This window comes from Oncorhynchus keta, chromosome 14 (genome assembly GCF_023373465.1).
Source record: "Oncorhynchus keta strain PuntledgeMale-10-30-2019 chromosome 14, Oket_V2, whole genome shotgun sequence".
Lineage (NCBI taxonomy): Eukaryota > Metazoa > Chordata > Actinopteri > Salmoniformes > Salmonidae > Oncorhynchus > Oncorhynchus keta.
In genome coordinates, this window is record NC_068434.1 from 44126590 (window position 1) to 44248485 (window position 121896).

General features: G+C 43.4%; 4 protein-coding genes across 10 annotated transcripts; all 4 read right to left on the reverse strand.

Annotated features, from left to right (window-relative positions):
* Positions 1 to 59896: 59896 nt before the first annotated feature.
* Positions 59897 to 61651, reverse strand: gadd45ga (growth arrest and DNA-damage-inducible, gamma a). The gene is made up of 4 exons (XM_035786191.2): positions 61486 to 61651; positions 61265 to 61366; positions 60934 to 61144; positions 59897 to 60730 (listed from the first exon to the last, which is right to left on the reverse strand). The coding sequence occupies exons 1-4, from the start codon at positions 61542 to 61544 to the stop codon at positions 60617 to 60619; spliced, it is 486 nt and encodes a 161-aa protein (XP_035642084.1). The 5' UTR covers positions 61545 to 61651; the 3' UTR covers positions 59897 to 60616.
* A 3792-nt stretch (positions 61652 to 65443) lies between these two features.
* creb3l3l (cAMP responsive element binding protein 3-like 3 like) lies at positions 65444 to 74146 on the reverse strand. The gene is made up of 10 exons (XM_035786192.2): positions 73978 to 74146; positions 72719 to 72856; positions 71502 to 71892; positions 70482 to 70588; positions 69303 to 69395; positions 68564 to 68670; positions 68284 to 68352; positions 68072 to 68156; positions 67332 to 67425; positions 65444 to 67094 (listed from the first exon to the last, which is right to left on the reverse strand). Exons 2-10 carry the CDS (start codon positions 72854 to 72856, stop codon positions 66673 to 66675), a joined length of 1506 nt encoding a protein of 501 aa, XP_035642085.1. The 5' UTR covers positions 73978 to 74146; the 3' UTR covers positions 65444 to 66672.
* Positions 74147 to 75370: 1224 nt separating this feature from the next.
* nim1ka (NIM1 serine/threonine protein kinase a) lies at positions 75371 to 97902 on the reverse strand. Of its 2 annotated transcripts, XM_035786193.2 has the most exons (8): positions 97572 to 97902; positions 89181 to 89272; positions 86160 to 86219; positions 85709 to 85988; positions 85468 to 85580; positions 77798 to 77919; positions 77465 to 77611; positions 75371 to 77275 (listed from the first exon to the last, which is right to left on the reverse strand). In XM_035786193.2, exons 4-8 carry the CDS (start codon positions 85921 to 85923, stop codon positions 76520 to 76522), a joined length of 1353 nt encoding a protein of 450 aa, XP_035642086.1. In that variant the 5' UTR covers positions 85924 to 85988; positions 86160 to 86219; positions 89181 to 89272; positions 97572 to 97902; the 3' UTR covers positions 75371 to 76519. The 2 variants fall into 2 exon arrangements, with proteins under 2 accessions (XP_035642086.1, XP_035642087.1); XM_035786194.2 differs by lacking the exon at positions 86160 to 86219.
* Positions 97903 to 100948: 3046 nt separating this feature from the next.
* Positions 100949 to 108241, reverse strand: znf131 (zinc finger protein 131). 6 transcript variants are annotated; one of them, XM_035786197.2, is made up of 9 exons: positions 107945 to 108241; positions 106776 to 106908; positions 106476 to 106577; positions 104407 to 104551; positions 104058 to 104193; positions 103655 to 103885; positions 103103 to 103487; positions 102530 to 102660; positions 100949 to 102386 (listed from the first exon to the last, which is right to left on the reverse strand). In XM_035786197.2, exons 2-9 carry the CDS (start codon positions 106891 to 106893, stop codon positions 101901 to 101903), a joined length of 1734 nt encoding a protein of 577 aa, XP_035642090.1. In that variant the 5' UTR covers positions 106894 to 106908; positions 107945 to 108241; the 3' UTR covers positions 100949 to 101900. The 6 variants fall into 6 exon arrangements, with proteins under 6 accessions (XP_035642090.1, XP_035642089.1, XP_035642095.1 ...); XM_035786196.2 differs by having other exon boundaries at positions 106776 to 106945; XM_035786202.2 differs by having other exon boundaries at positions 103688 to 103885; positions 106776 to 106945; positions 107945 to 108240.
* Positions 108242 to 121896: the final 13655 nt, after the last annotated feature.

Consider the following 121896-nt stretch of genomic DNA (forward strand, 5'->3'; position numbering starts at 1 on the left):
TTCCTCCTTGAGTGTGCTAATGAATATAATTATGTTGTTATCAGACAGTTGGTTCTAGGAGTAATTGCATGGTCAGTCTTTAACTGAATTCTAAAGATTACCTCAAGGCATCGGCTAAACAACTAATCAGTAACAAAAATGGCGCCGGATAAGAAGGCTGACGTTTTACGTGTCCCCAACCGATTGTGCTTTTGCTCGTTTATTTGCGTTGTTTCTAACTTCTTTTTTTAACTCATTTTGTACATATGGTTGCCGCTACCCTCTCTTATGGACATCAGGACTGCGATTACTCACCACAGACTGGCAGAATCCTTTTTTTCGTTTAACGAGTCGGACGAGCCCGACACGATTCTCGGGAACAGGCCCAGATCCCCGTGATTTGCGTGTAGAGTAGGCGGAGAAAACGGGGCCAGAGGGCAGGCTGCCTTCTGAGAATTCTTAGGCAATCGAATAAACCCCCACTTCCTTCCATTCTGCTAGCAAACGTGCAATCTTTGGAGAATAACATCGATGACCTACGCGGCAGATTAAACTACCAACGGGACATTCAAAACTGTAATATCTTATGCTTCACAGAGTCATGGCTGAATGACGACTCTATCAACATACAGATGGCTGGGTATACGCTGTCCCGGCAGGATAGAACAGCGGTGTCTGGTAAGAGGTGAGGGAGCGGACTATGTATTTTTGGAAATAACAACTGGTGCACGATACCTGAGGAAGTCTCGAGCTATTGCTCGCCTGAGGTAGAGTATCTCATGATAAGCTGTAGACCACACTATGTACCTAGAGAGTTTTCATCTGTATTTTTCGTAGCTGTTTAAATACCACCACAGACTGAGGCTGGCACTAAGACAGCATTGAATGAGCTGTATTCCGACATAAGCAAACAAGAAAACGCTCACCCAGAGGCGACACTCCATGTAGCCGGGGACTTTGATGCAGGGAAACTGAAATCCGATTGACCAAATTTCTATCAGCATGTTAAATGTGCAACCAGATGGGAAAAAAACTCTGGACCACCTTTATTCCACACACATAGACGCATACAAAGCTCTCCCTCGCCCTCCATTTGGCAAATCTGACCATAATTATATACTCCTTATTCCTGCTGGAAGCACCAGTGACTAGATCAATAAAAACTGGTCAGATGAAGCAGATGCTAAGCTACAGGACTGTTTTGCTAGCACCGACTGGAATATGTTCCAGGATTCCTCTGATGGCATTGAGGAGTACACCACATCAGGCATTGGCTTCATCAATAAGTGCATTGATGACGTCATCCACACAGTGACCGTACATACATACCCCAACCAGAAGCCATGAATTTTCACTGAGCTAAAGGCTAGAGCTGCCACTTTCACAGAGCGGGACTATAACCCGGAAGCTTATAAGAAATCCAACTTTGTCCTCCGATGAACCATCAAACAGGCAAAGCATCAATACAGGACAAAGATCGAATCGTACTACACCGGCTCTGACGCTTGTCAGATGTGGCAGGGCTTGCAAACCATTGCATACTACAAAGGGAGGCACAGCCGAGAGCTGCCAAGTGACACGAGCCTACCAGACAATCGAAACTACTTTTATGCTCGCCTCAAGGCAAATAACACTGAAACATGCATGAGATCACCAGCTGTTCCGGAAGACTGTGTGATCACACTCTACCACAGCCGATGTGAGTAAGACCTTTAAACAGGTCAACATTCACAAGGCCGCAGGTCCAGACGGATTACCAGGATGTGTACTGAGAGCATGCGCTGACCAACTGGCAAGCGTCTTCACTGACATTTTCAACATCTCCCTGCCTGTAATACCAACATGTTTCAAGCAGAACACCATAGTCCCTGTGCCCAAGAACACTAAGGTAACCTGCCTAAATGACTACCGACCCGTAGCACTCACGTCTGTAGCCACAAAGTGCTCTGAAAAGCTGGTCATGGCTCACATCAACACCAGTATCCCAGAAACCCTAGACCCACTCCAATTTGCATACCGCCCCAACAGATCCACAGATGATGCAATCTTTCTTGCACCATCCTGCCCTTTCCCACCTGGACAAAAGTGAAAACACCTATGTGAGAATGCTATTCATTGACTACAGTTCAGCGTTCAACACCATAATGCCCTCAAAGCTCATAAATAAGCTACGGACCCTGGGACTAAACACATTCCTGTAACGGTTTTCGTCCTCCTCTTCTGAGGAGGGGTAGGAAGGATCGGACCAATGCGCAGCATGGTAAGTGTCCATAATATAATTTTAATGAAATATAACTGAACACAGAAAACAAAAGAATAAGAGAATAAATGGAAACCGACACAGTCCCGTATGGAGCAAACACTGACACGGAAAATAATCACCCACAACCAACTGTCACGCCTTGGTCATTGTATTTTGTGTTTTCGTTTTATATTTGGTCAGGCCAGGGTGTGACATGGGTTTATATATTGTATTTTCGTATTGGGGTTTGTAGTATTTGGGATTGCGGCTGAGTAGGGGTGTTGTATAGGCTTGGCTGCCTGAGGCGGTTCTCAATCAGAGTCAGGTGATTCTCGTTGTCTCTGATTGGGAACCGTATTTAGTTAGCCGGGGTTTTACTGTGTATTTCGTGGGTGATTGTTCCTGTCTCTGTGTAGTTTCACCAGATAGGCTGTAATTAGGTTTCACGTTCCGTTTGTTGTTTTTGTATTTGTATAGTTATTTCATGTGTCACTTTTTTCATTAAAGTCATGAGTAACCACCACGCTGCATTTCGGTCTGACTCTCTTTCTACAAACGAAGAAAGACGTTACACCAACATGGGGAAAACAGGCTACCTAAGTATGATTCTCAATCAGAGACAACGATCGACAGCTGCCTCTGATTGAGGACCATACCAGGCCAAACACAGAAATACAACATAGAAAAAAGAACATAGACTACCCACCCCAACTCATGCCCTGACCAAACTAACACAAATACATTTAAAAAAGGAACTAAGGTCAGAACGTGACACTCCCTCTGCAACTGGATCCTGGACTTCCTGACAGGCCACCCCCAGGTGGTAAGGGTAGCTAACAACACATCCGTCACGCTAACCCTCAACACAGGGGCCCCTCAGGTGTGTGTACTCAGTCCCCTCCTGTACTCCTTGTTCACGCATGATTGCACGGCCAGGCACGACTCCAACACCATCATTAAGTTTGTCAATGACACAACAGTAGCCTGATGACCGACAACGATGAGACAGCCTATAGGGAGGAGGTCAGAGACTTGGCAGGGTGGTGCCAGAATAACAACCTATCCCTCAACTTACCAAGACTAAGGAGATGATTGTGCACTACAGAAAAAGGAGGACCGGGCACACCCCCATTCTCATCGACGAGGCTGCAGTGGAGCAGGTTGAGAGCTTCAAGTGTACACATCACCAACATACTAGAATGGTCCAAACATACCAAGACAGTCGTGAAGAGGGCACAACAACGCCTATTCCCCCTCAGCAAACTAAAAGATTTGGCATGGGTCCTGAGATCCTCAAAAGGTTCTTCAGCTGCAACATCGAGAGCATCTGGTTGCATCACTGCCTGGTACGGCAATTGCTTGGCCTTTGCTCGACCGCAAAGCACTACAGAGGGTAATACGTACGGCACAGTACATCACTGGGGCTAAGCTGCCTACCATCCAGGACCTCTACACCAGGCGCTGTCAGAGGAAGGCCCTAAAAATTGTCAAAGACCCCAGCCACCCCAGTCATAGACTGATCTCTACTATCGCATGGAAAGCGGTACCAGAGTCCCAAGTCTAGGACAAAAAGGCTTCTCAACAGTTTTTACCCCTAAGCCATAAGACTCCTGAACAGTTAATCAAATGGCTACTGCTGCTACTCTCTGTTTATCATCTATTCATAGTCACTTTAACTATACATTCATGTACACCCACTCTGGCTAACCGGGCTATCTGAATTGTGTCCTGCCACCCCACCCCACACCCGCCAACCCCTCTTTTACTCTACTGCTACTCTCTGTTCATCATATATGCATAGTCACTTTAACAATATCTACATGTACATGCTTCCTCAATCAGCCCGACTAACCGGTGTCTGTATGTAGCCTCGCTACTTTTATAGCCTCGCTACTGTATATAGCCTGTCTTTTTACTGTTGTTTTATTTCTTTACTTACCTATTGTTCACCTAATACCTTTTTTGCACTATTTTGCACTATAAGCCTTTCACTGTAAGTTCTACACCTGTTGTATTCGGCGCACGTGATTTTAAACTTTGATTTTATTTTATTTTATTTACCCCCAAGCCATAAGACTCCTGAACATCTAATCAAATGGCTACCCAGGCTATTTGCTTTGCCCCCTCCCTCCTCTTTTACACCGCTGCTACTCTCTGTTGTTATCATCTATGCATAGTCACTTCAATAACTCTACCTACATTTACATATTACCTCAACTAACCAGTGCCCCAGCACATTGACTCTGTACCGGTACCCCTCTGTATATAGTCGCACTATTGTTATTTTACTGCTGCTCTTTAATTACTTGTTACTTTTATTTATTATTCCTATCTGTATTTTCTTTTTTTTAACTGCATTTTGGTTAGAGGCTCGTAAGTAAGCGTTTCACTGTAAGGTCTACCTACACCTGTTGTATTCGGCGCGTGTGACTCATACAATTTGATTTGATTGGCAGAGCCCGATGTTAGATGATGAAGTGTATTATCGTGGAAGGCGCTCTTACGCACATGGCACACACACAAACACACTGCTGTGTGCATTCAGTCATATCATGCTTAGTGCTTAATGACATGCTAAGCATACTGCAATGAGTTGTCTTGAAAACAACACATTGCTATCCATTCGGTTCATTTTCAGTACTGAGATGTCAGAAAGAGAGATTGTAAAAATGCTATAATTGTGAGTAAATCTGAAAGTACCTTTTGGCCTTACCGTCAGTAAGCTTTCACTGCTGTGACCAATAGAGAGACCAAGAGACAGATGAGACTTACTGTAAAGTCCCCCACAGCAGCGTGTTTTACTGGGGGAGATTTCCTGTTATGACAGTCAGGCCCTCCCCTGCTGCATTATTAATAACTGGATACACACACACACACACTTTTCCCTGTCCCTGTCACTGTCACTGTCACTGTCTCTGTCCCTGTCCCTGTCCCTGTCCCTGTCCCTGTCCCTGTCCCTGTCCCTGTCCCTGTCCCTGTCCCTGTCCCTGTCCCTGTCCCTGTCCCTGTCACTGTCTCTGTCCCTGTCTTTTTCACTGTCTCTGACCCATTCTCTGTCTCTGCTGCTGCCGAGGGAGGAGAGACACACTATCCAGTAGGGAGTTTATTACACAGCTGGCTCTATAGATAAATCCTGTGTAGGCTATGTGAGGGGGAGTGTGTGTGTGTGTGTGTGTGTGTGTGTGGGGTGGGGGGAGCATACTGTTTCTCAAGCAGCTCATTCCTTTTGACAATTGCAATTGTAAAAGTACTTTACAGTAAATGTTACTGTTCCTCTCCCACTCTCTAAGACCAACCCTCTCTGATTATGGAGGAGACTCTGAAAGAATGTGTATCTATCGCCTCGGATCAGACGTCAGCCCCAGAGATGAGGAGACATTCCAGGCATGCCATTCATTTTAACACACACAGACACACACACACACACACACACACACACACACACACACACACACACACACACACACACACACACACACACACACACACACACACACACACACACACACACACACCCAAAGGCCCAAAGGAGTCCCCATGGGGCCTTCTCTTCTTGGTAGAGGCTAAATGCTTACAGGAGCAGCTGCAACACAAGTGTGTGATGTTCAGAAGAACCTGCTGCCGTCAAACAACAGAACCCCCCCACCAGAGTACAGCTCCACAGATATCTTTACACTTTCTAGTCTTTCTCAAATGTGCGGTGACGAGGGTTGCACAATTACAGTAACGTTCCCCAAATTCAAAGGCTTTACTTCGTTATTCCAAACTGATTTCAGGAATCTGCCAACCAGGATGTCTGGAAAACCTTGGGATTTTATTTGATTTTTTCACCTGAATTTTTAAACCCTAGTGGTGATTTACATAATCGACTTCACCTTGGAAAGTAGATGTGAAACGTGTCCTGCCTTTCGCCGATATTGTGACATTATATTACACAAGTTGAGTTAATGCTGAATAAATCAATGGCCACAGTCACATCTCAAAGGTCGCATCTGTTTGGAGTCGGTAGGTACGGTAATGACAGACTGTAGTTAATCTAAAACACTTGTTTCTGTCTCTCAGTGCTTCAATGGAGATTACAGCCCAAACTGACAATGGCAAACTTGAGGAACTATTTAACTACAGCCTCATTTACCACCACAGTAGATCAACAAGACAAAGGAGAACAGAGAGGATAACACGAGTTAACACAAACACGAATACACACAACACAATGGTCCTCTCCAGTAATAAACAGTAGGATTCATCATTGAGATGATTTTTGCTCCCATCTGGGCAGATGTTAGGTTGTTCCAGCTAGTAGCGGACCGAGAGAGAGAAAAAAAAACGTCCGGAGATAAAGATCAATCCTATTGTTGCATCACAGCTTGTTTACTGGAGTATTAGTTGTTATTGCCGTATGTTTATTTACCATGCTCTGCACTCAGTGGTTAAGAAGGGGGATTTGTATAAGGTTCTGGGGGGTGGGTGTGTGTGTATGTGTGTATTTTGATTTTGATTAATTCCCCTTCCCCATTAGCTGCTGCGAAGGCAGAAGCTACACTTCCTGGGGTCCAAACACAATTACATACAATCAAACAATGTGTTACACAACCCAGTATGACACAATACTTCACCTTAACATATCTACAATAGAAAGTCAACAATACAGTCAAATAACAATATTAAAATAGTAAAATGGTCAAATGTATGTGTGTTTAGAGTGCTTGTGCCAGATTATAAACTTGTGCATGTGGTTTGGTATAATCCCTCTCCGTCAGATTATGAGCTTGTGTTTGATGTGTTTACCCCCTCTGCTGTGCATTACCATCTACCTGAGCGGAGAGAGGGAAAGGCGGGAAGAGAGGGGTGAGGGAGGAAGTGGGGGAAGAGAGTTAAAGAGGAAAGAATGCAGCAGGAGGGGAGGAGGAGATGGGAAAGGGGAGACGAGAAAAGTGGAGGAAAGAACTGAGGAGGGCAAATGAGGAGGTGAGGGGAGAAGGGGGAGCGCAAAGAGGGCAAGGCTCGTGGGAGGAAAGGAGTGGGGGAGAGCAGAGAAGTGAGAGAGCATTGGGAGGATGATGGGAAGTCCCCTGAATCTGGTGTTTAATTTAAAGCAGCTTGCCATAGCAGGGTTTAGGAGAGAGAGTTGATGGGCTGTCACTGGGAAAGCAATGGATTATGACAGATTCTCCTCAGCAACAGCGTGAGATGTATGGGGCATTATACAGACAGCTACACACATTATTTCAAACACACGCACACGCACGTGTACTCACACACATGCACACACTCTCTCTCTCCCTCCTTGTCACACACATGCACACACAAATCCTGGGTTGGACCAGCTAACCAGTCAGCTGTTGGTTGCAGTGGGGAATAACATCCCAGGGGGATTTAATATCAGCATCACTGATCCCTTTCTGAGTGTGTGCAATATGTAAACATGTGGATGGGGGAGCATTGCTCTGTTGTTGTTTGTGACTGTATCAAGGCAGTGGCACATGTGTTGTTCTTATAGGACATATGTAAACGGTATGTTTGTGTGTACAATGCATTTAGAACAATACTGTCAACAGACGTAATAATGTATGTCAGTGATGATTGCTTATCCTTGAACGTGAAGCGCCTAGCAGGGAGCCTAGTGGTTAGAGCGCTGAGCCATTAACCCGAAAGGTTGCTGGATCGAATCCCTGAGCTGACCATGTAAAAATCTGTCGTTCTGCCCCTGAACAAGGCACTTAACCCACTGTTCCCCAGTAGGCCGTCGTTGTAAATAACAATTTGTTCTTAACTGACTTGCCTAGTTAAATGAAGTTAAAATAAAAATCAACCCTGCCTTGTTCCCAAATGCAGAAAAACCTTTAAACCATAAAAGTGCAGGCTTTCAGTGGTGACAGTTACTTAAGGTGTCAGGGATGGGGACGCGCTGACCTCATGACTATATCTTACCTCCATGAAATAGATGTTACCACTGACCTATACTACTAATGGTGCTTGTCTGGTTTAGTGGCAATGATGCTCGACCTCTGACTTGGAGTGTTGACTACGTGGCATCCAGGGTCGGTACATGCCAGATGAACTGATTGACCCCAGGTGGCGGTATGTGTATGTCTTAATCGCCCCAGATGAAGCCGGTGATCCTAGCAGGGCTCTACATATCCCCAGGCAGTGACTCTGCAGCCAGACAGTGCAGTACAGTCAGCCCAGTGACAGCCGATCACCCACACAAAGAGCCTTGTAATGATGCAATAAAAGGCAACATAACACTGGAGCGGAGTGTGCAAGCACGCGTCTGTCCCCCAGTTGATGCTTCAGACCCCGTGTGTGTGTGTATGTGGGTTCAGTGACTGGCTTTGCTTTTGTTCATCATTACGTATGTCCCAACTCGGCTCTGGCCACAGCCTCTGTCTCTATCAGTACCACAGGGTCTCACTGTGTCCTAGGACTAATCAGATGGTAAAGACCTTGATGAGGAGAGGGAAATGAATCAACTATGCCCACTGCAGCTGGGGAGAGTTGACCTCTCTTACGTCAATGGAGGCTTGGAGGCACGGGCAGAAAGAACTGCTCTGACTCTAGGGCTGCATAAGCAGGAAGGGGGGGGCGGGGAGTTGGTAACGGTACTGTCTGTGTGTGATTTTCTTCAAATTGCTCATTGCTTTACTTGCAGTCTTGTCTGAGGACCAAAAAGACTTGCAGTGGAGATGTGTGGTGTTGTCCTGTGGATTTTAATGTGGTTCACTGTGAGGTTTACTACATGACAGTACTCTCTGTGGTAACGAAATACCCTATGCCACATATCATTCAAGCTGAGGCAGTATATAGCAGTGATGTCATTGAGGTTGAGTGTACGGAGTAGAGGCATGGTTGTCTGTTTCATGGTGTTGACAGTGGTTCAGCCATAGAGGTCCTGTGTGTCTGTTCACCTCAGTGGCTTTAGCTCTGAGGTAAGATGACAGAGCACAGTGGACAAGGGAAGTGGTCAGGGGGAGGTTAGGAAGAGGGCCATACTAGGCTTGTAGAAAGGTGAACTATAGTATATTCGTGGTGATGATGTTAAGTCTGTGGTTCCCATATATATATTTATGCTTGACCTACTGGGAACCATGAGCTTCTTTGACACACCAATTAAACAACACAAAAACAGTAATAGATTGTTGGCCATTTTGGTTGTGGATTCAATTTATCATACGTGATAGCAACCCTCTATAAATGATTCCTTTCGACAATCCCATTCACAAATGGAAACAGTAAATGAGTCTGTAAAGGCCTTAAAGGGCCAATCCACCACTTTTGAACCTCATATTCATTGTCCCCAGCACAAAACCAGTGTCTATGCATGTGAAAACAGCGCATTTCTATGATCTGTGGTTAAATATATGAGACGAAAGGTCCTAAGAAAAAATGCATCTCTGTGACATCACAGGGTAGGATTAAAAGTAAAAAAAAACAGCGATTTTCAAAACCTGCAAGTTGCTAACCAGAGGGAGGATATTTTCTTGTTCCCCCACGTCACCGCAAATCATGTTTTAACTTTTGATGATGTCATTGGGTACAACTTTTTTACTTGAAATGTTTTAATACAAAACCCTATGTGCTGTTTTCACATTTGTGGACACTGGTGTTGTGCTGGAGATAATGAAAACGGGATTGAAAAGTGGTGGAATTGCGCTTTAATGAGCGTTCAATTAGGATATAATCAGATCCTACTCCATCCTACTCCATCCTACTCCATCCTACTCCCTCAACACAGAAACATATTGTTAATTCATGATCAAAATCAAAACACCATCAAAAGCAATATATATATATATATTTTTTTTTTACTATTTACATTTCCCTAACGGAATCTTGGTGTAAAAATAGATTAGATGTATTTGGAGTACACCTACAGATGAGTCAGGGGAGTATTTCACATGTACCCGTTAGAATCTCCGTTCCATCCAGCCATAACACATAGACACTATTAACCATTCCATTCTCACAGCCTATTTCAGACCTGATAGAAAGCCGCTATTTTCAGACATAACAGATGAGCCCGAGAGGTGAGAGATATGAATAGATCGTTGATGAGTCATACTCTTTTGTGACGCGTGGAATATGTTTACGTCTGTTTTCCCTGAGTCTGTGAGAGCTAGGCTTCGGCTGACTGAGACCGAGTTACGCAGCCAGTTGGCTTGGCTCACAGGGGAGGGCAAACTGTTTGGCTTGATGGCCACATTGAGATTTCAATTTCTTTTTTACCGATTTGTTTGATAAAATCAATTTGCGGGCCAGGGCAGTTATTTGAAAATATATGTCCATTATAACGTGTACATAGTTTATATCTAGTTTAGACTTTCAAAAGTGGCCTGGAGTGTTTTTTAAAGTCCAAAGAATGAATAATCAACACTATTTTTTTTTTTTACTCAAACCTCCTGCGGGCCGGATTCGGCCCATGGGCCATCGTTTGCCCACCCCTGATGTAGAAGCACAGAGTAGTGTTATAAAAGTCATTGTCACCAGGCTGAAAGGAATGAGGGTAACACTTTACATTAAGTCGCCCCTATTACTATGTAACTACACAGTAATAACTACAGTAACCACATAGTAGTTACATAGGTGTTATTATGTAATTACATGGTAATACGTTTGTAGCACTATAAGTTGTTAGAATTGGAGCAAGGAATGTGTAATTACACATCTACTGAAGGTTATTCCACATTTGTAATTACTGATGTTATTACACTATGTAAGTAATGTTTTGCAATTAAATGAATTTAGCATGGACGAAAGCGAAGGCATTTGCCAAGAATGTTTTCATTAATCAAGAACGAAAATCGGAGGTTTACATGAATTAGCATGTTAATAAATCAAATCCAAATCTGAGCTTGTTACATGTAACGACAAGGTGAATCTACATGTGATACCAGGGTTGATAAATAGACTAGGACCAGATAACAACAATTGTAACAAGACACACCCTGCTCCTTAATTTCTATGTTATGACCTGGCTCAAAGGCTATACCAAATCAAGTGTAATGTAACCACAATGTGGTTACACAGGATATACTTGTAATGATCATGTACCTACCCAGGAGCTAGCAACTTAATGTCAAATGAAACGCAGTAGTGTATAACCTTCATAATTACAATGTAGTGACTATGTAATAACCTTTGCAGACAATAGGCTAACCAGGATAATTAAGGATACAGGAGAACGGTTTTCAGTTGAACTTTTCTTGAATGTGTTTGAGAAATAATTCATATTCAAACTATTCAAATTAAATTCAGACTCAAAGCAATAACTATTTTAGTAAGTAACACATATTAACACAGGGTGGTAAATCTAGGTAGCTAGCATTTCCCCATTATTCAGTAATGTAGCAGCTAGCTAAGCACTGGCACAATGTTAACACGTTTTCCAACACAGTCTGTAATGTCACAGAATCATCACAAAACCCATGAAACATTTAGTTAACAATGTTATTTCACTATTTTGATAGTTACATTGTACTTTTTCACATTACAAACCTTTAAAAAATACAATAAATTAAGAGAGAAATAGCATGTGGCTTCCATTTTGAATGCAGAGGAGAGTTTAAGAGGTGAGAGGTCAGTGTGACTTCCTAGTGAGCTCTAAGTTCTCCAAAATTGTAAAAAATAATAATAACAATAATAGTAATGAAACATTTAGATACTTCAGGATTTGTATCTAGTTCTCCGGAGTCAGATGAACTCCATTTTTTTGTCTCTGCATGCCGTTTGAAAGAAGTTGCAAACAAGCGTTAGCGCAATTTCTAATCAGCATTATCTAACTTGCGTTAGCATAATGACTGAAAGTCTATGGTATCTACCATTACACTAACGCTAGTTATAACATTGGTTGACAAAATGACCTCTAATTTCCTTCATATTGGATGCAGAGATGTAAAAATGATATCCATGCACATTCAAAAGAAGAAAAACAGGAAGAAAGAAAATACAGTATGACAGTTGAGTCTGACAGTCGGGTCTGACGACATCTCGCACCAAACTGAAAATTGATTTAGAGAAAATGAACAACTATGGAACATTTTTCACTTCTCTCATTGACTTCTCAAACTCCAAACTCCGGCATGGTATACTTGGTCTGTTTCGCAAGCGTTCCCCGAAGTCTAGCAATGTTGCAACTTTCAGTTTAGAAACTCTGTGACAAGAAGTCAGAAGAACGCTGGGCTGTCACCATCGAAATTTGACGTTTGGAGAAACTTCGAAATTTGACGTTTAAAGTCATGTGGATTAACGTCAGAATCTGAAGTCAAATTGGTAAAACCAGGAGATCTTGTAGTTTAAGCAGGGTTAGTTGAACCTCTGTGGGCCCCCTGGACCAGGTGTCCCTTAGCTCTGATTTGCAATGAACAGCATTCAGGGCCATACATACTCCTACAAAAGAGTAGTCTATTGTCAAAATAATACCTTTGTGTATTATTTGCACTTAGTCATACAGAACAATGATGTCATCCTTAATGAATGCTTGCTTTAGATAGACCTTTATGTGACCGATGACTTTAGTTCTGTTCTGTGATGTCAGTGTTTGATGAGAAGTCTGTGGCGGTACTCCAAATGGCACCCTATTCCATATGTAGTGCCCTACTTTGACCAGGGCCCATAGGGATGTTTGAGATGTTTTTCTACATGGCCAAAAGTATATGGATACCCCTTCAAATTACCCCTGGATACCCCTTCAAATTCGGCTATTTCAGGCACACCTGTTGCTGACAGGTGTATAAAATCGAGCACACAGCCATGAAATCTCCATAGACAAACTTGGCAGTAGAGAGGCCGTACTGAAGAGCTAAATGACTTTCAACGTGGCACAGTCATAGGATGCCACCTTTTCAACAAGTCAAATTTCTACCATGCTAGAGCTGCCCCGGTCTACTGTAAGTGCTGTTATTGTGAAGCCTAAGATCACCATGCACAACGCCAAACGTTAGTGGTGTAAAGCTTGCGGCCATTGGACTCTTGAGCAGTGGAAACGCATTCTCTGGAGTGAAGAATCACGCTTCACAATCTGGCAGTCCGACGGACGAACTTGGGTTTGGCAGATGCCAGGAGAATGCTACCTGCCCAATGCATAGTGCCAACTGTAAAATTTGGTGGAGGAGGAATTATGGTCTGGGGTTGTTTTTCATGGTTTGGGCTAGGCCCCTTAGTTCCAGTAAAGGGAAATCTTAACGTACAGCATAAAATTACATTCTAGACGATTCTATGCTTCCAACGTTTTGGCAACAGTTTGGAGAAGTCCCTTTCCTGTTTCAGCATGACAATTCCCCTGCGAACAAAGTGAAGCCCATACAGAAATGGTTTGTCAAGATCGGTGTGGAAGAACTTGACTGGCCTGTACAGAGCCCTGACCTCAACCCCATCAAACACCTTTGGGATGAATTGGAATGCCGACTGCGAGCCAAGCCTTATCGCCCAACATCAGTGCCCGACCTCAATAATGCAGTTGTGGTTGAATGGAAGCAAGTCCCTGCAGCAATGTTCCAACATCAAGTGGAAAGCCTTCCCAGAAGAGAGGAGGCTGTTATGGCAGAAAAGGGAGAACAACTCCATATTAATGCCCATGATATTGGAATGAGATGTTCGACAAGCATTTGTCCACATACTTGATTTGATATGTTTCTGATCCGCATTCTATTTCTGAACCACATTCCGAGATTCTGCTGCTCCACCCCCTGCAAATTCCATAAATATTGGTAATTTCAAAGGAGCATTAGCTATGCATGGAATTCTATTGGTAATGAACTTGACATGCTTCAAATGCATGATATACAGTATGTTGTCTGCCAAGGTGTTGAAACCTAAGATACATTGCCTTCAGAAAGTATTCATACCACTAGACATTTACATTTTAGTAATTTAGCAGACACCGTTATCAAGAGCAACTTATCTTAATAAGGTACAGTAGCTAGGTAGGACAACCACATACAGTGGGGCAAAAAAGTATTTAGTCAGCCACCAATTGTGCAAGTTCTCCCACTTAAAAAGATGAGAGAGGCCTGTAATTTTCATCTTAGGTACACTTCAACTATGACAGACAAAATGAAAAAAAAATCCAGAAAATCACATTGTATGATTTTTAATGAAATTATTTGCAAATTATGGTGGAAAATAAGTATTTGGTCAATAACAAAAGTTGATCTCAATAATTTGCTATATACCCTTTGTTGGCAATGACAGAGGTCAAACGTTTTCTGTAAGTCTTCACAAGGTTTTCACACACTGTTGCTGGTATTTTGGCCCATTCCTCCATGCAGATCTCCTCTAGAGCAGTGATGTTTTGGGGCTGTTGCTGGGCAACACAGACTTTCAACTCCCTCCAAAGATGTTCTATGGGGTTGAGATCTGGAGACTGGCTAGGCCACTCCAGGACCTTGACATGCTTCTTACGAAGCCACTCCTTCGTTGCCCGGGCGGTGTGTTTGGGATCATTGTCATGCTGAAAGACCCAGCCATGTTTCATCTTCAATGCCCTTGCTGATGGAAGGAGGTTTTCACTCAATCTCACGATACATGGCCTCATTCATTCTTTCCTTTACACAGATCGGTCGTCCTGGTCCCTTTGCAGAAAAACAGCCCCAAAGCATGATGTTTCCACCCCCATGCTTGACAGTGGGTATGGTGTTCTTTGTATGCAACTCAGCATTCTTTGTCCTCCAAACACGACGAGTTGAGTTTTTACCAAAAAGTTATATTTTGGTTTCATCTGGCACTGCAGGGACACGTCTGGCACTGCAGGATTTGAGTCCCTGGCGGCGTAGTGTGTTACTGATGGTAGGCTTTGTTACTTTGGTCCCAGCTCTCTGCAGGTCCCTGTGGTGTGGTTCTGGGATTTTTGCTCACCGTTCTTGTGATCATTTTGACCCCACGGGGTGAGATCTTCCGTGGAGCCCCAGATCGAGGGAGATTATCAGTGGTCTTGTATGTCTTCCATTTCCTATAAATTGCTCCCACAGTAGATTTCTTCAAACCAAGCTGCTTACCTATTGTAGATTCAGTCTTCCCAGCCTGGTGTAGGTCTACAATTTTGTTTCTGGTGTCCTTTGACAGCTCTTTGGTCTTGGCCATAGTGGAGTTTGGAGTGTGACTGTTTGAGGTTGTGGACAGGTGTCTTTTATACTGATAACAAGTTAAAACAGGTGCCATTAATACAGGTAACGAGTGGAGGACAGAGGAGCCTCTTAAAGAAGAAGTTACAGGTCTGTGAGAGCCACAAATCTTGCTTGTTTGTAGGTGACCAAATACTTATTTTCCACCATAATTTGCAAATAAATTTATAAAAAAATCCTACAATGTGATTTTCAGGATTTTTTTCCCTCATTTTGTCTGTTATAGTTGAAGTGTACCTATGATGAAATTACAGGCCTCTCTCATCTTTTTAAGTGGGAGAACTTGCACAATTGGTGGCTGACTAAATACTTTTCTCCCCACTGTATCACAGTCTTAGTAAGCACATTTTCCTTTCCTTTGCTATCAGCAAATTCAGAGCTAGTAAGGGGGGGTGGCAGAACGGAGGTGGCAGAACGGAGGTGGCAGAACGGAGGTGGCAGAACGGAGTGCTCGGGTTGGGGTGTAGGGTTTGAGAATATACTGAAACTAGGGAGGGGCAGGTCCTCTTGCTGCTCCATAGGCAAGTACCGTGGTACCGTGGAAATATCTAATTTGCACAAGTATTCACCCCCTGAATAAATACTTTGTAGATGCACCTTTGCCAGCGATTACAGCTGTAAGTATTTCTGGGTAAGCCTCTAAGAGCTTTCCACACCTGGATTGTGCAAAATTTGCCCATTATTCTTTTCAAATGTATTCAAGCTCTGTCAAATTGTTAGTTGATCCTTGCTAGATAACTATTCAGGTCTTGCCATTGATTTTCAAATAGATTTAAGTCAAAACTGTAACTAGGAACATTTACTGTCTTCTTGGTAAGCAACTCCAGTGTAGATTTGGCCTTGTGTTTTAGGTTGTTGTCCTGCTGAAAGGTGAGTTAATCTCCCAGTGTCTGGTGGAAAGCGGTGCTCAGTAATATGTTGTGTTGGATTTGTCCTAAACATAGCGCTTTCCATTCAAGACAAAAAGTGACTGGCTTTGCTACATATTCTGTACAGGCTTCCTTCTTTTGCCTTTTCAATTTGGTTAGCATTGTGGCGTTACTACAATGTTGTTGATCCATCCTCAGATCCATCACACCCATTAAACTCTGTAACTGTTTTAAAGTCACCATTGGTTGAGAGGTTTCCTTCCTCTCCGGCAACTCAGTTAGGAAGGTTGCCTGTATCTTTGTAGTGACTGGGTGTATTGATACACTATCCAAAGTGTAATAATAACTTCACCATGCTCAAAGGGATAATTACTGTCTGCTTTTTAATAGATTTTTTTCATCTACCAATAGGTGTCATTCTTTGCGAGGCATTGGAAACCTCCCTTGTCTTTGTGGTTGAATCTTTGTTTTAAAATCACTGCTTGACAGAGGGACTTTACAATTATCTGTATGTGTGGAGTATAGAGATGAGGTATCATTCAAAAATCAAGGTAAACCCCTATTATTACACACAGAGTCCACACAGAATCCATGCAATTTATTATGTGACACATTACTCCTGAACTTATTTAGGCTTGCCATAACAAAGGAGTTGAATACTTACTGACTCAAGACACGTCAGCTATTAATGTTTTATTCATTGCAAACCATTTTGAAAGACATAATTCCACTTTGACATTATGGGATATTGTGTGTACGCCAGTGACCAAAGAAATCAATATTTAATCAGTTTTAAATTCAGGCACAACAACACAACAAGTCAAAGGGGTGTGAATACTTTCTGAAAGTGCTGTACATCTCACATTGACTTTGAAATGATTATGTTCTATTATATCCATCAGCATCATTTTCAACAGATATCTGATTACCCAGAGTAGTTAGGGTTAAGTGCCTTGCTTAAGGGCACGTTGATAGATCCCTAGCCTACCTGCTAGGCTATCTGCCGGGGGACTTTCTTCATGTGCCACTTTATGCTTTTCCCCAACACTCCATGAAGGCAGTCATGGGTTGTAGACCCAGGTCAGTAACGGAACCATGTTTAGACAAGGCCGTATAAAACAACAATCTTTCCCTCAGCCGACAAGTGGTCATATAAATGCACCTTTCAACCCTAGCGTCTCATTCACATTTTGAGTTGCATTGTCTTTCAAGAACTAAGAACTCATTGGGGAAAAAAGCTTTCCCAAGATTAAGATCAACTGGAAGATATTGAAGTGCTGGAACACTGACTGTGTGCATAATTTAACCATGTGAATCGCCAGTTTCATGTTTTTTGACTGGTCCAACAAGCTCGCCGGACCGTGATTCTTGTCATCAACATCTCAGACCGAAAGGCAGCTTTGCAGCACATGGAGGTCAATGTCAACTGAGCAGCGTAGAACATCAAAGGTTCATTTTGAGACCTGCCGTCTTTTACAAGTCTGCACAAGAGCATGTTTGTCCGGCACAGTGAACTGTACAACAACACAATAGCTTCCAGAGCAAAGACGCTTAATGCATCAGTGCAGAAGAGAAGTCTGGGCTTCAAGCGCAATAGGCATCAGTCGTCTCTGCATATAGTAGTAAAGACAGACAAATACCAAGGAGAAAGGGAAGAAATAAATGCCTATTGGTTAGACTCTCTTTTAAACCGTTCTTCTTTAAATGCTGGAGCTTAGCATGTATTTACCTAATGTCCAGTTGGTGGAGCTTTGATGTGCTCGTGTAAAAGACCATGAGCTTGTGTTTACCTCATGTCCAGTTGGTGGAGCTTTGAGGTGCTCGTGTAAAAGACCATGAGCTTGTGTTTACCTCATGTCCAGTTGGTGGAGCTTTGAGGTGCTCGTGTAAAAGACCATGAGCTTGTGTTTACCTCATGTCCAGTTGGTGGAGCTTTGATGTGCTCGTGTAAAAGACCATGAGCTTGTGTTTACCTAATGTCCAGTTGGTGGAGCTTTGATGTGCTCGTGTAAAAGACCATGAGCTTGTGTTTACCTCATGTCCAGTTGGTGGAGCTTTGAGGTGCTCGTGTAAAAGACCATGAGCTTGTGTTTACCTCATGTCCAGTTGGTGGAGCTTTGAGGTGCTCGTGTAAAAGACCATGAGCTTGTGTTTACCTCATGTCCAGTTGGTGGAGCTTTGATGTGCTCGTGTAAAAGACCATGAGCTTGTGTTTACCTCATGTCCAGTTGGTGGAGCTTTGATGTGCTTGTGTAAAAGACCATGAGCTTGTGTTTACCTCATGTCCAGTTGATGGAGCTTTGATGTGCTCGTGTAAAAGACCATGAGGTTTTTGTTTACCTCATGTCCAGTTGGTGGAGCTTTGATGTGCTCGTGTAAAAGACCATGAGCTTGTGTTTACCTCATGTCCAGTTGGTGGAGCTTTGATGTGCTCGTGTAAAAGACCATGAGCTTGTGTTTACCTCATGTCCAGTTGGTGGAGCTTTGATGTGCTCGTGTAAAAGACCATGAGCTTGTGTTTACCTCATGTCCAGTTGGTGGAGCTTTGACCATGAGCTGTGTTTACCTCATGTCCAGTTGGTGGAGCTTTGATGTGCTCGTGTAAAAGACCATGAGCTTTGTTTACCTCATGTCCAGTTGATGGAGCTTTGATGTGCTCGTGTAAAAGACCATGAGGTTTTTGTTTACCTCATGTCCAGTTGGTGGAGCTTTGATGTGCTCGTGTAAAAGACCATGAGCTTGTGTTTACCTCATGTCCAGTTGGTGGAGCTTTGATGTGCTCGTGTAAAAGACCATGAGCTTGTGTGCTTAAACAGGTCGTTTCCAAAAAAATGTCTTTGGTGCAGTGGAGGCTGGTGGGAGGAGCTATAGGAGGACAGCCTTTTTTGTAATGGCTGGAATGGAATGGTTGTAACAGAGTAAAACATGTGGTTTCCATGTGTTGGATGTGTTTTATACCACTCCATATATTCCATTCCAGCCATTACAATGAGTACATCAAAGCTCCACCAACTGGACACTTCCTCCTTTAGCTCCTCCCACCAGCTTTGGTGATAATGGTTACCAGCACTATTGTACTCATTACTGTCCAGGTTGGATGCTGTCCAGCTTAATGTTGCCTGAGGACAGAGAGCTTGTATCTGGAAGGGATGTTTTCAACCCCCCAGTGCAGAACATGAAAAACAATAAAAACCATTGGAGGGAAATGTTTACTACCAATGTTATTCACAATTCTGCCTAAGTAAGTCCAAGGAAAGTATGGTTAAAAAACCCAAGGACTGCTTCATAGAGTGATTTCTTAAGCGTGACATGGATCAAAAAGACTGTGTGGGGACTTATTGCAATGCCTAATTTCGTTTGACAACTAGAATTCCTCATCTGTCACAACAACAAAAGAAGCAAATTCTCCCAAGGCACTTCAGATTCAACAGAACAAACACACACACAAATAGTACAAGTATCAGATCAGGCCTGAGCGAACAAAAAAGTCCCTCACAACAACAGCACACATCAAGCAGGGAGTCAGCAGCAGTGTTTTGTCCTGCTAACTTGTGTAACGTATGTTATTAATCCTGTCTACTTCGCCGGATTGTTTACGTAGAGCAGGAAGTTGACCTGTGCTGGTGCAGTGTTAAATATGAACATATTTTATCTGACACATCCCTTCACGTAAGTCATCTCAATATGAAGCTTGGACACAGTCCATACAATATTTCCAACATACAAAACACACACACACACACACACACACACACACACACACACACACACACACACGCACACGCACACGCACACACACACACACACACAGTAAAAAAGCAGTGCAGTGACCAGTCTGCTCCAGTGGCAGTAACATGTGAGAGTTCAGGTTACCCAACTACACCTGTGGAAGAGAACATGTTCAGGCACACATACACACTTACACAAGCCAGACAGTGTCGTCGTAAGCAGCTTGTATCCCCATGCTCTTATAACACCACTTACACAATACCGTATCTCACACACACAGACACACACACCAGGTAGCTGAGACCACTGGGCTTTGATGCGTGTCCTGAATGGAGGGGCCAATAAGAGTTAAACTCACAGGACGTCTGCTTTTACACTAATAACAACTACCGAATGTATATACAGTATACTTCTATAAGGGCTCATGTTGCATTAATGATAAACAGCTGAAGAACAGATGTTGTGTCAACCCTTGCATGCTAAATAGGCATTAAGGTCTCTTGGTGCAGTGTTCTGAAAGCACACACACATACACACAAACATGGGCACAAATAGACACAATACATGGAGGGTCACCATTGAGACCAGGATCTCATTTGCAAGGGAGCCCTGTGAACATGAAAATGCAATAAATACAGTATGCACTGTTGGCACTTTTAATCACAGGTCATTGACAGTAACACAGTGTCGGCTGGGTTCTGAATGTCCCTGTCTATTTCAGAATGTTCAAGATCCCACTATCAACAGTTCATATCCAGACGACATTCCAGCGTTTCTGATATGATAGGATCTCAGACAGAAAGAGCAGCAGGGAGAGGGAAGGAGGACTGCATAAACACGCACGTTGCCGTCTTTGTGTGCATTGCAATAGCAAGCAAGACCCGGTGATGTCATCGTCCACAATGTGGACGTGAACGGTGAGTTAAAGAAGAGAGAGAGGCGTGCGATTTTGATTTGATTGGATGTGAAATGGGTCATCATAAAGGTCAACCTACCGTAACACTACGAAGTCGGAGTCTCTGCCAAAACATTGACCAAGCAGTCTGTCCATGCAACCGAAACCAAGAAGCTCAATCCTATTCATCTCCTTCATTCATCACTACGTGGCTAGAGAGAACCGTCCCACCTTGCGTTTCAACCTTCCGTCATCTGAAGAAGAACCCAGATAACACAGGTGAGTGTGTAACTAACGTGTCTGTCTGTTTTACAGGTGACCTCACCTGGGGAATGTTTCCCTCCAACGGTGATATGATGTCTGTGGTGGATGTGGAGATAACGTTCCCAGCTGCTGCCGTACGTGTCTGAATGATCTGCAGTGTTGCACACGGATACGACGATTGTCGCAGAGGTGGTTTGGTGAGCTTTGCTCGCGTGATGAATCAACTTGCCGGCAGACCTGAAGATTCTTGTTAGCTCCCATCGCTGATGCCTAGCTTTGTGTTAAAAGCAATCTGGGGTCATGCAGATAACCCAAGTTGCATAACCAGTCAATCATACTAAAATATATGTAAATATATATGCAAATATATGCAGGTAAATGTAAAATAGACAGAAACCCACTGGGCACAGACGCCAATTCAATGTCTATTCCGTATTGGGTCCACGCAATTGCATTGAAATGACGTGGACAAAAACGTTGATTCAACCAGTGTGTGCCCAGTGGGAAGTAAACACGACGACAACATGTTTGGCTCAGGCTTTAATTGTTCCTGTTCGCAATAAAACCATTTAAAAAAGATCAACCCAGACAGGAGATGCAATGAGCAAATGTCACTGATAAGTCAATCCCCTTTACATAAACCAACTGTCTGTGGCGTCAGCCAGAGTCCTCCATGTCCTCATGTCAATCCTTGTCCTTATCTCCTTAGCAACAGTCTTCTCGGACAATGGTCCTATTCTCTGTGCATCTTAAAGCCTCCTTGTCAGGCAGGGCCAGACACACAAAGACACTACAGGAAGTTGCAGAGGGGAGGAGATAAGGCGGTTAGGAGGACGATATTGTTACAGACACAGACATAAACACACAAACACACACACACACAAACACACAGTGTATTGGGCCCCTATCAGATGAGGCTCAGTGGAGGGCTAGTATGCTGGGTGTGTTTGCACCACTGCCCTCCTCCACAGGGTAACGAGGGCATCCTGTCTGATGAAGCATCCTGTCTTTTCCTCTTTATCTGACGGTCCCAGGGAAAGATACGGAGATGTTTACAGGAGGTAGATGTTGTGTGAACTGAATTGAATCATGTCATTGAGCGTGATACACTACATTTTCTATTTTCAAGTTGCCGTCTATTTGTTTGAGCAGTCTTGCCTTTTTGAAAAGATTATACCCAGTGTGTTTTTCCTGCAGAAGTGGAGTGCAAGAGCTGTTTTAGTCAGAGAGGAGGCTTTTCTGTGAACGTGGTGTACTGGATTAGTCAGTGAGTGCATCGCTTGGTGTCGGTTAGATGAGTGGACTCTCCTTCTGTCTCTGACAGTCAAACTGTCCTTGACTCATAAGTCGGGTCGGGCGTAAAAGGGGGGGGGGGGGACAATTCTTTCTTTTTACTACTTGTCCATCACCAACAGTATAAAAACCACATGAAACCAAATCTTTTTCTGGGCAGCTGTCGCGTGCAGCTGGTAACCGGAGACGCAGAGCTCTGAGAGTCCCTTAATGTCCCACATGTGGCGTTACCTGTCCTGCAGGGATTGAAGGATTTCACGCAAGTGGGGCAGCTGCTGCAGCCCTTAAGGCTGAAAAGGAGAAAAGAGAGAGGGAGCGAGGGAGGGCGGGGAAAACTGTAAAAATGCCCCTCTGAGACTCATATCATGCAACATCCATCCACTGCTGGTGATTAGCACCATCCCATTGGGCAAAAACTGGTTGAATCAATGTTTCCACGTCTTTTCAACCCCAAAACGTGGAAAACTGATTGGATTTGAAAAGATCATCAACGTAAGGGAATTTTTGCATTTTCTTCACCAAACCTTGAACCTAAATCCAATGACACGTTAGTTAACAACTCAGCCAAATGTAAATCAAATGTAAATCAAAACTACATGTTGAACTGACGTCTCTGCCCAGTGGGATGTGTCTAGCCATGTCAAGGCCAGGCCAGAGGAGTAATGGGAAGCTGTCACCTCCAGAGGGTTTGTGTTTATGAAACATAACGACTCGCTACGCACTCAAGGGCTTTGGAGACAGACAACACAGGACAAAAGCCTATGGGGCAGAGGAGTGGGGTCATTTTGGAACAATTTCCTGGTGGTGAAAATGTTCCTGCAACGGCCCCTGCAAATTGATTGTGTGTAACATTGTAACACCAAATCAAATCAGATGTAATTGGTCACATACACATGGTTAGCAGATGTTATTCATGTGAATGTGGCAACGTGCTTGCGCTTCGAGTTCCGACAGTGCAGTAATATCTAACAAGTAATCTAACAATTCCCCAACAACTACCCAATACACACAAACCTAAAGGGATGGAATAAGAATATGTACATATAAATATATGGATAAGCGATGGCCAAGCGGCATAGGCAATATGCAATAGATGGTATAAGATATAGTATATACATAGGAGTTGAGTAATGTAAGATATGTAAACATTATTAAAGTGGCATTGTGTAAAGTGACTAGTGAGTCTCTACGTAGGCAGCAGTCTCTTTGAGTTAGTGATAGCTGATTAGCAGTCTGACGGCCTTGAGATAGAAGCTGTTCTTCAGTCTCTCTGTCCCAGCTTTGATGCAGCTGTACTGACCTCGCCTTCTGGATGGTAAGCAGGGTGAACAGGCAGTGGCTCGGGTGGTTGTTGTCCTTGATGATCTTTTTGGCCTTCCTGTGACATCGGGTGCCGTAGGTGTCCTGGGGGCATCCCATCAGAAAGTCCAGGACCCAATTGCACAGGGTGGGGTTGAGACACAGGGCCTCCAGCTTAATGATGAGCATGGAGGGTACTATGGTGTTGAATGCTGAGCTGTAGTCAATGAACAACATTCTTACATAGGTATTCCTCTTGTCCAGAAGGGATAGGGCAGTGTGCAGTGTGATGGCGATTGCATCGTTTGTGGACCTGTTGGGGCGGTATGCAAACTGAAGTGGGTCTGGGTTGGCAGGTAAGGTGGAGGTGATATGATCCTTGACTAGTCTCTCAAAGCACTTCATGATGACAGAAGTGAGTGCTACGGGGCGATAGTCATTTAGTTCAGTTATCTTGGGTACAGGGGACAGCAGACTGGGATAGGGAGTGATTGAATATGTCCGTAGACACACCAGCCGGCTGGTCTACGCTTGCTCTGAGGACGCGGCTAGGGATGCCGTCCGGGCCAGCAGCCTTGCGAGGGTTAACATGTTTAAATGTATTACTCACGTCGGCCACGGAGAAGGAGGGGGGGACCTGCAGTCCTGATTAGCAGGCTGTGTCGGTGGACACTATTATCCTCAAAGTGGGTAAAGAAGGTGTTTAGTTTGTCCGAAAGCAATACATCGGTGTCCGTGACGTGGTTGGTTATCTTTTTGTTATCCGTATTTGCCTTTAGTCCCTGATACATATGTCTCGTATCTGACCCGTTTAATTGCCACTCCACTTTGTCCCTATACTGACATTTAGCGTCTTTGATTGCCTTGCAGATGGAATAACTACACTGTTTATTTTCAGCCAAATTCCCGTCCTCCTTCCATTGTTAAATGTGGTGGTTCACGCTTTCAGTTTTGCGGGAATGCCGCCATCCATTCATGGTTTTTGGTTAGGGTAGGTTTTAATAGTCATAGTGGGTACAACATCTCCAGTGCACTTCCTTATAAACTCACTCACCGAGTCAGCGTATAGATCGATGTTATTCTCTGAAGCTGTCCGGAACATTTCCCAATCCGCGTGATCAAAACAATCTTGAAGCGTGATTCCGATTGGTTAGACCAGCGTTGAATGGTTCCAGTCAAGGGCACATCCTGTTTGAGTTTCTTCATGTAGGATGGTCGGAGCAAGATGGAGTCGTAGTTGGATTTGCCAAAGGGAGGGCGAGGGAGGGCCTTGTATGCATTGCGGAAGTTAGAGTAACAGTGGTCCAGTGTTTTGCCTGCGCGAGTGCTGCAATCAATATGCTGATAGAATTTAGGTAACCTTGTTCTCAAATTGGCTTTCCACAGCTACAATAAATGCAGCCTCAGGATATATGGTTTCAGTTTAATAGAGTCCAGTGAAGTTCCTTGAGGGCCGTCATGGTATCTGCTTGTGGGGATATATAAACAGCTGTGACGATAACTGACAAGAATTTGCTTGGGAGATAATATGGTCAGCATTTGATTGTAAGGAATTATAGGTCAGGTGACCAGAAGTACTTGAGTTCCTGTATGTTGTTATGGTTACCCCATTAGTTGTTAATCATGAAGCATACACCCCTGTCCTTCTTCTTCCCAGTGAGACGTTTATTTCTGTTGGCACGACGCATGAAGAAACCCGTTGGCTGTACCGACTCCAACAACATATCCCGAGAGAGCCATGTTTCTGTGAAACAGGGAATGTTACAATTCTGATGTCTCTCTGGAAGGCAACCCTTGCCCTAATTTGGTCCACCTTTTTGTATGGACATTGGCGAGTAGTATACTCGGAAGTGGTGGGCGGTGTGCACACCTGCGAAGCCTGACCAGGAGGCCACACCGTCTACCTCTTCTGCAGCGACATTGTTTTGGGTTGGCCTCTGGGATTATATCCAATGTTCTGGGTGGTGGTCCGAAGAAAGGATCCGCTTCGGGAAAGTCATATTCCTGGTCGTAATGTTTTTAAGTTGACATCGCTCTTATATCCAATAGTTCTTCCCGGGCTGAATGTAATAAGACTTAAGATTTTCTGGACTAACAATGTAAGAAATAATACATAAAAAAAACTAAATACTGCATCGTTTCCTAAGGACTCGAAGCGAGGCAACCATCTCTATCGGCGCCATCTACATCTACCGCGTATATGTAGACTACGTGTTTGTGTTTGTGTGCGTTTGACTATGTGGTTGTTGTTTGCGTGTGTACATAAGTGTATTCGTACGCGTACTTGTTCGTATGCTTGTGTCTTTGTGTGTGGGGTGCGTGTTGGCATGCATTTGTTTTACTAAATGCTTGAGTATTAGAGAGAGGGCGTGTATGTGTAACTGTGCTTGGCCTCAGTAGTGTGCAGCTGGTATAGTATGTATTCAGCTGGGCTGAGAAAGGCACTCTGCTCTCACCCACACCTCCAGTACTCTCCTCTCTTCTCTTTTTGCTTCGCTGGCTCTGGTCTTGCAGCTAGGGAGAGACCAAGTCTATCCGTTCTTCTCACAGCCCAGGAGAGAGGGGGAGAAGACATAGAGGGAGAAAGAAAGATTGAGAGAGCGAGGTTGGGAGAAAGAGAGAACAAGTGAGACAGAGAGAGAGTCACCTGTTGTGTTTGATGTGGTTATTCAACTCAGTATACAGACGGTAGTGGACCCTGTGAACCCCAGTCTATCCTGTGTCAGCAACAGGCAGGTTCCCAGGCCTTCTCCAGTCCCGGACAGCCGGATGTACATGCTCTTTCTTGAGAGAGTTGGCAAGCTGAATATAACAGGAACTGACCTAACCCTTCTCTGCTGATGCAGGCTTTACATCAAGGGTCTCTGGGTTAAACAGACACACACATTGAAATGTTCAAGTGGTTATGATATCAAAGAGTTGATTCATTGAAGTAATTAAGTGGTCTCATTTCATTTAAACCTTGTCCTTTTGATGTGTTTTAAAATGTCTCCATTCAGTGGCACAGCAGATGTAAACTGTGAAAAATCTGAATATGAAGTGTAATGAAGTGTAATGACACCGATCTAAGGCCGGTTCTGCATCCCCCCACCCCAATGGTTAAATCAAATCAAATCAAATTGTGTTAGTCACTTGCGCCGAATACAACAGTGAAATCCTTACTTATGAGCCCCTGACCAACAATGCAGTTTAAACATATATGGATAAGGATAAGAAATATAAGTAACAAGTAATTAAAGAGCAGCAGTAAAATAATAGTAGCGAGACTATATACAAGGGGGTACCAGTACAGAGCCAATGAGCGGGGGCACCGGTTAGCTGAGGTAATATGCACATGTAAGTAGAGTTATTATTAAAGTGACTATGCATGGATGAAAACAACAGAGAGTAAGCAGCGGTGTAAAAGAGGGGAGGTGGGGGGGGCAAGGCAAATAGTCTGGGTAGCCATTTTAAATGTTCAGGAGTCTTATAGCTTGGGCGTAGAAGCTGTTTAGAAGCCTTTTGGACCAAGACTCTGCTACTGCTTGCCGTGCGGTAGAGGAGAGAACTGGGGTGGCTGGAGTCTTTGACAATCTTTAGGGCCTTCCTCTGACACCGCCTGGTATAGAGGTGCTGGATGGCAGGAAGCTTGGCCCAAGTGATGTACTGGGCCGTTGGCACTACCCTCTGCAGTGCCTTGCGGTCGGAGGCCATGCAGTTGCAATACCAGGCAGTTATGTAACCAGTCAGGATGCTCTCGATGGTGCAGCTGAAGAACCTTTTGAGGTCTGAGGACCCATGTCAAATCTTTTCAATCTTCTGAGGGGGAATAGGTTTTGTTGTGCCCTCTTCACGACTGTCTTGGTGTGCTTGGACCATGTTAGTTTGTTGGTGATGTGGACACCAAGGAACTTGGTCCACTGCAGCCCCGTAGATGAGAATAGGGGCGCACTCTTCCTATCTTTCCTGTAGTCCACAATCATCTCCTTTCTCTTGATCACATTGAGGGAGGGATTGTTGTCCTCGCACCACACGGCTAGGTCTCTGACCTCCTCCCTAAAGGCTGTCTCATCGTTGTCGGTGATCAGGCCTGCCACTGTGGCATCGGCAAACTTAAGTAATGTGTTGGAGTTGTACCTGGCCGTGCAGTCATGAGTGATCAGGGAGTACAGGAGGGGACTGAGCACACACCCCTGAAGGGGCCCTGTGTTGAGGATCAGCGTGGCGGATGAGTTTGAATCATCTGTGGATCTGTTGGGGCGGTATGCAAATTAGAGTGGGTCTAGGGTTTCTGAGATAACGGTGGTAAAACATGTTGGTATTACAGACTCGAATAGAAAGAGGTTTAAATGTTAGTGAATGTTGACCTGTTTAAAGGTCTTACTCACATCAGCTGTGGAGAGTATGATCAAACAGTCTTCCGGAACAGCTGGTGCTCTCATGCATGTTTCAGTGTTATTTGCATAGAAGTAGTTTAGCTCGTCTGGTAGTCTAGTGTCACTGGGCAGCTCTTGGCTGTGCTTCCCTTTCTAGTCTGTAATGGTTTGTAGGCCCTACTCACATCCGACGAGCGTCAGAGCCGGTGTAGTATGAATCGATCTTAGTCCTGTATTGACACTCTGCCTGTTTGATGGTTTGTCGGAGGGCATAGCTGGATTTCTTATAAACTTCCGGGTTAGAGTCCCACTCCTTGAATGTGGCACCTCTAGCCTTTAGCTCAGTGAGGATGTTGCCTGTAGTCCATGGCTTCTGGTTGGGGTATGTTTGTACAGTCACTGTGGGACGACCTCATCGATACACTTATTGATGAAGCCAATAACTGATGTGGTGTACTCCTCAATTACATTGGAGGAATCCCGGAACATATTCCAGTCTGTGAAAACAAAACAGTCCTGTAGTTTAGCATCTGCTTCATCTGATCACTTTTTTATTGATCTAGTCACTGGTGCTTCCTGCTTTAATTTTTGCTTGTAGGCAGGAATTAGGAGTATATAATTATGGTCAGATTTGCCAAACGGAGGGCTCGGGAGAACTTTGTATGCGTTTCTGTGTGTGGAATAAAGGTAAAGGAATAACGTTTTTTTCCCTCTGGTTGCACATTTAACATGCTGATAGAAATGTTGTAAAACAGATTTTGGAGGAATGAGCGACTTCTGGATCCCAGCAACATTATAAACTTAGATTAGAACAGTATTCCTCTCAGCCATAACATTATCTTGAATTCTTTCTGTCAGGAAATCTGAAGTTCAAATGTGACTCACGAAAAATATCACACTAACTACTGTATGTGCAGTGTAGACTTAAATGACATCAGATCACTTAAGTGAGTCTCAATCATCTCTCCGTCTCACAAAGGGAAAGGCCCCCTGAAACAAACATGAAAGGGTCTGTTGTGGATCTTAAGATAATGTTTTCTGACTCAAAGACTCTTCAAAGACATCTACTGTGTGTCTAAAAAAAAAGACAACGACAGAGAGGTGAAAGCTTACATGAACATGACTGATAATATCTCTCTCTCTCTTCGCCGCTCTCTCTTTTTTCTTTCTTCTTTTTCTTTAACTAGGCAAGTCTTTTCAGAACAAATTCTTATTGACAGTGACGGCCTACCACGGATGACGCTGGGTCAATTGTGCGCTGCCGTATAGGACTCCCAATCACGGCCGCATGTGACACGGCCTGATACCTCTTGCAGTGCCTTAGACCACTGCACCAGACAAGGAGTCTCTCTCTGTTTCTCTCTCTCTCTGTCTCTCTCTGTTTCTCTCTCTCTGTTTCTCTCTCTATGTTTCTCTCTCTCTTTGTCTCTCTCTCTCTTTGTCTCTCTCTGTTTCTCTCTCTGTGTTTCTCTCTCTCTCTGTTTCTCTCTCTCTTTGTCTCTCTCTCTCTCTCTCTCTCTCTCTCTCTCTCTCTCTCTCTCTTTGTCTCTCTGTTTCTCTCTGTGTGTTTCTCTCTCTCTCTCTCTCTCTCTCTCTCTCTCTCTCTCTCTCTCTCTCTCTCTCTCTCTCTCTCTCTCTCTCAGATTCTGTTCAATTGATGCCTTGCTCTGCAGTTGAAACTGAGTTTAAGTATGACAGCATGGTGAGTCATCCTGGACTTTCCAGAATCTTCTCTGATCTCTCTGGAACTCACCTTCAAACAAGACCCTTTTCATCTGCTGCACACACATATACACACACACAAAGCCACACACTTCAGATCGCACCTAAGGCAGAATCACTTGGGGTAATAGAATTGAACACAGGGGTACTTAGTCTACCTCTCACGTTTGAAGCTATGTTGAAAACATGGAGCTGTGTTTTCGACGTGGTGTGAGAGTGTGCCACGGTAGAGGCAGGTTTCACACTCAATATAACATCGACCTGAGACATGGTGAGTCACTCTCAAATATGACCCCTCCTCGGTGCACTGGTGAAAGGACTGTGAAACACCTATGCCCCTTACTTTAAACCTCTCTTACCCAATTCCCTCAGGTAAGGGGAAATCTAAGCAGTTTGATGCAACTGGTATCAGGATCCAATAGGTGGATGTTTTTCTCCGTGTTGGATCCCAGAGGCGTGCCTTACCGGAGTGATGTGATAAAGCCTTAATACACATGAGTGTTTGCTCAAGACCCCGGCAGACATACACAGAGCTGACACACTCCCTCACTCCATAGACTCAGTGGTCAGATGTGGAGATATAATTCCGCCCTCTCAAAGAAAGCATATGGGCATATGGTCCTGTCATGCAACTCCCTGATATTCATTCATTATTCAAGCCATTAAAACTAATGTACATTGTGTATGAACACACACACACTGAACTGCTATGATAAGAGAAACCATTAGCTACGTAAACCTGGGCATATGGTGCTGTTTACACTGTATGAACACGCACGCACTCGCACTCACACTCGCACTCGCACACGCACACACGCGCACACACACACACACACACACACACGCACGCACACACACACACACACACTCGCGCACACAGACAGACAATCTCTCTCTCTCCTCAGCCCAATGTGTACAAGCAAAATGTGACTGTTTCAGAGAGCCACTGTTAACAATCAGTTCTTCTGTCTCCTCTCAAAGTTTTTCAGTGTTCAAAAATAAAGTAGTAGAGTGACATCCCCGCCCAGATGGTTATCTTTTTAAAGTTGTAAATACTTAACTGTTTGGTGTTTTATGGACTTTCTGACACTAAATTCCATTATGTATTCTGAACTGCAACGATTAAAGTGACTTGTTGTAGTGAACACAAATGTAGGGTCCCTTAAATTATTAACCTTAAAAGAACATGCCAGTGATTGTGTCTTAATGTTTAACATTGTTTTATGCATTTGACAGTTTGTCAATTTAACCCAACTTAGCATTCATTGTTGAGCACAGTACTCATACCTCTAGCAGTAACTGGGGGTAAAGCTGTAACCAGTCATTGTTGAGCACAGTACTCATACCTCTAGCAGTAACTGGGGTTAGAGCTGTAACCAGTCATTGTTGAGCACAGCGCTCATTCTTCTAGCAGTAATTGGAGGTAGAGCTGTAACCAGTCATTGTTGAGCACAGTACTCATTCTTCTAGCAGTAACTGGAGGTAGAGCTGTAACCAGTCATTGTTGAGCACAGTACTCATACCTCTAGCAGTAACTGGGGGTAAAGCTGTAACCAGTCATTGTTGAGCACAGTACTCATACCTCTAGCAGTAACTGGGGTTAGAGCTGTAACCAGTCATTGTTGAGCACAGCGCTCATTCTTCTAGCAGTAATTGGAGGTAGAGCTGTAACCAGTCATTGTTGAGCACAGCACTCATTCTTCTAGCAGTAACTGGAGGTAGAGCTGTAACCAGTCATTGTTGAGCACAGTACTCATACCTCTAGCAGTAACTGGGGGTAAAGCTGTAACCAGTCATTGTTCAGCACAGTACTCATACCTCTAGCAGTAACTGGGGTTAGAGCTGTAACCAGTCATTGTTGAGCACAGCGCTCATTCTTCTAGCAGTAATTGGAGGTAGAGCTGTAACCAGTCATTGTTGAGCACAGCACTCATTCTTCTAGCAGTAACTGGAGGTAGAGCTGTAACCAGTCATTGTTGAGCACAGTACTCATACCTCTAGCAGTAACTGGGGGTAAAGCTGTAACCAGTCATTGTTGAGCACAGTACTCATACCTCTAGCAGTAACTGGGGTTAGAGCTGTAACCAGTCATTGTTGAGCACAGCGCTCATTCTTCTAGCAGTAATTGGAGGTAGAGCTGTAACCAGTCATTGTTGAGCACAGTACTCATACCTCTAGCAGTAACTGGGGTTAGAGCTGTAACCAGTCATTGTTGAGCCCGGCGCTCATTCTTCTAGCAGTAATTGAAGGTAGAGCTGTAACCAGTCATTGTTGAGCACAGTACTCATACCTCTAGCAGTAACTGGGGTTAGAGCTGTAACCAGTCATTGTTGAGCACAGTACTCATTCTTCTAGCAGTAACTGGAGGTAGAGCTGTAAGCATTACAGGCAGCTGCATTAATCTCTGTCATTAAGGGTCGTGCACATTACCTTGTTGACGGTGGGAATGGCTTGTCTCATTATTGTACATCAATTTGCCCAACGGATTTGATGTTCGTTCATCATGATCAATTAGGGACAGGTCAAAATTGACTGGGTGGTCCAAAATAAAGGAAGGTTGTGAAACTTTTCTTTTTGCCTCGGGGAGGGTTGTGTTTTTTGGGGCAGAGGGGAGGGTATTGCATTTTTCCCTGGTTTACGTTTGCTCTTCTGCTCGTATTTTCCCTATAAACAATGGCTTGACTTACTTTCGACGTTACCCTGGTAAAGTTTAGAAGCGCTTGTGAAGGTTTGGTGTGGTGTGGCTATTATTAAGCTCCAGCTACTGCAGGCCTAAAATACGAAGCCAGTGCGCCCTGGAGCTTCAACGGACGCCGACAGTTGAACTTGAGGTATGGAAGAATGTTTCAGATCTACCAGTTACTCCTATCATCTAACACTATAATGCTTTTCTTTATACGAAATATTCCGATCGAAAATGAACGAATTACCCTCCTTCTGTACGTCGGTAGCCATCGGACATAAAGAAATGCATGTCTCTAGCTCCCTCTATCTCGCTGGGATTAGGCCTAAGCTTCTCTTCCTTTATATAGACTATATGTATCTATAAATTCAAATGTCAATATCATTCAGTGGACACCTAAGCCTATGGGCCTAGAGGCATGCAATGCCCTGATACATGTACTGTAGTGCTCAAATCTCTGACAGCTGAACCGTGAGGTGGACAATTATTGTTTCAGGAAAGTAGCCTGAAAAACTCAACAACAAAAAATAGGCAAATAAAATGTTTTTATGAACAAAAGAGTGAGGTCTACACTGTTAGAAAAAAAGGTGCTATCTAGAACCTAAATGGGTTCTTCGGCTGTCCCCATCAGAGAGAGAGCCCTTTGAAGAATCCCTTATTGGTTCCATGTAGAACCCTCTGTGGAAAGGGTTCTACATGGAACCCAAAATGGTTCTACCTGAAACAAAAAAAAAGGTTCAACCTGGAACCAAAAACACGTTCCCCTATGGGGACAGCCAAATAACCCTTTTTGGAAGCCTTTTTTCGAAGAGTGTAGGGAAGCTAGGAAGGGATGCTAGGATTCAGCCTCCATGTTGTGACACATTAGTAGAGGAGGGGAGATACCCCCTTAGAAAAGTGCAAAAGTGCTATAAATGTAACTCATTCAAAATAATGACTAAATCAAAACCACTTTGATCTGTTTCAGCAAAGTAAATAGTGTTTAAGCACACAACATGTGTTGAAAGCGCAAAGAGAGCGAAGAACCAACGGATGTAGCACTCCGACCTCATACTCCTACTGCCAAGATTATAAAAACATTCACAAAAATCTACAGATGTGTGAAAAGGTGCAATGAAGTTTGGCATCTCACGCTCTGGTCCAGTGCAGGAAACCACATACATTTACTGGACTGCCAGGCAGAAAAATCCAGCCACGAACACGCATACATCAGAAACACACACATGAGCACACACACTCGCCCAAGCACGCGCGCCCAAACACACACACACCTTCTACAGGGTTTTTCCAGGTGACTGAGGCCACCGCAACCCAAACCTTATTTATTTAGCTGTAATACTTTGAGATACAAGTTCGGTTATGTCCTGTTTACTTGGTCATTTCCTGCTTAATAGGCTAGTTTCTGGTTAGGTATACTGTATGGGCCAAAGGAGCAGAAGAAAGGTCCATGTCATTTTGGATGGATTAGAGTACAGAGGAAAGTTTCAGATGAGAGATTAGCAGTTAATGAAACATTGCTGAGACTAGAATACAACTGAATGAACAGTCAATCCCACTCGCATATAACAGTGTGTGCGCTTATTGTTCTGTGACATGTTAAATACCTTACATCCCACACCTTTAGGGGAAAACATGTAGAATACAGTAAGTCCTTGTAACAATCACAGCAGCGGAAGCAGTTACTGTAACTGGGCTCACATGACTCCTAAAACCATCCTGGACTAAACTTCCTTTATTTTTTCGATGCTCAGACTATCAACAATCAAGACATTTGATGTACAGTGTCAGCTGTACTTTAAGCCACCCTAATAGTAAAAATAGTTGTTAAATAGAGCCAAAACATAAATCTTAAGTTGGCTTGTCATACATGTAGGTGTCAGACAATGTGTAATTACAGTAGTTTAACCCTTCAGATCATTTAGATGTTGCCAGGCTGTTGTGTTTTATAAACAGGTAAGTGGACTGGTGCTTTCTAGAACCACACAGCCTGACCACATTAAACAGACGTATGCTTTGGAACGTAAATGTGTTCACCTCCATTTAGTATGATATGTTACATTATGCTGCAAATGCAGTAATAGTCTGGTTACTTAAGACAGAATCTAAAATAGGGAGGTTGGTCGGGGAGGATGGCTGGGCGTATACTGGGACCATCTAGCAATCCAAAGATTGTGTGTTCGAGTCACGCCTGGGACTGCTGGACCATTTTAGCTAACTCTTCCCCTAAACTAACCATTTCCTAACCTTAATCTAATTCTCCAAACCTGCTCCATAAATTCTCCTAACCTGTGTCGTTAGTTCTCCTAACTAATGTAAATTATACTAACCTTTGCTGTTAGGACGGAACAAGCAGCCTGGTCTCAGAACAAGACCTACAATACTATATGTCCTTCAAGATGTATGGTATGAAATGTATTCCAATTCGTATGATATTGTCTGACCGGGTAAGACGTATGAAACTATACAGTTGAAGTCGAATGTTTACATACACTTAGGTTGGAGTTATTAAAACTATTTTTTCAACCACCCCACAAATTTTCTGTTAACAAACTATAGTTTTGGCAAGTCAGTTAGGACATCTACTTTGTGCATGACACGAGTCATGTTTCCAACAATTGTTTACAGAGAGATTATTTCACTTATAATTCACTGTCCACACAATTCACAATTCCAGTTGGTCAGAAGTGCCTTTAAACAGCTTGGAAAATTCCAGAAAATTATGTCATGGCTTTACAAGCTTCTGATAGGCTAATTGACATCATTTGAGTCAATTGGAGGTGTACCTGTGGATGTATTTCAAGGCCTACCTTCAAACTCAGTGCCTCTTTGCTTGACATCATGGGAAAATCAAAAAGAAATCAGCCAAGACCTCAGAAAGAAAATTGTAGAACTCCACAAGTCTGATCATCCTTGGGAGCAAATTCCAAATGCCTGAAGGTACCACGTTCATCTGTACAAACAATAGTACGCAAGTATAAACACCTTGGGACCACGCAGCCATCACACTGCTCAGGAAGGAGACGCGTTCTGTCTCAGAGATCAACGTACTTTGGTGCGAAAAGTGCAAATCAATCTCAGAACATTTACATTTACATTTAAGTCATTTAGCAGACGCTCTTATCCAGAACAACAGCAAAGGACCATGTGAAGATTCTGGAGGAAACAGGTACAAAAGTATGTACATCCACAGTAAAACTAGTCCTATTTTGACATAACCTGAAAGGCTGCTCAGCAAGGACGAAGCCACTGCTCCAAAACCGCCATAAAAAAAGCCGGTCTACGGTTTGCAACTGCACATGGGGACAAAGATCGTACTTTTTGGAGAAATATCCTATGGTGTAATGAAACAAAAATAGAACTGTTTGGCGCTAATGACCATCGCTATGTTTGGAGGAAAGGGGGAGGCTTGCAAGCCGAAGAACACCACAATAACCGCGAAGCACGGGGGGCAGAATCGTGTTGTGGGGGTGCATTGCTGTAAGAGGGACTGGTGTACTTCACAAAATAGATGGCATCATGAGAGGGGAAAATTATGTGGATATATTGAAGCAACATCTCAAGACATCAGTTGGGTAGTTAAAGCTTGGCCGCAAGCATACTTGGCCACAAGCATACTTCCAAAGTTGTGGCAAAATGGCTGAACTGAAAGTGGGCAGAACTGAAAAAGTGTGTGAGATTGAGGCCTACAAACCTGACTCAGTTACACCAGCTCTGTCAGGAGGAAGGGGCCAAAATTCACCCAATTTATTGTGGGAAGCTTGTGGAAGGCTACCCGAAACATTTTCCCAAGTCAAACAATTTAAAGGCAATGCTACCAAATACTAATTGAGTGTATGTAAACTTCTCACCCACTGCAAATTTGATTAAATAAATTAAAGCTGAAATAAATCCTTCTCTCTACTATTATTCTGACATTTCACATTCTTAAAATAAAGTGGTGATCCTAACTGACCTAAAACAGGGAATTTTTACTAGGATTAAATGTCAGGAATTGTGAAAAACTGAGTTTAAATGTATTTGGCTAAGATGTATGTTAACTTCCGACTTCAACTGTAGGTCCTTTAAACTTAAAGGTCGCTCCACCATTTCCTACTTGCGAAAATTCTAATTGTTCGCCTAATTTCAGTTTGTGACTAAACCGCTGTGAAATACATTTTCCATATCCCAAAATATTTGATTTTCAGCTGTTAAATCTGGTGTAGAAAATCGAAAGTATAACGAAACTTAAGAACGGGGAGCATAGAAATAGCGCACATAGAACAGATTTACCACTTCTTAGAATTTCTTTCAATGAGAATTACATATCTATAACTCACATTTATATGTGAATTTGGTCGGGGTGCCCAAAAAGTTACATATATTAGAATATTGTGCCTTCAGACAGTATTCACAGCCCTTGGTATTTTCCAAATGTAGCTGTTTTACAGCGTGAATTTAAAATGGATTAAATGAAGATTTAAATTCTACACATTCATATAGAATGAAAAGCTTAAATGTCTTGAGTCAATGAGTATTCAACCCCTTTGTTATGACAAGCCAAATAAGTTCAGGAGTACACATTACCTTAACAAGTCACATAATATGTTCCATGGACTTACTCTGTGTGCAATAATAGTGTTTAACATGCTTTTTGAATGACTACCTCATCTCTGTACCCCAAACATACAATTATCCGTTTGGTCCTTTAGTCGAGCAGTGAATTTCAAACACAGATTCAACCACAAAGACCAGGGAGGTTTTCCAATGCCTCGCAAAGAATGGCACCTATTGGTAATATGGGTAAGAATAAAAAAGCAGACATTGAATATCTCTTTGAGCATGGCGAACATATTAATTACACTTTGGATGATATATTAATACACCCAGTCACGACAAAGATACAGGCGTCCTTCCTAACTCAGTTACCGGAGAGGAAGGAAACCGCTCAAGGATTTCACAATGAGGCCAATGGTGATTTACAGTTACAGAGTTTAATGGCTGTGATAAGAGAAAACTGAGGATGGATCAACAACATTGTAGTTACGCAACAATACTAGCCTAAATGATAGAGTGAAAAGTAGGAAGCCTGTACAGAATAAAGATATTCCAAAACATGCATCCTGTTTGCAACAAGGCACTAAAGTAATAGTTGAAAAATGTGGCAAAGACATAGTATTTTTGTCCTGAATACAAAGTGTTATGTTTGGGGCAAATCCAATACAACACATTACTGAGTATCACTCTCCATATTTTCAAGCATAGTGGTGGCTGCATCATGTTATGGGTATGCTTGTAATCATTAAGGACTGGGAGTTTTTCAGGATAAAAAAATAAATGGAATGGAGCTAAGCTCAGGCAAAATCCTAGAAGAAAACCTGGTTCAGTCTTCATTCCACCACACACTGGGAGATTGATTCACCTTTCACCAGGACAATAACCTAAAACACAATGCCATATCTACACTGGAGTTGCTTACCAGAGAATGTTCCTGAGAGGCCGACTTACAGTTTTGACTTAAATCTGCTCGAAAATCTATGGCAAGTTGTGGAAATGGTTGTCTAGCAATGATCAACAACCAATTTAACAGACCCTGAAGAATTTTGAAATTGAATAATGGGCAAATGTTGCACAATCCAGGAGTGGACAGCTCTCGGAGACTTACCCAGAAAGACTCACAGCAGTAATCACATCCAAAGGTGCTTCTACAATGTATTGACTCAGGGGTGTGAATACTTACGTAAATGAGATATTTCTGTACTTAACTTTCAATAAATTCGCAACATTTTCTAATAACATATTTTACGTTGTCATTATGGAATACTGTGTGTAGATGGGTGAGATTTATATTTGCGTCACACCCTGACCATAGTTTGCTTTGTATGTTTCTATGTTTTGTTTGGTCAGGGTGTAATTTGAGTGGGCATTCTATGTTGTGTGTCTAGTTTGTCTGTTTCTGTGTTTGGCCTGATATGGTTCTCAATCAGAGGCAGGTGTTAGTCATTGTCTCTGATTGGGAACCATATTTATGTAGCCTGTTTGGTGTTGGGTTTTGTGGGTGATTTCCTCCTGTGTCAGTGTTTGTTCCACACGGGACTGTTTCGGGTTTACACGTTTGTTGTTTTTGTAGTTTATTCATGTATAGTTTTCTTATTAAAAACAAACATGAATTTCAACCACGCTGCGTTTTGGTCCTCCTCTCCTTCCCAGGAAGAACCCCGTTACAATTAGATTTAATCCATTTTGAATTTGAGGCTGTAACACAACAAAATGTGGAATAAGTCAAGGGGTGTGAATACATTCTGAAGGCACTGTTCCATTCTAAAGGGAGACAAATATATCTCCATAATCTTACGAATTTCCCTGAGGCCATGTTGGATCACAACACTCCATCACCCTGCTGTGTGTTTTTGTATTGCTAATTTACCCATGGTTTGGAGGGCCGACCATATCTGACCATTGTTTACTCATTGTTGTTATAAATGTTGTTAAACTGCTGTTAGTGTAGGGTCAAATACTGTCATTACCCAGACAAGGTCTTGTCTCACATAGATTACATGGATAAAAAATGCTTTAAAAATGTTGACTGCATTTCAAATCAGATGCATTGTACGTGTCCCTCTCTGACTGTGCAAAAGAGAACAGTCAGTCACAGAATTAGCATCATTAAAGTGTAGGAAAGAATCATCAACAAATACTAGTTCTCATTCTACTGCATAACTCTGCTGATTCAGAGATCACGAGGGAGACAAAGAGACAGAGTTAGACAAAAAGGTCTGAAAGAATCAACCGCCATTTGAGTTATTGGAGCATCTTTTACACTAATTAGACGGTTGCTGTCACGAGAGACAATGTCAACCTCAATAGAACTGTCAGTGTGCATCAGACTTAAGCATTGCCGTGAAAACAAGGCTGGGAATAGAGAGCGGGATTTTTGGAGAAACGTTGGGAATGAGGAAAGAAGAAGAGGAGCAGGAGGGAGAGATTAGGCGGAAAAGGAAGATGAGATAAAGTGAGAGAAGGAGAACAAGTAAGAGATGGAGTTGGAGGAACATGTAGCTGAGGGCAACATGCATCCAACCACATACAACATACACAAACACTCAAGGCCAAATCAGTGACAATGGGTCTAACTTGAGAAACACACATAAATGTTTCGCATCAATCAACATTTAAGTCAGTGTGACATTTCCCAGGAAATTACAATTCCAATGACTCGATCATAGATAGATAAATTCGTCGCCAAACCCACTGGCTCCAGATCATCTATAAGTCTTTGCTAGGTAAAGCCCAGCCTTATCTCAGCTCACTGGTCACCATAGCAACACCCATCCGTAGCACGTGCTCCGGCAGGTATATTTCACTGGTCATCCCCAAAGCCAAAACCTCCTTTGGCCGCCTTTCCTTCCAGTTTCCTGCTGCCAATGACTGGTACGAATGGCAAAAATCACTGAAGCTGGAGACTTATATCTCGCTCTCTAACTTTAAGCATCAGCTGTCAGAGCAGCTTACCGATCACTGTACCTGTACACAGCCCATCTGTAAATAGCACACTCATCCCCATATTGTTATTTTTTTGTTGTTGCTCTCTTGCACCCCGATATCTCTACTTGCACATCATCATCTGCACATCTATCACTCCCGTTTTTAATTGCTAAATTGTAATTATTTCACCACTACGGCCTATTTATTGCCTTACCTCCCTACTCTTACTACATTAGCACACACTGTATATATATTTTTCTATTTTGTTATTGACTGTACGTTTGTTTATCCCATGTGTACCTCTGTGTTGTTGTTTTTGTTGCACTGCTTTGCTTTATCTTGGCCAGGTTGTAGTTGTAAATGAGAACTTGTTCTCAACTGACCTACCTGGTTAAATAAAGGTGAAATGCATTTTTTTTTAAATAGCAAATAATGTTATGGCTCTAAAGCATTTACAATTTCTCTTAGTGTTTTCCATGCTCCATTGGCATCATAAACTAGGGTTTTCAAGCATGACATAGTGCTCTTTGAGCCTTTTAACCATCATCCCTGTATCCTTTATGAGATGCGTAGGAAAGTCAAACTGATTGTGTTTGACTTTGTTTGTGTTTGGCGGACAGATTACCATACGGCCCATTACTCTGTATTGCTTGGTAAATATCAGTAGCTGTTTTAGATCTCAATGACTCCTTGATGTCAACATCGACTCTGTTCAGGCATCCTTTTTTGTTTTAGTAGATTGACATGGACAAAAACAGCAACAGTTAACCATTGTTAACCATTGTTAACCATTGTTTATTTCTCAACAAACGCAATGTGTTAAGTTTTTAAAGTTTTAGTAAATGTTCAAATGTAAAGCTGCTTTTTAAATGTTTACATGGACTGGCTCCACAACCCTTAGGTAGTCAACTACTTTACTATCTACTGTCTACTGTCTACTTTACTATCTCAAAGTCAACGGTGAAGAGGCGACTCCGGGATGCTGGCCTTCTAGGCAGAGTTGCAAAGAAAAAACCCTTTCTCAGACTGGCCAATAAAAAGAAAAGATTAAGATGGGCAAAAGAACACAGACACTAGGACAGAGGAACTCTGTCTAGAAGGCCAGCATCCCAGAGTCGCCTTTTCACTGTTGACGTTGAGACTGGTGTTTTGCGGGTACTATCTAATGAAGCTGCCAGTTGAGGTCTTGTGAGGCATCGATCTCAAACTAGACACTCAAATGTATTTGCCCTCTTGCTCAGTTGTGCACCGGGGCCTCCCACTCCTCTTTCTATTCTGGTTAGAGCCAGTTTGCACTGTTCTGTGAAGGGAGTACAGCGTTGTACAGTACAGGTCTTCTGGCCATTTTGAGCCTGCAATCGAACCCACAAATGTTGATGCTCCTGATACCCAACTAGTCTAAAGAAGTCCAGTTTTATTGCTTCTTTAATCAGGACAGTTTTCAGCTGTGCTAATATAATTTCAAAAAGGGTTTTCTAATGATCAATTAGCCTTTTAAAACTATAAACTTGGATTAGCTAACATAACGTGCCATTGGAACACAGGAGCGATGGTTTCTGATAATGGACCTCTGTACGCCTATGTAGATATTCCATTAAAAATCTACTATTCTATTTCCAGCTACAATAGTCATTTACAACATTAACAATGTCTACACTGTATTTCTGATCAATTTGATGTTATTTTAATGGACAATAACGTGCTTTTCTTTCAAAACCAAGGACATTTCTAAGTGACCCCAAACTTTTGAACGGTAGTGTATGTTTTGTTGTACATTGTCCCTTTTCGAATAAACTTAGGGATCTATTCAATCCGCATCACAGAAGTTCAGCGGGATTTAAATTTAAAGGCAATGTTAGCGGAAACTGCATTCCCGGTAAGCGCCGCATATGTCGGCTCAATCGGACATTAGCTTTACATTTCTATTGTGCAATCTGTAACGCTTCAGCAATACAGATTGAATAGAGCCCTAAATAATAATAATAACACTAATAATAATAATAGTAACTCTTCTTTAGGTGGTGAAAGTATTCCTCCCCCCTTCCCTTTCTCCATCCCTCCATCCCACCCTCATCCAGAACACTCTTTTCATTAGTAAAAGAGACATTTGGGTGAAAAGTGCCTCTCTTTATGTCTGTCCAGACCCACCCAAAAACCATTGTACCCAACCAAAACCCATTGCCTCATAACACACACACACACACATACGCACACCTCGCCCCTCTCTATCCCTCAGACCCTTGTATTTGTGAAAGGAACCGTCTCAAATATCTCTCTGCAGGAGTAACAGCTGCCACAAAGCCACCATGGCCCTCTCAGCACCCTATAGAGGCCCAACTCTCCTCTGTCTCCATCCCTCTATCCTCCAAGCCGCCTCTGTCCTGTCTATCTCCCTATCAACATCTATCTTCCTTCTATGCCTAATTCTCTTCATCTGCAAGGAGAGAGAGAGAGAGAGAGAGAGAGAGAGAGAGAGAGAGAGAGAGAGAGAGAGAGAGAGAGAGAGAGAGAGAGAGAGAGAGAGAGAGAGAGAGAGAGAGAGAGAGAGAGAGAGAGAGAGAGAGAGAGAGAGAGAGAGAGAGAGAGAGATTATGTTAATTGGGTGAATATTTTAAATCTCCAAGTAAGCTTTGGCAATATGTACATTCTTACATCACGCCAATAAAGCAAATTTAATTGAATTGAGAGGGAAAGAAAGAAAGAGTGAAAAGAGTGAAAGAGAGAAAAATAGAGAGGGATAAGGACTCCTCTTCCATTCATCCATTGTTTGTCTCCAGAACAGGCAGCACGTGCCCTCAGTCCTCTAATCTGCACTGTTCAGCCCTGAGGCCTGGGGCAGTGGCAGCTGCTATTAACACTGCCAGACACCCAGCTCTCCTTACACACAAGCAGAACCTCCTGCACACACACATACGTACACAAACACTGAATCTCATAAAGCAGACACACACCTATACACCCACTCCTCAATATCGTGCGCGCACATTCACACACACACCCCTCCACCCCCTCATCCTATTCATGAGGGACAATGGAGCCAGGACAGGGGGGGGTTGCTGTCAAAGTGTGCCGTGACCAGGGGGGGTCATTTCACAGTCAGTTAAATGGTTTTATGTTAGCTGAGTTTCAGCAACTGTTGGCAGCACGTGTCTCAATGATACGCATCCCTCTCATATTGTTTACCAAGACAGTGGTTGAAACACACAAAGAAACACAAAACACACACACACAGACATAGCCACTCGTGCATGCACACACATGCACATGCATACATAGACATTATAAAACATTTTTACACTCATGATCATTTGGAAGCTGTATTTAGGTCTTTTGCACTCAAACAATCGACTCTTAATAAGGTACACAATAACACTCAATCTTTCTCTCCTCCCTCCCTCCCTCCCTCTCTCTCTCTCTCTCTCTCTCTCTCTCTCTCTCTCTCTCTCCCTCTCTCTCTCTCTCTCTCTCTCTCTCTCTCTCTCTCTCTCTCTCTCTCTCTCTCTCTCTCTCTCTCTCTCTCTCTCTGGTCAGATACTCGTGCAGCAACTGCAAAGAAATCCTCACTGATTGGCTCTTTTCTTTGTTGGTTATTGCAGTTTGGTTCACAGAATGCTCTGCCTCAATCTCTAGCTGCCTAGGGCTGTTGCTGGCTCCGTCATTGGTTAGCTCTACCCCTCTCTTATTGGCTCAACTTCCAATAGGCTGTGTCTGTGATTGGTTATTTGATTGTGTCTCTGGTTAGTGTGTGTGTATCCTGAATGGTAGAGGAGCTGAACACTGTATACTGAACTCAACAGCAGCTATGGAGACTGGAAGAGTGGCTGATGAAAGTGTGAGTGGGTGAGCAAGCGTGTGGTTGTGTGCTGTGGGCTCGTGGGTGTGTGTGATAGAGGGTGAGGTGTGTGAGGGGGTCAGGACAAGTGGGCCATATGGCTGATGACTAAAGTACACACACACACACACACACACACACATCTTACTGCAGCTTCGCACCTGCCACGCTGTCTATGGATGACTAAGTTACAGATTAAAGCCAACAAGCCCTGAGGGATCTTGTGTGCGCGCCTGTGTTATGTGAAGTCTGTCTGCGGCCTGCGTGCCTAAACAGTGCACAGTTCATTATTGTATATTTCAATTGTCATATTAGTGCTGCATAACACAGGGTATGGCTATATATCCATGTGTCTGTGTGTTTCTGTTGGAGACTCTAGATGCTCTGAATCCCAGCCAGTTGTTGTGTGTCTATGTCTCTTTGAAGAGGGCACATGTCTGATTGAGGCCTCTTCAAGATGAGTAGCCTGTTAAGCTGAATGGAGACATTGGGGATGGCTGCCCCAAGCTGCAGACAGACTACACACACACACACACACACACACACACACACACACACACACACACACACACACACACACACACACACACACACACACACACACACACACACACACACACACACACACACACACACACACACACACACACACACACACACACACACACACACACACACACATTCCAGCCAGAGACAGAAACCCAGATTTGGCATACTTAAATAGACAGTCAGTCATGGACAGGGTGTTCAGGAGGTGTGGTACACAAGATGGAGGGAGATGGAGGGAGAGGGGTTTCATTGGGTCGGGGTGAGGGTGTTGCAGAGTGGATATGCAATGAGTGTGTCAGGGGGTTGGTGGGGATTCAAGTGTCTGTTAGAGTGAGCCATGTGGTAGGTACCCTCCATGACTGAAGGGTACAAGTTATCACCTATAGAGAGAGATGAACCTGGAGAAGAGTCCCCTAAGCAAGATGGTGCTGGGGCTGTGTTCACAAACACAAACAGACCTCCCCAGAGCCCATGGATAGCAACATAATTAGACCCAACCAAATGAGAAAACAAAAAGATAATTACTTGACATATTGGAAATAATTAACAAAAAAACAGAGCAAACTAGAATACTATTTGGCCCTAAACAGAGTGTACACAGTGGAAGAATACCTGACCACGGTGATTGACCCAAAATTAAGGAAAGCTTTGACTATGTACAGACTCAGTGAGCAATAGCCTTGCAATTGAGAGAGGCCGTCGTAGGCAGACCTGGCTCTCAAGTGAAGACAGGCTATGTGCACACTGCCTACAAAATGAGGTGAAAACTGAGCTGCACTTCCTTACCTCCTGCCAAATGTATGACTATATTAGAGACACATATTTCCCTCAGATTACGCAGACCCACAAAAGAATTGAAAACAAATCAAATGTTGATAAACTTTCATATCTATTGGGTGAAATACCACAGTGTGTAATCACAGCAGCTAGATGTGTGACCTGTTGCTACAAGAATAAATACAATCCATATTTATGTTCAATCATTTTCCATCTGGTACTTTAACTATTTGTACATCGTTACAACACAGTATATAGCCATAATATGACATTTGAAATGCCTCTATATTCCTTTGGAACTTTTGTGTAATGTTTTATATAGTGTATTTCACTTTTGTTTATTATCTATTTCATTTGCTTTGGCAATGTAAACATATGTTCCCCATGTGAATAAAGTCCATTGGAGAGAGAGAGAGAGAGAGAGAGAGAGAGAGAGAGAGAGAGAGAGAGAGAGAGAGAGAGAGAGAGAGAGAGAGAGAGAGAGAGAGAGAGAGAGAGAGAGAGAGAGAGAGAGAGAGAGAGAGAGAGAGAGAGAGAGAGAGAGAGAGAGAGAGAGAGGGTAAGATGGAGCACTGTTGCTAGGGACCCCTTGGTGTGTTAGTAGGGCAAATGAAAGAAAGATAGACAGAGAAACAGAGAGAGAGAAGGCAAGAGAGAGAAGGCAAGAGAGAGAAGGCAAGAGCGAGAAGGCGAGAGAGACCCTGGTCAATTAGGTCGCCCACTGAGGACCTTGGGGCAACAAGCAGACTCCTTGTGCTTCCCTGTTGGACCTCAATGAAAGTTGCCTTGTGCTCCGATTATCCATTCAGCTCACCCACAAGAGCGCGCACGCACACAAGAACACCCACCATATACGCTATCCCCGTATACCCACACACAACCCCCATCAAACACACATACTGCTCATCATAAACACACAAGAACACCCACCATATACGCTATCCCCGTATACCCACACACAACCCCCATCAAACACACATACTGCTCATCATAAACACACAAGAACACCCACCATATACGCTATCCCCGTATACCCACACACAACCCCCATCAAACACACATACTGCTCATCATAAACACACAAGAACACCCACCATATACGCTATCCCCGTATACCCACACACAACCCCCATCAAACACACATACTGCTCATCATAAACACACAAGAACACCCACCATATACGCTATCCCCGTATACCCACACACAACCCCCATCAAACACACATACTGCTCATCATAAACACACAAGAACATCACACCGCCCATCTATACACACACACACGCACAGACACACAGACACGCATTCACACGCACCCACACACACACACGCAGTCCTTTTCCCTGTTCCTTTGTGTTGTGCAGCAGATGGAGAGGAGTGGAGTGTGGTTGCTGGGTAGACTAAGTGGCCCAGGAGTCACTCAGCCAGTGGTTGGCTTTCACGAACTGTCAGAGGACAAAGAGCCAAGCCAGGCTGTAAACTTCGATTACTTATTCGATTACTACTGCCCTCCTTTTCCTCTCCTCCCTCTGCTGTTTGTCTCTATCTGTCAGGCACACTTTGAGTAAAAGTTTTAGGTGGATGACAAGATAGCATAGAGTGGGGCTTAGAGAGAGAACACAAACAGCACAAACAACCAGCAATTTACATTTGAAGAAACACAAAAGGCCCCATGCAGACACATACAAACACACTCTCCAACTGCATCTGCAGCTGCATCCTACATGGCTGAATGCACAGGGCTCTCTTGTCATAGACACACACAAAGGTCTTTGTACGCACATGTTTAAACCTGTTACCCCTCAAAAAGGGAAAGAAATATTTTTTTTTTGTTAAACAACCAAGACAACTGCCAAGAAGCAGCAGACACAAACCACAGACATAAAGGCATCATGATGAAAGTTATGAAACTTCATTTGATTGATAGGTAATCATGAATGAGCTCGGACGTCAAAGGAAATCTCCACACACGAAAGCCTCAGTTGTACATGATCCTTTGTCTGGCTGATCCCAAGTCTTTTTAATCTTCGTGTAATCAGAGCAGATGATAACATCCTGTTTGATTACCATGTGTCAGATTAATAATCCACTCTGCCCGTCAGGAAGTGTTGCTGCCAGTTTGAATAACAGGGTTTTACACTGCATAGTATCCTCTCATTTTATTGCAGATTAAATACGAAGGCTTTTACACGTGATAAACAGACAATATGCAGGCAGTTAGCGAGGACAGTTTGCGAGGACAGTTTAGTGAGGACGGTAAGCGAGGACAGTTAGCGAGGGCAGTTAGTGAGGACGGTTAGCGAGGACAGTTAGTGAGGACATTTTTTGAGGGAAAGGTGTACAGTTGAAGTCGGAAGTTTACATTCACTTAGGTTGGAGTCATTAAAACTCGTTTTTCAACCCCTCCACAAATTTCTTGTTAACAAACTATAGTTTTGGCAAGTCGGTTCGGACATCTACTTTGTGCATGACACAAGTCATTTTTCCAACAATTTACAGACAGATTTACAGACAGATGATTTCACTTATAATTCACTGTATCTCAATTCCAGTGGGTCAGAAGTTTCCATACACTAAGTTGACTGTGTCTTTAAACAGCTTGGAAAATTCCAGAAAATTATGTCATGGCTTTACAAGCATTTGATAGGCTAATTGACATCATTTGAGTCCATTGGAGGTGTACCTGTGGATGCATTTGAAGGCCTACCTTCAAACTCAGTGCCTCTTTGCTTGACATCATGGGAAAATCAAAAGAAATCAGCCAAGACCTCAGAAAGAAAATTGTAGAACTCCACAAGTCTGGTTCATCCTTGGGAGCAATTTCCAAATGCCTGAAGGTACCACATTCATCTATACAAACAATAGAATGCAAGTATAAACACCATGGGACCACGCAACCGTCATACCGCTCAGAAAGGAGACGCGTTCTGTCTCCTAGAGATGAACGTACTTTGGTGTGAAAAGTGCAAATCAATCCCAGAACAACAGCAAAGGACTTTGTGAAGATGCTGGAGGAAACAGGTACAAAAGTATCTATATCCACAGTAAAACGAGTCCTATATCGACATAACCTGAAAGGCCGCTCAGCAAGGAAGAAGCCACTGCTCCAAAACCACCATTAAAAGAAAACGACTACGGTTTGCAACTGCACATGGGGACAAAGATCGTACTTTTTGGAGAAATGTCCACTGGTCTGATGAAACAAAAAATAACCTGTTTAGCCATAATGACCATCGTTTGGAGGAATAAGAGGGAGGCTTGCAAGCCGAAGAACACCATCCCAACTGTGAAGCACGGGGGTGGCACCATCATGTTGTGGGGGTGTTTTTTGCTGCAGGAGGGACTGGTGAACTTCACAAAATAGATGGCATCATGAGGGAGGAAAATTATGTGTATTGAAGCAACATCTCAAGACATCAGTCATGAATTTAAAGCTCGGTCGCAAATGGGTCTTCCAAATGGACAATGACCCTAAGCATATTTCCAAAGTTGTAGCAAAATGGCATTAGGACAACAAAGTCAAGGTATTGGAGTGGCCATCACAAAGCCCTGACCTCAATCCTCATAATGTTTGGGCAGAACTGAAAAAGTGTGTGCGAACAAGGAGGCCTACAACCCTGCCTCAGTTACACCAGCCCTGTCAGGAGGAATGGGCTAAAATTCACCCAACTTATTGTGGGAAGCTTGTGGAAGGCTACCCGAAATGTTTGACCCAAGTTAAACAATTTAAAGGCAATGCTACCAAATACGAATGTGTATGTAAACTTCTGACCCACTGGGAATGGGATGAAAGAACTAAAAGCTGAAATAAATCATTCTCTCTACTATTATTCTGACGTTTCACATTCTTAAAATAAAGTGGGGATCCTAATGGACCTAAGACAGTTTTACTAGGATTAAATATCAAGAATTGTGAAATACTGAGTTTAAATGTATTTGGCTAAAGTGTATGTAAACTTCTGACTTCAACTGTAAGTAAGTAACCAGATACTGAGACGATACTAACAACAACATTGATATACTTAGCAAAAGAACTACAACTTTGTAAGGAGAGTGACAAACTTTTGTGAGACACAAACACTTTTGTGAGATACAAACACACACACAGCCACACACACACACACACACATAACCACACACACACACTTCTAGCTGACCCTTGATGCCAAGATTAAATCAGAACCAAAGACAACTGAGTTGCTACATTCTGTAACAATAACAATTGTATTAAAACACTCACTCACTACCTAACCCCTGATGTCCAGATTATGACTATGGTATTTAATTGGCTTAGCAGCGTTTGTTTATTTGATTCTCGTTCTTATTCCCCGCTGTGCATTCTTCCTTGAGTGAGCAGATTTAAAAAATCACCTTCTGTCAACATGCTGTTTGATTCACACACACTCATTATAATCCTCTCTGCCCATTGGCCGCTGTCAGAGCCCTGTCTCCAAAGCAACATCGGAATGCCGGGTGAAGCTCCGCCCCTTTGAGGAAGGAACGGTACGTAAACATGTCAACAAACAGTGCATGTGTCAATCCCAGCGTGTGTCAGCGCTGTCTTTGAGGGGTCAACAGAGTGTTGCTCACACCTGGGTTGACCTCTAGGATTGATCTACTGTAGGATCAGTGAGATTATAATGGTTTCACGCTGGACATCTCATGCTTGGAAAACAGAGCTCTCCAGAGGCTCCAATAGTCCAATAACATGTTGATCCGATATGAATCCGTCCCATCCATGCAGAACAGAGATGGGGAAATGGAGATATGAATAATAGAGTTTAGAGGGAGGCCCCATGCCACATGACCTTGTGCTGCAGAGGGACGAAAAGTACATCGTGGTCATAAGTCAGTAGTGGTATGCGGGAGATGCACACAAACACCCACACACTCTTTCCCACATGGACACTCACACACATGTGGACAAAGCTTTAGAAATCAAATTATCTTCACTTTACCGTCACATCCTCCTCTGCGAGAGATAAAAATACACAGAGAGAGAGAGAGAGAGAGAACGTGTAAGATAATAAATAATTACAAGGTTATTAAATACCAATGAACTAGGTTAACACAATCATAACAGTGCTCAAAATACCAACATGCTCTGGGAAACCTATCCAATTGTGCAAGACCAGCGTCAGCCAATCACATCTCTGTTACCAACAGCAACAATCCCTGTTTGAGCTTGTGATCTGATTGGCCACTGCCACCCCAGCCCCTAGCAGAGGGCCCCACCCCTCTCTATATTTCACTGTGCTCTTCCCTCCATCCCTACAGATTAAGATACACCACCAAAACAAAAAGAGATTATTTTTGTTTTTCATTAATGGCAGAGAGCACCCATAAACACTGGGCTTGTTTTGCTTGAACTTGCTGATATCTGAAGGCATGAGAGAGAGAGAGAGAGAGAGAGAGAGAGAGAGAGAGAGAGAGAGAGAGAGAGAGAGAGAGAGAGAGAGAGAGAGAGAGAGAGAGAGAGAGAGAGAGAGAGAGAGAGAGAGAGTAAGATGGAGCACTGTTGCTAGGGACCCTTTGGTGTGTTAGTAGGGCAAATGTGACGTGTTGCTATGGAAAAAGCCCATGTGCAACCAAGAGGGGACGATTGCATCAGTTCCTTCAAAAACCTTACTGCACCCTATGAGCAAAATGCAATTGTTATCCTCAGTTCGTCCTTTGAGTGATAATGGATGGAATTCTAAACGTTTCACATACGTCTCCATGCAGACTCAAAACACTTTGTTATTCAGTCAGGCGTGGGAGAAAATGCTAAGTTTATTGTTATTGTTGACCGCCACTGTGCACATGTTAGTGATGATAACGGTAGTGCATTGTTCTCCCTAGGGATGGAGAGTGTGCGAGTATGAACACAGCTGCTGTTTGCTTGTCCTCTCACAGTACCGCGTGTTAGTCCGCGGACTGTTCTGAAAGTTCATGGAGATAAGTAGATAAGATGACGGTGCAGGTGGCCAGTGGGACTTTACAACAGTAAGTAATGTAGACATGGTTCAGGGGGCATGGCTTCAGCGTATTCTGAAGATCATGCCCTTCTACCCGACATTCCCTAACCTACGCAACAACATGTTATGGCCCAGTATTACATCAGTCTATCTTGCATGTTTTTACATTCTCAACACACTTTCAAGGGGAAATAAGCTGTGTTTGTGTAAGGAGCCAGTGCATCATCATTCCCCTAATAACCCTGACCTTGGACACAGCGACCTGAACACAAACAAGGCCTCTCTCTTTCTCTCTCTCTCCCCCCTCTCTATCTCCTCTCTCTCTCTCTCTCTCTGTTCACTCAACGTCCTTCTGGGTTTCTCATTAACATGGTTGGAGGGGCTACTGAAGAAGAGAGAGAGAGAGTGAATGAGAGAGAGAGAGAGAGAGAGAGAGAGAGAGAGAGAGAGAGAGAGAGAGAGAGAGAGAGAGAGAGAGAGATTGAGAAAGAGAGAATACTCTAGTCATGCTGTTTACTCTTTTAAGTGTGCTGGCCATTCTGTTTTTGTGTTACTCACCAGCCAAAACAACATGCCTGCCTTGACCACCTTACCCTCACAGAACTCTCACCCCAGATCTAGCCTGGTCCCAGATATTGAGTTAGCACCAACAGATGCAGATTGAGAACCACATGGGGAATGTGGAAAACAGTGAGGCTCTTTACCGATAATAGCATTACCGGCTTCCTTTGATACTTTCAAAAGGATAATCTCATTGTATCTAAGGAGCAACTTATTACAACAGAGCTACATCTTCTGTGTGTGTGTGTGTGTGTGTGTGTGTGTGTGTGTGTGTGTGTGTGTGTGTGTGTGTGTGTGTGTGTGTGTGTGTGTGTGTGTGTGTGTGTGTGTGTGTGTGTGTGTGTGTGTGTGTGTGTGTGTGTGTGTGGAGGGGTGGGGGGGGTTATAAGAGTCCGCATTGCCTTTTCGGATAGTCTCCAAATAGATCCATTAGCCTGACGCAGCCTTTCCCATCAGATTTACACCTTCTAAACAGGCATCTCTCATTTCTCTCTCTCTCTCCTTTCCCTCGCACCTCTCTCTCCTTCTACCTATCCTTTCTTCCATCCATCCCACCAAATTGTACACCAGCCAATCTGCCTGTAAGTCTGAATACCCAGGCACCAGAGCCTGTCATCGAACGAATATGCAAATGAAGCAACAGACTGTAACTGCAGGGCAGCTGTCTCCTACAGCATGTGGATGAGCCCATTGATGGGTCAACCGTTGCAATAGCATTTTCACTTTCGTGTGTCGTACTGGCATTCAGTAGCATCCATGTATCAAATGATCATGAAGGCATAACTGCATGAAAGCATGTGTTCTTATTGTAAATCTATGTAATTCTGTGATGTACTTGTCTATTAATGTTGTCTCATGTCATGTTTTATGTTTTGTGTGGACCCCAGGAAGAGTAGCTGCTACTTTAGCAGTAGCTAATGCGGATCCTAATAAATAACTAAAAAAATATATATACTGCTCAAAGAAATAAAGGGAACACTAAAATAACACATTCTAGATCTGAATGAATGAATGAAATATTCTTATTAAATCATTTTTTCTTTACATAGTTGAATGTGCTGACAACAAAATCACACAAAAATGATCAATGGAAATCAAATTTATCAACCCATGGAGGTCTGGATTTGGAGTCACACTCAAAATTAAGGTGGAAAACCACACTACAGGCTTATCCAACTTTGATGTAATGTCCTTAAAACAAGTCAAAATTAGGCTCAGTAGTGTGTGTGGCCTCCACGTGCCTGTATGACCTCCCTACAACGCCTAGGTATGCTCCTGATGAGGTGGCGGATGGTCTCCTGAGGGATCTCCTCCCAGACCTGGACTAAAGCATCCGCCAACTCCTGGACAGTCTGTGGTGCAATGTGGCGTTGGTGGATGGAGTGAGACATGATGTCCCAGATGTGCTCAATTGGATTCAGGTCTGGGGAACGGGCGGGCCAGTCCATAGCATCAATGCCTTCCTCTTGCAGGAACTGCTGACACACTCCAGCCACATGAGGTCTAGCATTGTCTTGCATTAGGAGGAACCCAGGGCCAACTGCACCAGCATATGGTCTCACAAGGGGTCTCAGGATCTCATCTCAGTACCTAATGGCAGTCAGGCTACCTCCAAAGAAATGCCACCCCACACCATGACTGACCCACCGCCAAACCGGTCATGCTGGAGGATGTTGCAGGCAGCAGAATGTTCTCCACGGCGTCTCCAGACTCTGTCACGTCTGTCACGTGCTCAGTGTGAACCTGCTTTCATCTGTGAAGAGCACAGGGCGCCAGTGGCGAATTTGCCAATCTTGGTGTTCTCTGGCAAATGCCAAACGGGGGGCTGTAAGCACAACCCCCATCTGTGGACGTCGGGCCCTCATACCACCCTCATGGAGTCTGTTTCTGGCCATTTGAGCAGACACATGCAAATTTGTGGCCTGCTGGAGGTCATTTTGCAGGGCTCTGGCAGTGCTCCTCCTTGCACAAAGGCGGAGGTAGCGGTCCTGCTGCTGGGTTGTTGCCCTCCTACGGCCTCCTCCACGTCTCCTGATGTACTGGCCTGTCTCCTGGTAGCGCCTCCATGCTCTGGACACTATGCTGACAGACACAGCAAACCTTCTTGCCATAGCTCGCATTATTGATGTGCCATCCTGGATGAGCTGCACTACCTGAGCCACTTGTGTGGGTTGTAGACTCTGTCTCATGCTACCACTAGAGTGAAAGCACCGCCAGCATTCAAAAGTGACCAAAACATCAGCCAGGAAGCATAGGAACTGAGAAGTGGTCTGTGGTCCCCACCTGCAGAACCACTCCTTTATTGGGGGTGTCTTGCTAATTGCCTATAATTTCCACCTGTTGTCTATTCCATTTGCACAACAGCATGTGACATTTATTGTCAATCAGTGTTGCTTCCTAAGTGGACAGTTTGATTTCACAGAAGTGTGATTGACTTGGAGTTACATTGTGTTGTTTAAGTGTTCCCTTTATTCTTTTGAGCAGTGTATATACGTATATGACATCGCTCCCCAGAACCAACATCTAAAGGCTATGAGTGGCTGGGGCCTGGGGATTCCTGGCATGGCCTAGAGACTTGTTCCTGATGGGCTAGGCTGAACTATGTCAGTAATGTGTGAGGCTTCATTCTGAGTGTTGAGGCTGCACTGCACCCCATATCTGGGCAAACACTTAGCATTTCCTCGCCAGTGCAAGACTGGCATCCACGATAAACTGGCAAAAATGCATGGCATGTGGGGAGAGTTGGAGGGTGGAGGGAAAAGAAAGCACTTTCTCCTTTAAAACCAGAACTGCTCGCTCCCACTACATGTTGGCACCATCCCACTCCGTGTTCAAACATTTCACTTGTCATTCATCTCAAACTATATGCATGTCTTTGCTCAGTTTTCCCTCCCCTCTCCATACTTCCGCTGCCAAGCTGTGTGTCTATACCAGGAGGTGCAGGCCAGGCATGGCTGTGTGGCCTCCCTAGGCTATTTAAGGAGCCCTTTCTCATTTACACTGATCTCATGTCGGCTTACGTAAGGGGACAGGCCTGAACCCTCAGCCTAATTTGATCAACAGGAGGGGAATGTGTTTGGCTTGACAGCGTCTTACTGTATGTACTAAGACCCTGCAATAAACTAGATTGGGTTCAGTTAATGAAATGTCACTCTTCAACGTTTCACATTTTATTGTGTTTCGAGCCATTCTGTTTTGTGCTTTTATGTGCTTAGGATTTTTTACAATTGCGTGAGTAAAATGCACTAACCTGAAATGTGATACGCCTGGTCTTAGTAGTTGCCTGCGAGGTTGTTTGATGTCGTTATGCCGTGTGCCTGTCCCACATCAGCCTGTTTGATATTTTCCTCATTTGCATTTTGATACCCCACAAACGTTATTGTTTGACGTACACTTTGGTTGGTGTTCTTAAAGGAAGGGGTGTACAACGACAACACATACAGTATGTCTACAAAACAGTGTACTTTCACGGAAATAGGGACGAGGCGTTTATTCACCAGAAATATCACACGTTTCACCCATTCCAAAACGTGATTACCATATGAAGAAGCCCCTGATGCAATGACTATGCAATGTTAAATAAATCCCCGTTGATGATTTTCATCAAGTTGAGAATGAACATCAGTTCTTGCATGATTAAACAAAGCCAAATGTGGGATTTTGCATTTAAACCAAATTAGCATGACAATAGGCCGACAGTCTCATGTGGATTTTCAGGTTTTGCTTAGCAAATCGGGTACGTTATTGCAGGGCTGGGAGACAATACTGCAGAACCGCCGTTTTGGGACCACTAATGAACGCTAGACCAAAAGACCTAGAGTATGTGTCCTCCTACCCAGGGGCCACAGTGAGGTTGTTAACTAATGGTCAAGTGAATGAGTGACTGTTGATCTTGGTCATCCTCCCTTCGGGTCAGAGACAGCTGTCTTACTGTGGCTGATCACAGGGCACTGAGCTAGCTACAGTCAGTCACTCTACAAAAGAGTTTCAGTGGAGGTGAACTCATCGCTGCCTGTTACTAACCTCCCCCAACCCAGATGTGCTGGGTCCATCCACCTCTACCTCTACTTATCCCCAGAGCCAGAGAGTGACACTGAAGAAAACTCTCCACCATGTTACCAGTGACACCAGGAAATCATTATTCCTTATCCAAAACAAGGAGCAGTGTGGCAGGCCAGAGCCCATATAAGTGATCTGTCAGTAAGCAGAAGCACCAGAGTAAAGCAGCTTCAGTCCAGTTTGAGACACATGCTTAGATTAGCAGCACATAACCAGCCCCAGCCAGCATGGAGCATGAGCTCATGGCATTAAACTAGGGGACAGGGGACAGTTGGAGGCACGTTGGCTGGCTTGGTGTCATCTGTCTGTTTGTGGTTAGTGTCAGGAAGGAGGAGCAGGGAGTGGGAAACTCTCTGTTCCTCTAGCCTGCCTGTCTGTCTGCCTGCCTGCCTGCCTGCTCCCAGATCTCTGTGTACTTTAGCCTAACTGATCTCACATGAATAGCATGACAACAGCAGTCAGTGAAGTTGGCTGAAGCACACATGGGAAAAACTGGTGCTGATCCTCTACCTTAACCAGGCATACATATCGGTATTACAGTTGGCCCATGTTGTGTGCAATGGTTTGGGATTGTTCTGAATACTAAACTGGAGCCTGTTATATGTCCAAAGCATGCAGAATGAACTTTTTTGAATTGGGACCGGTGAAATTAAGGATAAGCTTCCACACGGGGAGGGAGAACAGTGTCTGGGCTAGCCGTCTAACTGATAAACTCTCCATCTCCGGTTTACTCTCTCTCTCTCTCTCTCTCTCTCTGGATCACACTTTCATTTTCCCTCTTTGTCTATCTGAGCACAGATCTCAGCATAGACAGTCAGTATGTCTCTCTTAAGCCTTGTTTATACCTGTTGCTAACATGTGTCCTTTATCTTGATCTTATCCACATTCTAATCGTGCCCACATTGTAGCCATTGCATTTACACATGGTAGTAAAATGTGTCTCTTATCCGTACACTGTGTCCACATTGTCACCAGATATCCTGGTCCCTCCCTGCAAATGATTTAACAGATATTCTTTCAAAATAATATTGATTTATTTTAAGACATGTTGATGCCCCACGTCAATGGCGTCTCCTGTCAATGACTTTAGACCTTTAGATAATGATGATTTAAATGGTTTCACTGTCCAGATCTGTCTACACAAGATATCCAGACACGATGCGTTTCTGACTACCTCCAGAGGTGGTCAGGAAGATCTGATCACAATCAGATCACAATGTGTCTTTTAATCATCTACACACGCCTAGAAATGTGGGCTCAGTCAGAATGTGGACAAGATCAGGACAAAGGACTTTAGTAGCAGGTATAAACAGGCTTCTGACAAGGTCTGTTGCTGCAGGGAGCTTCGAGTGGAAGAGAACATCAGGCAACACGAGGAGGTGAACCTGTTCGTAAAACCACGAACACAGCATGTCTTTCTGTTTTCCAGCTGGAGCTCTATATTCAAACCAGAATAACCTTCTTCCCTCTCCACACTGGCCCCATGGTGCACCTGTAAAGAGACACGTTGTTTTTGTTCTGGGTACAAAGTTAAACTGGGTCGACTCGTGTAGAGAGACTCCATGCAGTTTCTCCACACAACCAGTAGCAGTGATCCTTTGTCTTCATTTCACATTGGTTTAGGTCAGTCTTGTTGAGATACAATCTCATTTCCGAGGAAGGTAGCTTATTGACCTATTGACCTAGGATCTGACATTTCATATTCTTTAGAGTCTATAAAGTTAGGGGAGGGGGGGGGGCATAGGCAAACATGGAATTGTTTTAAGATGGTCATGCTATGGATTGTTTAGCTATTTGATTTAGAATTTTAGGAATCCCAAAAATATATTTTAAAAATGATTTGATAGAATATTGATTTTGGCCATTACTACTAAAGCTCAAATAAATGTGTCCCGTGACACTTGTGGGAGCATAATAGAGCAAAATGGAGAACACCATGGTGTTTGTGAGAATATCCCCTTTCCACAGTGGGGTCCCATTAGTTTGTAGCCAAGTTGATTCGGATGCTCCAAACAGAAGTTGGCACATCGATGGTACCGACTTCAGACAAGTCTCCTTTGTGGGGGTCGTAGAGCAAAACAGGACTCTCCCCTTTCCATAGAGGAGTCATTAATAGCTTGCAAGCCAAACCGTTCGGACGCTACAGACGTTTACGTGAGAAGACCGATTTTCGGGATGTCTTACGGTCTGACAAACACCGCTCTAGCTCTGCCACCTTTCACCTCAGATGTAGAAGTGCGACACTGGCAGACGTGATGGATTGAGATGCAGCTGATATCTCTGGCTGACAGATTTTGATAGGTGTTGTTGTTGTTGTTGTTGTTGTTATGGTGCGTCACCGGCGCGTCAATCGACTCTACGGGGGTTAAAGTCAATTGTATATGGCCCCATGTAAACTAAGGCAAGGAGCTATCCAACAATTACCAATTGAATGCTACTGACCGAGGCAATGTTTAACTAACATACATTCAACATTTATATTTCTCCAAGATATGAGATTTATTTTATTTGGGGCATGACTGAAATAGTGCTTTTCATTTTTTTTTTTAAAGAAATATGTCAAGTGTGAGCAGTCAAGGAGCTGCTATTTCTGCGTATTTCTATATGGTGATAAAAGTTCAGACAAGTTGACTAAAGTCAAGGACTGGTGTGCTAGACTTTTGGCTTTAGTAATTATTGGCTTCAGGGCAAGGTGCAAAAGAAAGAAGGAAAAACCCCACATTCACTGGAAATAGTCTTGATAGAACACATTTTGGGGAGCAATTTGTTGCCAAGACTATTTCAAGGGAGAGTGTTTTTTTAATCAGACAGGGACCTGCACAGCAAGACACAACCAGCATCAGCAATATAGTCCGATTCTGCTTACATGAACACATTAAGACACTTCTTTGTTTTATGGACTCACTGGGTTATTTTGGGGGAGAATGTCTTTCAGTCATTGGTTTACACAGCATGATTATTTAGATTAACATACATCATTTTTGACTGCAAAACATATTGTCTTTTCAGTCTAGCAAAGAAATGTCGTGCTATAGTTGTTTCACTCCCCTTTAACTGAATGCACTTTCTGTAAATTGCTCGAGCCAATGCAGTGCAAATGTACAAGTACTACTCCTACACATTGGAGGGATTGCAGTGGCTGCCCAGTGCCTTCTAGTCCGGTGACTAATGGACAGGGGGAATTCCTATTGACTAGACTTCTATTCATCTCAACTCAGTTTAGCGGTCTTCTTCTCATAGAATAGCATGATGAGTGTTTACAGGAAGAGTGTGTGTGTGTGTGTGTGTGTGTGTGTGTGTGTGTGTGTGTGTGTGTGTGTGTGTGTGTGTGTGTGTGTTCCCCTTAACTCAGACTCTTTGATGTGGACGTGTTGACTGTCAGCTTAGGGCTTACACCACATCCACCTTTCCTCTGACCGCCTGAGCCCCTTTCCAACTCACAGCCCCCAGCCCGGACTTTCAAGACCATGTCAAGGCGTGTGGGTATGCATGTGTTACTGGAAAGACCACATGCATACACATGGTAATTACTAATAGCTGTGCTCACTTTCCCTTTTGAAGAAGTTTGAATATTTCCTTGGTTTGTGTAATGCTTTACGATAGTGTTTGTGCGCAAGAGCCATAGCATCTCGGAAACCTGTCACTCAGGATGTGCAAGTGTGCATTGCTGTTTCCTAACAGCGTGCAATCCCCTTCAGTGAAACAAAATGTGTGCAACTGTACTTCATGATTTATTAAGAAAATCCAGTTTAGCACACTTCCCCGGTTACACACACACCACCAGCCCCCTCGCTGACAGTGCAGAAGCCATGCTCTGGAGACAAAGAGAGCCCTCTAAAGCACAGGCTCCTAGCCCCTCTTCTCCAGCCCGCCCCCGTCTCTGGCCCCCCCAGCCCTGGTTGCTGGCTCCTGCGGTTGTGCAAGCTGTTGCAGTAAGCAGCTGGTGTATGGGTGAGGAAAGGTCACTGCTTGCCTGCCTGAAAAAGCTTGTGTCTGAACCGCTGGTGTTGCAACTACCTCCTACCTGTCACCCAGTTATTCTTACTCTCTCCGTCAACCCCCCCCCCCTTTGAGGTTCTTTGTGCCACACTTCCTGCCTCACCTATCTCCAATCAGATGCCACTCTGCAGCAGGTTCATCCTATCAGATTCCACTCCATCAGAGACAGGGTCAAGTGAGTGCAAACTGCGCATCACTGGAGATTGCTGCACAGAACAATTTTTTTTTTTTTCAAATCACAGCATAGAACTTGGGTAAAGTTTAAAGCATTTATTAAGAAATTGTGTAAAATGTGTTTACAGTTTCATAACAAACAGAATGGCAGTAAAATAATCAATACAATTCATAGTCCAACAAATTGATGTTTGCCAAGTTCATTCAGTGGTAGGCCATAAGAACAGCTTGCATCATTTTAAGAAAGTTATTGTCTCTGAGTTTCAATCCGAGCACTCCCCAGTGTCTTTGTAAAACTTAAAAAATGAAGTCCAATATTTTCCTTTCTCTTCTGAGAACCTTTTTGAAGTCTGTCTTCTTCCACATCTCTTTCTGCTACAACAAAACCACCTCACATCCAGCCATGTTTCACACTTTCACAAGTCCACCTCCTCCTCCCTCCTCCTCTCTCTTTCTCTGACCATCCCCTCAGTTCACCCCTAACTCTTGACCTTAGCCAGGGCAGCTATAGGGTCATGACCTGTCTCCGTGTACTTCAGAGTTCATTCCAGTTCAAGTCCCTATCCTGATCTGGGATTTCATGACATGACATGGGCCCAGTCCACATACACCTGGGCCAGTCCACATGAGTAATCCAGAACCACACTGCCTTCCCACACTGCACTCTGGGTCCTTGGTTACAGCCACAGCCTTATATTCCAATAGACAGGCAGGCTTCAAACCCTGAGGTTTCCGATTTATTTGATGCTTTCTTCGTCATCTTCATCATCGTCAAATGAAGCATGCAGAGGGTGTAGTTGTTCAGCGTTCAGGGAGGGTGATGGTGGGAACCCAGTCATACACACTGCGGCTCTCCTCACAGAACAGATGCAGTTTGTCCAAAGCAGGGTCTTTCCACGACTCAGCACCAGGGCTCTGTGAGGACGAGAGAGGGAGCAGGAATTAGAATCATGACAAACACATCAGATAGACAGCTACTCTATATCATCTAGAATTAGATTGAATGAGTGACATGCTTATTGCTTTGTCAGCGCTCAGGGCGGCCACTATCAGCAAGAGCTATGGGTAAAACATGCTGACTGGATGACTCGTGATCAAGCATGTAGACCAGGACGTACCGTGACAAGAATGCAATGGGCGTCCTTGGGTTCCCCAGTTTCGTCCGTGCCCACGAGGTCAGCCAGGCGCTCGATATCGTTTACGCGCACCACGTTGATGTCGTTATCGAAGCAGAAAGCCTGGATGAGGGTGAAGTGGATCTGGAGCGCGATGTCGCATTCGTACTCCTCGTCTGTCGCCAGAACGCAGAATGCCACATTGTCTGCGTCACTGTTGAAATAAACATGAGAGGCAGTTTAGAAGCGGGTCCTATTCTGTAATTGTACACTACGCCATACATCGGAGCATGAATACTTAGTGCATGACAAAAACAATTAGGAGTGTACTTACACATTCATAACTTTGGCAGACTCGTAGACTCCCACCGTAAGATAGTCCTGTTTCTTTGCAGACACCAACAGCTCCTCCAGGGCCGTGCCTGCAATTTGCAGTCTGAAGAGAAAAATATATATTATTAATCTCTGCACACTGTCATTACATAGTAACACAGTATCAAAAGGTTCCAACTGCAGTAGGTTTGCATTCTTTTGTAAAATGTGTAGGCTATTTACCTATCGGTGGTATCGAGTGCGCTCTCCTGTCCACGGATCTCTTCCAGTTCCAGAGTCATGATTATAATCCAAGTGTATATCGGGCTTGTTCAATAATTGATAGATAGATACAGGCTTACAATTCACCGGCAGCTCTTGCGTTATTCTGGGCTCTAGCAGCGTTGCAGTTGTTATATAGCAGGTCAGCGGAGTTTCTCGGCAAGAGGCGTGGTTTTCCCCCGCTGACGGTTGTGATTGGCTTTGGGTATGTGCGGAGCCAAATGTCCCTGTGTGTTACAGTTGCGCTTGTTGACAACCCCACGTGGGGCAGGATTACAATATCACAAGAAATCCCCCCCACCTTCATTGACTTTTGCCTTGGCTCGCTGCCAACATCCAACATCAGCACTGTGCAAAACTGAAATTTCCCCTTTTATATCAATTTGAAAACACCTCACAGAAAACAGGCTATGGGGCGCAGACTTGAAACTAATGAAACTTGCAGAACTGAATAAAGCTCCCAACCTGTACTCTTTGTTCAGTTACGGTATTAAAATTGACATGCACTCACTGGGCATGTGAAGCCTACATTGTATTGTCTCTTATAAGACAAAATGGAGGTCATGCATAATTCGTTTCTTTAGGGCTGTTTAGTATTGATAGGTAATAATGCCTTATTGGTTTGCAATTGATCCAATACCAAAAGTTGTAAAGGCTTTTGGTATCTGGGCTACTTGCAGCAACGTTAAACATAAAATGTGTGCCTTATCTATTTTCCCAAATGTGTTATTGGTTCCAATACGTATCTGAGCAGCCAAGTGAAAGACGTTTTTTTTGTTCGTTTTTTTACGGAGAAATGACAAGCGGAAGAGAACAGCTTGCACGCGGCACACGCCAGTGTTTTGCATCTGAGGCGCAAGAACATAATTGCCCGTCTTGGCGCGTGGCGATTTATCGCCAAGACAACAGCCGCTGTCAGAATAATGGCGCGTGCCCCACCTGCCTCCTGTTCTTTCAGGATGAGAGTGGGGGCGGGGGGAAGTGGGGCCGGGGGGGAGTCAGGGTGTGTGTGTAACTGCAACAGCTACTGCAACAGCTGCGGACAGATGCACGTGCTCACTAAAGCCTCGTTCTTACCTGGTTCTAAACATGCTTCCTTTGTTCTTATCTTGTCCACATTCTGATTGTGCCCACATTTTCAGAAATATGTGCACATGGTACTAAAATGTGTCTCTTATCCGTACACTGTGCCCAACATTGTGACCACATTGTGACCCACATCCTGGTCCCTCCCTGTATGCAAATTATTTGACAGCTTTTCTTACAAAATAATATTTATTTATTTATTTTAAGACACCTATTGATGCCATAAGTCAATTGTGCCACCCCTCAATGATTGTAGAAGGTGGATAATGATTATTTAAATGGTTTCACTGTCCATATCCGTCTTCACTTGTAAGCGAAGGTGGTCAGGCAAGATCTAATCACAATCAGACCACAGTGTGTTTTTTTAATTGCACAAATGTGTCTTTTAATTGTCTAAACCTGTCTGGACATGTGGGAAAAATCAGAATGAAAACAAAATCAGGACAAAGGATGCATGTTAGAACCAGGTATAAACAGGGATTTGGAGTGGTGCGGGCTGGCCCTTTCACTCTTTTATCATTCTGATGAATGGTTTTGATTGATACGTCTGACAGCTCGTTGAAAGATTCGACATACTAGCTCATTAACAGTTATCAACTATTTGTCTGCTATCCACACTCCCTTTTTACTCATCTGTCAGAGTCGCCTATGAATAACGACTTGATAGGCCATCTCATGAACTATTAGCTCTGGCCTAGGCTACTCAGCACTGAAATTGGAATTGGAATACAATTCATGGCCAATCCTATAGGTACTTCACTCTACTAGGACTAACAATAGAAAGTTAGATAATACATATGATTGTGAAACTTGTTATAATACAGTGACTATTACTAGATCTGATACAGGCCTTACAATAGGCCTACATAGGCAGGCACAATTTAAAACAGTGTTGCCCCTTCGTCAAAGGATGGCTAAAACAGTTGAGCCCTACACGGGCATGAATTTTAAGCCCTACCCATGCCCGTGACTTTAAGGCCCTACCCTACCAAGACCGGATTGCTTCTGCCAAATTTAAGGCCTGGCCCTGCCCTGCCAGACGCTCTAAATCAGAAATAACTTCCTCCATGAGTATATCCATAAACTGCTCCGATCTGTCTGTCACTCGCTCCCTGCGCACAACTCACTCTGCATGCACTCTGCTCATGGCTGCTCTGAGTCTGTGAGTTTCCATAGCAACAGGCTCTGCTTGGGCTGCTCTGCTCAATGAAGAGACATGAGACGGCAGTTAGCTGTCAGCTACTTTTCGTCACCCTAAACTCTGACAAAACTCAAGGAACATTATTATTTTCTGTGAGATAATCTCTCCTGTTGTATATTTGACGAGGTTTATGTGCTTCTGACACCATGTTGTGATCTTAGTCAGATATCACTGTACTACACAGCAAAGCACAAGCAAATGGCTCAACTACAAAATGTTAGCGATCAATTCAATTATACCCGAGCCCTGCCTGTAGCCTAGTTATTGATGAAATAAACTGGCCCTACCATGCCCTAACCCTCATATGTCAGGGCTGTCAGGCTCCAATCGGGTAGCAGAGCTCTTACAAAACTGTGCAGAAGTCGCCACCCGGTGGTAGTAAATGAGAATGACCTTTACCCTACATTGCCAGACATAGAGTTGTTGAATAACAAAGACTCATGATGACTCTATTATGAGTCATTTATTCCTTATAGAAGGTGGTGACCATGTGCTGTTATTCACTCTTCTGTTGTAAGTGATGAATCAATGATGCTATCACACACTATCCTATACTTCCATCCACCCCTCCAACCACTCAAATATTCCAGCATCTATCAACATACCTTCTTCTTCACTCCATCCCTTTCGACATGCATCCCATCTTTGAAACATGTGAAGTACAATTGTTTAAAATGAGGGGCCCAGATCTGCTAGCCTGGCCCCAGATCTGTTTGTGCTCTTGCACTCTACAGTCAAAGTGCACTAAAACTTGCTCAATTTTGGTATGACAATGAGTGACAGGGATTGTTTTGGCATGATAGCACAGACTGGCACTCAGGCTAACAATTTGCAGATGTCTGAACACATTTATACTATTCAAAAATTGCATGTAATTGTAGTATGCAGAGGACTGATGGAGGTGGAATTGAATGTCTAACTGTTAGACCCAATGGCTGTCAATTCCCTATTTACTAAAACAAAAACTTAACCAACTTATAAGAGGAAGTCGTCAATGTTAGTTAAAAACCCTAATTTATTTAGAAGACATTTGACATTGAGCTTTGCAGCCCGGGTGTCTCCTCCTGCCTCCACGCAGGCTTGTGCTGCTGCGGACTGGGTGGGCTGAGAAGCCTCTACCTCTACCATTTTGATGGATGATACCAAATGAGCATCTTGCTCAGCTTCTATAGCTTGCAGTGGCCATGACTTTCATAACATTTCCATGATGACCCAATAATGTAGCCTATATTTTAACAAACCTATCTCATGAGACGGAAATAACCTCATACCTCAAGTAATTGACTTCAAAACGAAGAAACCATTTCCATGAGCATTTTGTATTGAAGATTGCCAACTAAACTTGAGCAAAACATGGTTTACACAACTAGACCATTTCTTGTTTTTGATTTAACCGATTTGGAAGACCAGGTGTGATGAATTTAGTCCATCACTGGCCTAAGTGCGACACTTCAGGAACAGAGTTGCCAACCTATGAACTAGACCTTGGGAAAATCCCCAGAAAAACATATAGCTAGATCTAACAAACTGTGGTAACACCAATTTCTGCACAAAGAAACAGCACACATTGTAAGCAATATTTGAGCACCATGGACAGTAGCACCAAACTCATGACAATCCTTAATAAAACCATTTTTTTTTAAAAAAGGGACTTTTAATAGTGAAGTTTAATGTCATACATTAATTGTTAAAAATGAACATTACAATCATTCCAGCCTATTTACATTCCAATTTCGGACTATGGCATATCAGTGCTTCTTTTCAACATGATTAATCTACATCTAAATCTCTTCTTTGACTTATCAAAAATAACAAAGAGTTCCAATACCATTTAGATTTTATAATTCACTGAACTGAAGAAAAAAAGACAACAAAAATGCCTCACTGAATGAACTGACAGGTCATTACACTTGAGTATAGTTATACTGCAACAATGAATTAACATAGCTAATAGATTTTTGAAAAAAAAAATGTTCACCTCTCCATATGACATACACTTAAAAAGATGTCCAGAGGTTTACAGGGGTAAACATACTGTAGGTCCAGAGAGAGAACCACTGGATAAAGGACTCAAACAGCTCCTACCTAAAAAGGTCAAAACTAGTCACAGTTCCGTCACTGGCACTGGAAAATGGGGACTAATTCCAGAGCACTCCCATTTTCAGTCGTTTACATTTGTCAACAAGCTAAAAGCAAAACAAAGAAAATACAAAAGAAAGCATGAAAACCCTTGTTACAAGGAAAATACCAAGAGATGTCCACAAAATCCAAATGGCCAAATGTCCTGCAATGTCTAAAGCAGAGTATACAGACAGATCAACCACTAAGCTAGCATCATGAGTATACATTTACACTATGGATGCTGAATGTGCAAAGTAAACAAGCAAGAGGACTAGACATGCGCTATGAAAGGAATTGGTCATTCGCTAGCAAAGTGCTTAGCAACTAGACCCGTTGGAGACACGAAAACACAGATGGCAAGAACTAATCATTTTGTTTTTCAAGAGAGAATGTGTTTTAAAGTCTTCAGCAGTCAAGCGATTTCAACAGATGACTATTCCCTTTCATAGTGTACTTCACCCCCCTCCCGATGAGAGGCTAGCGCATAACAATGGAAATCTCAGTAGTCCATTCTACCACTGGAACGGAACATCAGAACAAAGTGCTCAAAGAGGAACAGTAGTATCACCAGGAGAAGGAGGAACAGATAGAGGATTACTGTCATAACAGAACATCTACTACCCTTTTCCCACCGGGTTTCAATCAACATTATCAATAACAACTGAAACCTTTGATTCGCCCCCTTCATCCTAGCCCGCTTCCTCCCTCTGTTAGTTGATTCAAATCTGGCTCTTATCTGTCTACATCTCATCCGAGCGGTGTTGCTGTATAATGATGGACGTTGGCTTCCTGTCGATCCAGTTTTCCTTGGTCCCTGGAACCTCGTAGGCCACAGGCGTTCCCACTGGATCTCTGGATCCCTCCTGCAGGCCCCCGGGCCCAGACCCCGGCTTCAGCTCGTTTTGACCTGGTTTGGGGAAGTCTGCAGACGAGTTGCTGTTGACTCCGCTCTCCGTTTCCGACTGCTCCACCTTCTGGTAGTCCGGTGTGTGGTTCTGGCCTCCAGTGAACATTGCCTTGGGGTTCTCTACCTTGGCCACTAGGAGGAGGCTGAGAGGGGGCGGCTCAGCGCTGTCAGTTTCCTCCACAGGCTCAGAGTAAGCCAAGGGCAAGGGGTCTGGGGTGTCATCAACAGCCACGGAACGCAAGGTCCTGGACACAACTACAGTTCAAAGGGAAAAGGCTTTTTAACATATTCTGCATTCTTACACAATGTTTCATACAGCACCTTAACTGGAAGAGACAGGAAATATTTGTGAACAATTTTAGATGTGATTTATTGTTGTATACATAGCTATTCTTTGTGCTCTAAATGAATGTTGTTTTCAACAGAATAACATGTTATTCATAGTTTAGACATAGCCTTAGCATTTCAGACGACACTTCTCTCCTGACTTACCGGAAGAGGGGGTGTATATCTCCTTCTGTCCAGGGCTGCGGCCAAACGGGTTGACAGAGGGGAAGATGATGAGGCAGAAAGACAGCAGGAACACCTGAGCAGAGAAGAGAAAAAAAAGCATAAGAAAGTTGTTGTGGTGTGTGCGACCCAGATTTACAAACCCAGTAGATGAGGTACATCGGTCAACAAAGATGAACGCAAAAAGTATTTTACTGTGTAATTTAAAAAATATATATATTCAATTTGTTTTTCTATGCTAAAGTAACCTTGTTTTGTATAAGAAATATAATTCTCATCATTACGGACCCAAGCAGCACTCGTCTTTTGTTAACCGAAGCGGAAGTACTTGTTGGTTTATGTTTCCAACATACCATTGTTTGGCAGTGGGACAAAATAATGGGTAGTCAAAGTTGTGTTGGCCTCAATAGAACACTTACATAAAATACACTAGTACAGTACAGGCAGGCACTCCTTGAGCACCATATGAAACCACAAGCAAGCCTCAATCAGGGTCGGGCTATCATGTCCCAAACAGTTGAAGCTATAAAAATGTCAACACAGGCTGAGCTGGCAACCTGAAAGAGCAGGATGTAGCACCCACCATGTTAAAGTTGAACTTCAATTTGAAAAAGGTTGACAACCAAAATGTCAACAAGATACATCTGCAGACGTAAACTTGTATGTGGGAGTCCATCAGTACTAGTTTTGCTACTAGATCTACTCTGTATTAGTCCTCTTACCATGACACAGGTGCTGGTGGTGGTTGTCTTCATGGTTGACATCTTCATCATGGACTGCAATTTCCTTAGCTGCTCTATCAGAGACCTAGACAGGGGAGAATAATAATACCCATTGGACATTTTCTCAATATTAGTCTACAAACGTTCATTCTCTGATACTCATCATAACAACATTCATTCCATTAATCATGATAACAGCAGTGGTGTCTTACATGTTTTGTTTCTGCAGTTGTTGGACCTTCTTCTGCAGCTCCTGGTTGTGAGCGGTGCAGATGGAAACCCTAGGCACCAATCAGCAATGACTCAGTCAATCAACCAATCAAACTCTACTTAACACAGACACACAAACACCTTTTGACCCGACGAAGACATAACAGGCTAAACATTGGTGAAGTGAAATGGTGAAATCAATCATGCGATGACTAATACTTTATTAGTAGTGTGTGCTGGCTTTCAATTCATTTTCAGAGATCTCGCCATTCGTTCTCTCACCTGTTCTCCAGGCCGTCCACGTACACCTTCTTCTTCTTCCTACTCTCCTGGGCCGACTGCTTGTTGCGGATTTTCCTCCTCACCCTCTTCAGGGTCCTCTCCTCCGCCTGCGACAAAGACAGAGGAGGAATGGTTACCCATCACATGCTTGACATGATTGAGCGGATAGTACACAGTGCTGAGGAGAAGTCTGCCGTCACACTGCTGGAGCCAAACAAGCTATCTGGGACGGTTTCTCATTTGGTTTGATTGGAAGTGATTCTGCAGGGTTTTATTTATTTTTTTCTCATTTTGAAAAAGGGTCAACAAATAATTACGCTGTAGTCAAACGTGCGTGCAGGAGAGATGTCTATTATTTAATAGACATTTTCTGTCCGCTGGCCAAATATGAAACATAGATTAGAGGAGGCTGGTGAGAATGGGCTCATTGTAATGGAATAGAGTCAAACGTGTTTCCATATGTTTGATACCATTCCATTTATTCCATTTCAGCCATTACAATGAGCCCATCCTCCTATGGCTCCTCCCACCAGCCTCATATGATAGATTTTGCCTTCATAATAGCAAGCTCAACACTCTAAAGTAGCAACAAATTGGGTAGATTGTGTCACACCCTCCCTGGCTGTCATTTTTTAAGGGGTGCTCCCTGAATGCCAATTAGCTCAATGTTTGCAATGGTTTCTAGGTTGGTCTCCAGCGCGTCAACAAGTATTTGTAATAAATCAATGGAGAAAATGACCTTAGTAAGAGGCATGCAGGACGGTATGGTTGCTCCTTCCTTAGTGAGAAGTCTCCTTTCCTCATCAGTCAGAACAATCTCCTTGAACTGGAACTAAAGGGAAGAAAAACATTTTGATTTTTTTAATGAGATGTGCTGAAGATCTGCTCAAGGCCACACGTACACCACTTTGCCACAAAGATTATGTCTTGTGAGATTACATTTTGTTCATGTCCTCCAGGGATAATAACTAGCAGCCGCGGGCCGATTATGTTCTCGAGCGGCTGGTCAGGGGGCCAGAACATAATTACAAATCATTTGCTGAATCTACTAGTTAAATGATCCCTGGAGTACATTAACAAAATGTTCGCACACATTATCTTATTATTTGACCCTGCTGGTCATCTATGAACATTTGAACACTCTGGCCTTAATGGTCATGTACTCTTATAAAATCGGAATCCGGCACAGCCAGAAGAGGACTGTCCACCCCTCAGTGCCTGGTTCCTCTAGATTTCTTCCTAGGTTTCTTAGCCACTGTTCTCTCTACATCTGCATTGCTTGCTTGCTTGATGTTTGGGGTTTTTAGGCTGGGTTTCTGGCTAAGCACTTTCTGACATCTGCAGATGTAAAAAGGGCTTTATAAATACATTTGAATGATTGAGACTGAAAATTGACCACAAGGCCAAACAGATATTTGACTAAAACATTTCAAACCATGCTTACATTTGTATACAATCTCTCTGTTATGCGTGGGAATACTTGGAAACAGATTTTCAAAATTAAAATAACTTTGATACAATTTCCTGGTGTTGTTACAGTTTTAAATAGTTGTTCATGTTGGGGGGGGGGGCAAATAAAACCACCCACAGGCCAAATTCAGCCAGTCGGTTGGGGAACCCTGGTGTACTCAAATAATGTACAATCAATGCCATTCTTACTAAAACAATGAGTTTGGCAATAAGTTTAATGGTGAAACTGCCACTTCCATTTGCGATACTACACCAAAGAAGTTACTGCAAACAGACATGCGATACAACAGGATATGTACTGCCATTGTTTTTTGTACCACATTGGGCAAGGCTCCTCGCCTCCTCTTCGTCAACAAAACAAAAACAGCCTTTCCGGATGACATCTTCCGAGACTTGATCATCTTGTTTCCTCGTCTATAATATATTCATTTGATTATGTGAAACTTACCAGGTCAGCTTTGTTGTTCTGTGTAGAGTCCTCTATGGCGAGAGAACAGGGAAGTTCTTCACTTGAATAGATCTGTTCCACTTCCATCCCCTCACTGTCCAGGTCGTCTGATGAACAGGAGAGCGCAAAAACACAACATATTCATTTTTTTCTGTTCACATGAACAGTAAAGTTCTCACACCTTACTAGGTGTCTAGTGACTGGACTCAAAATCTGCTAGACTTAATCCCCAAAACATAGAAGAGATAGCTGGAATTAGGTGGTGCGAGTCTAACTGATCTTTATAGTTTTAATGGGAATATTTAAGATGAATAAAGTTCATATTCAGTTAAGAGTGATTAACACAATACTTAACATATTTAAGTTTTCGCTTTTCTGTAATACACATGATTTCCAGTGTTCTGTTAAAGTAAGGTTCTGTTGATAGGGATAGACACCAGACTGGAGGTACAAGGACAGAGGACAGATTATTATTGTATTCTGTGAAACTGTGATTCTGTAGCAGCTGACAACATTACTGCATTCGATTTTGACTTCCTAAAAGGCTCTCAGCTGGCGCTTACAGACCACTTGGTACCGTCTGATTACAATTAAAAATGGCATGTCTCCAAGAGGCCAGCTAGACATTTTCTCTGCTTCTGTTCTGGAGGTGTCTCCCTGCCTGTTGCAACTTGTAATAAACCAGATTGATTTCGGATAGATTTGATCAACGACTGCTCTCCTTTTGTTTCACCTGGAAATTCCCCATTACAATAGTTGATTGGCTGGTGTGCTACATTATTCACGATTCATGACCAGCTGGGCTAGTGTGTGTGTGTTGTGTACGGTCACACCTGGGAACCTCTTCATTTGCAAAGCCACCCTAAAATTAGTCTACAGTTAGCCTGTAGACGCTCAAACTACCAACAAACTATCCAATTAGTTGAATTGTCAAGAGCCAATTTGATGTCATGCAACTATTCATACCACCCAAAGCTATGAACCTGCTAGACAAGTATAAAGGTCTAGATCAACATTTACCCAGATCAATAAAGACATCCATGTCAGGCTTCTCAGCCCTCACACTCTGTAGAGCATTCATGTCTCCTCCCTGAAGTAGAGAATAGCTGTGGTCCGTTTGCACAGCCAGGGCTTCAGGGCTCTCAGCCTGGAGCTCCAGGGCCATCAGGGGACTGTCGGAGTAGCCCGGGCTTGGCTGGGAGTACCCTGGGCTGGGTGCGGTATCACTGTCACTCCCCTGGGGGCTGGGACAGGCCAGGAAGTTCTGTCCAACTACGCCCCCAGTGCTGCTGTCATCAGAGATGCCGCTGTCGCTGCCCAGTGGAGAGTGTGAAGCACACGAGGCAGCCATGTTGTCTTCTCCCTCCAGCAGGCTGGACAGGAAGTCCTCAGTGTCCATGCCTGTCAGCATCTACAACAAACACAGCAGGATGTTGGTGTCCATTCAATGACTGTTTATTCCACAAAGAGAAAATGTGAAAAATTGTTATTCTGCTTTAAAGTAAGTAAGTAGTGTTGAGCAATTAGTGCTTTTCGAAGTCGTTTCGGTCGATTATAAAAAGATAATCAGGGTTTTCGATGTTGATATTTTTTTAAATATTAAATGCACTTTGCATTATGTGGGTTGAATGCTGTAACACTTTATAAAATAATGAATAAAAGTCCCATGATGGTAGTGGTTGCCCATTACTGCTTATCACATGAATCCATCATTTAGTCAAATTACTTTACATTAATAAAATATTTTTTAATTACTATTATTTCATATCCAAGTCATCATCTCATCTCTATAGCGCTGCTGCCTATGCTGTCTGACAAAATCACTATTTTAGTAGATCAAAGTAAATATGACTTCTGAATACCAACTGTCAATTACTTAGATAATGTATTTTCATGCTCATGAAGGAACTGCTTTATATCCCTGTCGATCGCACGTTCTCTCAGTCTCTGTGTCTGCTCCGTTCAGACCAGACAAGTTTAAGCAGGCGCGCAATGGATTATGGTTATTGTAGTTAATTACTAGGGTACAGTTAGTTGTTAAAAAAAAATCTAAAAAATAACTGATATTTCAGTTAATCGCTCAGCACTATAAGGAAGTTTATCACATTATTGATGTAAAATAAAATAAATGATTCTGCTTTACTAGGTTAATGGTTCGTTCCCTGACAATTACAAAACTCTATTAGCCTATTGGTTAGCAAACATAAAACAGTGTTATTCCTAAGTGGGAGACATACATCTTGCTCGGCGAGCCAGTTTTCTAGCCCATTCCCATCTGTGAAAAAGGGATCGTCGGCTCCAGTCTCTCCATACTGGCACAGGATCCCCAGAAGATCCACTCCATCCATATCAGGAAGATCCTCAGTGACTGACATCTGGGAAAACAGAATCAGCAATGTCACCATTACAATCAGGAAATATAAGACTTTGGTTTGGGGGCAGGTTCAGTTCAATGATGTGTGATAAGATACTTTTGACTGAACTCATTCTTGTTCAAATAAAAAGGCAAATATATAGGAATATCCTACCCAATAACTGTATGTTTCATTTTAAATTCTCTAACATGTCAATTCTGGACATGAGAAATTCTGGAGAGAGACTAAAGTGAGAATTGACACCAGTCACTAGTGTTCGGCAGCCCCCACCCAGTATACAGCTGCGCGCTCCCATCAATGACCTCATTCTTATACATCGCCCCGCCCACTTCCCCCTTTGTCACATGAGAAGCAACAAAACAAGAAAGTCTACCTGCCGCGTTCATATGCAAGTCGGAACTAAGAAACTCGGAAAGGTCCGATTTGCTGATTCGTTGAACGCGGAAGGCGAATAAATACAACCAGTTAGCAAGTCGGAGATTTCCGAGTTTCCTAATTCAGACTAGTATATGAACGCGGCATAAAATGTTCGTGATAATATTGCACTTCAAATCTGGATGAAGTACTCACATTTGATATGAACTGTTGCTGCGAAAAATCGAGCTCACAAATAAATGTAAACCAGTTTGTGCTCAGTAGGCCAATGGTTAGTTAGCAAGCTTGCTTGGTAACAGCCAGATACATTGTTGCCGGCCTAGTTTATCTAGCTTTCGTTAACTACAAGAAAGAGCATTGTTATCATAGAAACATAATGTACTGACAGTGCAGACACAAGGGTTAGTAGGTAACGTTAGGCTAGTTAGTTAGCTAATCAAGAGTTCGCTTGCCATACACAACACAACTGCATAGTTGACTAGCCAATGCATGTTCCATGACCTACCAAATTTGACAAATAACTGAACATAGCATTTCCATAAAATATAAAGAATCGATGGTCATAAACTGCACACCACGGCTTTACACATGTTTAAACTGACAGCAGCTAACGTTATAACGTTAATAATGTGCCATCACGACAGATTCATCTGTGCAAATATTGCTGAGGGCGTGGTCGTTGTTGTATGTGTTCGTTTATTAATAAAAGAAATAGCATTCATTTATCATGTCTCAAATATACTTACCTTTCTCAGTATACTGCCTGACAAGTTGCAATAGCATTCGAGTGAATCAGTGAAGCTATATTCGTTTTCTATTCGCCGTTACTGTATGTAGAGTACACTCTCAAGTATGACTACTCTCTTTTCCTGATGAAATCACCTTGCAGTTCCAACAAGACAGAAATTGCGTCATCACGTATCGACGAGTCAGCATGCGCAATATTAGTCCATTATGGGAAATGTAGTATAGTGTGTGCAATACAGTATGATCACAGTACACAGACTCAAACAATACTAAACCATGAATCAAAGGCATCACAAATGGATGAGGTTTACTGCTTGTGAAAATGTATTCTTGATAGGATATAATGGCATTTTCTCTCATACATCTCTCGTACATCTTTGATATGTTTGTTTCTTCAGAAAATATTGAGCTGCACGAAGAGAGACATACTGAGACGAGGGCACGACAAAGCCTATTTCGCCTCAGGAGACTGAAAAGATTTGGCATGGGTCCTCAGATCCTCAAAAGGTTCTAGAGGTGCATCATCGAGAGCATCCTGACTGGTTGCATCACGGCAACTGCTCGGCCTCCGTCCGCAAGGCACTACAAAGGGTAGTGCGTACAGCCCAGTACATCACTGGGGCCAAGCTTCCTGCCATCCAGGACCTCTATATCAGGCGGTGTCAGAGGAAGGCCCTAAAAATAGTCAAATACTCCGGCCACCATAGTTATCGAATGTTCTCTCTGCTACCACACGGCAAGCGGTACCGGAGCACCAAGTCTAGGTCCAAAAGCCTTAACAGCTTCTACCCCCAAGCCATAAGATTCCTGAACAGCTAATCAAAGGTCTACCCAGACCCCTCTTTTACACTGCTGCTACTCTCTGTTTATTATCTATGCATAGTCACTTTAACTCTACCTACATGTACATATTACCTCGACTAACCAGCACCCCCTGTATATAGCCTTGCTTGTTTTTTACTGCTGCTGTTTAATGATGTTACTTTTATATATATATATATATATATATACTTTTTAAAATGTATTTTTATTAACTTCTTAAAGCATTGTTGGTTAAGGGCTTGTAAGTAAGCATTTCACTGTAATACCTGTTGTATTCGGTGCATGTGACAAATACAATTTGATACTGTACATTAGGCAAACGCATCATGCCCCCCTTCAGTTTCATCCACAGCTTCGAGTCTACATATGCTGATAAGCCTGATGTGTAGGCTAGTTACTGTTTCTGTACTGTAAGTAAGACAGGGTTGTTTCTAATAATGTTTCTAATAATTTCAGATACAGTCACCATTTATTGTCCATAATATAAACCCATTAACCCTAGATGAGAAAAATATGTTTTGTAATGAACATTGACATGTGAAGTTAATCAAAACATTACAGGACAACAAAGTATTTCAGCATTTTATTTAATATTTTGAAAATATATATTGGGCAGTAATATGGCATCATAACAATTGAAAATCTAATTATTGGCGTTGACAGGTAAGGCGTAGAAATAACTGTCAACCCAACCAGGCCAATAAGGCCAATGTGTTCCTTTCAACCAGTTACCTGGTCCCAGATCTGTTTGTGCTCTTGCCAACTCCATTGCTTATTGTCAAGCCAAACATGTTTTGCATGACAAGGAGTGACAAGGAGTTAGCACAAAAAGCAAAAACAGACTGGCTCTCGGGCTAAGAGATATAGACATCCCAAACCTCTCCTCGAGTACCCCCAGCCACCCCAGTTATTTTATGTATTCCAGAACTAGCACTGCTGATTCAACAAATGAAGGGCTTGATGATTTAGGTAATCATTTGAATCAGCTATGCTAGTTCTGAAATACATCAAAGAAGAAGTGGACTGGCTGGGGGTACTCAAGGAGAAGTTTGGGAAGCACTGTGATAGGATATCATACGCAACATGAATAAAAATCACATGCATTTATGAAATAGGAGATGAAAATGTCTAGAATCATGATGGCATGTAACTGGAAAAAAAAATGTCTCTCAAAAACAGAGCAATAAAAACATTTGAGAGATAATCACCTCCTGATTTCTAATTCAAATCATCACATTCTTCATTCTCATTAGCCTGGATGCTTGACTCTTTCAGCATTCCACAATGCTACATCTGGTTTTACCAAGCCTCAGTCGCTATACACCAGTTGTATAGGATTTATTGCTGCTTGAGGTCATATGAATATACGTATGCGTTAACAGTATATCACTTTGGAGAAAAGCGTCTGCTGGATGACCGTATGAACAATTTTAGCCTTGTCTGGTAAGATAAAGTCGAAGAAGACAGGCACCCAGGCTAAAGTATATTCACACAGAGACTGATATAAAAATAAAACAAATCCTAACATCAATCCCAACTTTAGGACTTCAAATATTTTTTATCAGCGGTTAACATTTTGTCGATAAACATTCAAGACAGAAGTTGTACCGATTTAAAATTCACCACCTCATTCCTCATTCACAGTCACATAAATGTTTACTTTATTGACAAAAAAAAAAAATACACCAAAAGTTCAACTATAGGAGCGAAGGCTTTTCGTCACAGAATCACACAGAGCTTGGAGGTGTGCCGTAAGCTGTGGTACGCCTTTAGCCGGTCCTTTTTACTCACGCTGGACCCGACCACATGTGTAACCACAGGCATGCTCTCCACCGCCCGCCTCTTGTGCGCACGGTGCAACAGAATCCTATAAACACCTGTTATAGAACTCCTACAGTCCTTCCCCTGATTATTTAAGATATGCTCCGGGGTGATCCCTAGTATCTCCAGCGCCTCCCTCACCTCCGCCTCATCCTCCTCCAACTCTGAAGGCGTGCTCTCGGCCAGATAGGACGGGTCCAGTTTAAAGGGCTCCATGGCCCGAGGGAAGTCTATAGGCAGCAGCCACTCACAGCCCATCATCTGCTCCACACTGCAGCGGTCTGAGGGCTGGGGCTGGAGGATGCCTCTGATCAGCCTCTGGCAGGGCTCCTGTACCCAGGAGGGCAGCACATAGGCCCCCTCTAGAATGCAGCGCTTCAGTTTGGCCACCGTGTCCGCCCTAAAGGGCATGGTTCCTGTCACCATGAAGAACAGCATGACGCCCAGGGCCCAGATGTCTACGAAGACGCCTAGGTAGTGTTCGTCCCTGAAGAGTTCAGGCGCGGCGTAGGGCGGGGAGCCGCAGAACGTGTTGAGGGTCTCATCGCGGCGGCTCAGCGTGCTGAAGCCGAAGTCTCCCACCTTGACGCAGGTGCTGCAGGTGTAGAACACGTTCTCTGCCTTCAGGTCACGGTGGATGATGCTGTTGTCATGCTGTGGGGTGGGTCAAATATTTATCTGGTTAACATACCGATATGTACCTTAAATACATCTCATACTCTTTAAATTACATTCAATGTTGCACAACGGAAAAGAAATGAGACTGCATAATATTTATTTGGGTGGGCTCTGATGATTACACTGAAAAGTGTATGTAAGCAGGACTTCAGCCCTGGGCCATACCATGTGTTTGACAGCCGAGAGGATCTGAGAGAAGACGATCTTGCTGTCGATGTCCGACAGTTTCCCCTCCATGCTAATCTTTGTGTAGAGCTCTCCTCCACCAGCATACTCCATCACCAGGTGTAACCGTGACAATGTCTCCACCACCTGTCACCCGGCAGGAAGGCAGAGAGAGGATGGTCTAGTTGTCTTCTGATAAACTCTGTTTAAGTGCATTGCACTGATGATCTTAGCTTCTGACCAGGCTTTGTGTAACTCATTCCTTATCAACAGTGTGTGTGTGTGTGTGTGTGTGTGTGTGTGTGTGTGTGTGTGTGTGTGTGTGTGTCCGACCTCGTAGAGACGTATGATGTTGGGGTGGTGTAGTCTCTCCATGCTGGAGATCTCTCTGGACAGTAGCCTCTGGGTCTTCTGGTCCAGCTTGGTCTTATCCAGGATCTTAATGGCCACCTTGTCTGAAGGAGAACAGACAGAGGGACATGTTCATTAAACATAGAAGTTAGTACCAAAAAGAAGAGGCTGAGAGAAGGAGTAAGGCTATTTTAGCTTTTGGTGTTTTATTCTCTATTGAAAAGAGTGTGCAATACTTTGTCGATGTCAACACACACTTCATTAGCATATCTGTATGCATAAGCAAGTTATGTGGCCGATGAAACGAGTGCATTCTACATTCTATTCCAAGCTGGGTGGCTTTCTCAAGTATGATGTCATAATAAGGACTGACATTTTTCATACTTTTCAGTTTCATTCTGTCACTATGATAATGGGATATTTATATTCAATATCAGTTGTGGAATGTGGTTCAATATTCCGGGAAATGCCCAAGTCCTGACTTAACACTTGTGGCAAGAGGATGTGCTTTACAGCGATCTAACCAAAGTGATTCAAAATGCATAGCTAGCTAGCCTATCCAAAGGCGAGTATCTGCAGATTTTTCTCGAAGTAGCTTGCTTGTTCTGCAGCATTGGCCATCAGTGTGTGCTTGGTGCTAGCTTCCTTTACTGCAGGAATCAGGAGAACCTGCAGGAGTTGACTGAATATGAGCCAGTCAATGTTGTGGATGTAAGTCCTGAGATGAGGCACGGGGAGGAGCTAGATAATGTTGACTTTAACTTTGTGGAACAACTGACCATTGAAAACCTCAAGGAGAGCTATCTGATGTCTGGGGTTCAGCTCATTCCGTTGTCCCCCAGCCTTCTCCTTTACCTCCATGGCTATAATTGAATGAACAGGATTACATACAACACTCCGCATGGTGCCTGGCAACACAGAAAACAAATCGCAAACTTCCTAACTAAATGTAACACTGCTGGGCATCTCCACCCATTATCTGGGGGTGCACCAGAGCAAGCAGCTAAAGCCTATGACTGTCTCCGGGACCAAATCCCAGGACGTAGTTTTAAAAGAGCTGTAGAAGCCTAGACAAATCTGCAAACAGTTAGATATAGGCTTATGAAATTGCTTTCTTGTATGCTATTGTATATTGTCAATTTTCTCTGAGGCAACTAACTGATTTGTTATAGAGAGCTTGATTTTCATGGAAACCCATTTTCTTGATTATAGCCTATTATAAAACAATCAAATATAAGTATTACTCGTTTCAACAAGTACTTTCTTGAAAAGTCGTATTCGACTATTGATGAGACAACACCCTGTCGTTCTCAACTAACATCAAGGCGGTGGCCCGTTCCTGTAGGTTCATGCTCTACAACATCCGCAGAGTACGACCCTGCCTCACACAGGAAGCGGCGCAGGTCCTAATCCAGGCACTTGTCATCTCCCGTCTGGATTACTGCAACTCGCTGTTGGCTGGGCTCCCTGCCGGTGCCATTAAACCCCTACAACTCATCCAGAACGCCGCAGCCCGTCTGGTGTTCAACCTTCCCAAGTTCTCTCACGTCACCCCGCTCCTCCGCTCTCTCCACTGGCTTCCAGTTGAAGCTCGCATCCGCTACAAGACCATGGTGATTGCCTACGGAGCTGTGAGGGGAACGGCACCTCAGTACCTCCAGGCTCTGATCAGGCCCTACACCCAAACAAGGGCACTGCGTTCATCCACCTCTGGCCTGCTCGCCTCCCTACCACTGAGGAAGTACAGTTCCCGCTCAGCCCAGTCAAAACTGTTCGCTGCTCTGGCTCCCCAATGGTGGAACACACTCCCTCACGACGCCAGGACAGCGGAGTCAATCACCACCTTCCGGAGACACCTGAAACCCCACCTCTTTAAGGAATACCTAGGATAGGATAAAGTAATCCTTCTCACCCCCCTTAAAAGATTTAGATGCACTATTGTAAAGTGGCTGTTCCACTGGATGTCATAAGGTGAATGCACCAATTTGTAAGTCGCTCTGGATAAGAGCGTCTGCTAAATGACTTAAATGTAATGTAAATGTAATGAGACGACAGGACAGAGCAGAAATAACCCTACGGAAATTAAGATCACACATACTGTGTAGGTTGTAGAGAACAAAAAGAACATGAAAACATCCAATTGAACCCATTTAGGAGAAGGATGAAGCTGGTTCAGATTTGGCTTTGGGGAGTATAAGCTCCTCAGAGGAGGAAAGGGAGGACCATCCTCCTCAGTGAATTTAATACAATTAAAAATAGTGAAACAATAAAAAAGTTATCCTGTTTAGAAAAATTATATACTAAATATACAAAAGTATGTGGACACCCCTTCAAATTAGTGGATTTATATACTTCAGCCACACCCGTTGCTGCCTGGTGTATAAAATTGAGCACACCGCCATGTAATCTCCATAGACAAACATTGGCAGTAGAATGGCCTTACTGAAGTGGTCAGTGACTTTCAACGTGGCACCGTCATAGGATGCCACCTTTCCAACAAGTCAGTTCGTCAAATTTCTGCCCTACTAGAGCTGCCTCGGTCAACTGTAAGTACTGCTATTGTAAAGTGGAAACGATTTTTATATTTATTTTTATTTCACCTTTATTTAACCAGGTAGACTAGTTGAGAACAAGTTCTCAATTACAACTGCGACCTGGCCAAGATAAAGCAAAGCGACACAAACAACAACACAGAGTTACACAAGGAATAAACAAACATACAGTCAATAATACAATAGAAAAAGTCTATATACAGTGTGTACAAATGAGGTAGGATAAGGAAGGTAAGGCAATAAATAGTCCATAGTGGCAAAATAATTACAATATAGCAATTAAACACTGAAGTGATAGATGTGCAGAATATGAGTGTGCAAGTAGAGATACTGGGGTGCAAAGGAGCAAAATAAATAACAATATGGGGATGAGGTAGTAGGATGGGCTATTTACATATGGGCTATGTACAGGTGCAGTGATCTGTGAGCTGCTCTGACAGCTGGTGCTTAAAGTTAGTGAGGGAGATAGGAGTCTCCAGCTTCAGTGATTTTTGCAGTTCGTTCCAGTCATTGGCAGCAGAGAACTGGAAGGAAAGGCGGCCAAATGAGGAATTGGCTATGGGGGTGACCAGTGAAATATACCTGCTGGAGCGCGTGCTACGGGTGGGTGCTGCTATGGTGACCAGTGAGCTGAGAGAATGCGGGGCTTTACCTAGCAAAGACTTATAGATGACCTGGACGAATATGAACTGAGGGCTAGCCAACGAGAGCATACAGGTTGCAGTGGTGGGTAGTATATGGGGCTTTGGTGACAAAACGGATGACACTGTGACTGCATCCAATTTGCTGAGTAGAGTGTTAGAGGCTATTTTGTAAATTACATTGCCGAAGTCAAGGATCAGTAGGATAGTCCGTTTTAGGAGGGTATGTTTGGCAGCATGAGCGAAGGATGCTTTGTTGCGAAATAGGAAGCCGATTCTAGATTTAATTTTGGATTGGAGATGCTTAATGTGAGTCTGGAAGGAGAGTTTACAGTCTAACCAGACACCTAGGTATTAGTAGTTGTACACATAAGTCAGAAGCCTCCAGAGTAGGGACGCTGGACGGGCGGGCAGGTGTGGCCAGCGATCGGTTGAAGAGCATGCATTTAGTTTTACTTGTATTTAAGAGCAGTTGGAGGCCACGGAAGGAGAGTTGTAAGGCATTGAGGCTCGTCTGGAGGTTAGTGAAAACACAGTGTCCAAAGAGGGGCCAGAAGTATACAGAATGGTGTCATCTGCGTAGAGGTGGATTAGAGAATCAACAGCAGCAAGAGCGACATCATTGACGTATACAGAGAAAAGAGTCGGCCTGAAGAGTGAACCCTGTGGTACCACCATAGAGACTGCCAGAGGTCCGGACAACAGGCCCTCCAATTTGACACGCTGAACTCTGTCTGAGAAGTAGTTGGTGAAACAGGCGAGGCAGTCCTTTGAGAAACCAAGGCTGTTGAGTCTGCCGATAAGAATGTGGTGATTGACAGAGTCGAAAGCCTTGGACAGGTCGATGAAGACAGCTGCACAGTATTGTCTTTTATCGATGGCGGTTATGATATCGTTTAAAACCTTGAGCATGGCTGAGGTGCACCCATGACCAGCTCGGAAACCAGATTGCATAGTGGAGAAGGTACGGTGGGATTCGAAATGGTCTGTTTGTGATCTGTTTGTTAACTTGGCTTTCGAAGACCTTAGAAAAGGCAGGGCAGGATAGATATAGGTCTGTAGCAGTTTGGGTCTAGAGTGTCTCCCCCTTTGAAAAGGGGGATGACCACGGCAGCTTTCCAAGCTTTTGGGATCTCAGACGATACGAAAGAGAGGTTCAACAGGCTGGTAATAGGGGTTGCAACAATTGCGGTGGATCATTTTAGAAAGAGAGAGTCCAGATTGTCTAGCCCGGTTGATTTGTAGGGATTTTGCAGCTCTTTCAGAACATCAGCTCTCTGGATTTGGGTGAAGGAGAAATGGGGGAGGCTTGGGAAAGTTGCTGTGGGGGGTGCAGGGCTGTTGACCGGCGAAGGGATCGCAAGGTGGAAAGCATGGCCAGCCATAGAGAAATGTATTGAATCATCAATTATCGTGGATTTATCGGTGGTGACAGTGTTTGCTCGCCTCAGTGCAGTGGGCAGCTGGGAGGAGGTGCTCTTATTCTCCATGGACTTTACAGTGTCCCAGAACTTTTTGGAGTTTGTGCTACAGGATGCAAATTGTTGTTTGAAAAAGCTAGATTATGCTTTCCTAACTGCCTGTGTATATTGGTTCCTAATTTCCCCGAAAAGTTGCATATCGCGGGGACTATTTGATGCTAATCCAGTACGCCACAGGATGTTTTTGTGCTGGTCAAGAGCAGTCAGGTCTGGAGTGAAACCAGGTCTATATCCGTTCCTAGTTCTAAATATTTTGAATGGGGCATGCTTATTTAAGATGGTGAGGAAAGCACTTTTAAAGAATAACCAGGTATCCTCTACTGACAGAATGAGGTCAATATCCTTCCAGGTCGATTAGACCCATTATGGACGCAGGCAATGAGGCAGTGATCGCTGAGATCCTGGTTGGCCGGGGTGTTAAGCATGTCCCAGCATGTCCCAGTTTATGTCACCTAGCAGCATGAGCTCTGAAGATAGATGGGGGGCAATCAATTCACATATGGTGTCCAGGGCACAGCTGGGAGCAGAGGGTGGTCTATAGCAAGCGGCAACGGTGAGAGACTTGTTTCTGGAAAGGTGGATTTTTAAAAGTAGAAGCTCAAATTGTTTGGGCACAGATGTCAAGGAGCAACTACGGCTCAGCCGCGAAGTTGTAGGCCACACAAGCTCATAGAACGGGACCGCCGAGTGCTGAAGCGCGTAGCGTGTACAAATTGTCTGTCCTCGGTAGCAACACTAACTTCAGCACAAGAGCTGTTCGTCGGGAGCTTCATGAAATGTGTTTCCATAGCCGAACAGCCGCACACAAGCCTAAGATCACCATGCATAATACCAAGTGTCGGCTGGAGTGGCGTAAAGCTCGCCAACATTGGACTCTGGAGCAGTGGAAATGCGTTCTCTGGAGGGATTAATCACGCGTCACCATCTGGAATTTGGGTCTGGCGGATGCTAGGAGGACTCTACATACCCCAATGCATAGTGTCAACTGTAAATATTGGTGGAGGAGGAATAATGGTCTGGGGATTTTTTCATGGTTCGGGCTAAGCCCCTTATTTCCAGTGAAGGGAAATCTTAATGCAAACAGCATAAAATAATATTCAAGACGATTCTGTGCTTACAAATTTGTGGCAACAGTTTGAGGAAGGCCCTTTCCTGTTTCAGCACGACAATGCCTCCATGCACAAAGCGAGGTAAATAAAGAAATGGTTTGTCGAGATTGGTGTGGAAGAACTTGACTGGCCTACACAGAGCCCTGACCTCAACTCCATTGAGTTGGTGGTCAGATGGAACGCCATCTGTGAGCCAGGCCTAATCGCCCAACCTTACTAATGTGCTCTCTCTCTCTCGATTTGATTTAATTTGAGAGCTAGCTTTATTTTGATTTGATTTTCTTCTCACTTTCACTTACTTGGCTAGCGAATGCAGCTAGCTAGTTTAGCCGACTCAAACACCTGGCTCTAACAGAGAGGGATGCTATGTTAGCTAGCTGGCTATGGCTATCCAACACTGGAACTCTTCAGGGTAAGGTCAAGGTAAGGTTTTGATTTTATTGCCACCGGGGCTCGCCGGTGCAACTGTTTTATCTGCCGGCACTGCACAGCATGATTGTAGTTGGTTTATTAACATGTTAGTTCTAGTAGCTAGCTATGTTGACTATGACGTTAGCTAATATGGTGACAATGATGTAGGCTGTGTGTGTAGTGGTTAGCGATTATGGTGTGAAGGTTTGGCTTGGAAAGGTTTTGTCATCTGGTCACAGGCACTGAAGTCCACAAGCGAAGGAAAACGTTGAGAGTGTGGCTTCTATGAAAGTGAACTGTGTTTGCGGTGATCAAATCTGTTGATTAACTTTTCTTAAACAGAAGCAAACAGAACAAAACGAGGATAACATACCTGCATTTGTCCAACAGAAACTCTTGTTTGCAACTGCTGGACTGATAATTACACCCTAGGTCAGCTAGATACACGCAAGATTGTCCAAGGCTGTATTGAATGTGTCACTGTCTGTCTTTGATTACTCTAATTTGTCTCTTGACCTGTGCACCTCGGTTGTAAACTTTCATTCATAGGCTAGGATGTATCAACCTCATGATGGGTTCAAGGAAAATTTGAATATCATGTAGTAGCCTAAACCTATCAATGTTACATTGAGCCGGGTGAATGGATTATGAATGACAGTCATCCAATATGCTGTAATAGAAATAAGGCCATGCTCATCTTAAACAGCTCGGACCACCCTGACCTCACCTGCAGCACCCATACTTGATATCAATAGCATGAACTAATTAATAATATAAAGGAATAAAACAAAGATCTTGGCTAATACGGTATGGAAAGGTCCCTAAGCGGTGTGATGGTGCTGAGATATCTAATTGTGCTTTGACATGCATAATTAATTAAGACTGGTATTAGTCTTTCTTTCTGCTCTGCCACAGCTTTCAGTGACAGCCTTTAAAAAAGCCCCGGAGCTCATTTTGCTTTGTCGGACTAAGCAAGCGATACCACACAAGCACACTCACTCACTCACTCACACTACATACACTCTTTGATGAAGCATGCAGCAATTCCAGCCGTCGCTAGGGAAACACGATCTCTAATCAATCCATCATTTCAAGGGCAGCAGACAAGCTGTCTCGCTGTGGCTGATTCCGACCACAGGCCCAAACCACTGGCTCATTAGCAAACAGCTATCTAAGGATACATATTATTAGCTCATTGATGAAAACAGCTAGTCAGTCATCACTGTGGTTTGAGACTTTGCTGGAGCAGAGGAGCTGGGATTTTCCGAGAACTATTCAACTCAAGCCAGCATATTTAGCGAAGATTGGCCTAAATATATCTTCTCACTTTTACTGGTCAATGAATTAAATCATTTAAAAGATTCAAAGGTTTGGCGAGCATCTACAGTACAGCAGGGCTGTGTCTGTTATGTTAAACATCAGCTAATGTGTTTGCTGCTTGGCAGGGGTCTTCCTTACCGTTGGTGAGGGCATGGATCCCAAGTTTGACATGGGAGAAGTTTCCACAGCCGAGCTCCCCGCGGACCTTGTAGAAGCCGATACGTCGGCCCACTGTGAGCTCACGGACCACCCTGTCAGTAGGGTTACCAGAGGGGTTGCCAAATAATCATCATTAACAAAGGATCCAGAAAAACAATACATGATAATGAATTTTCTTTCTTGTTGTGTTCTAAGAGAGCGTTGGGCGTCCTGGTTCTACCTGTCGTCCTGGCACATGTCGAGGTTGAGCCTCTCCAGGGGGGTGAGTTGGCGGGCAGGAACCCCCTCATCATCTGTAGCGATGTCTGAGCTGTCCTGACGGCTCCAGCGGGCATATCTCCTGTCCTGACCGCCTGTACTCCCAGCCCCAGCGCCCCTGGAGCTCCCCACCGTAGCCCCAGCAGGGCCTACCCCAGAGGGGCACACGGCCGTCATCCTACCCAGGATGCCTAGGATGGGGGTAGCTCATGGCTGGAGGGGGTTCTGATGCAAGGCACCACCTGTGGGAGAACACACAGAACAGAACGTTATCATGAGGGAAATACCCAGAGTCCTGTTCAATCCAGTCTATAAAACCCCTTTTCTGGGCTGCAAAAACACAGACTTCTTTTATTTTATTCATGATCTCATCAAAACCAAACTAAAAGCGAAGAGCAAAGTGTGAATCTCACCTTTATACATAGGGTCCATGTAGAGAACTTTTCTGACCGAATGTCCAGACGACCGCAGATCTAAGCCAGCGAGACAAAACAGAGGCTACTATTCTATTCCTCAAGTGCGTCTCTCCAGACCTTCGATGGACTGCAGTTTGAACACTCCCTTAACCAAGGCGGTTGATGACAGTTTCTGACCCATAGCTCAAGGAAGTTAACCCCAGACCGTTTGTAAGCCCAACTTGTTGCTCTAGATCATTCTTTGAAACAGAGGATGGCTGAGAGTGAACAACAGTTCACCTCAGTCTGCTGGCTCTCTCATTAGTGCAGCTGCGTTTTAATTGGCTCTTTGATTCCCTGAGATATAAATAGCCCACAGGTGGTGGAGGAGGGGGAGGGAGGAAAGGAATATGGCTGAACGTTAAGGTGCTGCCACGGGGTACTTCCTTAAACACCCCACAAAGTTGTCCATCTCTTGGGGCGGCAGGTAGCCTAGTGGTCAATAACCGAAAGGTTGTTGAATTGAATCCCTCAGCTGACAAGGTAAAAATCTGTTGTTCTGCCCCTGAACAAGGCAGTTAACCCACTGTTCCCTGGTAGGCTGTCATTGTAAATAAGAATTTGTTGTTAATTAACTGACTTGCCTAGCTAAATAAAGATAAAACATGTCAATTGGAACAATGAACTCAGTTGAAACATTAACTTTAACATTCTCCCATTCTCTCATCTCTTCTCTCTAAAACACTGGTGCAGGGATTAATGAAGACAGTTGCTACATCTTTTAATCCCGGCTTTATTCATTGTGTGTGTGAGCATGTGTGTGTGTGTGTGTGTGTGTGTGTGTGTGTGTGTGTGTGAGGGTAGTATACAGAATATGTGTCCATACTTGTGGACAAGTGTTAATGTATGTCTGCTGACCTGTGTGAACACTCAAACACACTCACAAACTGATTAGAACATATTTTGTTTTCAGGAGATGATTAGGTGACAAGTGTGTGTGTGTGTGCAGGCGAATTTGTGCACGTGTGTCTGTGCTAGTTCATTCACACGTGTTCATCTGTACATGTGTGTGATTAGGTGATAACTCCTTGTTCTGGAAGCTCTAACAATGTCCCTGGAGTAGAGGCGGAGGTAGCTTTACACTCATTAATGTGTTTATTATGGATGGTAAAGGGAAACAAGGTTTTCTAACCTAGCACTAACTCACGAAGCACCACTGTCATGTGTCATGTCCAAGGGTCTAACCTATGCTCAGAGGGCCAGTTTCCCGGACACAGATTAGCCTTCCCAATTAAGAACTTTTAATTGAGATTCTCCATTGATAATGCTTTTTTAGTCCAAGACTAGGCCTAATCTGTGTCTGGGAAATGCCAAACAGATTATAGGGCCCACTGTGATTATTAAGAATGAATCACAACGCACTCTTCAGCTGACGTATCAGAGGGATGCACTAACAGACAGAGAGAGAGAGCGAGAGGAGTAAAGAGGGTTTGAATCTTTGAAGGTCTGAGAACCCACCCACACTATAATAACCTGTAATGCAGCATGATCCTCTCCATCATATCAAAGGGTTAGGTCCTTTATCCCTCAGCCCAAACACCAGACACACTACTGTTCTCACACAACCACACTGCTCTCTAATCCTACACCGATGTATCTCAGACATGACCGGCCAATAGCCATACACCATCACCGACAGACAAACGTCAACAGAGGAGGGACGCCTGTGTATGCAGGTTTTCAGTCCAATTCTAGGCATTTGCCATCTACATTTGCTTTTCCTATAGTACATTTCCACATATACCGATTGATCGATTCCGCAGCAAGTACCAATCTAAATGTACATAATCACGACCTTATATAAACACCTCAGTGAGACACATGATATCTCAAAACAGAATATCCCTCGTCTTGCCAGGAGCTCCCCTATTCAATGTTTATTAAGGGGAAGCAGTGGAGGTGGAGCATAGCAAATCAAAGAGATTCCCCTTTGTGACCTCTCCCACCTGTCCAGCCTTCAAACACCTTTCTGCCTTTCTGTCTCTCTAGCATGAATATCTAACGATTGATCTGAGGCCGACTAAAAGGACTCGCCAAGAGAGAAGAGGGCTCCGCTTTTACAGCACAAAGCGAACACTGCTCCGCAAAGTATAATTATGCTATAACAAGCACTGCACCTGCTATAACATCTGCTAAACTGAGCAATAAACTTTGATTTGATATTAGCCATTTATGTGAGCGTGCAGACACACACACACGAAAGGTGTTGTTTATGAATTGTAATTGGCAGCTGATACACCTGAGTGTACAGAGTACCTAAAAGGTGACCTCAGTAAATCGATGGGCTCCCGAGTGGCACAGTGGTCTAAGGCACTGCAACTCAGCGCAAGAGGCGTCACTACAGTCCCTGGTTCGAATTCAGGCTGAATCACATACGGCCGTGATTGGCTGTCCCATAGGGCGGCGCACAATTGGCCCAGTGTTGTCCAGGTTTGGCCGGGGTAAGCAGTCATTGTAAATAAGAATAATTTGTTCTTAACTGACTTGCCTAGTTAAATAAAGGTTAAATAAAATGGGAAATGTTTGTGTTTAGGGTCAGGTTGACAACTCCACTTGGTTGCTTGGCAATGGACAGTGAGCATATTTGTGTGCATCTCTATTCTGGATTAGGTATTAACTGGTGAATGTGAAGAGAGAGCGGAGCACTGTGTTCACAATTACACATTGCTTCATTGAGTTTAAATCACACACACCACAGGAGGTTGGTGGCACCTTAATTGGGGAGGATGGGCTTGTGGTAATGGCTGGAGCAGAACAGGTGGAATGGTATCAAATACATCAAACACATGGTTAGATGCCATTCCATTTGCTCAGTTCCAGCCATTACTATGAGCCGTCCTCCCCTCTGCAGCCTACACTGACACATACATACACACTAGCTAAATGACGCTACCTTTCTGTATGGTGTAGGCAATATCAAATTAGAACTACATGGTAAAAATACTTATTCACAAGCCTGTAAAAAGAGATTCAACTCACCAGTCAAATAGCAGCAGACAGGGGCTAAGGATCCATTAGGATGGTTGGTGGTGGAGGGCTGGTCCAAGCTCTGGTGATCCTCTTCGTTTACTCTGCAATAACAATTTGCGAAAACTATAATGGAAGAATCCATCCACAACACGTAACGCAGATCTGAAGTGCACTCCACTCTCCCTACATGTAGGCTACCAGTTGTATGAGAGGATGCATTTTCCTTGAGAGAAGCACTGGTACTGCAGCTCACAACACCAGGTAGCTTCGGGGAAATGCTTTCTATGAAAGGGATCCTCCTCTTCCTTTGACTAAAACTCTCTCTCACTGGCTCTCTCTCGCTCCCACTGTCTTTTTCTCTCTCACTCCCACTGTCTTTTTCTCTCTCTCTCTGAATTCTCTATCTTAGTCTTGGTCTGCTTGTTGTGTGTGTGTGTCTGTAATTTTCTCTCTTTTACACACACACACACACACACACACACACACACACACACACACACACACACACACACACACACACACACACGGAGGGAGGGAGGGCTCTGGCCACACAAAGCTCCCCTGTGTGATAATTGAGATGTGCGGTTGTGGAGAATAAAGAGCTGAGCGGTGAAAGGACAGGGACAATAGCGGCTGTGGGCCTTAGTAACAGAGAGACAGGCCTCTCTAGAATCTGTGGGACAAACATTTCACATTTCCAAAAAGGACTGACCCAAATCTCCCCACTGCTATAACCCCTCTTGTGCACGCACACGCACACCAGAAATTGTCTCTGGCATTTTCCACACAACAGGCCTATTACATTATTTGAGTTAATAAGAATTTTGCAAGAGAAAAACAAGTGAGACAGGCACTCTGGGCTAAAAATGGACCAGCCCATCTGGCATTTGCCCGAAACACCAGATCACCAGTCCGCCCCTGCGCACACACACACACACACACACACACACACACACACACACACACACACACAAACACACAATGTTCCTTGCTCTGAGTCATGGAGCCCCAGTCAAAGAAACATAATCTGGGCATTTCTACAGGCCTGGTTAGGTACATGAGTAGGTCGGCTTTAAAAGCACACATGGGATGTGATCAGTGCTGTTTTTACAGCTTGGCAAAAAAAAGATTACAAAAAGAAAACCAGCCCTGTCGCGGACCAGGATGTCTTGCTCCCAGACAGACTAAAAAACTTCTTTGCTCTCTTTGAGGACAATACAGTGCCACTGACATGGCCCGCTACCAGAACCTGCGGACTCTCCTTCACTGCAGCCGAGGTGAGTAAAACATTTAAACGTGTTAACCCTCGCAAGGCTGCAGGCCAGACGGCATCCCCAGCCGCGTCCTCAGAGCATGCGCAGACCAGCTGGCTTGTGTGTTTACGGACATATTCAATCAATCCTTATCCATGTCTGCTGTTCCCACATGCTTCAAGAGGGCCACCATTGTTCCTGTTCCCAAGAAAGCTCAGGTAACCGAGCTAAATGACTACCGCCCCGTAGCACTCACTTCTGTCATCATGAGGTGCTTTGAGAGACTAGTCAAGGATCATATCACCTCCACCTTACCTGACACCAACTCTAATTTGCTTACCGCCCCAATCGGTCCACAGACGACGCAATCGCAACCACACTGCCCTAACCCATCCAGACAAGAGAAATACCTATGTGAGAATGCGGTTAATTGACTACAGCTCAGCATTTAACACCATAGTACCCTCCAAACTCGTCATCAAGCTTGAGACCCTGGGTCTCGACCCCGCCCTGTGCAACTGGGTACTGGACTTCCTGACGGGCCGCCCCCAGGTGGTGAGGGAAGGTAAACAACATCTCCACCCCACTGATCCTCAACACTGGGGCCCCACAAGGGTGCGTTCTGAGCCCTCTCCTGTACTCCCTGTTCACCCATGACTGCGTGGCCATGCACGCCTCCAACTCAATCATCAAGTTTTCAGATGACACTACAGTGGTAGGCTTGATTACCAACAACGACAAGATGGCCTACAGGAAGGAGGCGAGGACCCTCGGAGTGTGGTGTCAGGAAAATAACTTCACACTCAATGTCAACAAAACAAAGGAGATGATCGTGGACTTCAGGAAACAGCAGAGAGAGCACCCCCCCCATCCACATCGAAGGGACAGTAGTGGAGAGGGTAGTAAAGTTAAGTTCCTCGGCTTACACATCACGGACAAACTGAATTGGTCCACCCACACAGACAGCATCGTGAAGATGGCGCAGCAGCGCCTTTTCAACCTCAGGAGGCTGAAGAAATTCGGCTTGTCACCAAAAGCACTCACAAACTTTTACAGATGCACAATCGAGAGCATCCTGTCAGGCTGTATCACCGCCTGGTACGGCAACTGCTCCGCCTATAACCCTAAGGCTCTCCAGAGAGTAGTGAGGTCTGCACAACGCATCAACGGGGGCAAACTACCTGCCCTCCAGGACACCTACACCACCCGATTTCACAGGAAGGCCAAAAAGATCATCAAGGACAACAACCACCCAAGCCACTGCCTGTTCACCCCGATATCATCCAGAAGGCGAGGTCAGTATAGGTGCATCAAAGCAGGGACCGAGAGAATTAAAAACAGCTTCTATCTTAAGGCCATCAGACTGTTAAATAGCCACCACTAACATTGAGTGGCTGCTGCCAACATACTGACTCAACTCCAGCCACTTTAATAATGGAAAAATGGATGTAAAAAATGTATCACCAGCCACTTTAAACAATGCCAATTAATATAATGTTTACATACCCTACATTACTCATCTCATAGAGTGGGGCAAAAAAGTATTTAGTCAGCCACCAATTGTGCAAGTTCTCCCACTTAGGCCTGTAATTTTCATCATAGGTACACTTATAGGTACACAACTATGACAGACAAAATGAGGGGGAAAAAATCCAGAAAATCACATTGAAGGATTTTTCATGAATTTATTTGCAAATTATGGTGGAAAATAAATATTTAGACACCTACAAACAAGCAAGATTTCTGTCTCTCACAGACCTGCAACTTCTTCTTTAAGAGGCTCCTCTGTCCTCCACTCGTTACCTGTATTAATGGCACCTGTTTGAACTTGTTATCAGTATAAAAGACACCTGTCCACAACCTCAAACAGTCACACTCCAAACTCCACTATGGCCAAGACCAAAGAGCTGTCAAAGGACACCAGAAACAAAATTGTAGACCTGCACCAGGCTGGGAAGACTGAATCTGCAATAGGTAAGCAGCTTGGTTTGAAGAAATCAACTGTGGGAGCAATTATTAGTAAATGGAAGACATACAAGACCACTGATAATCTCCCTTGATCTGGGGCTCCACGCAAGATCTCACCCCATGTGGTCAAAATGATCACAAGAATGGTGAGCAAAAATCCCAGAACCACACGGGGGGACCTAGTGAATGACCTGCAGAGAGCTGGGACCAAAGTAACAAAGCCTACCATCAGCAAGGGCATTGAAGATGAAACGTGGCTGGGTCTTTCAGCATGACAATGATCCCAAACACACCGCCCGGGCAACGAAGGAGTGGCTTCGTAAGAAGCATTTCAAGGTCCTGGAGTGGCCTAGCCAGTCAACGCCATAGAAAATCTTTGGAGGGAGTTGAAAGTCCGTGTTGCCCAGCAACAGCCCCAAAACATCACTGCTCTAGAGGAGATCTGCATGGAGGAATAGGCCAAAATACCAGCAACAGTGTGTGAAAACCTTGTGAAGACTTACAAAAAACGTTTGACCTATGTCATTGCCAACATAGGGTATATAACAAAGTATTGAGATAAACTTTTGTTATTAACTAAATACTTATTTTCCACCATAATTTGCAAATAAATTCATGAAAAATCCTACAATGTGATTTTCTGGATTTTTTTTCTCATTTTGTCTGTCATAGTTGAAGTGTACATATGATGAAAATTACAGGCCTCATCTTTTTAAGTGGGAGAACTTGCACAATTGGTGGCTGACTAAATACTTTTTTCCCCCACTGTATGTATATACTGTACTCGATACCATCTACTGCATCTTGCCTATGCCGTTCTGTACTCATTCAGATATTTTTATGTACATATTCTTCATCCCTTTACACTTGTGTGTATAAGGTAGTTTTTGTGAACTTGTTAGGTTAGATTACTCGTTGGTTATTACTGCATTGTCGGAACTAGAAGCACAAGCATTTCACTACACTCGCATTAACATCTGCTAACCATGTGTATGTGACAAATAGAATTTGATTTGAACCATCCCTTTGTTAATAGGTCTTGTAAAAGTGGCCAAGTAAAGACAAATAGCCTATACCTGGTATACATAGTCAGAAACTACAGTAAATGGTAATAATGTGTTTACATAACAATAACCTCCTTATTACTTTTGTTATAATTGTCAAGGCTCAGGAGAAGACCCAGATGCAGACAGTTTCGATGTAACAAAATTGTATTACAAAACCATGGGGGCAGACAAACGACAGGCCAGAGCAGAGTCCGAAAGGTACAGAACGGCAGGCAGGCTCAGGGTCAGGGCAGGCAGGGGTCAGTAATCCAGGGTGGTTTGACAAGGTACAGACCGACAGGCAGGCTCAGAGCATTCAGAATGGTCAAAAAAACAGGAAAGCTAGAAAACAGGAACTAGAGACAAAAAGGAGCACAGGAAAAAATGCTGGTAGGCTTGACGAAACAAAACAAACTGGCAACAGACAACAGAGAACACAGGTATAAATACACTGGGGATAATGAGGAAGATGGGCGACACCTGGAGGGGGGTGGAGACATGCACAAAGACAGGTGAACCAGATCAGGGTGTGACAATACTTGTACTACCAGGCTTGAAGTTAGTCTCAGAAAGTGTCCATCACACAATAAGGTAAATGCCAGACTGTAAAATTAAGCATTATTGACAAATGAAAATGGAGATATAATGCATTCGGAAAGTATTCGGACCCCTTGACTTTTTCCACATTTTGTTACACTACAGCCTTATTCTGAAATTTGATTAAATTGATTTTCCCCTCATCAATCTATACACAATACTCCATAATGACAAAGCAAAAACAGGTTTTTAGAAAGTTTTGCTCATTTATTCAAATAAAAAACTGAAATATCAAATTTACATAAGTATTCTGAACCTTTACTCAGTACTTTGTTGAATCACCTTTGGTAGCGATTACAGCCTAGAGTCTTCTTGGGTATGACGCTACAATCTTGGCACACCTGTATTTGGGGAGTTTCTCCCATTCTTCTATGCAGATCCTGGTGCCAGGTTTCCTCCAGAAATGACACTTTGCATTAAGGCCAAAGAGTTCAATTTTGGTTTCATCAGACCAGAGAATCTTGTTTCTCATGGTCTGGGAGTCCTCTATGTGCCTTTTAGCAAACTGCAAGTGGGCTGTCATGTGCCTGTTACTGAGGAGTGGCTTCGTTCTGGCCACTCTACCATAAAGGCCTGATTGGTTGTCCTTCTGGAAGGTACTCCCATCTCCACAGAGGAACTCTGGAGCTCTGTCAGAGTGACCATCAGGTTCTTGGTTCCCTCCTTGACCAAGGCCCTTCTCACCCGATTGATCAGTTTGGTTGGGCGGCAGCTCTAGGAAGTGTCTTACAAACATATTTCATTTAAGAATGATGGCCACTGTGTTGTTGGGGACCTTCAATGCTGCAGACAGTTTTTGGTACCCTTCCAGATCTGTGCCTCGACACAATCCTGTCTCGGAGCTCGAAATCAAATCAAAGTTTATTTGTCACATGCGCCGAATACAACAGACCTTACAGTGATATGCTTACTTGCAGGCTATAACAATAATGCAAAAAAGGTATTAGGTGAACAATAGGTAAGTAAAGAAATTAAATAACAGTAAAAAGACAGGCTATATACAGTAGCGAGGCTATAAAAGTAGCGAGGCTACATACAGACACCGGTTAGTCAGGCTGATTGAGGTAGTATGTACTTGTAGATATGGTTAAAGTGACTATGCATATATGATGAACAGAGAGTAGCAGTAGCGTAAAAGAAGGGTTGGTGGGTGGCGGGACACAATGCAGATAGCCCAGTTAGCCAATGTGCGGGAGCACTGGTTGGTCGGCTCAATTGAGGTAGTCTACAGACAATTCCTTCGACCTCGTGACTTGGTTTTTGCTCTGACATGCACTGTCAACTGTAGGACCTTATATAGACAGGTGTGTGCCTTACCAACTCATGCTCAATCAATTGAATTTACCACAGGTGGACTTTTTTTAGTTTATATAAGTTAGAAAACATTTCTAAAAACCTGTTTCCGCTTTGTCATTAAGGGGTATTGTGTGTAGATTGATGTGATAAAATATATATATATTTTAGAATAAGTCTGTAACGTAACAGAAGTGGAAAAAGTAAAGGGAGTGTGAATACTTTCCGAATGCACTGTATAGCCTTGGCCTAGTAATCACTCATGGGCCTCCCCACCCTAAGAATGACATTCTGTGAACACTAGGTAAAGAACAGACGATTCAAACAAGAAACCCAGCAGACTTGATTAGACCAATCATATAAAACGCCTTCAGAAGGGAGAGGAGTTTGATTACGTAGATAGCATCAGCAATTTGTCGGTGTAGGCAGAATAACAATCAGGAGAGAGAGAGAGAGAGAGAGAGAGAGAGAGAGAGAGAGACAGAGACAGAGACAGAGACAGAGACAGAGACAGAGGAGACAGAGACAGAGACAGAGACAGAGACAGAGACAGAGACACAGAGAGAGAGAGAGAGAGAGAGAGAGAGAGGTTCATCTGATCAGAATAACTCAACTTCAATCAGTGAACACATTGAGTGACCACCGCTTACCAAGATCAAGTAGAGCTGGAAACAGATCAAAGAGAATCTTCCTTTGAGACTAGTTCTAAATCGATCTATCTTATATAGTACAAGGTATGTGTTTTGTGCCCTGTTTGTGACGGGAGATAAAGGAAGCTGTATGAGGAGTGACTTCCAGGTCACACACACACACACACATCCCCGGGGGTCTGATGAGGTTACCATGACACTGTACAGAGGGAGAGAGGTGTTTTCACACTGCTGTAAGCACTCGGGGGGACCACATGCACACCAACTAAAATGATGGCTTGGACGAGGTATCACCAGTGACTCATTGATTGTACCAACTCACTGGGCAAGTGCTATCCTATCCATGCCACATCAACAGAAACACACAAGGTGTTAGGTAGAGAACAGTCCCAGGTCAGTGAGAACAGAGTGAATTATATGATATTCTACATTATATTTAGCCCACACCTGTTCTATTCAACTCTATGGTCTCTACATCCTAATGAATCTCTTTGGGACATATCTTTCATTTGTAAGCAATTGGCAATGATCTACAAAATAGAAAAGAGAAAAAATGTTAAGAAGTTATGAGGTGCCTTGACCAGTGACGAGAGCCATTTCCGCTGCATTGTATCTCAATAATCTATTCACTTTCTTATATTCTCTAATCAGAACACTTTAAAGCAGCTTTTATCTTAGAAAATCCGATTAATGTGTCATGTGCTCCGTGTGATGGGGCGTCAAAGGCAAAGGAAACAGACAGTCTGTCTAGCCGCCACACAACAGTAGCCTCCCCACATTTGAGTGTTTATAGAATTGTAATGGAAGTGGTCAGGATAATATGTTTAGCCCTCAGACCTAATCACTAAGCATTAGCTCAATGGGATGAGGCATTCCTGAATTTCACAGACAACCCAGGTTTGATAGCAGGTTAGTTGCGAATTCTGGTTCACATTACAGGGAGCATGGTATAAAGACCTCACAACTAATTTACCCTATCCATCCTACGAAACTAGGCAGCTTTGACTCAGGTATTCCATACATTATTATTGACACATCACACACACAGAGAGAGAGAGAGAGAGACCTGTGTGTGGTCTCCCTCCACATTGGTGCTTCAGTCTCCGAACATCTAAACTTTAATGCTCAGTTAATCCCCTTTATCTATAGCAGTGTATCACAAATCAATGCTATTACATGACTTCCGACTATAGTAGCCTATAACCAACCTCTGCCCATTTAATCTGTCCACAAGAGAGTACTGCCCACTATGCTACCCCTAGACGCTGCTCATATGATCGATCTGTTGAATTAATAATAGGCCAACACTGTTCTTATAAGTTTCAGTGACGTTCACAACATGTCGTGTACCTGGTCTGTTTCAACCACAGCCGCAAGGTAGCCTAAACGTGACAATAAAAAGACATCGAGAACAGCAAGAACAGAACAGAACAGATTGACACAGGGTAGGCAATAACATTCAGGACGTCAGAAGCGGCGTCACCTACACATAAACATCATGAGAACGCAGCCATCCAGCAGAACATTGCTGTTCATTTTACTTGGCCAGCCTGTCAGCTATGCACAACACATGAAACACCCATGTCGCCTTACCTTTCTGTATTACACGCAGACGCCGATTCAAAAGGCAAAATTACCGACAGAATTTATTCGGAGGACAACTATTTTACCCTGTAGTGTTGTCACTGATGGCAATTGCCACTTTGCTTCGCAACCAGCCAGCTTGCGACAGAGGGAATCCCTTTGAGTGACAGTTTCTTTGGCGAATTAGGTACGGCAGGGTGTGTTATCTGCCTCTCTTTAGCCAATGCATAAACGCGTTTGATGGCCTTGGCTGGAGTCCACCGGCATACACAGAGGATTCGTTCAGCACCACCGAGCTCTCCGTACACAGCTAGTCCTGTCTAAATTCTTTCTGCTTGCGGTTCAATTGTCAGTTCAAACAGGAGGGGGAGCGGGGAAATCCCTGTCTTGTGCCCCTTTCTAAAGCAATTTCATCAGATAATGTATTATTTGTATACATTTTTTGCTATATTTTTATTAAACATTATTTCAGCTGGAAAGTTGAAAGCTTCCAAAGTTTTGAAAATAAAAAGGCCATTCAAGATGGTAAAATTATTTGCAGCATCAACAGCCATTATTGAAACATCTCTATCTTTTTTGTTGTTGTATTGTACTAAACTGAAACATGTTCTTGTATTTGTTTTGTATTTCATTTGAATAAACCCTGTTTGATATGTAGAAAGAAGAGGAAGGGAAGCGCTACTAAGGTACACAAGAGTACATTTTGGTAGACAGAAGGTGGTCTTTGGTAAAAGGGGTGAATTGGTCATCAAAAATAAAGGAGGACCAAGGCCCTCTTCTTATGATTAATTAAAATGCCTTTATTTGTAAGGCATGCTCAATAGAAACAAAGTTTTAAAACCCGGCGCGTTTCGGCTGCATGGCCTTCGTCAGGGAGTATAAATAAATAATACAGTGTCCTCTTTTGAACAATCGGAAAAGCTGTTGGAAAAGCTGTTCAAAAGAGGACTTTGTATTATTTCTTTGTACTCCCTGACGAAGGCCATGCAGCCGAAACGCGTGGGGTTTAAAAAAAAGTTGTTCTATTGAACATACCATACAAATAAAAGTATTTTAATACATTTTATGAAGAGGGCCTTGGTCCTCCTTTCTTCCTGTTTGATATGTATCAAGTCTGGTAAGACCTTTTCCATTCTATTGCTTATAAGCTTGGTTATTATTTTATTGTCACAATTTATTAAACTTGTTGGTCCACAATCAGCAGGGGACTCTTCAGATTTTCCTGGTTTTAATACAATTGAAATAACAGTTTGGTACATGGAACTAGGAAGTACTGATTTTGATTTGGGTGACATTTGTGTTGTGTTGTCATTTGCGTAAATAGGGGTGGCTACTTTGTCACCAAAATGTTGAATAGAATTCTATGGGAAAGCCATCCATTCCTGGTGCTTTTCGCCATGTGAACATTTTAACAGTATATATTATTTCTTATGTCTTGTCTGTTAATGAACAAAATAATCACCTATAGATTTCATTAATTTGGACTTAACATAATTCAACTAAAGAATATTCCATTCTATTGTTTTGAAAATACATTTTTCTTTTGTTTCTTAGGACCTGCCTAAACAAATGAGTAATGGATTTCTTTTTGAGGGTGTCTATTCAATAATGTATTAAAATAGACGCCCACCCACATCTGCACACCACTCCTACCACTCTTCCCTGCACGGGAGGTATTCAAGGCCATATGAAGGGAAGAATGTGGTAAAAATGGGCCAAATAAAATTTCAAGCAAAATACCGTAAATCCTACATGAAAGCAGTATTGTAGTGTATTTAAAAGGCTTCGGAAGTTTGTAATTTCCACTTATAGTAGACATTTCAGACTGTATTCTCCCTTATAAAAGATCTATCAACCCCTTAAAAAATGTCCATTAATTATAACCCACTTAATAATTCACATTTCCTGTTGCTGCAGGATTATCTTCCAGCTGTAGCAAAGTGGCTCAAATTAAGATCCTACATCTGTACCAACTGTAAAATATTGTGGTGGACCTTTGATGTTATGGGCCTATTTTGCTTTCACTGGTCCTGGGGCCAAAAAAACCTGGTTGGCGCTGGCAGGAGGCTGAAACTTGGTTACAAGTGTATCTTCCAGCACGACCATAACCCCAAGCACACGTCAAAATTCACAAAAAAAAAACATGCTAATAGGCCACAAAATCAACTTTTTGCAGTGGCCATCTGTCTCCGGACTCAGTCCCGTGTAACTGGTTTGAAATGGCTAGCTAGCCAGCGGTGCGCTCTAGTAACGTTTCAATCGGTGACATCCCTTACTCTGAGACCTCGAAGTAGTTGTTGTCCCCTTGGCTCTGCAAAGGCTGTGGCTAACGTGGAGCGATGGCTAACGTATGCATCGAGGGTGACTGTTCCCGGTGTGTGCTAGAGGATTCCAGGTTCGAGCCCTGGTTGGGATGAGAAGAGGGACAGGAGCAGTACTGTTACGTAGTTCAGCGTTTTTACAATTGATTTGATAGTCTTGTTTGTTTATCAAGGGTGACAATAATTTTGGACCCGACTTTCACGAAACAAATGTGCAGGTTTCCTTAAATGTGACAAAAAGTCTGTAGCCTTTATCACTGTAAATAGTGGACTGGACAACCATCCTCATCTGTTGCATACGGTGGCTTAAAGGCCTTCTTGTTAATGTCATTTGAGATGCTCCTGCAGTCAGAGCAGCCCAGGAAACCCTCATTGGGCTCCCGTCTGTATGCTGCCCTCTCAAGGGCCTTCTGCTGTGGTGGCAAGAAGAGCACCAAAGCAGTAAATATATATATATATGCCATTTAGCAGACGCTTTTATCCAAAGCGACTTACAGTCATGTGTGCATACATTCTACGTATGGGTGGTCCCGGGAATCGAACCCACTACCCTGGCGTTACAAGCACCATGCTCTACCAACTGTGCTACAGAAGGACCCCAACAGCAACAGTGGTTGACAGTCAGAACCAAAGTGGTTTAAGTCAACCTTTTATTCGCAAGCATATTTAAAACATTTTTAAATTGCATTTAGTCCCAGCAGGTTTTTGTTTCATTCTTGATGACTAGTAACCTAAACTTCCACGTCTCCGTCTGACACATTTGAAAGCGGCACATTCGAAAGCATTGTAAGAAATGTCATTGCAAAGTGTGAACACGTTTTGAGGATTCAATGTGTATTGATTACACCACTCCCTCTTAATTGATCTGGACAAAGAAAACAATTATGAACATTTGTTAAAATATTTAAAAAAACATGTTAGCTTTTAATACTTTCTCACTTCTGTTTCTTAACAGCGTAACTCATAACAGTGTCGTGCATAAACCCCAATGTCTTGTGGGTACAGGACTGTGCTGCAGGCAGAACAGGAAAGAGGTAGAGGAGCAGGGGAATTGGTGGGCAGAAACCAGAAAACATACGTACACTAACAGCCATTATCTTTTTATTCAAATATTAAAGCAATTCCCCCATCAGTTAGGACATGCGCACCATCAAAAACATGCTCTTTAGTCAAGCGCTGAACGATTTATCAACAGATCTGTGCTTCAGATGGATTCCAACTGGGCAACAGCAGTGAGGCCCATCCTTAATATGTCTGCAGCTGTATGACAGTGAAACAGACTGTGCATTCCAATCAATAACTGGCGTCTGCTAGTGAAACCATTCAACAGAGTCTGGCGTCTGCTAGTGAAACCATTCAACAGAGTCTGGCGTCTGCTAGTGAAACCATTCAACAGAGTCTGGCGTCTGCTAGTGAAACCATTCAACAGAGTCTGGCGTCTGCTAGTGAAACCATTCAACAGAGTCTGGCGTCTGCTAGTGAAACCATTCAACAGAGTCTGGCGTCTGCTAGTGAAACCATTCAACAGAGTCTGGCGTCTGCTAGTGAAACCATTCAACAGAGTCTGGCGTCTGCTAGTGAAACCATTCAACAGAGTAGGGACCTTCACGGATCACATACCGTCTTGACAAATTAATTTTGATCATCTCAAATGTACATGCTAAAATGTTTTTTAAAAAACAAAGAAAGCAAGAAAATAAAGAAAGCTTTTGATCGGTCTGTGACAAAACCTTGAACAGGGTCAGTGTAAGTGCATTCAGCAGGTATATCTCAGACACACATAGATAGAGAGCAGGTTCTAAAAAAATATCTAAAAATGTGAGCAACTTCAAATACTTGTCTCTGTCCGTTACCCTATTAGTCAACAGGGTGAGGAGGTGGAGCTTTTCCAGTTTGACCATAACCAGCAGGCACATCTCAAATAAAACCCCTTTCCTCATACAGTGCACTACTTCTGGTCAAAGCCAAGGTACTGTATTTATGGGTAACAGGGTACGATTTTAGATGGAGCTCCACTTCATACATCCACAGTCTGTTGTGATTCCTCCTCCACCTGGATCTCAGAGTTCACCTGCCCCGCCGCTGACACCTGCACCACCCGGATCTCCACTCCTGCCTCCTTCAGTCTCTGCACGTCCTCCTCACACATCTCCGTCACCTCTTCCACCACCATGTCCGTTTCCTCCATGACTACCACGTCTACGGGCTCCACGGTAACATGCTCCACCCTCATCCCGTCCTCCAGTAAGAGGGTCTCTCTCTCGTCTCCCTCCTCGTCCTCCTCCCCGGCCACTTCCTCTTGCGTTGCCATGGCACCGATGTCCAGTTCCTGGGTCATTAGTGTGTCGTCTGTGACACTGTGCAGTTCGCGGAGGTGTCGTCGCAGGTCGTGAGGCTGGGTGAACCAGATGTCACACATGGTGCAGTGGTTGGGCTTCTCTCCTGTGTGGGTCGACAGGTGGTCTTTAAAAAGGTCCCAGCTGTTGAACACACTGCTGCACACCTAGAGAGAGCGAGATCATTTTTTTAGAACCTCAGCAAGTACACTATTCAAGCGGTGTGATTGGCACACCATCAGCACAAAAACAGTACATTTTGACTCCTGATTAAATCAGGCAACAACAAAAAAAGGACTGTTCTCCGTACCTGACATTCGTAGACTTTTTTGCGTCCCTTCTTGGCCCCGACGCCGTTTTGACAGGCAGCCATGTGACATTTCAATGTGCTGTTCCTGGCAAAGCGCTCATGGCAGTCTGGACACTCAAACGGCTTCTCACCTACACACAAGGACCAAAAAAACGAATTTCATCCAACTCCATAACTCGGGAGATCCTATTGAGGTGGTCGCATTCACATGAACAGGTCACACGGTCATCAACGCACATGATCATAGTCATAGAGGAGAGACAAAAAGGTGTTGTTGAATGCTGTGGATGCCAATTTTAGCCTGCCCAGGAACTGCACTTTTGACACAGATGAACTCAAACCCCTAAATCACATGTCAAACTTGGAGGGCTGAGTGTCTGCGGGTTTTCACTCCACCCTTGTACATGATTGAAGAATCGAGGTCGCTAATTAGTAAGGAACTCCCCTCACCTGTTTGTCTAGGTCTTAATTGAAAGGAAAAAAAAACTAAAATCTGCAGGACACTTGGCCCTCCATGGAATGAGTTTGACGCCCCTACCCCAAATGAACCCCTCTGGGTATTATCATTCTCACCGGTGTGTTTACGTAAGTGCTCCTTGAAGTGTCCAAAGTGGTCAAACTGCTTGTCACAGTAATCACACAGGTGCATCTTCTTCTTCTGGGACTGGCTGCGCGACAGCTCCTCTGCCTCGTAATGTAACGTGTTCAGGTGCTGCTTCAGCGCCGCCTCCCGCATGTACGCCTTACCGCAGTGACAACACACATGCGGCTTGTCCAGGGCGGCCACGTGCGCGCGCATGTGCTGTTTGAGGTGGTAGTAGAGGCGGAAGCTGCGGTCACATTTGTTGCAGCGGAACATCTTGTCCAGCTGAGAGATCTGGACCTCGACCACCTCCAGGCCTTCAAGAGTCTTGGGAGCTGTCACTGTCTCCTCCTGAGACACCACCTCCTGGATCTCCTACACACACACACACACACACACACACACGCGCGCGCGCGCACACACACACACACAACTTGTTTTAAGAAAGATTGGAAATGTCACCAAAAAGAATAGTCTCCTTATAATATTAAAATGAATGCTTTGAATCAAGGTTGGTCACTGTCCAAGTGTGTGGTTTTTACATGCGCATTAGAGAGGCCGAGTGCTTCGTTCACCTCCTCCAGTCCTTCTTTCTTCAGCACGTGCAGCATTGGCCCCCTCTGCTGGTACTTGCTGGTGATGTCAGCGAGCAGTGCCAGGGCCGAGTCGTCCGAGGCAGCCTGGGCGTTCCGAGCAGCATCCACCACCTCCTCCTCCATAGCAGTCTCCTCCACCTCGATGGCCCCCTCCCCGATCTCCACCTCAATCTCCACCTGCAAGGACAGACTGGGGTCAGCACAGCAACACATATTAGGAGGAAAGGACCGAGGATGATTATGATGATGAGGAGGATTTGGGACACTTTTTTTTTTTTTTGAACTTTATGCAGGTCATAATTCCATGTCATAATAACTCAACCATAATGTGCCATTGTAGACCTCTAACCTGCTCCCCCACCACTGACAGAAGAGTCTCCGCGATCCCGCTAAAAGTCTCCGCTGGCTTCCTCTTTTCGCTCTCGCTCTTCCCCGCCGCCAGGGCCTGGTCCTGGGCCGGACTGACGGGAGTGCCATCACTCATCCTACGGAGAGAGAGAGAGTGGGTTTTTAATTCCATCAAAGTGCTCTACATTCAAATACACAAGGGAAAAAAATATCAGCTAAACAAAAAAAGATGACAACCAAACAAGACAACACCAAAAAGGGACTAGCCTATATTGGTGGTAAGGGACTATAAAGGAGTACGGGGCTATATTAGTAGTAAGGGGGTCCAGATGTTCTAATGGCAGGCTAACCTGATGGTGAGGGCCTTGATGGCCTCCTGCATCTGGAGGTACTCTGCTGCCTTCCACACGTCATTGACCTCCTCTGGCCCATTGACGGCAAGTGTAGCCGTGTACGTAAACTCCATCAGCTGGCGGAAGGCTGAGTTACTCACTCCTGGAGAACAAACACAGAGGATTGATGGGTGCACCGGGTTAGCATGTGATAAGTCTTGTTTTTTGCTTGTCTCAGGGGCTATAGAGCTCTTTCTGCAATTGTTTATTCTCTTGATATGACAGTAAGACAGAGGATGTGTCATTGGTTCAGCAGTACCAGGGTTTCTGCGACGGACAACACGACCAAAAAGATGTTCAATTTACTGGCCAATAGAACATGACATAGTGGTGGGAATACACTACACTAGAAATACACTCTGCCAAAATTATATAATGACTTCTGTCTATATAGAAAGAAAGAAAATACTTAAGCAGAAATCATGACTTAGTCAAAGAGGAATCAAGGATCATTATACTTTTTTTTACAGCTGTGGATTGTTTCAAATCACAAGCTTGTAGGTTTCAAATCACAAGCCCGTAGAGGTCTATGCCTATTTGGGAAGCCGGCAATTTGGGCACAGCGTGCGTGGCAATTAGGCCTAGCTGATTATTGAGTAGTGGCTGTCAGTGAAAAGCTCTAAAATATGTTTGAAGATACTCAAGATGCATTATTTTTAAATGTTGAGTGAAGAAGAAGAGGGGTGTGTGGCAAAGATACTGTATAGGCGAGACTTTCTCCAGAACGGCTTAGCTGTCTTCCGTCAATTCTTGCGCATTCATTGTTTCATTGTTTTCCATTAGATCATTTTGGATCAATTCCCCATTACATATGTCACCAGTAGTAAATGTACTGTTAATCCCCACCATTTGGTTACATTCATTTCTGTATTAATTTGTCATTTATCGTTCTCATTCTCAGAGTTCACAAACTGCTACACTTGTGAGAAACAAGTTTTGGTTTATTTCATAACCATCATTTACGAGATGTATCAATTTTTCCATTGTCTTTTGTTTGGAGTGCTCCATGAGAACAATGAAATATAGGAAAATGTTTTTTTTTTTTTTTAAACATCCATTGCGAATGATAATATATTACAACTATGGTCCCTCACAGTAAGCTATTTGAAAAATCTTTACAACAATCTCCCCCTCGATAATCACCAATCTTCAGCGTGAAAGAGCAATGGAAGTTATAGGCCTACTGTGGCATTGGCCTATAGGCTATGAGTTCCATGCGCTAATTTCTTTAGCCGCCAATGGACCAAGGTGTATCAATGTGTCCATATGGCAGAGGCTGGTGATTAGTCACATTAGTTCATTTATTTTTTATATATAAATCATTTTAATTCAGATTTTTATGATAATGAGCATATGAAAATCAGAACTGGCACGCAGAACAGTAGAAATGGTAGGATAAATTGTAAGCATACCCAAACTAGCACCGGCTATAAAGACTACTTTGAAACAATGCAAGACATAGCTCATAATAAGAAATAAAACATTCAGGTTTTTAAAAATCAAGCATGTTTTCAAAATGTATACTGCCTCCAGTTCACATTGTACAGTGGTGGGTGACTCGCTGATAGCTTGCACTTGAATTGTGAATGGGAGGCACGCTTTAATTACCAGCTGAGAAATAAAAATAGTAGCTCTTTTTAATCCTGTACCAAAACTGTTTAACACACAATTGCATTTTGAAATGTTGCGCAATGAATGGCTTATAAAAGCACGTTTACTCCAGCAGCAACCAGCTGTGGAGCTGCAGGAAAAATAATGCTCAAAATAGGCTCTATATGCTATCTGTGTGTGATAGTTGTTTTGGATAAGATGCACAATGACTAATGAAAATACACACAGGCCAATTTAATTCCACTAAATTATGTAAATGAAACTATAAACATGGTGGTCAAATGTATTTCCATAAATTAATAAAAAGCATTATTTTGCACAACTTTTTGGCCGGCAACAGTTTATTTTATAAAAAATTAATTCATATTTTTTTAAATCACTTTTGCCGGCTAATGGAAACCCTGAGCAATACACACCTTCAATCTCCACTAGTGGCTCTTGTGTGAAGTCCTGGAAGAATTTGTGGAAAAACTGACTGCATGCTGCCAACACTGCCTTATGAGCCCTGAACTGGTGCCCTATGGACCAGAGTAAGATGAGCCCATAAATGGTACAACACAGAACATAATTAAATTGAATACTTCATACAAAGTGGACACTTTTTCTTGAACACAATGATATTGAAACAGAAATGGTTTATTCTGAAGAAAATATACAACCTTAAACTGCACCTCCACTTTCTGTAATACAACAAGTGGCATTGAGGATGAGCTTACCATCCACTATGAGAGTGATGTCTGTGAACTGGTCCAACTGTCTCTGTTCGTTCAGTTTGTCCAGCATGACTTTATAGAGGGCTGGGAACTCACTGCCACAATCCACCTCGTCTGCCATGGCTCAGCCCCTCACCTAGGCACAAGGAAGAAATCCATGCAAAGATGGCACACTGTACAGATGATTACATCACCAGTAATGGTCTGTGTCTGTACAAGTTACATGTGGGAAAACACGTTTGTTAAATATGACCAACATGCTCACAGCATGATGGACAGTACTGTGATTTTAACATTTTGATTTCAATAACATTTTATCATTGGGCATTTTGTAGCCTACTGAGTATATGTTCATCATTATCTGTCAATGTGGGTTTATGTGAAGGGAAAAAAACGCTATGTCGGACTGATTTCTCAACATTACATTATCAATTATATCTGGGGTCCTTGGGATGTCCATACCCTAACCACTTAGCTACCTAACCACTTAGCTACCTAACCACTTAGCTACCTAACCACGTCCCAAGGATTCCCGAAACTTCATGGTGGTCGGTGCTATCATAAGGATGTTCGAGGAGGGGAAAACGCGTCAATCTCATGTATTATCCAATATAATAGTATCAATGCAAAAGAAAGAGGTCGAATTCAGCCAATCATGCGTTTGACAGCAGAGATAATCGTATTAAGTTGGCCAATGGCAATGGAAGACGGTGGGCGCGATCGACATTGCAGTACACTTTAAAAGGCGAGGCAGATCTACAAATCACCTTGGTTCGTAAATAACTACTCAATATTATTTGTAGGTTAGTTCGTCAGTTAATTTACCCATGATACATCACGGTTTTGATACTCTCAAACGCTAGCTAAATAGCTTAGTTACAGCGGAAGGCCTCTTGCTCGACTCTGGCTATAATTCAGAACGCAAAATCAAACTAACGATCAACATGTAATCATAATGTGTATCTAATCACACCAACGCTTTATGATACAGAATCCCGTTAAAGTTAGCTAGGTAATCACTTCAAATAGGCCCGTGAAAGCTCACCATGTCGAGTTTGACCATCGCCATTACGTCATCAAATCGCGCATTAAAATACACTTTTTCCAGAGACATTACCCAATTTAGACCTCATTTGGCCGAAATATTTCAACTCATGCATCAGAAAACATACCTCAAGTTAGGTTCCGCAGCTTTAAATAGTTGTTTTTGCGTATATATCTCTCCCGACTCTAGCAGCGTTGCTCTACTTTCGTTTGTCTAAAAAGGGCGGTCACTCAATCGGGCCTCAGATTCCCGCAAGCCACTGCAAACACCAGAGGACGCCGAGGCGTGTTGCTAGGCAACATAAGGCCTTCCCCTTTCGATTCTTTGCATTTAGGTTGTCACTAGTTAACACCAAAGATTGCCTATTATATTGACAAGATAATCGATAAACCGCGCTAATATGAAAAATACGTCCTCAAAGATGGAAGGCAGGCAGGAGGAGGCCATTTCAAGGGGGACCTATCTAGCCAATGAGAGGGCAGATAGACGTGTGAAAAACAGGTAACTGAGATAAAGATTTTTATTTAACTAGGCAAGTCAGATAAAATAACAAAATCTTATTTACAATGACGCCCTACCAAAAGGTCTCCTGCGGGGTCGGGGCCTGGGATATAAAATAAAAATACAATGTAAATATAGGACAATACGCACATCACAACAAGAGAGACAACACAACACTACATAAAGAGAGACCTAAGACAACAACATAGCAAGGCAACAACACATGACAACACAGCATGGTAGCAACACAACCTAACAACAACATGGTAGCAACACAACATGGTACAAACATTGGGCACAGTCAACAACACAAAGGCCAAGAAGGTAGAGACAACAATACATCACACAAAGCAGCCACAATTGTCAGTAAGAGTGTCCATGTTCGAGTCTTTGAAGGAAGAGATTGAGATGAAACTGTCCAGTTTGAGTGTTTGTTGCAGCTCTTTCCAGTCGCGACCCAGGGATGTGTGTGCTTTGGGGACTTTTAACAGAATGTGAATTGCAGAACGGGTGGAGGATGAGGGCTGCAGTAGATATCTCAAATAGGGGGGAGTGAGGCCTAAGAGGGTTTTTAGAAATAATCATCAACCAGTGGGTCTTGCGACAGGTATACAGAGATGACCAGTTTACAGAGGAGTATAAAGTGCAGTGATGTGTCCTATAAGATTTGGTGGCAAATCTGATGGCCGAATGGTAAAGAACATCTAGCCACTCGAGAGCACCCTTACCTGCCGATCTATAATTTATGTCTCCGTAATCTAGCATGGGTTGGATGGTCATCTGAATCAGGGTTAGTTTGGCAGCTGGGGTGAAATAGGAGCGATTACGATAGAGGAAACCAAGTCTAGATTTAACTTTAGCCTGCAGCTTTGATATGTGCTGAGAGAAGAACAGTGCACCGTCCAGCCTTTCTCCCAAGTACTTGTATGAGGTGACTACCTCAACCTCTAAACCCTCAGAGGGAGGGGCCAGCTGCGTATAAGACTGTATCATCTGCATATGAGAGAGCTTCCTACTGCCTGAGCTATGTTGTTGATGTATTTTGAGAAGAGCGTGGGGCCTAGGATCAAGCCTTGGGTGGGGTACTGTCTTGGTGACAGGCATTGGCCTAGACAGCAGATTTTCTGACTTTATAGACTGCACTCTTTGAGAGAGGTAGTTAGCAAACCAGGCCAAAGACCCCTCAGAGACACCAATACTCATTAGCCGGCCCACAAGAATGGAATGGTCTACTGTATCAAAAGCTTTGGCCAAGTCAATAAAAATAGCAGCACAATATTGCTTACAATCAAGGGCAATGGTGACATCTTTGAGGACCTTTAATGTTGCAGTGACACATCCATAACCTGAGCGGAAACCAGATTGCATACCAAAGAGAATACTATAGACATCAAGAAAGCCAATCAGTTGATTATTGACCTGTTTTTCCAACACTTTTGATAAACAGGGAAAAATAGAAATAGGCCTATAACAGTTATAACAGTTAGGATCAGCTTGATCTCCCCTTTAAATAAAAGATGAACTGTGGCTGCCTTCCAAGCAATGGGAACCTCCCCAGAAAGAGAGAGAGGCTTGGCGATGATGGGGGCAGCAACCTTGAAGAAGAAAGGGTCTAAACCATCTGACCCAGATGTTTTTGGAGTTTAAGGAGCTCCTTAAGCACCTCAGACTCAGTGCCTGCAGAATTGCCATAGAGGCACCAGAACATACAATTTTGAACATTTTGAAGATTGTTCCACAAAAAAAGGTGCAATGAAACTAAAAGTTGATTTGCCTAACTCAGTAGAGACTGGTATTTCCAGAGTTAGCCATCCCTGATGCCGGGTGTGGTAACACATATGTCTAAAGTTTAGTCATGATGTTAGGTACAGTGGGACCTTTTTCTAAAAGGGTTTTATAAATGGAAACATAACAATATATTATCCTACGTGACATCAAAAAGTGGCAACAAATTTTCTGGTAGAGAATGCAGTGATTAGTACAAAAATTGTTGCCCGTAATAAAGTGCAGTGCGCTATGATTAACTGCATCTAACGGCTTTAATGAAGTGGCAGCTGCGTTCGTATAGATGTCGCCATAGTCTAGGACCGGTAGGAACATCGACGGAATAATCTACTTTCTACAGTTTAGCGAAAGGCAGGACCTATTTCTACCGAAGAAGTCCATTTTTATTAACCAACTCATCAATATGCTTTTTAAAAGACAGCTTTTCAACTATCCAGATGCCCAGATATTTATAAGCATGGACACGATCAACATGGACACCCACCAATGTACATATGCTTAAAATCATCAGACGTATTTGTATGCGCTCTAAAGAACAACATATACTTAGTTTTACCTGCATTCAATACTAATTTCAGGTTAATAAAGTTTTTTTCTGTAACATAATGAAGGCAGACCGTAGTGCAGCTAGAGCCTGTTCAACCATGGGGGCAATAGCATACGCAACAGTATCATCGGCATACAAATACAGGTTACATATTTTGACAGAGAAGTCGATATTGTCAATGTAAACAGTACAAAGTTCAGTACCCAGAATTAACCGCTGCAGGACACCTTTCGTAATATCCAGGAAACCTGATTTAACACCATCAGTAGCTATACAGTACATTGAGTTCTATCTGTCAAGTAATTTTTTAACCAGTTACACGCAGCCTGGTCTAGGCCAATTGAATAAAACCTCTGAATTAGTAGTAAGTGATCAATAGTATCGAAATCCTTTGACAGGTCAATGAAGAGGGTAGCACAATGTTGCCTTTTATCCATACATTTATAACTAGGGATGCAGCAGAGACAGTGCTCTGACCTGGTCTAAAACCTGACTGGTGTACATTTACAATGCATTTTAAAAAGAAAAAATATATTTGCTAAGAATTCATCAAGGATTCTAATATTTTAGCAATCTAAATACACTATAATAATTGACTTCAATGTCTTTATCAGAGACAGAACCATTTAACCATGTTTCCAAGAGAACCAGAATGTCAGGACATGAGTCCTGCACACGCATGTAAATCGTATAATTAAAAATATATATACTTAGCACATTTCGGTGCATTAGACCAAGCCTCTACGAGATTTAAAGTCAGAGCAGGTATTAAGCTCATTCCCATAAGATCGAACAGGCATAGGGTCATCTGCAGTGATTTGTAGAGTGAGTGGAGACATTTCCAAGGTCCCTTGAGAACTATGTGAGAGCGGAGCAGACTGAACATTTGTTAGACCTCCCTCAAGTTTCTGGATGCAGAGGCTGGAGCGAGAACTAGGAGAGCAGTGTTGGCAGAGCTCAGTACACCCGGATGAAGCTCCCGCCAAAGGAGGGGAGCTGCTGCAGGGGACCAGGGTTGTTGCCAATGCTCCATTCTGGGTGTGCACAGGAGGTCTTGGTGTCTCTCCTGTTGCAGGGTTGGGGATGCCATTGGGGGGCAGGAGTGTCCCAGGCCTGTCCTGGGGATGGGAGTAGGGGGGGTATCTAAAACTAGCCTGGGAGGGAGGTTGTGGGGGAATTGAGGAGGGTGGTGAGGATAGTAGTGTGGCTGACAAAGCCAAGGAGGGGTGTTGGATAACACCAAAGGTCTGTGGTTGACACAGAATAATATTGTAGTTCAATATCTCTGACAATTAGCAAATGACTTATTTTGAGGAATTAAAGGCTTCATAATTCATAAAGGTCATGATAACCATCCCCCTTAAGAACGGTGTTCAATTTCTGACACAAAAAAGCTAAGTTTGGTAACTTGACCCCGAAGATTTGTGTTAAAATCTATTTTATTCATTTTGTTTGGACATTTTTGAGTAATTCACTTTTAAAAGCTAAAGTCTAGGTCTTATTTGAATTAAATCAATCAAATATTGAAACACAATGGCATTGCACATCTCACTATTAATACCCTCACTATGATGATGTTTTGATCTAAGGTCCCTCTTTTAATTTTCCCACCAAATCATGTCCAAATCATCCTAAATTATCTAAATGCTATATAACTTGTAGGCGATTTGGACATGATTTGGAAAATACAAATTCAGGGGGGGGGCTAGTTACTCCATTGGAGGGGGGGCATTTGCCCCGAACACACTCAGCTTCAATTTGACTGCTTTATTAAAAACATATTACATTTTGTTTTCTAAACAAGTGGATTATTTATCTTTAGGCTCAGCTAATGGTATATGTATAAAACATTTATAGATCTAAGGTAATGGGATTATATATACAACTTTTAATAAATGCCTAAATATTAGATCAACTTACCTCAGAGTAACTTAACATGTTTAGATAATCAAAAGTAGTAGAAGTAGAGTAGGGTAGTAGGAGTAGAAGGCAGGAATAGTGTTTGACATTTTTTTGTGTGACATACAGTAAGTGTCACAGGTCAGAGGTCACCTTTGAGTGTACTCCCTGAGGGTGCCACCGGAGGGCATCCTTATGTTTTCTAGTGTCCAGGTGAGCCTCCCCTGGCTTATTGGGTTCATCTGGTGTATGACTAATTAGGTCCTCTGTGAACTGGGCCGGTTGCACAGGTCTCTTGTTTTGTTTAGTGATTCATGTGGCAGTGTGTTGTTGTTTTTGCTGTTTAAGCAGCAGTAAATGTTCTGGATTTGTGCTCACTTCTGCCTGCTGTGTTTCTCGGGTCCAAGTTTGTATGAGGCTTATTGTCACAGTAAGTGGTTTCTGTGAGAATTACAGGGTGGAAAGTTAGCCTGGGGGGCTAGTTACCCCACTTGAACCTATTATATCATAGAATAAAACGTAGATCTAAACCTGTGTTAACCTCCGACCTTGTTTTCTGTGTATATCCCAAAACTCAAATTATTTTCCCCATTGAACCAAAAGTGGAAAATGTTAACTAATTTCTGCTTTTAGGGCTACAAGCTGATGAGCTCTGTAGCGAGGAATAGTAATGGTGTCTTTTTGTAGGCATTAACAGAGGCTAACTCCGCCATGGCTCCTTGGCCAAAGCTTATGGGGAAATTCATGTTTTTTTTGTATGGTTTTTGGTATAAATGCTGAAAATAACATATGTTGTAAACACATGTGTGGGATATCTTATCTTATGTGTGTTCTACTGTATGAGAATCTTCATCGGCTAACATCACTTTTTGTGAATTTGTCTATCTCATCAAAATAAGCACATACAGGCTTCATAATCATGTTAACAGACTGATATTCTCATAGAACAAAACGCATATCTCCTAAGCCTGTGTTAACCTCACGTTATTTAAAAAAAAAAATTAACTCAAGATGTCATGTCAAAGCTGACACCCCATTTTCTCTACAGACATCTTTGAATCTTAATTCGGAGCAAATATTTAAGTCTTTGGAAAACATGGTTGCATGAGAAACTGAGATTTTACCGTAATTCTGTTTTCAAACTTTGCATCTGCACAGTTCTTCCAGTAAATGCATTTGATTTAATTACGTATTTACTAACTAAATAATAACACAGAATTCACATACACACTTACATGAGACAAAAGTCCCTAGTGGACTGATAAGATATGACGGCTATTTACACAATGGAGAGCGGGTGGGGAAAGAGATAAAGGGACATTTATCGTGTATAGATTCTATAACTTTTCTCACATTAATCATATACCTTGCACATGAACCACCACCTGTCTGTGTAAGAAATGTAATGTATTTATGTGTAGATAGATGTCTTTGTTTGTCTCTCTGTTGCAACCAATCAATCCTTCTATGGGAAGGGCTTGATGGGTGTAAGTCTCTGGTTGTCCACCAGAGGTCACAATGTCCTTAGTTGTCCGTGCCTTCAATGATGCACCAGCGATAGTCTGAGGTGAGCTTCTCGCCTCTTTTCTTCCTTGGGTAGGTAGTCAAAGTTCTACCCCTTTACATGCACAACTGCAGACTGTCAAGGTTTTGGTTTAGAGAGGTTATCATCTTCACCTAATGTTGAGCGTTTAAGAGTTTCTAACCATTTCAACGAGTAGCCACAGCTGCACGCTTTCAGGTCTGGGAGTTTCAGCCATTTGTAATGTTTAGCTAACACTTCACGTCTGCTGGTCTGAAGATGTTAATTCTTAGCAAGTCCTTTTAAGGACTCTGGTCGGAAAGGGTGGTTGCGTCACACTGACACGCTCTTCTGGCCTCATTCGGGGCGTGGCTTAGTTGATGTGCAACGGTCATGAAAAACCATTCTCATTAGAGAACCAAAAACACATTCCTATCATAACAGAAATAGTTTAATCTTTCTTCACATTGCATTAACATCATATTGGATGGAAACTTGAAAGCCGAAGGGGGTTTCCTTCCTAGGTTACAGTATTTGGTTCATACAGTTTGTAATAATAACCTCACAAAATGAAAAGCAATATGACATGATTATTCCCACTGACCATTCTTAACATTCCTGTCTTAGAATTATTGTTCCAATATTAACTGTTTGGGTGTTAAAGTTTTGGCTGCAAAGGCATTCCTTTGGTTGTTACTGAAGAGCAGAGAGAGAGAGGGAGTTTCCCTCCAACCACCAGCCATACTACTCGTTCTGTGTGTGATTTCCTGCAAGACCGGAATGTCAGTGTTCTGCCATGGCCAGCGACGAGCCCGGATCTCAATCGCAATGAGCACGTCTGGGACCTGTTGGACCAGAGGGTGAGGGCTAGGGCAATTCCCCCCCAGAAATGTCCGGGAACTTGCAGATGCTTTGGTGGAAGAGTGGGGTAACATCTCACAGCAAGAACTGGCAAATCTGGTGCAGTCCATAAGGAGGAGATGCACTGCAGTACTTTGCTGGTGGCAACGCCAGATACTGACTGTTACTTTTGATTTTGACCCCCCTCCTTTGTTCAGAGACACATTCAATTTCTGTTCCGTGGAAAATGTTCAGTTGGTCTCAGTTATTGAATCTTGTTATGGTCATACAAATATTTACACGTTAAGTTTGCTGAAAATAAACGCAGTTGACAGTGAGAGGACGTTTCTTTTTTTGCTGAGTATATATTATTCGTAGCCGTCTATTTACCACCACAGACCGATGCTGGCACTAAGACCACACTCAACCCACTCTATACAGCCATAAGCAAACAAGAAAATGCTCATCCAGAAGACCTACCAGTGAAGCATCACAGGCTAGTATGAACGGAAGCTCCAGGTTGCAGTGAACTAACACCTGGCTAGTAAGTAGATGTCTCTTAGCTTCCTCGAAAGCACTTTGGCTTTTCTGTGCCCATTTCCATTTGACACCTTTCTGCAGTAGAGCGGTCATAGGCTTTACTATGATAGACAGATTTTGAATGAATTTGCCATAATAGTTAAGTAACGAAAGAAAAGACCTGAGCTCAGTGGTGTTTGTAGGAATGGGAGCCTTCTCAATAGCTTCAGTTTTCTGTTTCATGGGGTGTATTCCCTCTGCATCTATCACATGACCTAGATAGGCTATGCTGTTCTGGAAGAAATACAATTTCTCTCTTTTAACCTTGATTGCACTTTCAGTCTTTTTAGCACATCAAGATTTCTCATGTGGTCAACTGTGTCACGCACTGTGATAAGTATATAATCAATATAGCAGATTACCCCATCTATACCTTGTAGTGAGTGTCTGATCCACAGGCGACACCATAAGGACGCCTGCTGACCTTAAACAACCCCTTATGCATATTAATGGTGAGATAGTGCTTGGAGCTAACTGTACTTGCTGGTATGCCTAATGAAAAATCCAGCTTTGTGAACTTCTCCTGTCCCCCTGTCAGCTTTGTGAACTTCTCCTGTCCCCCTGTCAGCTTTGTGAACAAGTCCCGAGTACTTCCAGCCACAGATTGATAGTTACCTTGTAATCCGCTAATATTCTCACAGTATTTTCTGTTTTTGGTATACACACAATTTGGAGCAGCCCACTCACTGGAGTAAGAAACCCTTCTGACTCCAACGTGACTAGCTGTTTTTCAACAGCTTCTGTTAATGCATACGGCACTGGGCGAGGCTTGCAGAACGTAGGTGCCACCCCTTTAGTTACATGTATCTTGGCTGTGATGCCTTTTAGCATTCCCAACTCTGGCTGAAACACAGAGGAATATTTTTCACACAAACCCTCTAATGTCTCTACAGCTGTTACTCTGTGTACATGTGACCAGTCTAGCTTCAACTGACTGATCCAGTCTCTACTCAGCAGGGCAGGACCATTTCCAGCAAGTCTATCATTTTTTTGTGCTCCCATTACACTTGACGTTGACTGAGATTTTCCCTCTTAGAACTAGTAACTGTTTTTTTTAACAGTTTGCAGGGCTTTCGCCTTTTGGAACGTGCGGTTGTACAACCTCTCTATCACAGAAACTGCTGCACCTGTATGAACTTCCATTGTGAGTCTCACATCATCTACCCTTACATACACACAGTACGGTTAAGTCATGTCTTTACAGTTCAGTTCCATTTACGTTACCCGACTCATATTCAGTGAAGAAAATGGCTGATCTCCCTTTTATCAGACGTCTGGCTCTCATTTGAGATGTAATGCTCATCACTCTGGCGCTTGAGTGCGACGCAATGCTTGTATCTGTTGCAATGACATTCTTGTCCGCTCTCTCGCTGGTGTGCGTTGGCCTGGTGCTAATCAATCAACCAATCAAATTTATGAGGCCCTTCTTACATCAGCTGATGTCACAAAGTGCTATACAGAAACCCAACCTAAAACCCCAAACAGCAAGCAATGCAGGTATAGAAGCACGGTGGCTAGGTAAAACTCCCTAGAAAACCCAGAACCTAGAGAGGAACCAGGCTATGAGGTGTGGCCAGTCCTCTTCTGGCTGTGCCGGGTGGAGATTATAACAGAACCTAGCCAAGATGTTCAAATGTTCATAGATGACCAGCAGGGTCAAATAATAATCACAGTGTAGAGGGTGCAACAGATCAGCACCTCAAGAGTAAATGTCAGTTGGCTTTTCATAGCCTATCATTCAGAGTATCTACGGCTCCTGCTGTCTCTAGAGAGTTGAAAACAGCATGTCTGGGACAAGGTAGCACGTCCGGTGAACAGGTCAGGGTTCCATAGCCGCAGGCAGAACAGTTGAAACTGGAGTAGCAGCCAGGTGGACTGGGGACAGCAAGGAGTCATCGGGCCAGGTAGTCCTGAGGCATGGTCCTAGGGCTCAGGTCCTCCTCCGAGAGAGAGAGCATACTTAAATTCACACAGGACACCCGATAAGACAGGAGAAATACTCCAGATATAACAGACTGACCCTAGCCCCCCGACACAAACTATTGCATCATAAATACTGGAGGCTGAGACAGGAGGGATCAGGAGACACTGTGGCCCCGTCTGACGATACCCCCGGACAGGGCCAAACAGGAAGGATATAACCCCACCCACTTTGCCAAAGCACAGCCCCCACGCCACTAGAGGAATATCTTCAACCACCAACTTACTATCCTGAGACAAGGCCGAGTATAGCTCATGAAGATCTCCCCCATGGCACGACCCCAAGGGGGGCGCCAACCCGAACAGGAAGATCACGTCAGTGACTCAACCCACTCAAGTGGCGCACCCCTCCTAGGGATGGCATGGAAGATCACCAGTAAGCCAATGACTCAGCCCCTGTAATAGGGCCAGACTACACTCAAACATATGACCTACTGAAGAGATGAGTCTTCAATAAAGACTTGAAGGTCGAGACCGAGTCTGCATCTCTCACATGGATAGGCAGACCATTCCATAAAAATGTTGCTCTATCGGAGAAAGCTCTGCCTCCAACTGTTTGCTTAGACATTCTAGGGACAGTAAGAAGGCCTGTGCCTTGTGACCATAGCGTACATGTAGGTATGTACGTCAGGACCAAATCGGAAAGATAGGTAGGAGTAAGCCCATGTAAATGCTTTGTAGGTTAGCAGTAAAACGTTGAAATCAGCCCTAGCCTTAACAGGAAGCCAGTGTAGTGAGGCTAGCACTGGAGTAATATGATCACATTTTTTGGTTGTAGTCAAGATTCTAGCAGCCGTGTTTAGCACTAAATGAAGTTGATTTAGTGCTTTATCCTTGTAGCCGGAAAGTAAAGCATTGCAGTAGTCTAACCTAGAAGTGACAAAAGAATGGATAAATTTTTTGGGGGAAAGAAAGTTTCTGATTTTTGCAATGTTACGTAGATGGAAAAAAGCTGTCCTTGAAATGGTCTTGATATATTCGTCAAAAGAGAGATCAGGGTCCAGAGTAACACCGAGGTCCTTCCCAGTTTTATTTGAGACAACTTCACAACCATCAAGATTAATCGTCAGATTCAACAGAAGATCTCTTTGTTTCTTGGAACCTTGAACTAGCATCTCTATTTTGTCTGAGTTTAAAAGTAGAACATTTGCCGCCATCCAATTCCTTACGTCTGAAACACAGGCTTCCAGGGAGGGCAATCAAAATGTACAGCTGTGTGTCGTCTGCATAGCAGTGAAAGTTAACATTATGTTTCTGAATGACATCACCAAGAGGTAAAATATATAGTGAAAACAATAGTGGTCCTAAAACGGAGCCTCGAGGAACACCGAAATTTACAGTTGATTTGTCAGAGAACAAACCATCTACAGACACAAACTGATATCTTTCCGACAGATAAGATCTAAACCAGGCCAGAACTTGTCCGTCTTGACTAATTTGGGTTTCCAATCTCTCCAAAAGAATGTGGTGAGCGATGGTATCAAAAGCAGCACTAAAGTCTAGGAGCACGAGGACAGACGTAGAGCTTCGGTCTGACGCCATTAAAATGTAATTTACCACCTTCACAAGTGCAGTCTCAGTGCTATGATGGGGTCTAAAACCAGACTGAAAAGTTTCGTATACATTTTTTTTGTCTACAGGAAGGCAGTGAGTTGCAGCGCAACAGCTTTTTCAAAAATGTTTGCGAGGAATGGGGGATTCGATATAGGGCGATAGTTTTTAAAATATTTCCTGGGTCAAGGTTTGGCTTTTTCAGGAGTGGCTATTACTGCCACTTTTCGTGAGTTTGGTACACATCCGGTGGATAGAGAGCCATTTATTATGTTCAAAATAGGAGGGCCAAGCACAGGAAGCAGCTCTTTCAGTAGTTTAGTTGGAATAGGGTTTAGTATGCAGCTTGAAGGTTTAGAGGCCATGATTATTTTCATCAATGTGTCAAGAGATATAGTATTAAAAAACTTGAGAGTCTCCCTTGATCCTAGGTCCTGGCAGTGTTGTGCAGACTCAGGACAACTGAGCTTTGGAGGAATATGCAGATTTAAAGAGGAGTCCGTAATTTGCTTTCTAATGATTATGGTCTTTTCGTCAAAGAAGTTCATGAATTTATCACTGCTGAAGTGAAAGCCATCCTCTCTTGGGGAATGCTGCTTTCTAGTTAACTGTGCAACAGTATCAAAAATAAATTTAGGATTGTTCTTATTTTCCTCAATTAAGTTTTAAAAATAGGATGATCACGCAGCAGTGAGGGCTCTTCGATACTGCATGGTATTGTCTTTCCAAACTAGTCGGAAGACTTCCCGTTTGGTGTGGCGCCATTTCTGCTCCGACTTTCTGGAAGCTTGCTTCAGAGCTCGGGTATTTTCTGTATACCAGGGAGCTAGTATCTTATGACAAATGTTTTTTGTTTTTAGGGGTGCGACTGCATCTAGGGTATTACGCAAGGTTAAATTGAGTTCCTCAGTTAAGTGGTTAACTGATTTTTGTACTCTTGACGTCCTCGGGTAGATGGAGGGAGTCGGGAGGGCATCTAGGAATCTTTGGGTTTTCCGAGAATTTATAGCATGGCTTTTGATGATCCTTGGTTGGGGTCTGAGCAGATTATTTGTTGCGATTGCAAATGTAATAAAATGGTGGTCCGATAGTCCAGGATTATGAGAGAGAGAAAAAAAACAAGATCCACAACATTTATTCCACAGGAAAAACTAGGTCCAGAGTATGACTGTGGCAGTGACTATGTCCAGAGACATATTGGACAAAACCCACCGAGTTGATGATGGCTCCGAAAGCCTTTTGGAGTGGTCTGTGGACTTTTCCATGTGAATATTAAAGTCACCAAAAATTAGAATATTATCTGCCATAACTACAAGGTCTGATAGGAATTCAGGGAACTCAGTGAGGAACGCTGTATATGGCCCAGGAGGCCTGTAAACAGTAGCTATAAAAAGTGATTGAGTAGGCAGTATAGATTTCATGACTAGAAACTCAAAAGACAAAAATGCAGTCGCTTTTTTTTGTGTAAATTGAAATTTGCTTTTGTGAATGTTAGCAACACCTTCGCCTTTGCAGGATGCGCGGGGGGGATATGGTCACTAATCTAACCAGGAGATGAGGCCTCATTTAACACAGTAAATTCGTCAGGCTTAAGCCATGTTTCAGTCAGGCCAATCACATCAAGATTATGATCAGTGATTAGTTCATTGACTATAACTGCCTTGGAAGTGAGGGATCTAATTAAGTAGCCCTATTTTGAGATGTGTGATATCACAATCTCTTTCAATAATGACAGGAATTCAGGAGGCCTTTGTTCCAGTGAGATTGCTAAGGCAAACACCACCATGTTAAGTTTTGCCCAACTTAGATCGAGGCACAGACACTGTCTCAATGGGGATAGCTGAGCTGGCCACACTGACTGTGCTAGTGGCAGACTCCACTAAACTGTCAGGCTGGCTAACAGCCTGCTGCCTGGCCTGCACCATATCTCATTGTGGAGCTAGGGGAGTTAAAGCCCTGTCTATGTTTGTAGATAAGATGAGAGCACCCCTCCAGCTAGGATGGAGTCCGTCACTCCTCAGTAGGCCAGGATTGGTCCCCGAAAGAGGGCCGATTATCTACAAATTCTATCTTTTGGGAGGGGCAGAAAACAGTTTTCAACCAGCGACTGAGTTGTGCGACTCTGCTGTGGATCTCAACACTCCCCCTGCCCTGGCTATGTGTCCTTTCTTCTTGCAATCCCGACGCTCAAAATCTTTGTAGTGGCACTATTCTGGGTTGTGCACTTTTCCAGTGCATGGTTTACCTGTTGCTTCCATTTTCTTGGCAATGCTTTTCTTCTCGACTGCATTTGCTTTAAAAGTATTTTGTGAAAACTGCTGTGCACTTTTCTTCGTTATTTCAAAAGAAAAATTGCATATCCACAGCAAGTGCTAATGTTACTATTTTTTTGTGTGAGCTACATTCAGTAAACGGTCTCTCAGCTATGCACTTTTAACAGCTACGCACTTTTAACACCGCACACAAATCTATCACATAATGACTCTTCAAGAAAGTGACCGAATGTGGCTGATAGCTAGTTTAAGAAAACTAAGTACTCACTTATCGACTCTCTCTCAGTTAACTCCTTGCATGAAACTAGCATCTTTCAGCAATACAATTCATCTTTTCAACAGCATTTTTTCACTTGGTTCTGTGGCGCACATAAGTCCATTAACAAATTGTGAGTCTTTCTGCCAACAATCGTCAGAAAAAATGGCTTTAGACTTGAGCCCATTAGCTTCAAAATACTGTTCCAACCTTTCCAAATAGGCTTCTAAACTTTCCTCAAAGTGAAAATCCTCGGCCTTGCCGAACGCCATCTTCGGTGCTAGCTTTTCTACACAGACTGTGTCGATGGAGCTAACGCTTTCTTGCTCGCTCTGTTCCCCTTCAG

Excerpts from the sequence above, each read along its gene's own strand:
- gadd45ga (XM_035786191.2), bottom strand. The coding sequence starts at position 61,544 with ATGACTCTGGAACTGGAAGAGATCCGTGGACAGGAGAGCGCACTCGAT. Across the intron at positions 61,145-61,264 it reads TCTGCCAAAGTTATGAATGT|TGACGCAGACAATGTGGCAT; the intron begins GTAAGTACACTC and ends TTATTTCAACAG. Across the intron at positions 60,731-60,933 it reads CCCATTGCATTCTTGTCACG|AGCCCTGGTGCTGAGTCGTG; the intron begins GTACGTCCTGGT and ends TCGTCCTCACAG.
- creb3l3l (XM_035786192.2), bottom strand. The coding sequence starts at position 72,856 with ATGTCAGTCACTGAGGATCTTCCTGATATGGATGGAGTGGATCTTCTG. Across the intron at positions 68,353-68,563 it reads GTGGACGGCCTGGAGAACAG|GGTTTCCATCTGCACCGCTC; the intron begins GTGAGAGAACGA and ends ATTGGTGCCTAG. Across the intron at positions 68,157-68,283 it reads CAACTGCAGAAACAAAACAT|GTCTCTGATAGAGCAGCTAA; the intron begins GTAAGACACCAC and ends TCCCCTGTCTAG.
- nim1ka (XM_035786194.2), bottom strand. The coding sequence starts at position 85,923 with ATGACGGCCGTGTGCCCCTCTGGGGTAGGCCCTGCTGGGGCTACGGTG. Across the intron at positions 85,581-85,708 it reads GACATGTGCCAGGACGACAG|GGTGGTCCGTGAGCTCACAG; the intron begins GTAGAACCAGGA and ends CCCTACTGACAG. Across the intron at positions 77,276-77,464 it reads TCTCGGCTGTCAAACACATG|CATGACAACAGCATCATCCA; the intron begins GTATGGCCCAGG and ends CCCACCCCACAG.
- znf131 (XM_035786197.2), bottom strand. The coding sequence starts at position 106,893 with ATGGCAGACGAGGTGGATTGTGGCAGTGAGTTCCCAGCCCTCTATAAA. Across the intron at positions 106,578-106,775 it reads CATCACTCTCATAGTGGATG|GGCACCAGTTCAGGGCTCAT; the intron begins GTAAGCTCATCC and ends TCTGGTCCATAG. Across the intron at positions 104,194-104,406 it reads ATCAAGGCCCTCACCATCAG|GATGAGTGATGGCACTCCCG; the intron begins GTTAGCCTGCCA and ends CTCTCTCCGTAG.